At 32.9% G+C, this 138,645-nt stretch overlaps 6 protein-coding genes across 11 annotated transcripts; 2 read left to right on the forward strand and 4 right to left on the reverse strand.

Moving 5' to 3' along the window:
• Nucleotides 1-62,626: 62,626 nt before the first annotated feature.
• On the reverse strand, nt 62,627-81,123 carry LOC102220471 (myosin-binding protein C, slow-type-like). Of its 5 annotated transcripts, XM_023330035.1 has the most exons (15): nt 80,908-81,123; nt 75,822-75,848; nt 74,151-74,222; nt 72,659-72,871; nt 71,573-71,614; nt 71,088-71,129; nt 69,636-69,746; nt 68,796-68,944; nt 68,598-68,715; nt 68,445-68,493; nt 67,752-67,808; nt 66,508-66,516; nt 64,410-64,576; nt 64,204-64,336; nt 62,628-62,733 (listed from the first exon to the last, which is right to left on the reverse strand). In XM_023330035.1, exons 1-15 carry the CDS (start codon nt 80,927-80,929, stop codon nt 62,721-62,723), a joined length of 1,224 nt encoding a protein of 407 aa, XP_023185803.1. In that variant the 5' UTR covers nt 80,930-81,123; the 3' UTR covers nt 62,628-62,720. The 5 variants fall into 5 exon arrangements, with proteins under 5 accessions (XP_023185804.1, XP_023185803.1, XP_023185806.1 ...); XM_023330036.1 differs by lacking the exon at nt 66,508-66,516 and having other exon boundaries at nt 62,627-62,733; XM_023330038.1 differs by lacking the exon at nt 72,659-72,871.
• A 3,489-nt stretch (nt 81,124-84,612) lies between these two features.
• LOC111607830 (transcription factor Spi-C-like) lies at nt 84,613-85,729 on the reverse strand. Its single transcript, XM_023330040.1, has 3 exons — nt 85,724-85,729; nt 85,370-85,523; nt 84,613-85,008 (listed from the first exon to the last, which is right to left on the reverse strand). The coding sequence occupies exons 1-3, from the start codon at nt 85,727-85,729 to the stop codon at nt 84,701-84,703; spliced, it is 468 nt and encodes a 155-aa protein (XP_023185808.1). The 3' UTR covers nt 84,613-84,700.
• A 1,736-nt stretch (nt 85,730-87,465) lies between these two features.
• On the reverse strand, nt 87,466-89,881 carry LOC102220993 (transcription factor Spi-C). Of its 2 annotated transcripts, none has more exons than XM_014474851.2 (5): nt 89,784-89,881; nt 89,601-89,688; nt 89,398-89,519; nt 89,212-89,317; nt 87,466-88,401 (listed from the first exon to the last, which is right to left on the reverse strand). In XM_014474851.2, the coding sequence occupies exons 1-5, from the start codon at nt 89,850-89,852 to the stop codon at nt 87,923-87,925; spliced, it is 864 nt and encodes a 287-aa protein (XP_014330337.1). In that variant the 5' UTR covers nt 89,853-89,881; the 3' UTR covers nt 87,466-87,922. The 2 variants fall into 2 exon arrangements, with proteins under 2 accessions (XP_014330337.1, XP_023185809.1); XM_023330041.1 differs by having other exon boundaries at nt 89,212-89,314; nt 89,784-89,878.
• Nucleotides 89,882-98,155: 8,274 nt separating this feature from the next.
• LOC111607831 (bcl-2-like protein 13) lies at nt 98,156-104,416 on the reverse strand. Its single transcript, XM_023330042.1, has 2 exons — nt 104,086-104,416; nt 98,156-100,074 (listed from the first exon to the last, which is right to left on the reverse strand). Exon 2 carries the CDS (start codon nt 99,925-99,927, stop codon nt 99,271-99,273), a length of 657 nt encoding a protein of 218 aa, XP_023185810.1. The 5' UTR covers nt 99,928-100,074; nt 104,086-104,416; the 3' UTR covers nt 98,156-99,270.
• A 1,366-nt stretch (nt 104,417-105,782) lies between these two features.
• Nucleotides 105,783-112,818, forward strand: LOC102220204 (V-type proton ATPase subunit E 1-like). The gene is made up of 10 exons (XM_005814834.2): nt 105,783-105,902; nt 106,027-106,088; nt 107,585-107,650; nt 108,874-108,983; nt 109,186-109,252; nt 109,344-109,433; nt 110,625-110,693; nt 111,091-111,185; nt 111,263-111,350; nt 112,389-112,818. The coding sequence occupies exons 2-10, from the start codon at nt 106,056-106,058 to the stop codon at nt 112,449-112,451; spliced, it is 681 nt and encodes a 226-aa protein (XP_005814891.1). The 5' UTR covers nt 105,783-105,902; nt 106,027-106,055; the 3' UTR covers nt 112,452-112,818.
• A 384-nt stretch (nt 112,819-113,202) lies between these two features.
• On the forward strand, nt 113,203-121,301 carry LOC102221517 (adenosine deaminase 2-A-like). The gene is made up of 7 exons (XM_005814839.2): nt 113,203-113,276; nt 114,048-114,436; nt 117,669-117,888; nt 119,181-119,391; nt 119,476-119,603; nt 121,007-121,097; nt 121,185-121,301. Exons 2-7 carry the CDS (start codon nt 114,136-114,138, stop codon nt 121,299-121,301), a joined length of 1,068 nt encoding a protein of 355 aa, XP_005814896.2. The 5' UTR covers nt 113,203-113,276; nt 114,048-114,135.
• The last annotated feature ends 17,344 nt before the right edge of the window (nt 121,302-138,645 follow it).

Below are 138,645 nucleotides of genomic sequence, written 5' to 3' on the forward strand. Positions count from 1 at the left end.
TTTTGTTTTTGATCTAACCATTTAACCTTTCCATTTGATTTTGGCACTTTTCTCTTTGATCATAGCAACTTTGTCTTTGATCAAAATATTTTTGTCTTTGATGAAAACAATTTTGTTTTTGATCAAATAATGTTTGGTTTTGATCTAACCATTTAAGCTATCCATTTGATTTTGGCAATTTTCTCTTTGATCATAGCACTTTTCTCTTTGATCTTAGCAATTTTGTCTTTGATCAAAATATTTTTGTCTTTGATCAAAACATTTTTGTGTTTGATCAGATCCATTTTGTTTTTGATCATATCAGTTAGCCTTTTCCTTTGTTTTGAGCACTTTTCTCTTTGATCATAGCAATTTTGTCTTTGATCAAAACAATTTTGTTTTTCATCAAAGAATATTTGTTTTTGATCTAACCATTTAACCTTTCCATTTGATTTTGGCAATTTTCTCTTTGATCATAGCACTTGTCTCTTTGATCTTAGCAATTTTCTCTTTCATCATAGCAATTTTGTCTTTGATCAAAGCAATTTTGTTTTTGATCAAAGCAGTTAGCCTTTCCCTTTGATTTTAGCACTTTTCTCTTTGATCATACCAGTTTTCTCTTTGATCATAGCAACTTTGTCTTTGATCAAAATATTTTTGTCTTTGATCAAAATATTTTTGTCTTTGATCAAAACATTTTTGTCTTTGATCAGATCCATTTTGTTTTTGATCATATCAGTTAGCCTTTTCCTTTGTTTTGAGCACTTTTCTCTTTGATCATAGCAACTTTGTCTTTGATCAAAACAATTTTGTTTTTGATCAAAGAATTTTTGTTTTTGATCTAACCATTTAACCTTTCCATTTGATTTTGGCACTTTTCTCTTTGATCATAGCAACTTTGTCTTTGATCAAAATATTTTTGTCTTTGATGAAAACAATTTTGTTTTTGATCAAATAATGTTTGGTTTTGATCTAACCATTTAAGCTATCCATTTGATTTTGGCAATTTTCTCTTTGATCATAGCACTTTTCTCTTTGATCTTAGCAATTTTGTCTTTGATCAAAATATTTTTGTCTTTGATCAAAATATTTTTGTCTTTGATCAAAACATTTTTGTCTTTGATCAGATCCATTTTGTTTTTGATCATATCAGTTAGCCTTTTCCTTTGTTTTGAGCACTTTTCTCTTTGATCATAGCAACTTTGTCTTTGATCAAAACAATTTTGTTTTTGATCAAAGAATTTTTGTTTTTGATCTAACCATTTAACCTTTCCATTTGATTTTGGCACTTTTCTCTTTGATCATAGCACTTTTCTCTTTGATCTTAGCAATTTTCTCTTTCATCATAGCAATTTTGTCTTTGATCAAAGCAATTTTGTTTTTGATCAAAGCAGTTAGCCTTTCCCTTTGATTTTAGCACTTTTCTCTTTGATCATACCAGTTTTCTCTTTGATCATAGCAACTTTGTCTTTGATCAAAATATTTTTGTCTTTGATCAAAATATTTTGTCTTTGATCAAAACATTTTTGTCTTTGATCAGATCCATTTTGTTTTTGATCATATCAGTTAGCCTTTTCCTTTGTTTTGAGCACTTTTCTCTTTGATCATAGCAACTTTGTCTTTGATCAAAACAATTTTGTTTTTGATCAAAGAATTTTTGTTTTTGATCTAACCATTTAACCTTTCCATTTGATTTTGGCACTTTTCTCTTTGATCATAGCAACTTTGTCTTTGATCAAAATATTTTTGTCTTTGATGAAAACAATTTTGTTTTTGATCAAATAATGTTTGGTTTTGATCTAACCATTTAAGCTATCCATTTGATTTTGGCAATTTTCTCTTTGATCATAGCACTTTTCTCTTTGATCTTAGCAATTTTGTCTTTGATCAAAATATTTTTGTCTTTGATCAAAACATTTTTGTGTTTGATCAGATCCATTTTGTTTTTGATCATATCAGTTAGCCTTTTCCTTTGTTTTGAGCACTTTTCTCTTTGATCATAGCAACTTTGTCTTTGATCAAAACAATTTTGTTTTTGATCAAAGAATTTTTGTTTTTGATCTAACCATTTAACCTTTCCATTTGATTTTGGCACTTTTCTCTTTGTTCATAGCAACTTTGTCTTTGATCAAAATATTTTTGTCTTTGATGAAAACAATTTTGTTTTTGATCAAAGAATGTTTGGTTTTGATCTAACCATTTAAGCTATCCATTTGATTTTGGCAATTTTCTCTTTGATCATAGCACTTTTCTCTTTGATCTTAGCAATTTTGTCTTTGATCAAAATATTTTTGTCTTTGATCAAAACATTTTTGTGTTTGATCAGATCCATTTTGTTTTTGATCATATCAGTTAGCCTTTTCCTTTGTTTTGAGCACTTTTCTCTTTGATCATAGCAACTTTGTCTTTGATCAAAACAATTTTGTTTTTGATCAAAGAATTTTTGTTTTTGATCTAACCATTTAACCTTTCCATTTGATTTTGGCACTTTTCTCTTTGATCATAGCAACTTTGTCTTTGATCAAAATATTTTTGTCTTTGATGAAAACAATTTTGTTTTTGATCAAAGAATATTTGTTTTTGATCTAACCATTTAACCTTTCCATTTGATTTTGGCAATTTTCTCTTTGATCATAGCACTTTTCTCTTTGATCTTAGCAATTTTCTCTTTCATCATAGCAATTTTGTCTTTGATCAAAGCAATTTTGTTTTTGATCAAAGCAGTTAGCCTTTCCCTTTATTTTAGCACTTTTCTCTTTGATCTTACCAGTTTTCTCTTTGATCATAGCAACTTTGTCTTTGATCAAAATATTTTTGTCTTTGATCAAAATATTTTTGTCTTTGATCAAAACATTTTTGTCTTTGATCAGATCCATTTTGTTTTTGATCATATCAGTTAGCCTTTTCCTTTGTTTTGAGCACTTTTCTCTTTGATCATAGGAACTTTGTCTTTGATCAAAACAATTTTGTTTTTGATCAAAGAATTTTTGTTTTTGATCTAACCATTTAACCTTTCCATTTGATTTTGGCACTTTTCTCTTTGATCATAGCAACTTTGTCTTTGATCAAAATATTTTTGTCTTTGATGAAAACAATTTTGTTTTTGATCAAAGAATATTTGTTTTTGATCTAACCATTTAACCTTTCCATTTGATTTTGGCAATTTTCTCTTTGATCATAGCACTTTTCTCTTTGATCTTAGCAATTTTCTCTTTCATCATAGCAATTTTGTCTTTGATCAAAGCAATTTTGTTTTTGATCAAAGCAGTTAGCCTTTCCCTTTATTTTAGCACTTTTCTCTTTGATCTTACCAGTTTTCTCTTTGATCATAGCAACTTTGTCTTTGATCAAAATATTTTTGTCTTTGATCAAAATATTTTTGTCTTTGATCAAAACATTTTTGTCTTTGATCAGATCCATTTTGTTTTTGATCATATCAGTTAGCCTTTTCCTTTGTTTTGAGCACTTTTCTCTTTGATCATAGGAACTTTGTCTTTGATCAAAACAATTTTGTTTTTGATCAAAGAATTTTTGTTTTTGATCTAACCATTTAACCTTTCCATTTGATTTTGGCACTTTTCTCTTTGATCATAGCAACTTTGTCTTTGATCAAAATATTTTTGTCTTTGATGAAAACAATTTTGTTTTTGATCAAATAATGTTTGGTTTTGATCTAACCATTTAAGCTATCCATTTGATTTTGGCAATTTTCTCTTTGATCATAGCACTTTTCTCTTTGATCTTAGCAATTTTGTCTTTGATCAAAATTTTTTTGTCTTTGATCAAAACATTTTTGTGTTTGATCAGATCCATTTTGTTTTTGATCATATCAGTTAGCCTTTTCCTTTGTTTTGAGCACTTTTCTCTTTGATCATAGCAACTTTGTCTTTGATCAAAACAATTTTGTTTTTGATCAAATAATTTTTGTTTTTGATCTAACCATTTAACCTTTCCATTTGATTTTGGCACTTTTCTCTTTGATCATAGCAATTTTCTCTTTGATCATAGCAACTTTGATCAGATCCATTTTTGTTTTGGATCATAGCAGTTAGCCTTTCCCTTTGTTTTGAGCACTTTTCTCTTTGATCATAGCAACTTTGTCTTTGATCAAAACAATTTTGTTTTTGATCAAAGAATTTTTGTTTTTGATCTAACCATTTAACCTTTCCATTTGATTTTGGCACTTTTCTCTTTGATCATAGCACTTTTCTCTTTGATCTTAACAATTTTTCTTTGATCAAAATATTTTTGTCTTTGATCAAAACAGTTTTGTGTTTGATCAGATCCATTTTTGTTTTGGATCATAGCAGTTAGCCTTTCCCTTTGTTTTGAGCACTTTTCTCTTTGATCATAGCAACTTTGTCTTTGATCAAAACAATTTTGTTTTTGATCAAAGAATTTTTGTTTTTGATCTAACCATTTAACCTTTCCATTTGATTTTGGCACTTTTCTCTTTGATAATAGCAATTTTCTCTTTGATCATAGAAACTTTGTCTTTGATCAAAATATTTTTGTCTTTGATCAAAACATTTTTGTGTTTGATCAGATCTATTTTTGTTTTGGATCATAGCAGTTAGCCTTTCCCTTTGTTTTGAGCACTTTTCTCTTTGATCATAGCAACTTTGTCTTTGATCAAAATATTTTTGTCTTTGATCAAAACAATTTTGTTTTTGTTCAAAGAATTTTTGGTTTTGATATAACCATTTAAGCTATCCATTTGATTTTGGCAATTTTCTCTTTGATCATAGCACTTTTCTCTTTCATCATAGCAATTTTGTCTTTGATCAAAACAATTTTGTTTTTGATCAAAGAATTTTTGTTTTTGATCTAACCATTTAACCTTTCCCTTTGTTTTGAGCACTTTTCTCTTTGATCATAGCAACTTTGTCTTTGATCAAAATATTTTTGTCTTTGATCAAAACATTTTTGTGTTTGATCAGATCCATTTTGTTTTTGATCATATCAGTTAGCCTTTTCCTTTGTTTTGAGCACTTTTCTCTTTGATCATAGCAACTTTGTCTTTGATCAAAACAATTTTGTTTTTGATCAAATAATTTTTGTTTTTGATCTAACCATTTAACCTTTCCATTTGATTTTGGCACTTTTCTCTTTGATCATAGCAATTTTCTCTTTGATCATAGCAACTTTGTCTTTGATCAAAATATTTTTGTCTTTGATCAAAACATTTTTGTGTTTGATCAGATCCATTTTTGTTTTGGATCATAGCAGTTAGCCTTTCCCTTTGTTTTGAGCACTTTTCTCTTTGATCATAGCAACTTTGTCTTTGATCAAAACAATTTTGTTTTTGATCAAAGAATTTTTGTTTTTGATCTAACCATTTAACCTTTCCATTTGATTTTGGCACTTTTCTCTTTGATCATAGCACTTTTCTCTTTGATCTTAACAATTTTTCTTTGATCAAAATATTTTTGTCTTTGATCAAAACAGTTTTGTGTTTGATCAGATCCATTTTTGTTTTGGATCATAGCAGTTAGCCTTTCCCTTTGTTTTGAGCACTTTTCTCTTTGATCATAGCAACTTTGTCGTTGATCAAAACAATTTTGTTTTTGATCAAAGAATTTTTGTTTTTGATCTAACCATTTAACCTTTCCATTTGATTTTGGCACTTTTCTCTTTGATAATAGCAATTTTCTCTTTGATCATAGAAACTTTGTCTTTGATCAAAATATTTTTGTCTTTGATCAAAACATTTTTGTGTTTGATCAGATCTATTTTTGTTTTGGATCATAGCAGTTAGCCTTTCCCTTTGTTTTGAGCACTTTTCTCTTTGATCATAGCAACTTTGTCTTTGATCAAAATATTTTTGTCTTTGATCAAAACAATTTTGTTTTTGTTCAAAGAATTTTTGGTTTTGATATAACCATTTAAGCTATCCATTTGATTTTGGCAATTTTCTCTTTGATCATAGCACTTTTCTCTTTGATCTTAGCAATTTTGTCTTTGATCAAAATATTTTTGTCTTTGATCAAAACAGTTTTGTGTTTGATCAGATCCATTGTTGTTTTTCATCATAGCAGTTAGCCGTTCTCTTTGTTTTGAGCACTTTTCTCTTTGATCTTAGCAATTTTCTCTTTCATCATAGCAATTTTGTCTTTGATCAAAACAATTTTGTTTTTGATCAAAGAATTTTTGTTTTTGATCTAACCATTTAACCTTTCCCTTTGTTTTGAGCACTTTTCTCTTTGATCTTAGCAATTTTGTCTTTGATCAAAATATTTTTGTCTTTGATCAAAACAGTTTTGTGTTTGATCAGATCCATTGTTGTTTTTCATCATAGCAGTTAGCCGTTCTCTTTGTTTTGAGCACTTTTTTCTTTGATCATAGCAATTTTGTCTTTGATCAAAACAGTTTTGTTTTTGATCAAAGAATATTTTTTTTTGATCTAACCATTTAACCTTTCCATTTGATTTTGGCAATTTTCTCTTTGATCATAGCACTTTTCTCTTTGATCTTTGCAATTTTCTCTTTCATCATAGCAATTTTGTCTTTGATCAAAGCATTTTTGTTTTTGATCAAAGCAGTTAGCATTTCCCTTTGATTTTAGCACTTTTCTCTTTGATCATAGCAATTTTCTCTTTGATCATAGCAACTTTGTCTTTGATCAAAATATTTTTGTCTTTGATCAGATCCATTTTTGTTTATGATCATATGAGTTAGCCTTTTCCTTTGTTTTGAGCACTTTTCTCTTTGATCAAAGCAATTTTGTGTTTGATCATAGCAATTTTGTCTTTGATCAAAACAATTTTGTTTTTGATCAAAGAATGTTTGTGTTTGATCTAACCATTTAACCTTTCCATTTGATTTTGGCAATTTTCTCTTTGATCATAGCACTTTTCTCTTTGATCTTAGCAATTTTCTCTTTCATCATAGTAATTTTGTCTTTGATCAAAGCAATTTTGTTTTTGATCAAAGCAGTTAGCATTTCCTTTTGATTTTAGCACTTTTCTCTTTGATCATAGCAATTTTCTCTTTGATGATAGCAACTTTGTCTTTGATCAAAATATTTGTGTCTTTGATCAAAACAGTTTTGTGTTTGATCAGATCCATTGTTGTTTTTCATCATAGCAGTTTGCCGTTCCCTTTGTTTTGAGCACTTTTCTCTTTGATCATAGCAATTTTGTCTTTGATCAAAACAATTTTGTTTTTGATCAAAGAATATTTGTTTTTGATCTAACCATTTAAGCTTTCCATTTGATTTAGGCAATTTTCTCTTTGATCATAGCACTTTTCTCTTTGATCTTAGCAATTTTCTCTTTCATCATAGCAACTTTGTCTTTGATCAAAGCAATTTTGCTTTTTATCAAAGCAGTTAGCATTTCCCTTTGATTTTAGCACTTTTCTCTTTGATCATGGCAATTTTCTCTTTCATCATAGCAATTTTGTCTTTGATCAAAGCATTTTTCTTTTTAATCTAACCATTTAACCTTTCCATTTGATTTTGGCACTTTTCTCTTTGATCATAGCAATTTTCTCTTTGATCATAGCAACTTTGTCTTTGATCAAAATATTTTTGTCTTTGATCAAAATATTTTTGTCTTTGATCAGATCCATTTTTGTTTTTGATCATTGCAGTTAGCCTTTCCCTTTGTTTTGAGCACTTTTCTCTTTGATCATAGCAATTTTGTCTTTGATCAAAATATTTTTGTCTTTGATCAAAACAATTTTGTTTTTGATCTAACCATTTAACCTTTCCATTTGATTTTGGCAATTTTCTCTTTGATCATAGCACTTTTCTCTTTGATCTTAGCAATTTTCTCTTTCATCATAGCAATTTTGTCTTTGATCAAAGCATTTTTGTTTTTGTTCAAAGCAGTTAGCCTTTCCCTTTGATTTTAGCACTTTTCTCTTTGATCATAGCAATTTTGTCTTTGATCATAGCAACTTTGTCTTTGATCAAAATATTTTTGTCTTTGATCAAAACAGTTTTGTGTTTGATCAGATCCATTTTTGTTTTTCATCATAGCAGTTAGCCTTTCCCTTTGTTTTGAGCACTTTTCTCTTTGATCATAGCAACTTTGTCTTTGATCAAAATATTTTTGTCTTTGATCAAAACAATTTTGTTTTTGATCAAAGAATTTTTGTTTTTGATCTAACCATTTAACCTTTCCATTTGATTTTGGCAATTTTCTCTTTGATCATTGCACTTTTCTCTTTGATCATAGCAACTTTGTCTTTGATCAAAATATTTTTGTCTTTGATCAAAATATTTTTGTCTTTGATCAGATCCATTTTTGTTTTTGATCATTGCAGTTAGCCTTTCCCTTTTTTTTGAGCACTTTTCTCTTTGATCATAGCAATTTTGTCTTTGATCAAAATATTTTTGTCTTTGATCAAAACAATTTTGTTTTTGATCTAACCATTTAACCTTTCCATTTGATTTTGGCAATTTTCTCTTTGATCATAGCACTTTTCTCTTTGATCTAAGCAATTTTCTCTTTGATCATAGCAACTTTGTCTTTGATCAAAGCAATTTTGCTTTTGATCAAAGCAGTTAGCCTTTTCCTTTGATTTTAGCACTTTTCTCTTTGATCATAGCAATTTTCTCTTTGATCATAACAACTTTGTCTTTGATCAAAATATTTTTGTCTTTGATCAAAACATTTTTGTGTTTGATCAGATCCATTTTTGTTTTGGATCATAGCAGTTAGCCTTTCCCTTTGTTTTGAGCACTTTTCTCTTTGATCATAGCAATTTTGTTTTTGATCAAAGCAACTTTGTTTTTGATCAAATCAGTTAGCCTTTCCATTTGATTTTGGCAATTTTCTCTTTGATCTTAGCACTTTTCTCTTTGATCTTAGCAATTTTCTGTTTCATCATAGCAATTTTGTCTTTGATCAAAGCATTTTTGTTTTTGATCAAAGCAGTTAGCCTTTCCCTTTGATTTTAGCACTTTTCTCTTTGATCATAGCAACTTTGTCTTTGATCAAAATATTTTTGTCTTTGATCAAAACATTTTTGTGTTTGATCAGATCCATTTTTGTTTTTGATCATAGCAGTTAGCCTTTCCCTTTTTTTGAGCACTTTTCTCTTTGATCATAGCAATTTTGTCTTTGATCAAAATATTTTTGTCTTTGATCAAAACAATTTTTTTTTTATCAAAGAATATTTGTTTTTGATCTAACCATTTAAGCTTTCCATTTGATTTAGGCAATTTTCTCTTTGATCATAGCACTTTTCTCTTTGATCTTAGCAATTTTCTCTTTCATCATAGCAACTTTGTCTTTGATCAAAGCAATTTTGCTTTTTATCAAAGCAGTTAGCATTTCCCTTTGATTTTAGCACTTTTCTCTTTGATCATGGCAATTTTCTCTTTCATCATAGCAATTTTGTCTTTGATCAAAGCATTTTTCTTTTTAATCTAACCATTTAACCTTTCCATTTGATTTTGGCACTTTTCTCTTTGATCATAGCAATTTTCTCTTTGATCATAGCAACTTTGTCTTTGATCAAAATATTTTTGTCTTTGATCAAAATATTTTTGTCTTTGATCAGATCCATTTTTGTTTTTGATCATTGCAGTTAGCCTTTCCCTTTGTTTTGAGCACTTTTCTCTTTGATCATAGCAATTTTGTCTTTGATCAAAATATTTTTGTCTTTGATCAAAACAATTTTGTTTTTGATCTAACCATTTAAGCTTTCCATTTGATTTAGGCAATTTTCTCTTTGATCATAGCACTTTTCTCTTTGATCTTAGCAATTTTCTCTTTCATCATAGCAACTTTGTCTTTGATCAAAGCAATTTTGCTTTTTATCAAAGCAGTTAGCATTTCCCTTTGATTTTAGCACTTTTCTCTTTGATCATGGCAATTTTCTCTTTCATCATAGCAATTTTGTCTTTGATCAAAGCATTTTTCTTTTTAATCTAACCATTTAACCTTTCCATTTGATTTTGGCACTTTTCTCTTTGATCATAGCAATTTTCTCTTTGATCATAGCAACTTTGTCTTTGATCAAAATATTTTTGTCTTTGATCAAAATATTTTTGTCTTTGATCAGATCCATTTTTGTTTTTGATCATTGCAGTTAGCCTTTCCCTTTGTTTTGAGCACTTTTCTCTTTGATCATAGCAATTTTGTCTTTGATCAAAATATTTTTGTCTTTGATCAAAACAATTTTGTTTTTGATCTAACCATTTAACCTTTCCATTTGATTTTGGCAATTTTCTCTTTGATCATAGCACTTTTCTCTTTGATCTTAGCAATTTTCTCTTTCATCATAGCAATTTTGTCTTTGATCAAAGCATTTTTGTTTTTGTTCAAAGCAGTTAGCCTTTCCCTTTGATTTTAGCACTTTTCTCTTTGATCATAGCAATTTTGTCTTTGATCATAGCAACTTTGTCTTTGATCAAAATATTTTTGTCTTTGATCAAAACAGTTTTGTGTTTGATCAGATCCATTTTTGTTTTTCATCATAGCAGTTAGCCTTTCCCTTTGTTTTGAGCACTTTTCTCTTTGATCATAGCAACTTTGTCTTTGATCAAAATATTTTTGTCTTTGATCAAAACAATTTTGTTTTTGATCAAAGAATTTTTGTTTTTGATCTAACCATTTAACCTTTCCATTTGATTTTGGCAATTTTCTCTTTGATCATTGCACTTTTCTCTTTGATCATAGCAACTTTGTCTTTGATCAAAATATTTTTGTCTTTGATCAAAATATTTTTGTCTTTGATCAGATCCATTTTTGTTTTTGATCATTGCAGTTAGCCTTTCCCTTTTTTTGAGCACTTTTCTCTTTGATCTTAGCAATTTTCTCTTTCATCATAGCAATTTTGTCTTTGATCAAAACAATTTTGTTTTTGATCAAAGAATTTTTGTTTTTGATCTAACCATTTAACCTTTCCCTTTGTTTTGAGCACTTTTCTCTTTGATCATAGCAACTTTGTCTTTGATCAAAATATTTTTGTCTTTGATCAAAACATTTTTGTGTTTGATCAGATCCATTTTGTTTTTGATCATATCAGTTAGCCTTTTCCTTTGTTTTGAGCACTTTTCTCTTTGATCATAGCAACTTTGTCTTTGATCAAAACAATTTTGTTTTTGATCAAATAATTTTTGTTTTTGATCTAACCATTTAACCTTTCCATTTGATTTTGGCACTTTTCTCTTTGATCATAGCAATTTTCTCTTTGATCATAGCAACTTTGTCTTTGATCAAAATATTTTTGTCTTTGATCAAAACATTTTTGTGTTTGATCAGATCCATTTTTGTTTTGGATCATAGCAGTTAGCCTTTCCCTTTGTTTTGAGCACTTTTCTCTTTGATCATAGCAACTTTGTCTTTGATCAAAACAATTTTGTTTTTGATCAAAGAATTTTTGTTTTTGATCTAACCATTTAACCTTTCCATTTGATTTTGGCACTTTTCTCTTTGATCATAGCACTTTTCTCTTTGATCTTAACAATTTTTCTTTGATCAAAATATTTTTGTCTTTGATCAAAACAGTTTTGTGTTTGATCAGATCCATTTTTGTTTTGGATCATAGCAGTTAGCCTTTCCCTTTGTTTTGAGCACTTTTCTCTTTGATCATAGCAACTTTGTCGTTGATCAAAACAATTTTGTTTTTGATCAAAGAATTTTTGTTTTTGATCTAACCATTTAACCTTTCCATTTGATTTTGGCACTTTTCTCTTTGATAATAGCAATTTTCTCTTTGATCATAGAAACTTTGTCTTTGATCAAAATATTTTTGTCTTTGATCAAAACATTTTTGTGTTTGATCAGATCTATTTTTGTTTTGGATCATAGCAGTTAGCCTTTCCCTTTGTTTTGAGCACTTTTCTCTTTGATCATAGCAACTTTGTCTTTGATCAAAATATTTTTGTCTTTGATCAAAACAATTTTGTTTTTGTTCAAAGAATTTTTGGTTTTGATATAACCATTTAAGCTATCCATTTGATTTTGGCAATTTTCTCTTTGATCATAGCACTTTTCTCTTTGATCTTAGCAATTTTGTCTTTGATCAAAATATTTTTGTCTTTGATCAAAACAGTTTTGTGTTTGATCAGATCCATTGTTGTTTTTCATCATAGCAGTTAGCCGTTCTCTTTGTTTTGAGCACTTTTCTCTTTGATCTTAGCAATTTTCTCTTTCATCATAGCAATTTTGTCTTTGATCAAAACAATTTTGTTTTTGATCAAAGAATTTTTGTTTTTGATCTAACCATTTAACCTTTCCCTTTGTTTTGAGCACTTTTCTCTTTGATCTTAGCAATTTTGTCTTTGATCAAAATATTTTTGTCTTTGATCAAAACAGTTTTGTGTTTGATCAGATCCATTGTTGTTTTTCATCATAGCAGTTAGCCGTTCTCTTTGTTTTGAGCACTTTTTCTTTGATCATAGCAATTTTGTCTTTGATCAAAACAGTTTTGTTTTTGATCAAAGAATATTTTTTTTTGATCTAACCATTTAACCTTTCCATTTGATTTTGGCAATTTTCTCTTTGATCATAGCACTTTTCTCTTTGATCTTTGCAATTTTCTCTTTCATCATAGCAATTTTGTCTTTGATCAAAGCATTTTTGTTTTTGATCAAAGCAGTTAGCATTTCCCTTTGATTTTAGCACTTTTCTCTTTGATCATAGCAATTTTCTCTTTGATCATAGCAACTTTGTCTTTGATCAAAATATTTTTGTCTTTGATCAGATCCATTTTTGTTTATGATCATATGAGTTAGCCTTTTCCTTTGTTTTGAGCACTTTTCTCTTTGATCAAAGCAATTTTGTGTTTGATCATAGCAATTTTGTCTTTGATCAAAACAATTTTGTTTTTGATCAAAGAATGTTTGTGTTTGATCTAACCATTTAACCTTTCCATTTCATTTTGGCACTTTTCTCTTTGATCATAGCAATTTTCTCTTTGATCATAGCAACTTTGTCTTTGATCAAAATATTTTTGTCTTTGATCAAAACAATTTTGTTTTTGATCAAAGAACTTTTGTTTTTGATCTAACCATTTAAACTATCCATTTGATTTTGGCAATTTTCTCTGATCTTAGCAATTTTGTCTTTGATCAAAATATTTTTGTCTTTGATCAAAACAGTTTTGTGTTTGATCAGATCCATTGTTGTTTTTCATCATAGCAGTTTGCCGTTCCCTTTGTTTTGAGCACTTTTCTCTTTGATCATAGCAATTTTGTCTTTGATCAAAACAATTTTGTTTTTGATCAAAGAATATTTGTTTTTGATCTAACCATTTAAGCTTTCCATTTGATTTTGGCAATTTTCTCTTTGATCATAGCACTTTTCTCTTTGATCTTAGCAATTTTCTCTTTCATCATAGTAATTTTGTCTTTGATCAAAGCAATTTTGTTTTTGATCAAAGCAGTTAGCATTTCCTTTTGATTTTAGCACTTTTCTCTTTGATCATAGCAATTTTCTCTTTGATGATAGCAACTTTGTCTTTGATCAAAATATTTGTGTCTTTGATCAAAACAGTTTTGTGTTTGATCAGATCCATTGTTGTTTTTCATCATAGCAGTTTGCCGTTCCCTTTGTTTTGAGCACTTTTCTCTTTGATCATAGCAATTTTGTCTTTGATCAAAACAATTTTGTTTTTGATCAAAGAATATTTGTTTTTGATCTAACCATTTAAGCTTTCCATTTGATTTAGGCAATTTTCTCTTTGATCATAGCACTTTTCTCTTTGATCTTAGCAATTTTCTCTTTCATCATAGCAACTTTGTCTTTGATCAAAGCAATTTTGCTTTTTATCAAAGCAGTTAGCATTTCCCTTTGATTTTAGCACTTTTCTCTTTGATCATGGCAATTTTCTCTTTCATCATAGCAATTTTGTCTTTGATCAAAGCATTTTTCTTTTTAATCTAACCATTTAACCTTTCCATTTGATTTTGGCACTTTTCTCTTTGATCATAGCAATTTTCTCTTTGATCATAGCAACTTTGTCTTTGATCAAAATATTTTTGTCTTTGATCAAAATATTTTTGTCTTTGATCAGATCCATTTTTGTTTTTGATCATTGCAGTTAGCCTTTCCCTTTGTTTTGAGCACTTTTCTCTTTGATCATAGCAATTTTGTCTTTGATCAAAATATTTTTGTCTTTGATCAAAACAATTTTGTTTTTGATCTAACCATTTAACCTTTCCATTTGATTTTGGCAATTTTCTCTTTGATCATAGCACTTTTCTCTTTGATCTTAGCAATTTTCTCTTTCATCATAGCAATTTTGTCTTTGATCAAAGCATTTTTGTTTTTGTTCAAAGCAGTTAGCCTTTCCCTTTGATTTTAGCACTTTTCTCTTTGATCATAGCAATTTTGTCTTTGATCATAGCAACTTTGTCTTTGATCAAAATATTTTTGTCTTTGATCAAAACAGTTTTGTGTTTGATCAGATCCATTTTTGTTTTTCATCATAGCAGTTAGCCTTTCCCTTTGTTTTGAGCACTTTTCTCTTTGATCATAGCAACTTTGTCTTTGATCAAAATATTTTTGTCTTTGATCAAAACAATTTTGTTTTTGATCAAAGAATTTTTGTTTTTGATCTAACCATTTAACCTTTCCATTTGATTTTGGCAATTTTCTCTTTGATCATTGCACTTTTCTCTTTGATCATAGCAACTTTGTCTTTGATCAAAATATTTTTGTCTTTGATCAAAATATTTTCGTCTTTGATCAGATCCATTTTTGTTTTTGATCATTGCAGTTAGCCTTTCCCTTTTTTTTGAGCACTTTTCTCTTTGATCATAGCAATTTTGTCTTTGATCAAAATATTTTTGTCTTTGATCAAAACAATTTTGTTTTTGATCTAACCATTTAACCTTTCCATTTGATTTTGGCAATTTTCTCTTTGATCATAGCACTTTTCTCTTTGATCTAAGCAATTTTCTCTTTGATCATAGCAACTTTGTCTTTGATCAAAGCAATTTTGCTTTTGATCAAAGCAGTTAGCCTTTTCCTTTGATTTTAGCACTTTTCTCTTTGATCATAGCAATTTTCTCTTTGATCATAACAACTTTGTCTTTGATCAAAATATTTTTGTCTTTGATCAAAACATTTTTGTGTTTGATCAGATCCATTTTTGTTTTGGATCATAGCAGTTAGCCTTTCCCTTTGTTTTGAGCACTTTTCTCTTTGATCATAGCAATTTTGTTTTTGATCAAAGCAACTTTGTTTTTGATCAAATCAGTTAGCCTTTCCATTTGATTTTGGCAATTTTCTCTTTGATCTTAGCACTTTTCTCTTTGATCTTAGCAATTTTCTGTTTCATCATAGCAATTTTGTCTTTGATCAAAGCATTTTTGTTTTTGATCAAAGCAGTTAGCCTTTCCCTTTGATTTTAGCACTTTTCTCTTTGATCATAGCAACTTTGTCTTTGATCAAAATATTTTTGTCTTTGATCAAAACATTTTTGTGTTTGATCAGATCCATTTTTGTTTTTGATCATAGCAGTTAGCCTTTCCCTTTTTTTGAGCACTTTTCTCTTTGATCATAGCAATTTTGTCTTTGATCAAAATATTTTTGTCTTTGATCAAAACAATTTTTTTTTTATCAAAGAATATTTGTTTTTGATCTAACCATTTAAGCTTTCCATTTGATTTAGGCAATTTTCTCTTTGATCATAGCACTTTTCTCTTTGATCTTAGCAATTTTCTCTTTCATCATAGCAACTTTGTCTTTGATCAAAGCAATTTTGCTTTTTATCAAAGCAGTTAGCATTTCCCTTTGATTTTAGCACTTTTCTCTTTGATCATGGCAATTTTCTCTTTCATCATAGCAATTTTGTCTTTGATCAAAGCATTTTTCTTTTTAATCTAACCATTTAACCTTTCCATTTGATTTTGGCACTTTTCTCTTTGATCATAGCAATTTTCTCTTTGATCATAGCAACTTTGTCTTTGATCAAAATATTTTTGTCTTTGATCAAAATATTTTTGTCTTTGATCAGATCCATTTTTGTTTTTGATCATTGCAGTTAGCCTTTCCCTTTGTTTTGAGCACTTTTCTCTTTGATCATAGCAATTTTGTCTTTGATCAAAATATTTTTGTCTTTGATCAAAACAATTTTGTTTTTGATCTAACCATTTAACCTTTCCATTTGATTTTGGCAATTTTCTCTTTGATCATAGCACTTTTCTCTTTGATCTTAGCAATTTTCTCTTTCATCATAGCAATTTTGTCTTTGATCAAAGCATTTTTGTTTTTGTTCAAAGCAGTTAGCCTTTCCCTTTGATTTTAGCACTTTTCTCTTTGATCATAGCAATTTTGTCTTTGATCATAGCAACTTTGTCTTTGATCAAAATATTTTTGTCTTTGATCAAAACAGTTTTGTGTTTGATCAGATCCATTTTTGTTTTTCATCATAGCAGTTAGCCTTTCCCTTTGTTTTGAGCACTTTTCTCTTTGATCATAGCAACTTTGTCTTTGATCAAAATATTTTTGTCTTTGATCAAAACAATTTTGTTTTTGATCAAAGAATTTTTGTTTTTGATCTAACCATTTAACCTTTCCATTTGATTTTGGCAATTTTCTCTTTGATCATTGCACTTTTCTCTTTGATCATAGCAACTTTGTCTTTGATCAAAATATTTTTGTCTTTGATCAAAATATTTTTGTCTTTGATCAGATCCATTTTTGTTTTTGATCATTGCAGTTAGCCTTTCCCTTTTTTTGAGCACTTTTCTCTTTGATCATAGCAATTTTGTCTTTGATCAAAATATTTTTGTCTTTGATCAAAACAATTTTGTTTTTGATCTAACCATTTAACCTTTCCATTTGATTTTGGCAATTTTCTCTTTGATCATAGCACTTTTCTCTTTGATCTAAGCAATTTTCTCTTTGATCATAGCAACTTTGTCTTTGATCAAAGCAATTTTGCTTTTGATCAAAGCAGTTAGCATTTTCCTTTGATTTTAGCACTTTTCTCTTTGATCATAGCAATTTTCTCTTTGATCATAGCAACTTTGTCTTTGATCAAAATATTTTTGTCTTTGATCAAAACATTTTTGTGTTTGATCAGATCCATTTTTGTTTTGGATCATAGCAGTTAGCCTTTCCCTTTGTTTTGAGCACTTTTCTCTTTGATCATAGCAATTTTGTTTTTGATCAAAGCAACTTTGTTTTTGATCAAATCAGTTAGCCTTTCCATTTGATTTTGGCAATTTTCTCTTTGATCTTAGCACTTTTCTCTTTGATCTTAGCAATTTTCTGTTTCATCATAGCAATTTTGTCTTTGATCAAAGCATTTTTGTTTTTGATCAAAGCAGTTAGCCTTTCCCTTTGATTTTAGCACTTTTCTCTTTGATCATAGCAACTTTGTCTTTGATCAAAATATTTTTGTCTTTGATCAAAACATTTTTGTGTTTGATCAGATCCATTTTTGTTTTTGATCATAGCAGTTAGCCTTTCCCTTTTTTTGAGCACTTTTCTCTTTGATCATAGCAATTTTGTCTTTGATCAAAATATTTTTGTCTTTGATCAAAACAAATTTTTTTTTATCAAAGAATTTTTGTTTTTGATCTAATCATTTAACCTTTCCATTTGATTTTGGCAATTTTCTCTTTGATCATAGCACTTTTCTCTTTGATCTTACCACTTTTCTCTTTGATCATAGCAATTTTGTCTTTGATCAAAACAATTTTGTTATGGATCAAAGAATTTTTGTTTTTAATCTAACCATTTAACCTTTCCATTTGATTTTGGCACTTTTCTCTTTGATCATAGCAATTTTCTCTTTGATCATAGCAACTTTGTCTTTGATCAAAATATTTTTGTCTTTGATCAGATCCATTTTTGTTTTTGATTATAGCAGTTAACCTTTTCCTTTGTTTTGAGCACTTTTCTCTTTGATCATAGCAACTTTGTCTTTGATCAGATCCATTTTTGTTTTTGATTATAGCAGTTAACCTTTTCCTTTGTTTTGAGCACTTTTCTCTTTGATCATAGCAATTTTGTCTTTGATCAAAACAATTTTGTTTTTGATCAAAGAATTTTTGTTTTTAATCTAACCATTTAACCTTTCCATTTGATTTTGGCAATTTTCTCTTTGATCTTAGCACTTTTCTCTTTGATCTTAGCACTTTTCTCTTGGATCTTAGCAATTTTCTGTTTCATCATAGCAATTTTGTCTTTGATCAAAGCATTTTTGTTTTTGATAAAAGCAGTTAGCCTTTCCCTTTGATTTTAGCACTTTTCTCTTTGATCATAGCAATTTTGTCTTTGATCAAAACAATTTTGTTTTTGATCAAAGAATTTTTGTTTTTAATCTAACCATTTAACCTTTCCATTTGATTTTGGCACTTTTCTCTTTGATCATAGCACTTTTCTCTTTGATCTTACCACTTTTCTCTTTGATCATAGCAATTTTGTCTTTGATCAAAACAATTTTGTTTTTGATCAAAGAAGTTTTGTTTTTAATCTAACCATTTAACCTTTCCATTGGATTTTGGCAATTTTCTCTTTGATCTTAGCACTTTTCTCTTTGATCTTAGCACTTTTCTCTTGGATCTTAGCAATTTTCTGTTTCATCATAGCAATTTTGTCTTTGATCAAAGCATTTTTGTTTTTGATAAAAGCAGTTAGCCTTTCCCTTTGATTTTAGCACTTTTCTCTTTGATCATAGCAATTTTGTCTTTGATCAAAGCATTTTTGTTTTTGATAAAAGCAGTTAGCCTTTCCCTTTGATTTTAGCACTTTTCTCTTTGATCATAGCAATTTTGTCTTTGATCAAAACAATTTTGTTTTTGATCAAAGAATTTTGTTTTTAATCTAACCATTTAACCTTTCCATTTGATTTTGGCACTTTTCTCTTTGATCATAGCACTTTTCTCTTTGATCTTACCACTTTTCTCTTTGATCATAGCAATTTTGTCTTTGATCAAAACAATTTTGTTTTTGATCAAAGAAGTTTTGTTTTTAATCTAACCATTTAACCTTTCCATTGGATTTTGGCAATTTTCTCTTTGATCTTAGCACTTTTCTCTTTGATCTTAGCACTTTTCTCTTGGATCTTAGCAATTTTCTGTTTCATCATAGCAATTTTGTCTTTGATCAAAGCATTTTTGTTTTTGATAAAAGCAGTTAGCCTTTCCCTTTGATTTTAGCACTTTTCTCTTTGATCATAGCAATTTTGTCTTTGATCAAAGCATTTTTGTTTTTGATAAAAGCAGTTAGCCTTTCCCTTTGATTTTAGCACTTTTCTCTTTGATCATAGCAATTTTGTCTTTGATCAAAACAATTTTGTTTTTGATCAAAGAATTTTTGTTTTTAATCTAACCATTTAACCTTTCCATTTGATTTTGGCACTTTTCTCTTTGATCATAGCACTTTTCTCTTTGATCTTACCACTTTTCTCTTTGATCATAGCAATTTTGTCTTTGATCAAAACAATTTTGTTTTTGATCAAAGAAGTTTTGTTTTTAATCTAACCATTTAACCTTTCCATTGGATTTTGGCAATTTTCTCTTTGATCTTAGCACTTTTCTCTTTGATCTTAGCACTTTTCTCTTGGATCTTAGCAATTTTCTGTTTCATCATAGCAATTTTGTCTTTGATCAAAGCATTTTTGTTTTTGATAAAAGCAGTTAGCCTTTCCCTTTGATTTTAGCACTTTTCTCTTTGATCATAGCAATTTTGTCTTTGATCAAAACAATTTTGTTTTTGATCAAAGAATTTTTGTTTTTAATCTAACCATTTAACCTTTCCATTTGATTTTGGCACTTTTCTCTTTGATCATAGCAATTTTCTCTTTGATCATAGCAACTTTGTCTTTGATCAAAATATTTATGTCTTTGATCAAAACAGTTTTGTGTTTGATCAGATCCATTTTTGTTTTTGATTATAGCAGTTAACCTTTTCCTTTGTTTTGAGCACTTTTCTCTTTGATCATAGCAACTTTGTGTTTGATCAAAATATTTTTGTCTTTGATCAAAACATTTTTGTGTTTGATCAGATCCATTTTTGTTTTTGATCATAGCAGTTAGCCTTTCCCTTTGTTTTGAGCACTTTTGTCTTTGATCAAAACAATTTTGTTTTTATCAAAGAATTTTTGTTTTTGATCTAATCATTTAACCTTTCCATTTGATTTTGGCAATTTTCTCTTTGATCATAGCACTTTTCTCTTTGATCTTAGCAATTTTCTCTTTGATCATAGCAATTTTGTCTGTGATCAAAATATTTTTGTCTTTGATCAGTTCCATTTTTGTTTTTGATCAGATCCATTTTGGTTTTTGATCATAGCAGTTAGCCTTTCCCTTTGTTTTGAGCACTTTTCTCTTTGATCATAGCAATTTTGTCTTTGATCAAAACAGTTTTGTTTTTGATCAAAGAATTTTTGTTTTTGATCAAACCATTTAACCTTTCCATTTGATTTTGGCACTTTTCTCTTTGATCATAGCAGTTTTCTCTTTGATCATAGCAACTTTGTCTTTGATCAAAATATTTTTGTCTTTGATCAAAACAATTTTGTTTTTGATCAAAGATTTTTTGTTTTTGATCTAACCATTTAACCTTTCCATTTGATTTGGGCAATTTTCTCTTTGATCTTAGCACTTTTCTCTTGGATCTTAGCAATTTTCTGTTTCATCATAGCAATTTTGTCTTTGATCAAAGCATTTTTGTTTTTGATAAAAGCAGTTAGCCTTTCCCTTTGATCATAGCAATTTTCTCTTTGATCATAGCAACTTTGTCTTTGATCAAAATATTTATGTCTTTGATCAAAACATTTTTGTGTTTGATCAGATCCATTTTTGTTTTTGATCATAGCAGTTAGGCTTTCCCTTTTTTTGAGCACTTTTCTCTTTGATCATAGCAACTTTGTCTTTGATCAAAATATTTTTGTCTTTGATCAAAACAATTTCGTTTTTGATCAAAGAATTTTTGTTTTTGATCTAACCATTTAACCTTTCCATTGGATTTTGGCAATTTTCTCTTTGATCTTAGTACTTTTCTCTTTGATCTTAGCAATTTTCTGTTTCATCATAGCAATTTTGTCTTTGATCAAAGCATTTTTGTTTTTGATCAAAGCAGTTAGCCTTTCCCTTTGATTTTAGCACTTTTCTCTGTGATCATAGCAACTTTGTCTTTGATCAAAATATTTTTGTCTTTGATCAAAACAATTTTGTTTTTGATCAAAGAATTTTTGTTTTTGATCTAACCATTTAACCTTTCCATTTGATTTTGGCAATTTTCTCTTTGATCATAGCACTTTTCTCTTTGATCATAGCAACTTTGTCTTTGATCAAAAATATTTTTGTCTTTGATCAAAACATTTTTGTGTTTGATCAGATCCATTTTTGTTTTTGATCATAGCAGTTAGCCTTTCCCTTTTTTTGAGCACTTTTCTCTTTGATCATAGCAATTTTGTCTTTGATCAAAATATTTTTGTCTTTGATCAAAACAATTTTGTTTTAATCAAAGAATTTTTGATTTTGATCTAATCATTTAACCTTTCCATTTGATTTTGGCAATTTTCTCTTTGATCATAGCACTTTTCTCTTTGATCATAGCAACTTTGTCTTTGATCAAAATATTTTTGTCTTTGATCAGATCCATTTTTGTTTTTGATTATAGCAGTTAACCTTTTCCTTTGTTTTGAGCACTTTTCTCTTTGATCATAGCAACTTTGTCTTTGATCAAAATATTTTTGTCTTTGATCAAAACAATTTCGTTTTTGATCAAAGAATTTTTGTTTTTGATCTAACCATTTAACCTTTCCATTGGATTTTGGTAATTTTCTCTTTGATCTTAGCACTTTTCTCTTTGATCTTAGCAATTTTCTGTTTCATCATAGCAATTTTGTCTTTGATCAAAGCATTTTTGTTTTTGATCAAAGCAGTTAGCCTTTCCCTTTGATTTTAGCACTTTTCTCTTTGATCATAGCAACTTTGTCTTTGATCAAAATATTTTTGTCTTTGATCAAAACATTTTTGTGTTTGATCAGATCCATTTTTGTTTTTGATCATAGCAGTTAGCCTTTCCCTTTTTTTGAGCACTTTTCTCTTTGATCATAGCAATTTTGTCTTTGATCAAAATATTTTTGTCTTTGATCAAAACAATTTTGTTTTTATCAAAGAATTTTTGTTTTTGATCTAATCATTTAACCTTTCCATTTGATTTTGGCAATTTTCTCTTTGATCATAGCACTTTTCTCTTTGATCTTACCACTTTTCTCTTTGATCATAGCAATTTTGTCTTTGATCAAAACAATTTTGTTATGGATCAAAGAATTTTTGTTTTTAATCTAACCATTTAACCTTTCCATTTGATTTTGGCACTTTTCTCTTTGATCATAGCAATTTTCTCTTTGATCATAGCAACTTTGTCTTTGATCAAAATATTTTTGTCTTTGATCAGATCCATTTTTGTTTTTGATTATAGCAGTTAACCTTTTCCTTTGTTTTGAGCACTTTTCTCTTTGATCATAGCAACTTTGTCTTTGATCAGATCCATTTTTGTTTTTGATTATAGCAGTTAACCTTTTCCTTTGTTTTGAGCACTTTTCTCTTTGATCATAGCAATTTTGTCTTTGATCAAAACAATTTTGTTTTTGATCAAAGAATTTTTGTTTTTAATCTAACCATTTAACCTTTCCATTTGATTTTGGCAATTTTCTCTTTGATCTTAGCACTTTTCTCTTTGATCTTAGCACTTTTCTCTTGGATCTTAGCAATTTTCTGTTTCATCATAGCAATTTTGTCTTTGATCAAAGCATTTTTGTTTTTGATAAAAGCAGTTAGCCTTTCCCTTTGATTTTAGCACTTTTCTCTTTGATCATAGCAATTTTGTCTTTGATCAAAACAATTTTGTTTTTGATCAAAGAATTTTTGTTTTTAATCTAACCATTTAACCTTTCCATTTGATTTTGGCACTTTTCTCTTTGATCATAGCACTTTTCTCTTTGATCTTACCACTTTTCTCTTTGATCATAGCAATTTTGTCTTTGATCAAAACAATTTTGTTTTTGATCAAAGAAGTTTTGTTTTTAATCTAACCATTTAACCTTTCCATTGGATTTTGGCAATTTTCTCTTTGATCTTAGCACTTTTCTCTTTGATCTTAGCACTTTTCTCTTGGATCTTAGCAATTTTCTGTTTCATCATAGCAATTTTGTCTTTGATCAAAGCATTTTTGTTTTTGATAAAAGCAGTTAGCCTTTCCCTTTGATTTTAGCACTTTTCTCTTTGATCATAGCAATTTTGTCTTTGATCAAAGCATTTTTGTTTTGATAAAAGCAGTTAGCCTTTCCCTTTGATTTTAGCACTTTTCTCTTTGATCATAGCAATTTTGTCTTTGATCAAAACAATTTTGTTTTTGATCAAAGAATTTTTGTTTTTAATCTAACCATTTAACCTTTCCATTTGATTTTGGCACTTTTCTCTTTGATCATAGCACTTTTCTCTTTGATCTTACCACTTTTCTCTTTGATCATAGCAATTTTGTCTTTGATCAAAACAATTTTGTTTTTGATCAAAGAAGTTTTGTTTTTAATCTAACCATTTAACCTTTCCATTGGATTTTGGCAATTTTCTCTTTGATCTTAGCACTTTTCTCTTTGATCTTAGCACTTTTCTCTTGGATCTTAGCAATTTTCTGTTTCATCATAGCAATTTTGTCTTTGATCAAAGCATTTTTGTTTTTGATAAAAGCAGTTAGCCTTTCCCTTTGATTTTAGCACTTTTCTCTTTGATCATAGCAATTTTGTCTTTGATCAAAACAATTTTGTTTTTGATCAAAGAATTTTTGTTTTTAATCTAACCATTTAACCTTTCCATTTGATTTTGGCACTTTTCTCTTTGATCATAGCAATTTTCTCTTTGATCATAGCAACTTTGTCTTTGATCAAAATATTTATGTCTTTGATCAAAACAGTTTTGTGTTTGATCAGATCCATTTTTGTTTTTCATCATAGCAGTTAGCCTTTCCCTTTGTTTTGAGCACTTTTCTCTTTGATCATAGCAACTTTGTCTTTGATCAAAATATTTTTGTCTTTGATCAGATCCATTTTTGTTTTTGATTATAGCAGTTAACCTTTTCCTTTGTTTTGAGCACTTTTCTCTTTGATCATAGCAACTTTGTGTTTAATCAAAATATTTTTGTCTTTGATCAAAACATTTTTGTGTTTGATCAGATCCATTTTTGTTTTTGATCATAGCAGTTAGCCTTTCCCTTTGTTTTGAGCACTTTTTTCTTTGATCATAGCAATTTTGTCTTTGATCAAAATATTTTTGTCTTTGATCAAAACAATTTTGTTTTTGATCAAAGAATTTTTGTTTTTGATCTAACCATTTAACCTTTCCATTTGATTTTGGCAATTTTCTCTTTGATCTTAGCACTTTTCTCTTTGATCTTAGCAATTTTCTGTTTCATCATAGCAATTTTGTCTTTGATCAAAGCATTTTTGTTTTTGATCAAAGCAGTTAGCCTTTCCCTTTGATATTAGCACTTTTCTCTTTGATCATAGCAATTTTCTCTTTGATCATAGCAACTTTGTCTTTGATCAAAATATTTTTGTCTTTGATCAAAACAATTTTGTTTTTATCAAAGAATTTTTGTTTTTGATCTAATCATTTAACCTTTCCATTTGATTTTGGCAATTTTCTCTTTGATCATAGCACTTTTCTCTTTGATCTTACCACTTTTCTCTTTGATCATAGCAATTTTGTCTTTGATCAAAACAATTTTGTTATGGATCAAAGAATTTTTGTTTTTAATCTAACCATTTAACCTTTCCATTTGATTTTGGCACTTTTCTCTTTGATCATAGCAATTTTCTCTTTGATCATAGCAACTTTGTCTTTGATCAAAATATTTTTGTCTTTGATCAGATCCATTTTTGTTTTTGATTATAGCAGTTAACCTTTTCCTTTGTTTTGAGCACTTTTCTCTTTGATCATAGCAACTTTGTCTTTGATCAGATCCATTTTTGTTTTTGATTATAGCAGTTAACCTTTTCCTTTGTTTTGAGCACTTTTCTCTTTGATCATAGCAATTTTGTCTTTGATCAAAACAATTTTGTTTTTGATCAAAGAATTTTTGTTTTTAATCTAACCATTTAACCTTTCCATTTGATTTTGGCAATTTTCTCTTTGATCTTAGCACTTTTCTCTTTGATCTTAGCACTTTTCTCTTGGATCTTAGCAATTTTCTGTTTCATCATAGCAATTTTGTCTTTGATCAAAGCATTTTTGTTTTTGATAAAAGCAGTTAGCCTTTCCCTTTGATTTTAGCACTTTTCTCTTTGATCATAGCAATTTTGTCTTTGATCAAAACAATTTTGTTTTTGATCAAAGAATTTTTGTTTTTAATCTAACCATTTAACCTTTCCATTTGATTTTGGCACTTTTCTCTTTGATCATAGCACTTTTCTCTGTGATCTTACCACTTTTCTCTTTGATCATAGCAATTTTGTCTTTGATCAAAACAATTTTGTTTTTGATCAAAGAAGTTTTGTTTTTAATCTAACCATTTAACCTTTCCATTGGATTTTGGCAATTTTCTCTTTGATCTTAGCACTTTTCTCTTTGATCTTAGCACTTTTCTCTTGGATCTTAGCAATTTTCTGTTTCATCATAGCAATTTTGTCTTTGATCAAAGCATTTTTGTTTTTGATAAAAGCAGTTAGCCTTTCCCTTTGATTTTAGCACTTTTCTCTTTGATCATAGCAATTTTGTCTTTGATCAAAGCATTTTTGTTTTTGATAAAAGCAGTTAGCCTTTCCCTTTGATTTTAGCCCTTTTCTCTTTGATCATAGCAATTTTGTCTTTGATCAAAACAATTTTGTTTTTGATCAAAGAATTTTTGTTTTTAATCTAACCATTTAACCTTTCCATTTGATTTTGGCACTTTTCTCTTTGATCATAGCACTTTTCTCTTTGATCTTACCACTTTTCTCTTTGATCATAGCAATTTTGTCTTTGATCAAAACAATTTTGTTATGGATCAAAGAATTTTTGTTTTTAATCTAACCATTTAACCTTTCCATTTGATTTTGGCACTTTTCTCTTTGATCATAGCAATTTTCTCTTTGATCATAGCAACTTTGTCTTTGATCAAAATATTTTTGTCTTTGATCAGATCCATTTTTGTTTTTGATTATAGCAGTTAACCTTTTCCTTTGTTTTGAGCACTTTTCTCTTTGATCATAGCAACTTTGTCTTTGATCAGATCCATTTTTGTTTTTGATTATAGCAGTTAACCTTTTCCTTTGTTTTGAGCACTTTTCTCTTTGATCATAGCAATTTTGTCTTTGATCAAAACAATTTTGTTTTTGATCAAAGAATTTTTGTTTTTAATCTAACCATTTAACCTTTCCATTTGATTTTGGCAATTTTCTCTTTGATCTTAGCACTTTTCTCTTTGATCTTAGCACTTTTCTCTTGGATCTTAGCAATTTTCTGTTTCATCATAGCAATTTTGTCTTTATCAAAGCATTTTTGTTTTTGATAAAAGCAGTTAGCCTTTCCCTTTGATTTTAGCACTTTTCTCTTTGATCATAGCAATTTTGTCTTTGATCAAAACAATTTTGTTTTTGATCAAAGAATTTTTGTTTTTAATCTAACCATTTAACCTTTCCATTTGATTTTGGCACTTTTCTCTTTGATCATAGCACTTTTCTCTTTGATCTTACCACTTTTCTCTTTGATCATAGCAATTTTGTCTTTGATCAAAACAATTTTGTTTTTGATCAAAGAAGTTTTGTTTTTAATCTAACCATTTAACCTTTCCATTGGATTTTGGCAATTTTCTCTTTGATCTTAGCACTTTTCTCTTTGATCTTAGCACTTTTCTCTTGGATCTTAGCAATTTTCTGTTTCATCATAGCAATTTTGTCTTTGATCAAAGCATTTTTGTTTTTGATAAAAGCAGTTAGCCTTTCCCTTTGATTTTAGCACTTTTCTCTTTGATCATAGCAATTTTGTCTTTGATCAAAGCATTTTTGTTTTTGATAAAAGCAGTTAGCCTTTCCCTTTGATTTTAGCACTTTTCTCTTTGATCATAGCAATTTTGTCTTTGATCAAAACAATTTTGTTTTTGATCAAAGAATTTTTGTTTTTAATCTAACCATTTAACCTTTCCATTTGATTTTGGCACTTTTCTCTTTGATCATAGCACTTTTCTCTTTGATCTTACCACTTTTCTCTTTGATCATAGCAATTTTGTCTTTGATCAAAACAATTTTGTTTTTGATCAAAGAAGTTTTGTTTTTAATCTAACCATTTAACCTTTCCATTGGATTTTGGCAATTTTCTCTTTGATCTTAGCACTTTTCTCTTTGATCTTAGCACTTTTCTCTTGGATCTTAGCAATTTTCTGTTTCATCATAGCAATTTTGTCTTTGATCAAAGCATTTTTGTTTTTGATAAAAGCAGTTAGCCTTTCCCTTTGATTTTAGCACTTTTCTCTTTGATCATAGCAATTTTGTCTTTGATCAAAACAATTTTGTTTTTGATCAAAGAATTTTTGTTTTTAATCTAACCATTTAACCTTTCCATTTGATTTTGGCACTTTTCTCTTTGATCATAGCAATTTTCTCTTTGATCATAGCAACTTTGTCTTTGATCAAAATATTTATGTCTTTGATCAAAACAGTTTTGTGTTTGATCAGATCCATTTTTGTTTTTCATCATAGCAGTTAGCCTTTCCCTTTGTTTTGAGCACTTTTCTCTTTGATCATAGCAACTTTGTCTTTGATCAAAATATTTTTGTCTTTGATCAAAACAATTTTGTTTTTGATCAAAGAATTTTTGTTTTTGATCTAACCATTTAACCTTTCCATTTGATTTTGGCAATTTTCTCTTTGATCATTGCACTTTTCTCTTTGATCATAGCAACTTTGTCTTTGATCAAAATATTTTTGTCTTTGATCAAAACATTTTTGTGTTTGATCAGATCCATTTTTGTTTTTGATCATAGCAGTTAGCCTTTCCCTTTGTTTTGAGCACTTTTCTCTTTGATCATAGCAATTTTCTCTTTGATCATAGCAACTTTGTCTTTGATCAAAATATTTTTGTCTTTGATCAGATCCATTTTTGTTTTTGATTATAGCAGTTAACCTTTTCCTTTGTTTTGAGCACTTTTCTCTTTGATCATAGCAACTTTGTGTTTAATCAAAATATTTTTGTCTTTGATCAAAACATTTTTGTGTTTGATCAGATCCATTTTTGTTTTTGATCATAGCAGTTAGCCTTTCCCTTTGTTTTGAGCACTTTTTTCTTTGATCATAGCAATTTTGTCTTTGATCAAAATATTTTTGTCTTTGATCAAAACAATTTTGTTTTTGATCAAAGAATTTTTGTTTTTGATCTAACCATTTAACCTTTCCATTTGATTTTGGCAATTTTCTCTTTGATCTTAGCACTTTTCTCTTTGATCTTAGCAATTTTCTGTTTCATCATAGCAATTTTGTCTTTGATCAAAGCATTTTTGTTTTTGATCAAAGCAGTTAGCCTTTCCCTTTGATATTAGCACTTTTCTCTTTGATCATAGCAATTTTCTCTTTGATCATAGCAACTTTGTCTTTGATCAAAATATTTTTGTCTTTGATCAACACAGTTTTGTGTTTGATCAGATCCATTTTTGTTTTTCATCATAGCAGTTAGCCTTTCCCTTTGTTTTGAGCACTTTTCTCTTTGATCATAGCAATTTTGTCTTTGATCAAAATATTTTTGTCTTTGATCAAAACAATTTTGTTTTGATCAAAGAATTTTTGTTTTTGATCTAATCATTTAACCTTTCCAGTTGATTTTGGCAATTTTCTCTTTGATCATAGCACTTTTCTCTTTGATCTTACCACTTTTCTCTTTGATCATAGCAATTTTGTATTTGATCAAAACAATTTTGTTTTTGATCAAAGAATTTTTGTTTTTAATCTAACCATTTAAACTTTCCATTTGATTTTGGCACTTTTCTCTTTGATCATAGCAATTTTCTCTTTGATCATAGCAACTTTGTCTTTGATCAAAATATTTTTGTCTTTGATCAGATCCATTTTTGTTTTTCATTATAGCAGTTAACCTTTTCCTTTGTTTTGAGCACTTTTCTCTTTGATCATAGCAACTTTGTGTTTAATCAAAATATTTTTGTCTTTGATCAAAACATTTTTGTGTTTGATCAGATCCATTTTTGTTTTTGATCATAGCAGTTAGCCTTTCCCTTTGTTTTGAGCACTTTTTTCTTTGATCATAGCAATTTTGTCTTTGATCAAAATATTTTTGTCTTTGATCAAAACAATTTTGTTTTTGATCAAAGAATTTTTGTTTTTGATCTAACCATTTAACCTTTCCATTTGATTTTGGCAATTTTCTCTTTGATCTTAGCACTTTTCTCTTTGATCTTAGCAATTTTCTGTTTCATCATAGCAATTTTGTCTTTGATCAAAGCATTTTTGTTTTTGATCAAAGCAGTTAGCCTTTCCCTTTGATATTAGCACTTTTCTCTTTGATCATAGCAATTTTCTCTTTGATCATAGCAACTTTGTCTTTGATCAAAATATTTTTGTCTTTGATCAAAACAATTTTGTTTTTATCAAAGAATTTTTGTTTTTGATCTAATCATTTAACCTTTCCATTTGATTTTGGCAATTTTCTCTTTGATCATAGCACTTTTCTCTTTGATCTTACCACTTTTCTCTTTGATCATAGCAATTTTGTCTTTGATCAAAACAATTTTGTTATGGATCAAAGAATTTTTGTTTTTAATCTAACCATTTAACCTTTCCATTTGATTTTGGCACTTTTCTCTTTGATCATAGCAATTTTCTCTTTGATCATAGCAACTTTGTCTTTGATCAAAATATTTTTGTCTTTGATCAGATCCATTTTTGTTTTTGATTATAGCAGTTAACCTTTTCCTTTGTTTTGAGCACTTTTCTCTTTGATCATAGCAACTTTGTCTTTGATCAGATCCATTTTTGTTTTTGATTATAGCAGTTAACCTTTTCCTTTGTTTTGAGCACTTTTCTCTTTGATCATAGCAATTTTGTCTTTGATCAAAACAATTTTGTTTTTGATCAAAGAATTTTTGTTTTTAATCTAACCATTTAACCTTTCCATTTGATTTTGGCAATTTTCTCTTTGATCTTAGCACTTTTCTCTTTGATCTTAGCACTTTTCTCTTGGATCTTAGCAATTTTCTGTTTCATCATAGCAATTTTGTCTTTGATCAAAGCATTTTTGTTTTTGATAAAAGCAGTTAGCCTTTCCCTTTGATTTTAGCACTTTTCTCTTTGATCATAGCAATTTTGTCTTTGATCAAAACAATTTTGTTTTTGATCAAAGAATTTTTGTTTTTAATCTAACCATTTAACCTTTCCATTTGATTTTGGCACTTTTCTCTTTGATCATAGCACTTTTCTCTTTGATCTTACCACTTTTCTCTTTGATCATAGCAATTTTGTCTTTGATCAAAACAATTTTGTTTTTGATCAAAGAAGTTTTGTTTTTAATCTAACCATTTAACCTTTCCATTGGATTTTGGCAATTTTCTCTTTGATCTTAGCACTTTTCTCTTTGATCTTAGCACTTTTCTCTTGGATCTTAGCAATTTTCTGTTTCATCATAGCAATTTTGTCTTTGATCAAAGCATTTTTGTTTTTGATAAAAGCAGTTAGCCTTTCCCTTTGATTTTAGCACTTTTCTCTTTGATCATAGCAATTTTGTCTTTGATCAAAGCATTTTTGTTTTTGATAATAGCAGTTAGCCTTTCCCTTTGATTTTAGCACTTTTCTCTTTGATCATAGCAATTTTGTCTTTGATCAAAACAATTTTGTTTTTGATCAAAGAATTTTTGTTTTTAATCTAACCATTTAACCTTTCCATTTGATTTTGGCACTTTTCTCTTTGATCATAGCACTTTTCTCTTTGATCTTACCACTTTTCTCTTTGATCATAGCAATTTTGTCTTTGATCAAAACAATTTTGTTTTTGATCAAAGAAGTTTTGTTTTTAATCTAACCATTTAACCTTTCCATTGGATTTTGGCAATTTTCTCTTTGATCTTAGCACTTTTCTCTTTGATCTTAGCACTTTTCTCTTGGATCTTAGCAATTTTCTGTTTCATCATAGCAATTTTGTCTTTGATCAAAGCATTTTTGTTTTTGATAAAAGCAGTTAGCCTTTCCCTTTGATTTTAGCACTTTTCTCTTTGATCATAGCAATTTTGTCTTTGATCAAAACAATTTTGTTTTTGATCAAAGAATTTTTGTTTTTAATCTAACCATTTAACCTTTCCATTTGATTTTGGCACTTTTCTCTTTGATCATAGCAATTTTCTCTTTGATCATAGCAACTTTGTCTTTGATCAAAATATTTATGTCTTTGATCAAAACAGTTTTGTGTTTGATCAGATCCATTTTTGTTTTTCATCATAGCAGTTAGCCTTTCCCTTTGTTTTGAGCACTTTTCTCTTTGATCATAGCAACTTTGTCTTTGATCAAAATATTTTTGTCTTTGATCAAAACAATTTTGTTTTTGATCAAAGAATTTTTGTTTTTGATCTAACCATTTAACCTTTCCATTTGATTTTGGCAATTTTCTCTTTGATCATTGCACTTTTCTCTTTGATCATAGCAACTTTGTCTTTGATCAAAATATTTTTGTCTTTGATCAAAACATTTTTGTGTTTGATCAGATCCATTTTTGTTTTTGATCATAGCAGTTAGCCTTTCCCTTTGTTTTGAGCACTTTTCTCTTTGATCATAGCAATTTTCTCTTTGATCATAGCAACTTTGTCTTTGATCAAAATATTTTTGTCTTTGATCAGATCCATTTTTGTTTTTGATTATAGCAGTTAACCTTTTCCTTTGTTTTGAGCACTTTTCTCTTTGATCATAGCAACTTTGTGTTTAATCAAAATATTTTTGTCTTTGATCAAAACATTTTTGTGTTTGATCAGATCCATTTTTGTTTTTGATCATAGCAGTTAGCCTTTCCCTTTGTTTTGAGCACTTTTTTCTTTGATCATAGCAATTTTGTCTTTGATCAAAATATTTTTGTCTTTGATCAAAACAATTTTGTTTTTGATCAAAGAATTTTTGTTTTTGATCTAACCATTTAACCTTTCCATTTGATTTTGGCAATTTTCTCTTTGATCTTAGCACTTTTCTCTTTGATCTTAGCAATTTTCTGTTTCATCATAGCAATTTTGTCTTTGATCAAAGCATTTTTGTTTTTGATCAAAGCAGTTAGCCTTTCCCTTTGATATTAGCACTTTTCTCTTTGATCATAGCAATTTTCTCTTTGATCATAGCAACTTTGTCTTTGATCAAAATATTTTTGTCTTTGATCAACACAGTTTTGTGTTTGATCAGATCCATTTTTGTTTTTCATCATAGCAGTTAGCCTTTCCCTTTGTTTTGAGCACTTTTCTCTTTGATCATAGCAATTTTGTCTTTGATCAAAATATTTTTGTCTTTGATCAAAACAATTTTGTTTTTATCAAAGAATTTTTGTTTTTGATCTAATCATTTAACCTTTCCAGTTGATTTTGGCAATTTTCTCTTTGATCATAGCACTTTTCTCTTTGATCTTACCACTTTTCTCTTTGATCATAGCAATTTTGTATTTGATCAAAACAATTTTGTTTTTGATCAAAGAATTTTTGTTTTTAATCTAACCATTTAAACTTTCCATTTGATTTTGGCACTTTTCTCTTTGATCATAGCAATTTTCTCTTTGATCATAGCAACTTTGTCTTTGATCAAAATATTTTTGTCTTTGATCAGATCCATTTTTGTTTTTGATTATAGCAGTTAACCTTTTCCTTTGTTTTGAGCACTTTTCTCTTTGATCATAGCAACTTTGTGTTTGATCAAAATATTTTTGTCTTTGATCAAAACATTTTTGTGTTTGATCAGATCCATTTTTGTTTTTGATCATAGCAGTTAGCCTTTCCCTTTGTTTTGAGCACTTTTGTCTTTGATCAAAACAATTTTGTTTTTATCAAAGAATTTTTGTTTTTGATCTAATCATTTAACCTTTCCATTTGATTTTGGCAATTTTCTCTTTGATCATAGCACTTTTCTCTTTGATCTTAGCAATTTTCTCTTTGATCATAGCAATTTTGTCTGTGATCAAAATATTTTTGTCTTTGATCAGTTCCATTTTTGTTTTTGATCATAGCAGTTAGCCTTTTCCTTTGTTTTGAGCACTTTTCTCTTTGATCATAGCAACTTTGTCTTTGATCAAAATATTTTTGTCTTTTATCAAAACATTTTTGTCTTTGATCAAAACATTTTTGTGTTTGATCAGATCCATTTTGGTTTTTGATCATAGCAGTTAGCCTTTCCCTTTGTTTTGAGCACTTTTCTCTTTGATCATAGCAATTTTGTCTTTGATCAAAACAGTTTTGTTTTTGATCAAAGATTTTTTGTTTTTGATCTAACCATTTAACCTTTCCATTTGTTTTTGGCAATTTTCTCTTTGATCTTAGCACTTTTCTCTTGGATCTTAGCAATTTTCTGTTTCATCATAGCAATTTTGTCTTTGATCAAAGCATTTTTGTTTTTGATAAAAGCAGTTAGCCTTTCCCTTTGATCATAGCAATTTTCTCTTTGATCATAGCAACTTTGTCTTTGATCAAAATATTTATGTCTTTGATCAAAACATTTTTGTGTTTGATCAGATCCATTTTTGTTTTTGATCATAGCAGTTAGCCTTTCCCTTTTTTTGAGCACTTTTCTCTTTGATCATAGCAACTTTGTCTTTGATCAAAATATTTTTGTCTTTGATCAAAACAATTTCGTTTTTGATCAAAGAATTTTTGTTTTTGATCTAACCATTTAACCTTTCCATTGGATTTTGGCAATTTTCTCTTTGATCTTAGTACTTTTCTCTTTGATCTTAGCAATTTTCTGTTTCATCATAGCAATTTTGTCTTTGATCAAAGCATTTTTGTTTTTGATCAAAGCAGTTAGCCTTTCCCTTTGATTTTAGCACTTTTCTCTGTGATCATAGCAACTTTGTCTTTGATCAAAATATTTTTGTCTTTGATCAAAACAATTTTGTTTTTGATCAAAGAATTTTTGTTTTTGATCTAACCATTTAACCTTTCCATTTGATTTTGGCAATTTTCTCTTTGATCATAGCACTTTTCTCTTTGATCATAGCAACTTTGTCTTTGATCAAAAATATTTTTGTCTTTGATCAAAACATTTTTGTGTTTGATCAGATCCATTTTTGTTTTTGATCATAGCAGTTAGCCTTTCCCTTTTTTTGAGCACTTTTCTCTTTGATCATAGCAATTTTGTCTTTGATCAAAATATTTTTGTCTTTGATCAAAACAATTTTGTTTTTATCAAAGAATTTTTGATTTTGATCTAATCATTTAACCTTTCCATTTGATTTTGGCAATTTTCTCTTTGATCATAGCACTTTTCTCTTTGATCTTACCACTTTTCTCTTTGATCATAGCAATTTTGTCTTTGATCAAAACAATTTTGTTATGGATCAAAGAATTTTTGTTTTTAATCTAACCATTTAACCTTTCCATTTGATTTTGGCACTTTTCTCTTTGATCATAGCAATTTTCTCTTTGATCATAGCAACTTTGTCTTTGATCAAAATATTTTTGTCTTTGATCAGATCCATTTTTGTTTTTGATTATAGCAGTTAACCTTTTCCTTTGTTTTGAGCACTTTTCTCTTTGATCATAGCAACTTTGTCTTTGATCAAAATATTTTTGTCTTTGATCAAAACAATTTCGTTTTTGATCAAAGAATTTTTGTTTTTGATCTAACCATTTAACCTTTCCATTGGATTTTGGTAATTTTCTCTTTGATCTTAGCACTTTTCTCTTTGATCTTAGCAATTTTCTGTTTCATCATAGCAATTTTGTCTTTGATCAAAGCATTTTTGTTTTTGATCAAAGCAGTTAGCCTTTCCCTTTGATTTTAGCACTTTTCTCTTTGATCATAGCAACTTTGTCTTTGATCAAAATATTTTTGTCTTTGATCAAAACATTTTTGTGTTTGATCAGATCCATTTTTGTTTTTGATCATAGCAGTTAGCCTTTCCCTTTTTTTGAGCACTTTTCTCTTTGATCATAGCAATTTTGTCTTTGATCAAAATATTTTTGTCTTTGATCAAAACAATTTTTTTTTATCAAAGAATTTTTGTTTTTGATCTAATCATTTAACCTTTCCATTTGATTTTGGCAATTTTCTCTTTGATCATAGCACTTTTCTCTTTGATCTTACCACTTTTCTCTTTGATCATAGCAATTTTGTCTTTGATCAAAACAATTTTGTTATGGATCAAAGAATTTTTGTTTTTAATCTAACCATTTAACCTTTCCATTTGATTTTGGCACTTTTCTCTTTGATCATAGCAATTTTCTCTTTGATCATAGCAACTTTGTCTTTGATCAAAATATTTTTGTCTTTGATCAGATCCATTTTTGTTTTTGATTATAGCAGTTAACCTTTTCCTTTGTTTTGAGCACTTTTCTCTTTGATCATAGCAACTTTGTCTTTGATCAGATCCATTTTTGTTTTTGATTATAGCAGTTAACCTTTTCCTTTGTTTTGAGCACTTTTCTCTTTGATCATAGCAATTTTGTCTTTGATCAAAACAATTTTGTTTTTGATCAAAGAATTTTTGTTTTTAATCTAACCATTTAACCTTTCCATTTGATTTTGGCAATTTTCTCTTTGATCTTAGCACTTTTCTCTTTGATCTTAGCACTTTTCTCTTGGATCTTAGCAATTTTCTGTTTCATCATAGCAATTTTGTCTTTGATCAAAGCATTTTTGTTTTTGATAAAAGCAGTTAGCCTTTCCCTTTGATTTTAGCACTTTTCTCTTTGATCATAGCAATTTTGTCTTTGATCAAAACAATTTTGTTTTTGATCAAAGAATTTTTGTTTTTAATCTAACCATTTAACCTTTCCATTTGATTTTGGCACTTTTCTCTTTGATCATAGCACTTTTCTCTTTGATCTTACCACTTTTCTCTTTGATCATAGCAATTTTGTCTTTGATCAAAACAATTTTGTTTTTGATCAAAGAAGTTTTGTTTTTAATCTAACCATTTAACCTTTCCATTGGATTTTGGCAATTTTCTCTTTGATCTTAGCACTTTTCTCTTTGATCTTAGCACTTTTCTCTTGGATCTTAGCAATTTTCTGTTTCATCATAGCAATTTTGTCTTTGATCAAAGCATTTTTGTTTTTGATAAAAGCAGTTAGCCTTTCCCTTTGATTTTAGCACTTTTCTCTTTGATCATAGCAATTTTGTCTTTGATCAAAGCATTTTTGTTTTTGATAAAAGCAGTTAGCCTTTCCCTTTGATTTTAGCACTTTTCTCTTTGATCATAGCAATTTTGTCTTTGATCAAAACAATTTTGTTTTTGATCAAAGAATTTTTGTTTTTAATCTAACCATTTAACCTTTCCATTTGATTTTGGCACTTTTCTCTTTGATCATAGCACTTTTCTCTTTGATCTTACCACTTTTCTCTTTGATCATAGCAATTTTGTCTTTGATCAAAACAATTTTGTTTTTGATCAAAGAAGTTTTGTTTTTAATCTAACCATTTAACCTTTCCATTGGATTTTGGCAATTTTCTCTTTGATCTTAGCACTTTTCTCTTTGATCTTAGCACTTTTCTCATGGATCTTAGCAATTTTCTGTTTCATCATAGCAATTTTGTCTTTGATCAAAGCATTTTTGTTTTTGATAAAAGCAGTTAGCCTTTCCCTTTGATTTTAGCACTTTTCTCTTTGATCATAGCAATTTTGTCTTTGATCAAAACAATTTTGTTTTTGATCAAAGAATTTTTGTTTTTAATCTAACCATTTAACCTTTCCATTTGATTTTGGCACTTTTCTCTTTGATCATAGCAATTTTCTCTTTGATCATAGCAACTTTGTCTTTGATCAAAATATTTATGTCTTTGATCAGATCCATTTTTGTTTTTGATTATAGCAGTTAACCTTTTCCTTTGTTTTGAGCACTTTTCTCTTTGATCATAGCAACTTTGTCTTTGATCAGATCCATTTTTGTTTTTGATTATAGCAGTTAACCTTTTCCTTTGTTTTGAGCACTTTTCTCTTTGATCATAGCAATTTTGTCTTTGATCAAAACAATTTTGTTTTTGATCAAAGAATTTTTGTTTTTAATCTAACCATTTAACCTTTCCATTTGATTTTGGCAATTTTCTCTTTGATCTTAGCACTTTTCTCTTTGATCTTAGCACTTTTCTCTTGGATCTTAGCAATTTTCTGTTTCATCATAGCAATTTTGTCTTTGATCAAAGCATTTTTGTTTTTGATAAAAGCAGTTAGCCTTTCCCTTTGATTTTAGCACTTTTCTCTTTGATCATAGCAATTTTGTCTTTGATCAAAACAATTTTGTTTTTGATCAAAGAATTTTTGTTTTTAATCTAACCATTTAACCTTTCCATTTGATTTTGGCACTTTTCTCTTTGATCATAGCACTTTTCTCTTTGATCTTAGCACTTTTCTCTTTGATCTTAGCACTTTTCTCTTGGATCTTAGCAATTTTCTGTTTCATCATAGCAATTTTGTCTTTGATCAAAGCATTTTTGTTTTTGATAAAAGCAGTTAGCCTTTCCCTTTGATTTTAGCACTTTTCTCTTTGATCATAGCAATTTTGTCTTTGATCAAAACAATTTTGTTTTTGATCAAAGAATTTTTGTTTTTAATCTAACCATTTAACCTTTCCATTTGATTTTGGCACTTTTCTCTTTGATCATAGCACTTTTCTCTTTGATCTTACCACTTTTCTCTTTGATCATAGCAATTTTGTCTTTGATCAAAACAATTTTGTTTTTGATCAAAGAAGTTTTGTTTTTAATCTAACCATTTAACCTTTCCATTGGATTTTGGCAATTTTCTCTTTGATCTTAGCACTTTTCTCTTTGATCTTAGCACTTTTCTCTTGGATCTTAGCAATTTTCTGTTTCATCATAGCAATTTTGTCTTTGATCAAAGCATTTTTGTTTTTGATAAAAGCAGTTAGCCTTTCCCTTTGATTTTAGCACTTTTCTCTTTGATCATAGCAATTTTGTCTTTGATCAAAGCATTTTTGTTTTTGATAAAAGCAGTTAGCCTTTCCCTTTGATTTTAGCACTTTTCTCTTTGATCATAGCAATTTTGTCTTTGATCAAAACAATTTTGTTTTTGATCAAAGAATTTTTGTTTTTAATCTAACCATTTAACCTTTCCATTTGATTTTGGCACTTTTCTCTTTGATCATAGCACTTTTCTCTTTGATCTTACCACTTTTCTCTTTGATCATAGCAATTTTGTCTTTGATCAAAACAATTTTGTTTTTGATCAAAGAAGTTTTGTTTTTAATCTAACCATTTAACCTTTCCATTGGATTTTGGCAATTTCTCTTTGATCTTAGCACTTTTCTCTTTGATCTTAGCACTTTTCTCATGGATCTTAGCAATTTTCTGTTTCATCATAGCAATTTTGTCTTTGATCAAAGCATTTTTGTTTTTGATAAAAGCAGTTAGCCTTTCCCTTTGATTTTAGCACTTTTCTCTTTGATCATAGCAATTTTGTCTTTGATCAAAACAATTTTGTTTTTGATCAAAGAATTTTTGTTTTTAATCTAACCATTTAACCTTTCCATTTGATTTTGGCACTTTTCTCTTTGATCATAGCAATTTTCTCTTTGATCATAGCAACTTTGTCTTTGATCAAAATATTTATGTCTTTGATCAGATCCATTTTTGTTTTTGATTATAGCAGTTAACCTTTTCCTTTGTTTTGAGCACTTTTCTCTTTGATCATAGCAACTTTGTCTTTGATCAGATCCATTTTTGTTTTTGATTATAGCAGTTAACCTTTTCCTTTGTTTTGAGCACTTTTCTCTTTGATCATAGCAATTTTGTCTTTGATCAAAACAATTTTGTTTTTGATCAAAGAATTTTTGTTTTTAATCTAACCATTTAACCTTTCCATTTGATTTTGGCAATTTTCTCTTTGATCTTAGCACTTTTCTCTTTGATCTTAGCACTTTTCTCTTGGATCTTAGCAATTTTCTGTTTCATCATAGCAATTTTGTCTTTGATCAAAGCATTTTTGTTTTTGATAAAAGCAGTTAGCCTTTCCCTTTGATTTTAGCACTTTTCTCTTTGATCATAGCAATTTTGTCTTTGATCAAAACAATTTTGTTTTTGATCAAAGAATTTTTGTTTTTAATCTAACCATTTAACCTTTCCATTTGATTTTGGCACTTTTCTCTTTGATCATAGCACTTTTCTCTTTGATCTTACCACTTTTCTCTTTGATCATAGCAATTTTCTGTTTCATCATAGCAATTTTGTCTTTGATCAAAGCATTTTTGTTTTTGATAAAAGCAGTTAGCCTTTCCCTTTGATTTTAGCACTTTTCTCTTTGATCATAGCAATTTTGTCTTTGATCAAAACAATTTTGTTTTTGATCAAAGAAGTTTTGTTTTTAATCTAACCATTTAACCTTTCCATTTGATTTTGGCACTTTTCTCTTTGATCATAGCAATTTTCTCTTTGATCATAGCAACTTTGTCTTTGATCAAAATATTTATGTCTTTGATCAGATCCATTTTTGTTTTTGATTATAGCAGTTAACCTTTTCCTTTGTTTTGAGCACTTTTCTCTTTGATCATAGCAACTTTGTCTTTGATCAGATCCATTTTTGTTTTTGATTATAGCAGTTAACCTTTTCCTTTGTTTTGAGCACTTTTCTCTTTGATCATAGCAATTTTGTCTTTGATCAAAGCATTTTTGTTTTTGATAAAAGCAGTTAGCCTTTCCCTTTGATTTTAGCACTTTTCTCTTTGATCATAGCAATTTTGTCTTTGATCAAAACAATTTTGTTTTTGATCAAAGAATTTTTGTTTTTAATCTAACCATTTAACCTTTCCATTTGATTTTGGCACTTTTCTCTTTGATCATAGCACTTTTCTCTTTGATCTTACCACTTTTCTCTTTGATCATAGCAATTTTGTCTTTGATCAAAACAATTTTGTTTTTGATCAAAGAAGTTTTGTTTTTAATCTAACCATTTAACCTTTCCATTGGATTTTGGCAATTTTCTCTTTGATCTTAGCACTTTTCTCTTTGATCTTAGCACTTTTCTCATGGATCTTAGCAATTTTCTGTTTCATCATAGCAATTTTGTCTTTGATCAAAGCATTTTTGTTTTTGATAAAAGCAGTTAGCCTTTCCCTTTGATTTTAGCACTTTTCTCTTTGATCATAGCAATTTTGTCTTTGATCAAAACAATTTTGTTTTTGATCAAAGAATTTTTGTTTTTAATCTAACCATTTAACCTTTCCATTTGATTTTGGCACTTTTCTCTTTGATCATAGCAATTTTCTCTTTGATCATAGCAACTTTGTCTTTGATCAAAATATTTATGTCTTTGATCAGATCCATTTTTGTTTTTGATTATAGCAGTTAACCTTTTCCTTTGTTTTGAGCACTTTTCTCTTTGATCATAGCAACTTTGTCTTTGATCAGATCCATTTTTGTTTTTGATTATAGCAGTTAACCTTTTCCTTTGTTTTGAGCACTTTTCTCTTTGATCATAGCAATTTTGTCTTTGATCAAAACAATTTTGTTTTTGATCAAAGAATTTTTGTTTTTAATCTAACCATTTAACCTTTCCATTTGATTTTGGCAATTTTCTCTTTGATCTTAGCACTTTTCTCTTTGATCTTAGCACTTTTCTCTTGGATCTTAGCAATTTTCTGTTTCATCATAGCAATTTTGTCTTTGATCAAAGCATTTTTGTTTTTGATAAAAGCAGTTTTGTTTTTAATCTAACCATTTAACCTTTCCATTGGATTTTGGCAATTTTCTCTTTGATCTTAGCACTTTTCTCTTTGATCTTAGCACTTTTCTCATGGATCTTAGCAATTTTCTGTTTCATCATAGCAATTTTCTCTTTGATCAAAGCATTTTTGTTTTTGATAAAAGCAGTTAGCCTTTCCCTTTGATTTTAGCACTTTTCTCTTTGATCATAGCAATTTTGTCTTTGATCAAAACAATTTTGTTTTTGATCAAAGAATTTTTGTTTTTAATCTAACCATTTAACCTTTCCATTTGATTTTGGCACTTTTCTCTTTGATCATAGCAATTTTCTCTTTGATCATAGCAACTTTGTCTTTGATCAAAATATTTATGTCTTTGATCAGATCCATTTTTGTTTTTGATTATAGCAGTTAACCTTTTCCTTTGTTTTGAGCACTTTTCTCTTTGATCATAGCAACTTTGTCTTTGATCAGATCCATTTTTGTTTTTGATTATAGCAGTTAACCTTTTCCTTTGTTTTGAGCACTTTTCTCTTTGATCATAGCAATTTTGTCTTTGATCAAAACAATTTTGTTTTTGATCAAAGAATTTTTGTTTTTAATCTAACCATTTAACCTTTCCATTTGATTTTGGCAATTTTCTCTTTGATCTTAGCACTTTTCTCTTTGATCTTAGCACTTTTCTCTTGGATCTTAGCAATTTTCTGTTTCATCATAGCAATTTTGTCTTTGATCAAAGCATTTTTGTTTTTGATAAAAGCAGTTAGCCTTTCCCTTTGATTTTAGCACTTTTCTCTTTGATCATAGCAATTTTGTCTTTGATCAAAACAATTTTGTTTTTGATCAAAGAATTTTTGTTTTTAATCTAACCATTTAACCTTTCCATTTGATTTTGGCACTTTTCTCTTTGATCATAGCACTTTTCTCTTTGATCTTACCACTTTTCTCTTTGATCATAGCAATTTTCTGTTTCATCATAGCAATTTTGTCTTTGATCAAAGCATTTTTGTTTTTGATAAAAGCAGTTAGCCTTTCCCTTTGATTTTAGCACTTTTCTCTTTGATCATAGCAATTTTGTCTTTGATCAAAACAATTTTGTTTTTGATCAAAGAAGTTTTGTTTTTAATCTAACCATTTAACCTTTCCATTTGATTTTGGCACTTTTCTCTTTGATCATAGCAATTTTCTCTTTGATCATAGCAACTTTGTCTTTGATCAAAATATTTATGTCTTTGATCAGATCCATTTTTGTTTTTGATTATAGCAGTTAACCTTTTCCTTTGTTTTGAGCACTTTTCTCTTTGATCATAGCAACTTTGTCTTTGATCAGATCCATTTTTGTTTTTGATTATAGCAGTTAACCTTTTCCTTTGTTTTGAGCACTTTTCTCTTTGATCATAGCAATTTTGTCTTTGATCAAAGCATTTTTGTTTTTGATAAAAGCAGTTAGCCTTTCCCTTTGATTTTAGCACTTTTCTCTTTGATCATAGCAATTTTGTCTTTGATCAAAACAATTTTGTTTTTGATCAAAGAATTTTTGTTTTTAATCTAACCATTTAACCTTTCCATTTGATTTTGGCACTTTTCTCTTTGATCATAGCAATTTTCTCTTTGATCATAGCAACTTTGTCTTTGATCAAAATATTTATGTCTTTGATCAGATCCATTTTTGTTTTTGATTATAGCAGTTAACCTTTTCCTTTGTTTTGAGCACTTTTCTCTTTGATCATAGCAATTTTGTCTTTGATCAAAACAATTTTGTTTTTGATCAAAGAATTTTTGTTTTTAATCTAACCATTTAACCTTTCCATTTGATTTTGGCAATTTTCTCTTTGATCTTAGCACTTTTCTCTTTGATCTTAGCACTTTTCTCTTGGATCTTAGCAATTTTCTGTTTCATCATAGCAATTTTGTCTTTGATCAAAGCATTTTTGTTTTTGATAAAAGCAGTTAGCCTTTCCCTTTGATTTTAGCACTTTTCTCTTTGATCATAGCAATTTTGTCTTTGATCAAAACAATTTTGTTTTTGATCAAAGAATTTTTGTTTTTAATCTAACCATTTAACCTTTCCATTTGATTTTGGCACTTTTCTCTTTGATCATAGCACTTTTCTCTTTGATCTTACCACTTTTCTCTTTGATCATAGCAATTTTGTCTTTGATCAAAACAATTTTGTTTTTGATCAAAGAAGTTTTGTTTTTAATCTAACCATTTAACCTTTCCATTGGATTTTGGCAATTTTCTCTTTGATCTTAGCACTTTTCTCTTTGATCTTAGCACTTTTCTCTTGGATCTTAGCAATTTTCTGTTTCATCATAGCAATTTTGTCTTTGATCAAAGCATTTTTGTTTTTGATAAAAGCAGTTAGCCTTTCCCTTTGATTTTAGCACTTTTCTCTTTGATCATAGCAATTTTGTCTTTGATCAAAGCATTTTTGTTTTTGATAAAAGCAGTTAGCCTTTCCCTTTGATTTTAGCACTTTTCTCTTTGATCATAGCAATTTTGTCTTTGATCAAAACAATTTTGTTTTTGATCAAAGAATTTTTGTTTTTAATCTAACCATTTAACCTTTCCATTTGATTTTGGCACTTTTCTCTTTGATCATAGCACTTTTCTCTTTGATCTTACCACTTTTCTCTTTGATCATAGCAATTTTGTCTTTGATCAAAACAATTTTGTTTTTGATCAAAGAAGTTTTGTTTTTAATCTAACCATTTAACCTTTCCATTGGATTTTGGCAATTTTCTCTTTGATCTTAGCACTTTTCTCTTTGATCTTAGCACTTTTCTCTTGGATCTTAGCAATTTTCTGTTTCATCATAGCAATTTTGTCTTTGATCAAAGCATTTTTGTTTTTGATAAAAGCAGTTAGCCTTTCCCTTTGATTTTAGCACTTTTCTCTTTGATCATAGCAATTTTGTCTTTGATCAAAACAATTTTGTTTTTGATCAAAGAATTTTTGTTTTTAATCTAACCATTTAACCTTTCCATTTGATTTTGGCACTTTTCTCTTTGATCATAGCAATTTTCTCTTTGATCATAGCAACTTTGTCTTTGATCAAAATATTTATGTCTTTGATCAAAACAGTTTTGTGTTTGATCAGATCCATTTTTGTTTTTGATCATAGCAGTTAGCCTTTCCCTTTGTTTTGAGCACTTTTCTCTTTGATCATAGCAATTTTGTCTTTGATCAAAATATTTTTAGCTTTGATCAAAACAATTTTGTTTTTATCAAAGAATTTTTGTTTTTGATCTAATCATTTAACCTTTCCAGTTGATTTTGGCAATTTTCTCTTTGATCATAGCACTTTTCTCTTTGATCTTACCACTTTTCTCTTTGATCATAGCAATTTTGTATTTGATCAAAACAATTTTGTTTTTGATCAAAGAATTTTTGTTTCTAATCTAACCATTTAAACTTTCCATTTGATTTTGGCACTTTTCTCTTTGATCATAGCAATTTTCTCTTTGATCATAGCAACTTTGTCTTTGATCAAAATATTTTTGTCTTTGATCAGATCCATTTTTGTTTTTGATTATAGCAGTTAACCTTTTCCTTTGTTTTGAGCACTTTTCTCTTTGATCATAGCAACTTTGTGTTTGATCAAAATATTTTTGTCTTTGATCAAAACATTTTTGTGTTTGATCAGATCCATTTTTGTTTTTGATCATAGCAGTTAGCCTTTCCCTTTGTTTTGAGCACTTTTGTCTTTGATCAAAACAATTTTGTTTTTATCAAAGAATTTTTGTTTTTGATCTAATCATTTAACCTTTCCATTTGATTTTGGCAATTTTCTCTTTGATCATAGCACTTTTCTCTTTGATCTTACCACTTTTCTCTTTGATCATAGCAATTTTGTCTTTGATCAAAACAATTTTGTTTTTGATCTAACCATTTAACCTTTCCATTTGATTTTGGCAATTTTCTCTTTGATCTTAGCACTTTTCTCTTGGATCTTAGCAATTTTCTGTTTCATCATAGCAATTTTGTCTTTGATCAAAGCATTTTTGTTTTTGATAAAAGCAGTTAGCCTTTCCCTTTGATTTTAGCACTTTTCTCTTTGATCATAGCAATTTTGTCTTTGATCAAAACAATTTTGTTTTTGATCAAAGAATTTTTGTTTTTAATCTAACCATTTAACCTTTCCATTTGATTTTGGCACTTTTCTCTTTGATCATAGCAATTTTCTCTTTGATCATAGCAACTTTGTCTTTGATCAAAATATTTATGTCTTTGATCAAAACAGTTTTGTGTTTGATCAGATCCATTTTTGTTTTTCATCATAGCAGTTAGCCTTTCCCTTTGTTTTGAGCACTTTTCTCTTTGATCATAGCAACTTTGTCTTTGATCAAAATATTTTTGTCTTTGATCAAAACAATTTTGTTTTTGATCAAAGAATTTTTGTTTTTGATCTAACCATTTAACCTTTCCATTTGATTTTGGCAATTTTCTCTTTGATCATAGCACTTTTCTCTTTGATCATAGCAACTTTGTCTTTGATCAAAATATTTTTGTCTTTGATCAAAACATTTTTGTGTTTGATCAGATCCATTTTTGTTTTTGATCATAGCAGTTAGCCTTTCCCTTTTTTTGAGCACTTTTCTCTTTGATCATAGCAATTTTGTCTTTGATCAAAATATTTTTGTTTTTGATCAAAACAATTTTGTTTTTATCAAAGAATTTTTGATTTTGATCTAATCATTTAACCTTTCCATTTGATCATAGCAACTTTGTCTTTGATCAAAATATTTTTGTCTTTGATCAGATCCATTTTTGTTTTTGATTATAGCAGTTAACCTTTTCCTTTGTTTTGAGCACTTTTCTCTTTGATCATAGCAACTTTGTGTTTGATCAAAATATTTTTGTCTTTGATCAAAACATTTTTGTGTTTGATCAGATCCATTTTTGTTTTTGATCATAGCAGTTAGCCTTTCCCTTTGTTTTGAGCACTTTTGTCTTTGATCAAAACAATTTTGTTTTTATCAAAGAATTTTTGTTTTTGATCTAATCATTTAACCTTTCCATTTGATTTTGGCAATTTTCTCTTTGATCATAGCACTTTTCTCTTTGATCTTACCACTTTTCTCTTTGATCATAGCAATTTTGTCTTTGATCAAAACAATTTTGTTTTTGATCTAACCATTTAACCTTTCCATTTGATTTTGGCAATTTTCTCTTTGATCTTAGCACTTTTCTCTTGGATCTTAGCAATTTTCTGTTTCATCATAGCAATTTTGTCTTTGATCAAAGCATTTTTGTTTTTGATAAAAGCAGTTAGCCTTTCCCTTTGATTTTAGCACTTTTCTCTTTGATCATAGCAATTTTGTCTTTGATCAAAACAATTTTGTTTTTGATCAAAGAATTTTTGTTTTTAATCTAACCATTTAACCTTTCCATTTGATTTTGGCACTTTTCTCTTTGATCATAGCAATTTTCTCTTTGATCATAGCAACTTTGTCTTTGATCAAAATATTTATGTCTTTGATCAAAACAGTTTTGTGTTTGATCAGATCCATTTTTGTTTTTCATCATAGCAGTTAGCCTTTCCCTTTGTTTTGAGCACTTTTCTCTTTGATCATAGCAACTTTGTCTTTGATCAAAATATTTTTGTCTTTGATCAAAACAATTTTGTTTTTGATCAAAAAATTTTTGTTTTTGATCTAACCATTTAACCTTTCCATTTGATTTTGGCAATTTTCTCTTTGATCATAGCACTTTTCTCTTTGATCATAGCAACTTTGTCTTTGATCAAAATATTTTTGTCTTTGATCAAAACATTTTTGTGTTTGATCAGATCCATTTTTGTTTTTGATCATAGCAGTTAGCCTTTCCCTTTTTTTGAGCACTTTTCTCTTTGATCATAGCAATTTTGTCTTTGATCAAAATATTTTTGTCTTTGATCAAAACAATTTTGTTTTTATCAAAGAATTTTTGATTTTGATCTAATCATTTAACCTTTCCATTTGATTTTGGCAATTTTCTCTTTGATCATAGCACTTTTCTCTTTGATCTTACCACTTTTCTCTTTGATCACAGCAATTTTGTCTTTGATCAAAACAATTTTGTTATGGATCAAAGAATTTTTGTTTTTAATCTAACCATTTAACCTTTCCATTTGATTTTGGCACTTTTCTCTTTGATCATAGCAATTTTCTCTTTGATCATAGCAACTTTGTCTTTGATCAAAATATTTTTGTGTTTGATCAGATCCATTTTTGTTTTTCATCATAGCAGTTAGCCTTTCCCTTTGTTTTGAGCACTTTTCTCTTTGATCATAGCAACTTTGTCTTTGATCAAAATATTTTTGTCTTTGATCAAAACAATTTTGTTTTTGATCAAAGAATTTTTGTTTTTGATCTAACCATTTAACCTTTCCATTTGATTTTGGCAATTTTCTCTTTGATCATAGCACTTTTCTCTTTGATCATAGCAACTTTGTCTTTGATCAAAATATTTTTGTCTTTGATCAAAACATTTTTGTGTTTGATCAGATCCATTTTTGTTTTTGATCATAGCAGTTAGCCTTTCCCTTTTTTTGAGCACTTTTCTCTTTGATCATAGCAATTTTGTCTTTGATCAAAATATTTTTGTCTTTGATCAAAACAATTTTGTTTTTATCAAAGAATTTTTGATTTTGATCTAATCATTTAACCTTTCCATTTGATTTTGGCAATTTTCTCTTTGATCATAGCACTTTTCTCTTTGATCTTACCACTTTTCTCTTTGATCATAGCAATTTTGTCTTTGATCAAAACAATTTTGTTATGGATCAAAGAATTTTTGTTTTTAATCTAACCATTTAACCTTTCCATTTGATTTTGGCACTTTTCTCTTTGATCATAGCAATTTTCTCTTTGATCATAGCAACTTTGTCTTTGATCAAAATATTTTTGTCTTTGATCAGATCCATTTTTGTTTTTGATTATAGCAGTTAACCTTTTCCTTTGTTTTGAGCACTTTTCTCTTTGATCATAGCAACTTTGTCTTTGATCAAAATATTTTTGTCTTTGATCAAAACAATTTCGTTTTTGATCAAAGAATTTTTGTTTTTGATCTAACCATTTAACCTTTCCATTGGATTTTGGCAATTTTCTCTTTGATCTTAGTACTTTTCTCTTTGATCTTAGCAATTTTCTGTTTCATCATAGCAATTTTGTCTTTGATCAAAGCATTTTTGTTTTTGATCAAAGCAGTTAGCCTTTCCCTTTGATTTTAGCACTTTTCTCTTTGATCATAGCAACTTTGTCTTTGATCAAAATATTTTTGTCTTTGATCAAAACAATTTTGTTTTTGATCAAAGAATTTTTGTTTTTGATCTAACCATTTAACCTTTCCATTTGATTTTGGCAATTTTCTCTTTGATCATAGCACTTTTCTCTTTGATCATAGCAACTTTGTCTTTGATCAAAATATTTTTGTCTTTGATCAAAACATTTTTGTGTTTGATCAGATCCATTTTTGTTTTTGATCATAGCAGTTAGCCTTTCCCTTTTTTTGAGCACTTTTCTCTTTGATCATAGCAATTTTGTCTTTGATCAAAATATTTTTGTCTTTGATCAAAACAATTTCGTTTTTATCAAAGAATTTTTGTTTTTGATCTAATCATTTAACCTTTCCATTTGATTTTGGCAATTTTCTCTTTGATCATAGCACTTTTCTCTTTGATCTTACCACTTTTCTCTTTGATCATAGCAATTTTGTCTTTGATCAAAACAATTTTGTTATGGATCAAAGAATTTTTGTTTTTAATCTAACCATTTAACCTTTCCATTTGATTTTGGCACTTTTCTCTTTGATCATAGCAATTTTCTCTTTGATCATAGCAACTTTGTCTTTGATCAAAATATTTTTGTCTTTGATCAGATCCATTTTTGTTTTTGATTATAGCAGTTAACCTTTTCCTTTGTTTTGAGCACTTTTCTCTTTGATCATAGCAACTTTGTCTTTGATCAAAATATTTTTGTCTTTGATCAAAACAATTTCGTTTTTGATCAAAGAATTTTTGTTTTTGATCTAACCATTTAACCTTTCCATTGGATTTTGGCAATTTTCTCTTTGATCTTAGCACTTTTCTCTTTGATCTTAGCAATTTTCTGTTTCATCATAGCAATTTTGTCTTTGATCAAAGCATTTTTGTTTTTGATCAAAGCAGTTAGCCTTTCCCTTTGATTTTAGCACTTTTCTCTTTGATCATAGCAACTTTGTCTTTGATCAAAATATTTTTGTCTTTGATCAAAACAATTTTGTTTTTATCAAAGAATTTTTGTTTTTGATCTAATCATTTAACCTTTCCATTTGATTTTGGCAATTTTCTCTTTGATCATAGCACTTTTCTCTTTGATCTTACCACTTTTCTCTTTGATCATAGCAATTTTGTCTTTGATCAAAACAATTTTGTTTTTGATCAAAGAAGTTTTGTTTATAATCTAACCATTTAAACTTTCCATTTGATTTTGGCACTTTTCTCTTTGATCATAGCAATTTTCTCTTTGATCATAGCAACTTTGTCTTTGATCAAAATATTTTTGTCTTTGATCAGATCCATTTTTGTTTTTGATTATAGCAGTTAACCTTTTCCTTTGTTTTGAGCACTTTTCTCTTTGATCATAGCAACTTTGTGTTTAATCAAAATATTTTTGTCTTTGATCAAAACATTTTTGTGTTTGATCAGATCCATTTTTGTTTTTGATCATAGCAGTTAGCCTTTCCCTTTGTTTTGAGCACTTTTTTCTTTGATCATAGCAATTTTGTCTTTGATCAAAATATTTTTGTCTTTGATCAAAACAATTTTGTTTTTGATCAAAGAATTTTTGTTTTTGATCTAACCATTTAACCTTTCCATTTGATTTTGGCAATTTTCTCTTTGATCTTAGCACTTTTCTCTTTGATCTTAGCAATTTTCTGTTTCATCATAGCAATTTTGTCTTTGATCAAAGCATTTTTGTTTTTGATCAAAGCAGTTAGCCTTTCCCTTTGATATTAGCACTTTTCTCTTTGATCATAGCAATTTTGTCTTTGATCATAGCAACTTTGTCTTTGATCAAAATATTTATGTCTTTGATCAACACAGTTTTGTGTTTGATCAGATCCATTTTTGGTTTTCATCATAGCAGTTAGCCTTTCCCTTTGTTTTGAGCACTTTTCTCTTTGATCATAGCAATTTTGTCTTTGATCAAAATATTTTTGTCTTTGATCAAAACAATTTTGTTTTTATCAAAGAATTTTTGTTTTTGATCTAATCATTTAACCTTTCCAGTTGATTTTGGCAATTTTCTCTTTGATCATAGCACTTTTCTCTTTGATCTTACCACTTTTCTCTTTGATCATAGCAATTTTGTATTTGATCAAAACAATTTTGTTTTTGATCAAAGAATTTTTGTTTTTAATCTAACCATTTAAACTTTCCATTTGATTTTGGCACTTTTCTCTTTGATCATAGCAATTTTCTCTTTGATCATAGCAACTTTGTCTTTGATCAAAATATTTTTGTCTTTGATCAGATCCATTTTTGTTTTTGATTATAGCAGTTAACCTTTTCCTTTGTTTTGAGCACTTTTCTCTTTGATCATAGCAACTTTGTGTTTGATCAAAATATTTTTGTCTTTGATCAAAACATTTTTGTGTTTGATCAGATCCATTTTTGTTTTTGATCATAGCAGTTAGCCTTTCCCTTTGTTCTGAGCACTTTTGTCTTTGATCAAAACAATTTTGTTTTTATCAAAGAATTTTTGTTTTTGATCTAATCATTTAACCTTTCCATTTGATTTTGGCAATTTTCTCTTTGATCGTAGCACTTTTCTCTTTGATCTTAGCACTTTTCTCATTGATCATAGCAATTTTGTCTTTGATCAAAACAATTTTGTTTTTGATCAAAGAATTTTTGTTTTTAATCTAACCATTTAACCTTTCCATTTGATTTTGGCACTTTTCTCTTTGATTATAGCAATATTCTCTTTGATCATAGCAACTTTGTCTTTGATCAAAATATTTTTGTCTTTGATCAGTTCCATTTTTGTTTTTGATCATAGCAGTTAGCCTTTTCCTTTGTTTTGAGCACTTTTCTCTTTGATCATAGCAACTTTGTCTTTGATCAAAATATTTTTGTCTTTTATCAAAACATTTTTGTCTTTGATCAAAACATTTTTGTGTTTGATCAGATCCATTTTGGTTTTTGATCATAGCAGTTAGCCTTTCCCTTTGTTTTGAGCACTTTTCTCTTTGATCATAGCAATTTTGTCTTTGATCAAAACAGTTTTGTTTTTGATCAAAGAATTTTTGTTTTTGATCTAACCATTTAACCTTTCCATTTGATTTTGGCACTTTTCTCTTTGATCATAGCAATTTTCTCTTTGATCATAGCAACTTTGTCTTTGATCAAAATATTTTTGTCTTTGATCAAAACAATTTTGTTTTTGATCAAAGATTTTTTGTTTTTGATCTAACCATTTAACCTTTCCATTTGATTTTGGCAATTTTCTCTTTGATCTTAGCACTTTTCTTTTGGATCTTAGCAATTTTCTGTTTCATCATAGCAATTTTGTCTTTGATCAAAGCATTTTTGTTTTTGATAAAAGCAGTTAGCCTTTCCCTTTGATCATAGCAATTTTCTCTTTGATCATTGCAACTTTGTCTTTGATCAAAATATTTATGTCTTTGATCAAAACATTTTTGTGTTTGATCAGATCCATTTTTGTTTTTGATCATAGCAGTTAGCCTTTCCCTTTTTTGAGCACTTTTCTCTTTGATCATAGCAACTTTGTCTTTGATCAAAATATTTTTGTCTTTGATCAAAACAATTTCGTTTTTGATCAAAGAATTTTTGTTTTTGATCTAACCATTTAACCTTTCCAGTTGATTTTGGCAATTTTCTCTTTGATCATAGCACTTTTCTCTTTGATCTTACCACTTTTCTCTTTGATCATAGCAATTTTGTATTTGATCAAAACAATTTTGTTTTTGATCAAAGAATTTTTGTTTCTAATCTAACCATTTAAACTTTCCATTTGATTTTGGCACTTTTCTCTTTGATCATAGCAATTTTCTCTTTGATCATAGCAACTTTGTCTTTGATCAAAATATTTTTGTCTTTGATCAGATCCATTTTTGTTTTTGATTATAGCAGTTAACCTTTTCCTTTGTTTTGAGCACTTTTCTCTTTGATCATAGCAACTTTGTGTTTGATCAAAATATTTTTGTCTTTGATCAAAACATTTTTGTGTTTGATCAGATCCATTTTTGTTTTTGATCATAGCAGTTAGCCTTTCCCTTTGTTTTGAGCACTTTTGTCTTTGATCAAAACAATTTTGTTTTTATCAAAGAATTTTTGTTTTTGATCTAATCATTTAACCTTTCCATTTGATTTTGGCAATTTTCTCTTTGATCATAGCACTTTTCTCTTTGATCTTACCACTTTTCTCTTTGATCATAGCAATTTTGTCTTTGATCAAAACAATTTTGTTTTTGATCTAACCATTTAACCTTTCCATTTGATTTTGGCAATTTTCTCTTTGATCTTAGCACTTTTCTCTTGGATCTTAGCAATTTTCTGTTTCATCATAGCAATTTTGTCTTTGATCAAAGCATTTTTGTTTTTGATAAAAGCAGTTAGCCTTTCCCTTTGATTTTAGCACTTTTCTCTTTGATCATAGCAATTTTGTCTTTGATCAAAACAATTTTGTTTTTGATCAAAGAATTTTTGTTTTTAATCTAACCATTTAACCTTTCCATTTGATTTTGGCACTTTTCTCTTTGATCATAGCAATTTTCTCTTTGATCATAGCAACTTTGTCTTTGATCAAAATATTTATGTCTTTGATCAAAACAGTTTTGTGTTTGATCAGATCCATTTTTGTTTTTCATCATAGCAGTTAGCCTTTCCCTTTGTTTTGAGCACTTTTCTCTTTGATCATAGCAACTTTGTCTTTGATCAAAATATTTTTGTCTTTGATCAAAACAATTTTGTTTTTGATCAAAGAATTTTTGTTTTTGATCTAACCATTTAACCTTTCCATTTGATTTTGGCAATTTTCTCTTTGATCATAGCACTTTTCTCTTTGATCATAGCAACTTTGTCTTTGATCAAAATATTTTTGTCTTTGATCAAAACATTTTTGTGTTTGATCAGATCCATTTTTGTTTTTGATCATAGCAGTTAGCCTTTCCCTTTTTTTGAGCACTTTTCTCTTTGATCATAGCAATTTTGTCTTTGATCAAAATATTTTTGTCTTTGATCAAAACAATTTTGTTTTTATCAAAGAATTTTTGATTTTGATCTAATCATTTAACCTTTCCATTTGATTTTGGCAATTTTCTCTTTGATCATAGCACTTTTCTCTTTGATCTTACCACTTTTCTCTTTGATCACAGCAATTTTGTCTTTGATCAAAACAATTTTGTTATGGATCAAAGAATTTTTGTTTTTAATCTAACCATTTAACCTTTCCATTTGATTTTGGCACTTTTCTCTTTGATCATAGCAATTTTCTCTTTGATCATAGCAACTTTGTCTTTGATCAAAATATTTTTGTGTTTGATCAGATCCATTTTTGTTTTTCATCATAGCAGTTAGCCTTTCCCTTTGTTTTGAGCACTTTTCTCTTTGATCATAGCAACTTTGTCTTTGATCAAAATATTTTTGTCTTTGATCAAAACAATTTTGTTTTTGATCAAAGAATTTTTGTTTTTGATCTAACCATTTAACCTTTCCATTTGATTTTGGCAATTTTCTCTTTGATCATAGCACTTTTCTCTTTGATCATAGCAACTTTGTCTTTGATCAAAATATTTTTGTCTTTGATCAAAACATTTTTGTGTTTGATCAGATCCATTTTTGTTTTTGATCATAGCAGTTAGCCTTTCCCTTTTTTTGAGCACTTTTCTCTTTGATCATAGCAATTTTGTCTTTGATCAAAATATTTTTGTCTTTGATCAAAACAATTTTGTTTTTATCAAAGAATTTTTGATTTTGATCTAATCATTTAACCTTTCCATTTGATTTTGGCAATTTTCTCTTTGATCATAGCACTTTTCTCTTTGATCTTACCACTTTTCTCTTTGATCATAGCAATTTTGTCTTTGATCAAAACAATTTTGTTATGGATCAAAGAATTTTTGTTTTTAATCTAACCATTTAACCTTTCCATTTGATTTTGGCATTTTCTCTTTGATCATAGCAATTTTCTCTTTGATCATAGCAACTTTGTCTTTGATCAAAATATTTTTGTCTTTGATCAGATCCATTTTTGTTTTTGATTATAGCAGTTAACCTTTTCCTTTGTTTTGAGCACTTTTCTCTTTGATCATAGCAACTTTGTCTTTGATCAAAATATTTTTGTCTTTGATCAAAACAATTTCGTTTTTGATCAAAGAATTTTTGTTTTTGATCTAACCATTTAACATTTCCATTGGATTTTGGCAATTTTCTCTTTGATCTTAGTACTTTTCTCTTTGATCTTAGCAATTTTCTGTTTCATCATAGCAATTTTGTCTTTGATCAAAGCATTTTTGTTTTTGATCAAAGCAGTTAGCCTTTCCCTTTGATTTTAGCACTTTTCTCTTTGATCATAGCAACTTTGTCTTTGATCAAAATATTTTTGTCTTTGATCAAAACAATTTTGTTTTTGATCAAAGAATTTTTGTTTTTGATCTAACCATTTAACCTTTCCATTTGATTTTGGCAATTTTCTCTTTGATCATAGCACTTTTCTCTTTGATCATAGCAACTTTGTCTTTGATCAAAATATTTTTGTCTTTGATCAAAACATTTTTGTCTTTGATCAAAACAATTTCGTTTTTATCAAAGAATTTTTGTTTTTGATCTAATCATTTAACCTTTCCATTTGATTTTGGCAATTTTCTCTTTGATCATAGCACTTTTCTCTTTGATCTTACCACTTTTCTCTTTGATCATAGCAATTTTGTCTTTGATCAAAACAATTTTGTTATGGATCAAAGAATTTTTGTTTTTAATCTAACCATTTAACCTTTCCATTTGATTTTGGCACTTTTCTCTTTGATCATAGCAATTTTCTCTTTGATCATAGCAACTTTGTCTTTGATCAAAATATTTTTGTCTTTGATCAGATCCATTTTTGTTTTTGATTATAGCAGTTAACCTTTTCCTTTGTTTTGAGCACTTTTCTCTTTGATCATAGCAACTTTGTCTTTGATCAAAATATTTTTGTCTTTGATCAAAACAATTTCGTTTTTGATCAAAGAATTTTTGTTTTTGATCTAACCATTTAACCTTTCCATTGGATTTTGGCAATTTTCTCTTTGATCTTAGCACTTTTCTCTTTGATCTTAGCAATTTTCTGTTTCATCATAGCAATTTTGTCTTTGATCAAAGCATTTTTGTTTTTGATCAAAGCAGTTAGCCTTTCCCTTTGATTTTAGCACTTTTCTCTTTGATCATAGCAACTTTGTCTTTGATCAAAATATTTTTGTCTTTGATCAAAACAATTTTGTTTTTATCAAAGAATTTTTGTTTTTGATCTAATCATTTAACCTTTCCATTTGATTTTGGCAATTTTCTCTTTGATCATAGCACTTTTCTCTTTGATCTTACCACTTTTCTCTTTGATCATAGCAATTTTGTCTTTGATCAAAACAATTTTGTTTTTGATCAAAGAAGTTTTGTTTATAATCTAACCATTTAAACTTTCCATTTGATTTTGGCACTTTTCTCTTTGATCATAGCAATTTTCTCTTTGATCATAGCAACTTTGTCTTTGATCAAAATATTTTTGTCTTTGATCAGATCCATTTTTGTTTTTGATTATAGCAGTTAACCTTTTCCTTTGTTTTGAGCACTTTTCTCTTTGATCATAGCAACTTTGTGTTTAATCAAAATATTTTTGTCTTTGATCAAAACATTTTTGTGTTTGATCAGATCCATTTTTGTTTTTGATCATAGCAGTTAGCCTTTCCCTTTGTTTTGAGCACTTTTTTCTTTGATCATAGCAATTTTGTCTTTGATCAAAATATTTTTGTCTTTGATCAAAACAATTTTGTTTTTGATCAAAGAATTTTTGTTTTTGATCTAACCATTTAACCTTTCCATTTGATTTTGGCAATTTTCTCTTTGATCTTAGCACTTTTCTCTTTGATCTTAGCAATTTTCTGTTTCATCATAGCAATTTTGTCTTTGATCAAAGCATTTTTGTTTTTGATCAAAGCAGTTAGCCTTTCCCTTTGATATTAGCACTTTTCTCTTTGATCATAGCAATTTTGTCTTTGATCATAGCAACTTTGTCTTTGATCAAAATATTTATGTCTTTGATCAACACAGTTTTGTGTTTGATCAGATCCATTTTTGGTTTTCATCATAGCAGTTAGCCTTTCCCTTTGTTTTGAGCACTTTTCTCTTTGATCATAGCAATTTTGTCTTTGATCAAAATATTTTTGTCTTTGATCAAAACAATTTTGTTTTTATCAAAGAATTTTTGTTTTTGATCTAATCATTTAACCTTTCCAGTTGATTTTGGCAATTTTCTCTTTGATCATAGCACTTTTCTCTTTGATCTTACCACTTTTCTCTTTGATCATAGCAATTTTGTATTTGATCAAAACAATTTTGTTTTTGATCAAAGAATTTTTGTTTTTAATCTAACCATTTAAACTTTCCATTTGATTTTGGCACTTTTCTCTTTGATCATAGCAATTTTCTCTTTGATCATAGCAACTTTGTCTTTGATCAAAATATTTTTGTCTTTGATCAGATCCATTTTTGTTTTTGATTATAGCAGTTAACCTTTTCCTTTGTTTTGAGCACTTTTCTCTTTGATCATAGCAACTTTGTGTTTGATCAAAATATTTTTGTCTTTGATCAAAACATTTTTGTGTTTGATCAGATCCATTTTTGTTTTTGATCATAGCAGTTAGCCTTTCCCTTTGTTTTGAGCACTTTTGTCTTTGATCAAAACAATTTTGTTTTTATCAAAGAATTTTTGTTTTTGATCTAATCATTTAACCTTTCCATTTGATTTTGGCAATTTTCTCTTTGATCATAGCACTTTTCTCTTTGATCTTAGCACTTTTCTCTTTGATCATAGCAATTTTGTCTTTGATCAAAACAATTTTGTTTTTGATCAAAGAATTTTTGTTTTTAATCTAACCATTTAACCTTTCCATTTGATTTTGGCACTTTTCTCTTTGATTATAGCAATATTCTCTTTGATCATAGCAACTTTGTCTTTGATCAAAATATTTTTGTCTTTGATCAGTTCCATTTTTGTTTTTGATCATAGCAGTTAGCCTTTTCCTTTGTTTTGAGCACTTTTCTCTTTGATCATAGCAACTTTGTCTTTGATCAAAATATTTTTGTCTTTTATCAAAACATTTTTGTCTTTGATCAAAACATTTTTGTGTTTGATCAGATCCATTTTGGTTTTTGATCATAGCAGTTAGCCTTTCCCTTTGTTTTGAGCACTTTTCTCTTTGATCATAGCAATTTTGTCTTTGATCAAAACAGTTTTGTTTTTGATCAAAGAATTTTTGTTTTTGATCTAACCATTTAACCTTTCCATTTGATTTTGGCACTTTTCTCTTTGATCATAGCAATTTTCTCTTTGATCATAGCAACTTTGTCTTTGATCAAAATATTTTTGTCTTTGATCAAAACAATTTTGTTTTTGATCAAAGATTTTTTGTTTTTGATCTAACCATTTAACCTTTCCATTTGATTTTGGCAATTTTCTCTTTGATCTTAGCACTTTTCTTTTGGATCTTAGCAATTTTCTGTTTCATCATAGCAATTTTGTCTTTGATCAAAGCATTTTTGTTTTTGATAAAAGCAGTTAGCCTTTCCCTTTGATCATAGCAATTTTCTCTTCGATCATTGCAACTTTGTCTTTGATCAAAATATTTATGTCTTTGATCAAAACATTTTTGTGTTTGATCAGATCCATTTTTGTTTTTGATCATAGCAGTTAGCCTTTCCCTTTTTTGAGCACTTTTCTCTTTGATCATAGCAACTTTGTCTTTGATCAAAATATTTTTGTCTTTGATCAAAACAATTTCGTTTTTGATCAAAGAATTTTTGTTTTTGATCTAACCATTTAACCTTTGCATTGGATTTTGGCAATTTTCTCTTTGATCTTAGTACTTTTCTCTTTGATCTTAGCAATTTTCTGTTTCGTCATAGCAATTTTGTCTTTGATCAAAGCATTTTTGTTTTTGATCAAAGCAGTTAGCCTTTCCCTTTGATTTTAGCACTTTTCTCTGTGATCATAGCAACTTTGTCTTTGATCAAAATATTTTTGTCTTTGATCAAAACAATTTTGTTTTTGATCAAAGAATTTTTGTTTTTGATCTAACCATTTAACCTTTCCATTTGATTTTGGCAATTTTCTCTTTGATCATAGCACTTTTCTCTTTGATCATAGCAACTTTGTCTTTGATCAAAATATTTTTGTCTTTGATCAAAACATTTTTGTGTTTGATCAGATCCATTTTTGTTTTTGATCATAGCAGTTAGCCTTTCCCTTTGTTTTGAGCACTTTTCTCTTTGATCATAGCAATTTTGTCTTTGATCAAAATATTTTTAGCTTTGATCAAAACAATTTTGTTTTTATCAAAGAATTTTTGTTTTTGATCTAATCATTTAACCTTTCCAGTTGATTTTGGCAATTTTCTCTTTGATCATAGCACTTTTCTCTTTGATCTTACCACTTTTCTCTTTGATCATAGCAATTTTGTATTTGATCAAAACAATTTTGTTTTTGATCAAAGAATTTTTGTTTCTAATCTAACCATTTAAACTTTCCATTTGATTTTGGCACTTTTCTCTTTGATCATAGCAATTTTCTCTTTGATCATAGCAACTTTGTCTTTGATCAAAATATTTTTGTCTTTGATCAGATCCATTTTTGTTTTTGATTATAGCAGTTAACCTTTTCCTTTGTTTTGAGCACTTTTCTCTTTGATCATAGCAACTTTGTGTTTGATCAAAATATTTTTGTCTTTGATCAAAACATTTTTGTGTTTGATCAGATCCATTTTTGTTTTTGATCATAGCAGTTAGCCTTTCCCTTTGTTTTGAGCACTTTTGTCTTTGATCAAAACAATTTTGTTTTTATCAAAGAATTTTTGTTTTTGATCTAATCATTTAACCTTTCCATTTGATTTTGGCAATTTTCTCTTTGATCATAGCACTTTTCTCTTTGATCTTACCACTTTTCTCTTTGATCATAGCAATTTTGTCTTTGATCAAAACAATTTTGTTTTTGATCTAACCATTTAACCTTTCCATTTGATTTTGGCAATTTTCTCTTTGATCTTAGCACTTTTCTCTTGGATCTTAGCAATTTTCTGTTTCATCATAGCAATTTTGTCTTTGATCAAAGCATTTTTGTTTTTGATAAAAGCAGTTAGCCTTTCCCTTTGATTTTAGCACTTTTCTCTTTGATCATAGCAATTTTGTCTTTGATCAAAACAATTTTGTTTTTGATCAAAGAATTTTTGTTTTTAATTTAACCATTTAACCTTTCCATTTGATTTTGGCACTTTTCTCTTTGATCATAGCAATTTTCTCTTTGATCATAGCAACTTTGTCTTTGATCAAAATATTTATGTCTTTGATCAAAACAGTTTTGTGTTTGATCAGATCCATTTTTGTTTTTCATCATAGCAGTTAGCCTTTCCCTTTGTTTTGAGCACTTTTCTCTTTGATCATAGCAACTTTGTCTTTGATCAAAATATTTTTGTCTTTGATCAAAACAATTTTGTTTTTGATCAAAGAATTTTTGTTTTTGATCTAACCATTTAACCTTTCCATTTGATTTTGGCAATTTTCTCTTTGATCATAGCACTTTTCTCTTTGATCATAGCAACTTTGTCTTTGATCAAAATATTTTTGTCTTTGATCAAAACATTTTTGTGTTTGATCAGATCCATTTTTGTTTTTGATCATAGCAGTTAGCCTTTCCCTTTTTTTGAGCACTTTTCTCTTTGATCATAGCAATTTTGTCTTTGATCAAAATATTTTTGTCTTTGATCAAAACAATTTTGTTTTTATCAAAGAATTTTTGATTTTGATCTAATCATTTAACCTTTCCATTTGATTTTGGCAATTTTCTCTTTGATCATAGCACTTTTCTCTTTGATCTTACCACTTTTCTCTTTGATCACAGCAATTTTGTCTTTGATCAAAACAATTTTGTTATGGATCAAAGAATTTTTGTTTTTAATCTAACCATTTAACCTTTCCATTTGATTTTGGCACTTTTCTCTTTGATCATAGCAATTTTCTCTTTGATCATAGCAACTTTGTCTTTGATCAAAATATTTTTGTGTTTGATCAGATCCATTTTTGTTTTTCATCATAGCAGTTAGCCTTTCCCTTTGTTTTGAGCACTTTTCTCTTTGATCATAGCAACTTTGTCTTTGATCAAAATATTTTTGTCTTTGATCAAAACAATTTTGTTTTTGATCAAAGAATTTTTGTTTTTGATCTAACCATTTAACCTTTCCATTTGATTTTGGCAATTTTCTCTTTGATCATAGCACTTTTCTCTTTGATCATAGCAACTTTGTCTTTGATCAAAATATTTTTGTCTTTGATCAAAACATTTTTGTGTTTGATCAGATCCATTTTTGTTTTTGATCATAGCAGTTAGCCTTTCCCTTTTTTTGAGCACTTTTCTCTTTGATCATAGCAATTTTGTCTTTGATCAAAATATTTTTGTCTTTGATCAAAACAATTTTGTTTTTATCAAAGAATTTTTGATTTTGATCTAATCATTTAACCTTTCCATTTGATTTTGGCAATTTTCTCTTTGATCATAGCACTTTTCTCTTTGATCTTACCACTTTTCTCTTTGATCATAGCAATTTTGTCTTTGATCAAAACAATTTTGTTATGGATCAAAGAATTTTTGTTTTTAATCTAACCATTTAACCTTTCCATTTGATTTTGGCACTTTTCTCTTTGATCATAGCAATTTTCTCTTTGATCATAGCAACTTTGTCTTTGATCAAAATATTTTTGTCTTTGATCAGATCCATTTTTGTTTTTGATTATAGCAGTTAACCTTTTCCTTTGTTTTGAGCACTTTTCTCTTTGATCATAGCAACTTTGTCTTTGATCAAAATATTTTTCTCTTTGATCATAGCAACTTTGTCTTTGATCAAAATATTTTTGTCTTTGATCAAAACAGTTTTGTGTTTGATCAGATCCATTTTTGTTTTTCATCATAGCAGTTAGCCTGTCCCTTTGTTTTGAGCACTTTTCTCTTTGATCATAGCAACTTTGTCTTTGATCAAAATGTTTTTGTCTTTGATCAAAACAGTTTTGTGTTTGATCAGATCCATTTTTGTTTTTGATCATAGCAGTTAGCCTTTCCCTTTGTTTTGAGCACTTTTCTCTTTGATCATAGCAATTTTGTCTTTGATCAAAACAATTTTGTTTTTGATCAAAGAATTTTTGTTTTTGATCTAACCATTTAACCTTTCCATTTGATTTTGGCAATTTTCTCTTTGATCATAGCACTTTTCTCTTTGATCTTAGCACTTTTCTTTTTGATCATAGCAATTTTGTCTTTGATCAAAACAATTTTCTTTTTGATCAAATAATTTTTGTTTTTAATCTAACCATTTAACGTTTCCATTTCATTTTGGCACATTTCTCTTTGATCATAGCAATTTTCTCTTTGATCATAGCAACTTTGATCAAAATATTTTTGTCTTTGATCAAAACAGTTTTGTGTTTGATCAACGCAGTTGGCCTTTCCCTTTGATTTTAGCACTTTTCTCTTTGATTTTAGCATTTTTCTCTTTGATCAAAGCATTTTTGTCTTTGATCAAAATGTTTTTGTCTTTCATCAAAGCATTTTGTTTTTGATTAAAGCATTTTGCATTTCCATTTGATTTTAGCGCTTTTCTCTTTGATCATAGCAATTTTGTCTCTGATCAAAGCATTTTTGTCTTTGATCAAATCAGTTTTGTTTTCGATCTTAGCATTTAGCCTTTCCGTTTGATTTCTGCACTTCCCCCTTTGGTCATAGCAATTTTCTCTTTGATCATAGCATTTTTGTCTTCGATCAAAACACTTTTCTTTTTGGTCAAAGCATTTTTGTTTTTGATCAAAGTGTTTAGCCTTTCCCTTTGATTTTGGCACACTTCTCTTTGATCATAATAATTATGTCTTTGATCAAAGCATCTTTGTTTTTGATCAGAGCATTTAACCTTTCCCTTTGAACAAAGCATTTTTGTCTTTCATGATAAGATTTTTGTCTTTGATGAAACCATTTTTGTTTTTGATTAAATCATTTAACCCTTCCCGTTGATCGTGGAATTTTTGTCTTTGATTGAAGCATTTTTGTCTTTGATCAAAGCATCCATCCTTTCCTTTTGATTTTAGCATTTTTCCCTTTGATCAAATCTGTTTTGTTTTTTGATAATAGCATTTAGCCTTTCCCTTTGATTTTAGCATTTTTTCAATTAATCATTATGTCTTTGATCATAGCATTTTTCTCTTTGATTTTATCATCTTTTCATTTGGTCATATATATTTTTTCTTTGACCATAATCTCTGCATTCATCTACTGTATATGCTGCCAGGATATTTCTGTTTCAAATTACTGTTTTCAAGAACTTTTAAATCCGTATATATATGTGATAATGCTTTACGTCTCCAAGCCAAATACTGATATAGTCACCTGGATCAACATCTGTTCAACATACAGGCCGAAATCCTTCGGCTGTATTTGAAGCTACCTTGTTCTTGCACTTCTCACATTTCTTCATTTGTGATATTGAATTGAATGTGAGAAACAAACCTGAACACAACTGAATAGGAACGATTGTAAAACATAATTACACATGGCCTTCATTAAATTGAGCCCTGTTTAATCTGAACATCTTTCTATATAATAAAAGACAAATGAAGGGTAAACTTTTATACTTTATATGTTTCCTGGCAAGACAAAGGGGTGAGACTACACAGAGAGGCATCAGTCTCACTCCAAAATAACATGACATGAAGTAAGTGAATTGACAAGACATACAGACTTACTTCCTTTGACTTAAAGTCATCGTTGTAGCCAGAATAGGACCGGATCACAAGCAGTAATTATGACGGTAGGGAGCACCAAGGGATGACAGACAGATGAAGGGGTGGAGAATATGGTTGGTGACAGTATTAAAACAAAGAAAAAAGAGGATAGAAATGAAGATTTTTATAGAAAAGTCTTCAGAACAGGGTTCTCCTGGAGAAAATGGCAGAGGAGATCAAAACCAGAAAACAGCAATATCCTCCCAGATGGCTTTAACGTCAAATGGCTTTAGACAGAATATTTGGGTAGTTACATCAAATTTAGATCTACTTAATGTATTTTTTTATTATCTGTTTTATATTTGGTATCAACACCATTAAGTTAGAATCACATTCAAAAATATTTTTATTGATCCCAAAAGGAAATCAAATAATAATAAGCTAATTTACCATTTAGCTTAAGCTAACCACAGATTTGAACATTAAATTATATGGTTAAGCTCATTACTAAAAATGAGTAAAATCAACATACCTTTAAGACATCTATTATTATACATTTTGGCACTTTTCTCTTTGATCATAGCAATTTTCTCTATTATTAATACAGATTTATTATTATCTATTATTTATTTTTCATATTTTTTTTATTATGTAAATACTAAGATGGCTTATTACATACACTTAAAGAGAAAACGCTACTTATTGCTGATTTTCAAAAAGTTAACATTGAAATGCAATTATTTTATGACTACACCACTCCAGTTAAAAGGCTTGGATATTTAGGGAGTTGTAACATAGTTTGAAAATATATGATATAAAACTGTTCCAAAGCCAGACTTGGTTAAAGACCTGTGAAGGGGATACCACCTTTTTCCTGTGCAGAGCAGGACATGTACAACGTTAATGCCAATTAAAGACATCATACAGGGCATGTATACCATTTGATTGCACATGGTTCAATAGATTCCTTATGATGACAAATTGCAAATATAATCCTACTTGAACCTGGTTGAAGTTAATTAAAGACTAGTACAAGACAAACTGTTCAGTAACTGTATAATGTGAAGTCAGTAAAAGTAATTTGCAGACAGCTTGCAGCTGCTGAAGTTACTTTTAGACTATTGTCACAAATTTGCCTCACTGTCAAGGATCATTTTATAAACACTGCTGCAATTTAGTGGTTGGAAATATGCCAAATTATACCTAATTAATTTACAAAGCTCTACTTAATTAACATATTATTTCAATTCATATATTTGAATTCATTATATGGACAATTTATTTTCCATATAATTGTAAATAAATTTAAGGAATAAAATAATGTGAACCATTGTGCTTTATAGTGGTGACAAAATGAAAACATACAGTAAACTGATTTCTAAAAAATGCATTGCAACAAATTAAAAGCATTTTAATTTTTATTGAAAATGCCTTTTATTTGTGCAGTAATGAACTCAAAATGTCAAGGAAGTTAAACACAAGCATAGCATTGTTACATACTTTGGAGTAGGCCTGATCTCCTGTCCATTCTTGTACCACTTTAGATCCACTGTGGGGTCTGCCAGCTCAACTACCAAGCGGATCTTTCCACCTTTATCCACCTGGTATGCTGGATCCAACTTCTTTGCAAAGGCTAAAAATCACAGCAGTAATCAGTGAAATTCATTTTCAATTTATTTGTATAAAATATTCAGAAAACCATCTACCTGCACTCTTCTTCTCCTCTTTGGGTATCTTTTTCATTCTTTTCAGGAGGCCCCTGAGGTCGGTGATGCCGTACATGAAGGCGATTTTCTCATACTGGTCTGGCCTGGCGTTCTTCAGGATCTCCCACACGTCCACCTCTGGGGTGTCATCTTGCTGTTTGTGCTCCCTAGTTTTGCCATGTACAAGGTAAAAATATGAATACATGCACCATACTCTAAGCTTTGCAACATGTCCTGAGGAACTACTATTTACCTTAAAGAAAGGTAATAGGAGTTAATGTAATAATTTTACTGCTAATTCTTATATTTCTTAACTAATCTTTTCACGAGTTCCTCAGGACGTGTCACCCAAAGGGATGGGCGTAATACATAGCTCTCTTTGTGTTGACTTTGGATCTGATCTCATAAGTTAATGATAAAAAGGTGGACAAAAAAACGGAAGGTTTTGTTTTAGGGACGTAGAGAGTTAATAGGGTTTGGAGGATTTTTTCATGGGTCTGTCCCTCAGGAGACTACTTAGTAAACCAGAACTTAGAATTTTTCTGTTTTGGGACAAAATATTTATTTCCCATGCATCATCTGCTCCACAGGTTCAGAGCCTTCTCCGTTTTTTGCTATTTTATTTCATTGTTACATGAAACAAAATACCAGCAGCACAAGCAAGCAATCTGAAAAACACAAGCATATTGTCTTGTTAAAATTTCACTCTGTGGTTTCATGATGCTCTAAATTTAATATATTTTTATTTTAACAATAAAAATATACTTGAATTTATTATTTTTACAGCTGTAAGTCTTTTGGGGATTAAAGAGAAATAATTAGATAAAACTATCACCTATCCCAAATAATTGCGCTGTAATCTGATATACACAGTCAGGCCATTTAACTGCATAACATTTGGCATTGTCTTGCTGAAATGAGCAAGACCTACAACAAAAAAATACCTACTGTATATGATGTAAGAAACTTTAATTTTGTTAAGTATTATTGACATCCTCGCTGAAAGCTGCTGTGTCACATTAACTGAATTGAATGGTATTTTGTTCATTTTCTTCTAAGATCCAGAATCTATCCAAGTATTCTGATTTCATTATTGTTTGTCCCTTTATTCAGTTCAACATATTTTCATTGCTTTGTTATCTTATCAGTTCAAGCGCACCTGATGAGATAATCACTGGCTCAATAAGCAATGTTTCTCAGTATAATAAAATAATCTTTTTGTAATTACTCTAATCTTTTACTTTGAGAATTACATTTGTTGGACGAAGGGATGGAGGGTAAATATTAAAGATATGTTAAACAGGAATTCTGGTGTGTAGTTTAAAATATGGGTGGAAGAAATATAATGGAAAAATTACACGATCCGTCAGAGATGACTGAAGTTTTTAATGGGAAATTTTTAGCAAAATGAGGAATTAAACCCTATGAGGATAAATATGTTTAATTACATGCAGCATGCAGGAATTTAAGAACTGCTCCTGTAAATAGCCCATCCCTTTGTTATTATCTATTTTGAGTGATCACTTCAGAAATGCTCTTACATCGTTAAATGTTGCGTTTTTCCTTACGACGGGAGATGAGTGTACACATTAGATCAAACAAAGAACCATCAGTCAGACCTTTCTTTCCATGACATTTCCCCAAATGTCGGAAAGGTTGAATTTAAGAAGAAAAAAAGCATGATTGACTATTCTATTATTTCTTGCTTTTCTCATCTGTTTATTTGCAGTCAGTTATAAAGAAAACTGAAATAAACATGATGGCATGACCTTACATTTCTAAACTGAAACAGATGTGTAGTGATAACACTATTTTACAGCATCATTTCTCAATGGCCCACATCAGTAATGATCCAAAATGACACTCTTTGCTTCATCTAGTTAGTTGATGCAAGGCCCATCTCTATCATTACTGACTTCTGAGTGAGCAGATAGAAATGCTGCTTTCAAAATAAAGTGTTACCATGCTACAGGAGGCCAACACTCTTGCTCGTCCAATTCCTGGAGCTACACGTCATGCTGGGGAATCTACAGGATTACAGTACTCACCTGCAGTAAGGTCTAATTGTTTTATTACCAATATCTTTCACCTTACTAACCTTTGATTTCTGAATATGTAGGGAAGAAGAAGAGACAGGCCCAAAATAAATGTGTATTTTATCTCATGAACAGTGATACTACGCTCATAATTTTAATCCTGCACAGTATCTCTACTATGCAACATGAAGTTTATTGTGAGCCGCAACAGTAAGTTGAGTATTGTGCTTCATCACATCTATTTAAGTCAAATCTTACTTTGATGGTATGATAGAGCTGTTTTAATATCGGAATATCTTTGTTTTATTTAAAGGTGCAGTGTGTATGTTTGTTTTAAATTTCGAATGAAGACAAATAGTGACAGTTGTACAAAATGTGAGGAAACAAAATCTTGTTCAGCTTAAAATAATCAGTCTTTGTTATTTAGCAAGCCTGGTAGCCAGATAACATTTCACCTTGTAAATGACATTTACTGCTTTTGAACTTTTTGTTCACTTAAACCAGAGTCTTCTACTGGAAATATTTCTGGTTTTGACCTGAAGTATTTTCTTCACAAAGTGAAGGTTTTTGTAATTTACTAAAGGTTCAGACCGTGTGCACAATTTCCAAAACAGCAACTACATCCTCTGTGGGCACATCAATAAACTGAGTAAGATGAAATACATTTTATTGATAATGGAGCCTTTTAAAATGGTTAGCAAACTGTGAACTAGTTTTCTATTGCTAATGGACAGAGAAGCACTTAATTCTTTGAGTGTTGCAGAATTAATTCACGTAATGGAAGAGCAGAACAGCATGTTTGGTGTTATGCTAGCAAGTTGGATTTTTTCCCTCCTTTTTTTTTAGCTTTTTAGTTTATTTTATTGTCAAAATATAGATTATTATTTGTACCAAGATTTTATACTTAGACAGCTTTTATACATTGCACCTTTAAAACATCCTTTACAGTATGATTAACTTGTTTTGTTCGTGTACATTTTTAAAACAAAAATTGAATATTATTAATGTCTTCTGTCAAATTGCTGTAGCAAACAATTATCTACATTTTGACACATTTTGATTAAATATAATTGCCTGACAGAAGAGATATAAAAACAATTTTTGGGCTGTTAAATTTAGAATAGTGAAATTCTCAACCTCTTCATCTAACACTGGTAATGGTTAGTTTAAGTTTTAAAACATTTTTTAACTTCCTGCTCATACAAAAGCCTCATACAATATTTACAAAAGATGTGAAATGAAAGAAAAAGAAGCACATCCAAAAAATGTGAAAAGGACAAACAGAGGATCAGGATGTGTTTCTCACCTATGTTTAAGGAGACCACTAAAGTCAAGCTCTCCTGCATCTTCTTGTCCTTCACTGCTGTTGTTAACAAGGAGAAATTATTGAACATTAAATTAGACTTGCAGTTGTTACCAACACTAGAAAACAATGCCATAAGAGCAACACAAAGCAAAAGCTCTGACGATCAGTGAGTTAGCGTCAAGTTAACTCATGATTTGTGCTAACAGAGAAACCTTTATTTGGTCTTTGTGTGGATAAAAACTCAAAATAAGGTTGTTTGTGTAGCACTCATCGAGAACAGTCCCAGCCAGAATTGCCACAATGTTTCTGAAATGTTGAAGCAACATTACTGAATAGCAGCATTGTAGTAATGCAGTGGATCTGGGATGCTTTGCATTGCTCTGCATTGTTCAAATCAAGATTTAAAGTGCAAGAGTTGGCCTTTAGTTACACATTCAATCAAGTAATTGGCTTGTAATTACCTGGAGGAAAGGTTAATTACATTACAAATATCTTGTAGAAGTTGTATTTAGTTGTATTACTCAATGGAGAAATGTTCACCATTGCTTCACAATGTAAAATCCATTTTTTATTTTTGAATTCCAGCATACTGAGGAATTTAGAGATTTTATGAAATCATGAAATATCTTAAAACGATTTGCTGCTATATGTATAATGGTTCTTTCTGACGTCTCACGGGTTATTTTTCATTACCTTCTTTTGAATGCTGATCGAATATCAATAGCCTGTGAGCTTTCAACTTCTGTAAAACAGAAGAAACATGCATATAATTGCATGATTATTTCCACTAGGAATTTATGTAATCAGTTCAAAGCAGTTTTAACATTTTTTATTGTTGTGACCAACCTTTAACTTCCAAATCAAAGGAACAGCTGTCAAACTTGTCCTTGTAGTTCACCTCACACCTGTAGTTTCCAGCATAGTTGTCTTTGGCCTTGATGATGTGCATCTCAAAGGTGTGGATCTGCCAACAGGGCGATGTACCAGAGTTTATAAACAGCACTATTTTTAGAGAACTTGGATGCATGAGTATAGGTATGTTACCTTGGTTTGCCGCTCAAATGTCTCTTTAAGTTGCAGGTGTTTCCCTGTCTTGCTGGCTAGGTCCATCCATTTCCCTTTAAACCATTTAACAGTTGGTTTGCGGAGAAGATCTTTACCTTCCACCTTGGCAACAAAAGTGATGTCACTCCCTGAAACAAATTAAAAGGAAATTAACTATTTCTAAAGAGTGATCGCGTGAATGATACATTGTTTTGTACTCTAAATACCGATCTGGGAATTTGCTTTCATCTCCAACCCTTTTCTTGTTTACCTTGTCTACTGATTTTTAGTCTGTTTTTAATTTAATTTAGGCCAAGTTCAAGATGCTGTTTAAGTGGCTTCTCTGCAGAAGCTGCATAGAGGTGTATAAGCTACTTCCTGGTCTGGATCATTTGTTGTTGCTGTTTTGAAGGAATAATAAATTCATCGAACTTCATAGAAACAATATAGCTGCTGTTGTAGAATTAGTCTTTTGTCTATGGTAAAAGACCAACAGCCATTTCTCCCTCCAGCGTTAGACTCCTGCATTTATTTTGGCTGTACACGCCCTGCACTACAGTCCGCTTCCTGCTTTTGAAGCCGTTTCTGGTCCACTTGCATCCACATATGCATTTGAATTGCTCCAGAGTTCACTTTAATCAAACAAAGACTTACGTTTTAGGTTCAGTCGAGTTCAAAACAAACCAGATGTTCGATTACAGTTCGATTAAAATGGCCTGTACACTAACCCCCTGCGCCACCACAGCACGCCTATTGAACTCCATTAGTGCTGTCCAATGAATCTCCTATGTTGTGCATTTCTTGTTAAGAATTAAGGTCAGGTATTTTTTAAACACTCACCCACAGTGACAGTTCCACTCTGTGGCCTCTCGATCAGCAGCGTAGACAAAGGTGGATTGTCAATTGGTTTGTCCACATCCTCTGGGGCCTGACCCTCTCCCAGAGACCACACTGACCAATAAGGAAAAACAAATTCATTACTCAGAACTCTTCTGTTCCTTCATAAGAATAATAGTCAGAAATCTCAATACCCACCTGTTGTTTGTGAAAGCTTTTTATGAACAAAGTTTTACAAGTATAAAAGAAACAACTAAAACACAACAGTCAAGACAATTTCCCGTACTTTCAACATTCACACCTCAGACAGCAGCAAAAAGTTTAGCTTTTTGCAACATGAAAAGCATTAAAACGGACGTAAGCAGCAACATGTGATGTGATATGAGAATAAGTTCATAATTATTTTATTTGATGGAGTTATAGATATTCTAAAATCACAATGTTAGCATAATGACAAGCTTTGCTTTTATCAAATGTATATTTATTGAACTTTGTTAGTGTACTCTATCTTAATATTTTAACCTATTTCAACTACCCTAATACTGATTAGCTTATTTCTTAACGGCTAATACAGCGATGAGAAGCGCCGCCATTTGTGATTAATAATAATACAGGCAGTACTTTTCCAAATTTGCAAAATACTTCTACAAGTTGCTCACCTGAAACTTGGATGTTACTTACTAGAATCTACTGACTACTTTTTTCCACAACTTACATGGTACTTTGTGGAACTTCATTACTGCATTATTAGATATCTAGTACTTGGTAATTACAGGGTATTTTCAAGAATCTGATTGACTTGAAAGTACTTTCTAAAGGGTATTTTTAAAGACTATGCTATGTTTTAAGGTGTTTTGTAACCAGGTACCTTCACTATCTTATTGGTTACTTTCCAAAAATTACAGGTTGCTTACCTGAGTACTTTTAGGACTGAACTCTACTGATTCAAATTCAAAAATACTTTATTGATCTCAAAGGGAAATTAAACATGTCTGTAACTCATATTAATTCAAATTCTTGAAAGCGTTATTGTAGATGAGTGATGATTGTTGGCAGGAAAGATCTCCTGTAGCGATTTGTATTACAGCAAAAACCTGAAACATACAGGTTAACTTTTTAGTTGCGCTATTGTCAGTTGTAACCTGCAAGTTCAAGAACGCTACTAGTTACAACTCCCTAAAGTTGCACTATGAGTTCCAGAAAGTACCCTGCAAGTACCCAAAAAAATCCAGGAAAGTACCCTGTAAGTTCTCAGAAATTACAGTGTGATTTGTAGAACGTATTCTGCAGATTTGAGGAAAGTACTAACTGTATTATGCATTGCCAAAAATGTTTTTAACATTCTTGTTTTATCTGAAAGGGCTGTGGGAGGGACAGCTGTTTCTACTTCTCGTACAAAGCAAACAGATTTCTCTTGTTTCCTTATACTTGTAACTACTTGGAAGTACGTGTTACCTGAGTCTTTTCTGCCCGTGGTTGCCACAGGGGCACTATCATCTAAACAAAAAGAGAAATTTACAATATATCGTAAGAAATAGTTCTGTAAAGTCTCTGAAGCAAGCAAGCAAGCAGTCATGACATCTGAGAGCTACAAGCAGTTAGACGTGCACACGGGGATGAAAAGATTCCTAAAGTAAGAAAATAAATATTACCAGGATTCTAGATAGTTTATGTCATATCAACCAGAATTTTCCTATTAAAATTTAATCTGTTTAGGATTTGAATGCACAAATGGTCATTTGTTTATTAACATTTTGAAGGACACTTTAGTTTGTATTAATTTGTTAGCAAGAGGACATTTGTATAGTTTTTTAAAAACACAAAATCTCCCAAATCAAACGTCTCTACCATGTTTCCTACGTTTAGTTATGTTTAATTAGAGTACACTAGTTTGGTAGGAGGGACTGAAACGATGCTGGGTTTTAACCAAAGGATCTTACTAGGCAGGTCAATTGAGAGTTTCTTCACTGTATTGCCATCCTCTGTGGGGAAAAAAACACAGTTACTATCGAAGGTACTCTAAAGATTAAACGCTTTTGCCCATCCTTTTTAGTGCAAATGGTGTATATGTAAGGAAATTTTTAATCAGAATCATTTATTTTGTAGCAATTTTGTAAAACTGCATTGGGTTTGAGGCAGTGTTACATTACTCCCAGTTTGGTTAATTCATCAAGTGATTTTTACTAGATCTCTTAAATAAGCTTTATATTTAAGAGAAGCTTGAATTTTGTATTTGTCAGTGGGTTTAATGAGTTCTTGGTAGCATGTTCAATAATCATTCTCTGTTTTTATTCATTCATTTTCTCCTTTTATTTGTTTGTTCGTATGTATGTATTTTGGCAGTGATGTTCGAAATGTCAATATTCATTTTTCATTCTTTTCAAAGTCCAGGCAAAATTTCTCACAAGATGTAACAAAACACATACGTTTCATAGTACATCACTCAAAATAGACTATAACGCACCACATCATGAAGTAGCAGGATAATGCTAATGTACACAGCTGTTTGTTGAGTTCAGTCTGTTTTTAAAATGCCAAATTGAGAAAACATATTCTCAATGCAAAGTAAGCCAAGATAATTTGAACTTTTCCCCCAGCTTTCAAAAAGAGAAACATAATTATTTTAGTATTTAAAGGCACTCATCACATTTTGTCTATTTATTTAAAATATGGGGAACAAGCATAATAAGTTAAATCCATGTTTTTACTTGTGTCTTTATTTAGTTTTTATCTCTGCCTGTAATGTTTTTGTTTTTCTTAAGCAGAATGAGGAGGTTCCTTTTTGATTACTTACCTTTCACACAAATTGTATCTGTTTATATTGTTAGACCTAAAAAACCTCTAACCCAAGTGAAAATAAAGGGTTATAAAAAGTCTTTTAAAAAAAGCTCAGCTGCTTGGTTATTATTGTTTGCATTTTTAAGGTTCACATCCAATTTTAGTAGCTTTTGCTCTGTAGAACTCATGCACTTCCACTGAGATAGAGACATGGGAAAGAGTCACGTTTATTAAAGCAGCATACTTACCAGCCGGAGGGGGAGAGCAAGTGCCCTCCTTTACAGCCGGGCTAGAGGACTCTGCTTGCTCATTCACCCCAACCCTACTAGGCTCCTGTTGGTTTGAACCGTTCTCGATGGTGTTCTGCTCCTGAGCCACCACAGCCTGTAATGGCTCAGGACCAGTGGGCTCTGGTTTCTTCCCATCAGTCTCTACTGGCTCTTTTCCCTCTGCTACCGACTCTGTACAGCAGACAAAGCGCCAGGCTGGAGCAGCAAGCACAGAGCACAAACACTGGCTGCCTGACAAGGCGGCACTTGTTCAGGCAAAGTTGGTATAAACAGCTGAAGACCAGACGGACTAAACCTCTCCTTTGCTGTTTGACCTTAAAAGGGCACCTATTGGGCAAAATTAACATTTTGGATGTTTCTCTACTTCCATTTTGGTCTCCACTTCTTCTAGAAACAGCTTAAAATGTACCCAGCAATATTTTGAAAATAAGTTAAGGTTTTTTTGGTGTCTGGAAAACCTTCAAAATGTAACTTCACAAATCAGCAGGCACTGCCCCTCACCTAGCAACCTATCGAATCCCAGCTGAGCTCTGGGTCATTTGGTCAGCAGTATGCACTGCACAATGACTGCTGGAAAAGACAAGTGGTTTTTTATCAACTTTCAATGGAGAATCCACTTGCTGCATTCTTGTTGGTTGTGCTCCACTTCTGCTTTTCAAAGATGTACAGTTGTTTAATTGCACATCTGTTTGGTGCTATTTTCACTTGTGAGTGTAAACATTGAGTTTGGGGAGTGTGACCAGCAGCAGTATATTTGGATTTAAAGTGACAAGACGCCCTAAACCAGATCATTCTAAAAGGAGCTCAAAATAGGAAGAACTGATCAGACTAAAATCTCATTGTCTGAATGATTTTGTGCAAAAGAATTAATAAACATGTTTTGTATTGCCCATAGACCTATCCTAACCTGTTCAAGGAAGCATATTAGATCATCTTTAGCAGTTTTAGCATTTTAATATTTGCCAATAAAATCTGACTATTGTAGGAATCTCCAAATTCAAAGTATTATCCATCTGGTCTTTGCATATCTATACTGTAGAGTGATCAAGGGGGCAGGGATTTGTTTCATGTATGATCTGATTACTTGTAAAATTAATTTGAACAGTTAGACATTTACCAGAGTCAAATCCCTTTTTCATGCCTCCTGTTTGATGACTCTACCTGACATATAATGTCACCAACAAAACACAGTCACAGCTTGAGTTAGTAACAGCATCATATTCCAGTTAGAGGAGCACATGCACCTAGATTTTATTGATCTAAGCTACCTAAACCAAGTTTCTGTGCGAACATACAGTGCAAGAAAAGTGTATCTTCAGGCCTCCTTAAGTGAATTAAGAACAAAAAACGGTGATGGCACACAACACAAAAACGTGATGTAAGTGGGATGTGCAAGAGGTGCCACAGTGTAGGGGCGTGACATAAACAGTGAGGTGGCAACATTACCCACCTGGTGGGGGAGAAACCTCCAGGGAAATCTCAGGCAGGGTTGGGGCACCATTACTGTCTGGGGCAACACTTTCTGAGCATGTGACAAATATATTGGTGGATGGAGCAACTGCTTTAAATGAGCACAAAGCTTCAACATCTGCACTCATTCACACACTCACGCAGGTTACCCACCTACCTGAACAAAGCCACACACCCTTCACCTCAACAAATTTTACTCTTTAGAGTTCTCAGTTTAAATGCACGAACAACCCCTTGTTGCTAGGAAACGGTAAAACCCCTCCCATCATGTGACCAAACAGTTTGGAGGAAGGCATTTTTTAAATAACGTTTGTGAAGGTAAGAACCTCATAAAGTGGTTAAATTTTTATTTCTTAAACATTTTTCACTCTTAAAAGGAAATATAGAATGAATATATTTCAATCATAAGTTTCATAAGAGTTATTTTAAAATTTGCATTTGTGTATAGCACTCCCAAAGTAGCTGTTATTATAGCTTGGAACTATGCTACATAGATTTTTAAAATTATTATTATTCTGTAAAACGTTTTCTTCCACTTCACAATTTTTCACTTCTTTGAGTTGGTCATACAATCTAAATAAAATATATTGCAGCTGGAGGTTGTAATATAACAAAATGTGAAAAATATCAAGATTTATTAGTAGGTCTGTCAAAATAAGCAATAAGTCAATTAATCGCATAAATTAAAATTAGCTCAATAACTTAAATTTGCATGATTTATCTTTTGTCTCTTCATTTTCAGTCTGGTGCTGTAACCTCAACTAGCCCATTTTGTGACGGGCAATTTTATTTACAAATTAATTTATTTGTTTTTGTTTGTTTATTTTGGATGTTTAAAATGTCTTCCAGTTCCAGTGTTAAATATTTGTTTGAGTTTAAAGTTTGTTGCTCTTTAATATGTTTTTGCATTATTATTCCATTACATTAATATGGTTTCAAAATAACAATACTATCATTTATCGCAATAACTTCTGGGACATTTTATCGTCCAGCAAAATTTATCGTGACAGGGCTAACTATTAGCGCTCTGCATCTATAAACACATCAGCTTTTTTATAGTGTTGAGCTATGAGCTAGTGGACAGAATTATTTATCTGAACGGTTCCCTGGATTATTTTTAGTTAAAGAGATGAGCTCTTCCCCCCTCGACCATGTTGGAGCCCCAAGATGCTCCGGCTCCAAGGTCAAACCCCCAGTCCCCACTAAAAGCTTGTTAGATGCCAGCAACTTGCTCACATGGGATGGCAGGGCCGTCAGCTGAAACAACAAAGGGGGATCAGCTGGTGTGGAAGAGGAATGCATGAGATGTTGACAGCCTCGCCACAGATAAGTCCAGAGAGCAGCAACACATCCATACTGCTGTCTATTGGCTCCACATTTACACTCGCATGTGTCTGTGTTGCCACTTTTACACCACTTTTTATCGTCAAGATGCATTTCTTTTTGTCCTGCACTCATGCAGATCTGTGCTGGCTTGTTTGATGTGCAAATTTTAACAGAGAGTTTCTATAAATGTATTGATTTTGATATTCCTGCTTTTCATTTGGTAGTTATTAATTTTTGAACCAAACTGTGGAAGATTTGCCATCTTTCGGAGCTCTAATCTGCTTGCTAGTCTGTGAGGTGACCGTGAGATAAGACATGCACTCACCTTCTGACTGGCCATTTGGCGTCTCGTCTGCAGAAAGACAAACAAAGCAACAGACAAGATAGTAAGACATCTTGTGTAATGTCTTTAATGCAATTATCACCTTTTTGTTTTCTTCTGTTTGAACACTTTGACCCCCACTTTGATACATGCTCACCATCAGCTTTGTTGTCTTTGTGCTGGATTATGGCACACACTCACAGTTGATTCTGCATTACCTGGACTAATTAAAAAACTTTACAAATTTTACTTTAAAACTTTACATTTACTTAGTAAATCTACTTGAGTAAGGCGTTGGAAAAAGATTACTTTTAGGTCATTTTTACTACGCCGTGCTTTTTACTTGCGTAATTTCATTTTGAAGTATCACTACTCTTACTTTAGTAAAATTTCTGGACGCTCTACCCACTGTGAGTAACTTCATTAAATAAAGAACAAACATGTTTTAACCAAAAATTCACACACCTGCAGTTTTTGTTAGTTTCATAAGTTTTGTATTGAAAGAACTTGATTTTGAAAAATGTTTATTTTCCTGGTTTTGTTATTATGTCCTATGAAATATTTTCATTCTGTTCTTTAAAATTCCAAAATTTCCATCTATATATATATCTTGTCTGCCTGATGTAATTTTAAAATATCAATCGTGTTTTACTCTTAATTTGGCTACTTTTTACATTTTATTGTTGAAGTAGTGCAACTCTTGAGTACAATTTTTGGGTGAAATTCTGTTTATGATGCAGGGCGATTTGTTGCTAACATATTTTCAGACTTTTCATGCATAGATGCTTTAGCTAACACTTGGCATAGTAAAAATGTACCTCCTCAAATAGACTATGGAGTTATCCTAAAGGTGCTTCAACAATTGCTTCATATAATGCAACATTTTCAGTGAAACACAAACTGTATTTGCTTTTTTCCAGTTACCAGAGCCTATGCTTTTTCTGGTAGAAAATTAAAAATGGAATCTTGAAATACTTTGCTTTTGTAGGTATTTAAAATAAACAGAGAAAATGTAAGAATGTCCTAATTTCAAAGATTTTTCTTTTCCAAGCTAAATAATCTGGATCTGTCTCAACACTCAGTTTTCACCTTTTAGATATGTTTGAAAAACCTCTAATGCTGAGCCAATAGAAGCTTATTGCAGCTGCTTTTGTCTGGGATTTTATTCTTTTGACTCTCACCTTTGACTGATCTCATAGTCAAAGGTGAGAGTCAGAATGTAGACAGGCCAGTAAATTCAGACTTTGCTTTTTGGCCCAGTTCTTTCTTAACCAATCAGAGCAACACCCATATTACTGAAGATGATATCGCTCTGTCTCCTGCTCCTAACATCACTCAGGAACAAGATACTTAGTACTGACACACTGCTGCTTGATCACCAGTATTAACACAACACCAACACCCCCACTGAAACTGTTGCACATCCACTCCCTACAATCTGCCTAAATGATTGAATTTTCTATATTAGTCATTTCATGATGGTGGAAATCCAAGTTCAAGTTGACCCAATATGTGTTAATCATTAGCTTAGACCAAGAGACATTTGGTCTCACTTAACTTCAGACAGTAGGGGGGAAACGCTGTGTGTCTTTTTATTTGATGTATGTAAACTTCTGGTTTCAACTGTACATTAACAAATGTAATCTGAGAATGACCTGTGAATGGAAATAAACTAAAACTAACACTGAGCTCAGCATAAAAGCATTGGAAACAGGATAGGGACAGGCTCAGAGGAAAAATGAAAAACATTTTTTGATGGAGAGATGCGGCCATATGGGAGAGTGAAGTTCAATCTCCAACTCATTAATTGAAGCACAATATTTTTGCATACTGATACTTTCAGAGAAGTGTGTTCATTTGAGGTTGAAAATGAATATTTTAAAATAAAATGCAAGGATAAGCACTGACTGAACTACAACTTTTCTTTTGTTGGTATCTTATGTAGAATGGCATCGATACAAGTCTGATTGTTAACTCTCTTCTTAAAGGGTCCATTAGGCTTCCTTCTCAATCTCAAAATGAACCACTCGCCAGTCTCACTTCATAACAATGCGATGCTGGCCACTCGACCGCAATCCTGCAGGGTCACATCATCCACCCAAGATTGAACCTCAGCCTCTTGGTCTCATCACCGCTGAGAAAATGAGTGTGGAGAAAGGTTTTGTTTTACCCCGGAGGGCTCCCAGTGCAGCTGACATGGCTGCAGGTATGTGCAGCTGTTGTCCGTGCTGGCCTGCAGACAGAAGGGCTCATATAGGCTCAAATGAGAGCCAAATTGCCACCAGCTTCATATTTTCTTTAAATAAACCTTTATGTTGTTGGCAAAGACAATCTGATAGCAAGACTGTTTGTTCCTATCATTGTCTTTTCCTATCTGTGACTCCTTTTGTCTTTGGCTAAAGTAGATGAGAAATGCCTTCAAGTGATAATTAACTGCTGACAGCCCTTCCCCTTTTTACCACAGGTTTGATTAATGATGTGATATCCTGTAACACAAAGCAACATGGCCAGAAGGCAGAGTCAGGAGAGACTGATGGATTGGATATAATAAATATCACAAGGTGAAGACATTGTACTAAGCCACCATTGATACTAAGAAGTTGTAAACAGTGCGGACAGCCCCAAAGGGCCATGTGGGCAAGTTTAATAGGGAAGTGCTTGACCTCTAAGTGATCCATCTTTAGCAGAAAGTGGCAGCGAGACGTCTGTGTTGGTGCGTGGCAGGAAAGGAGTAGGGGGAGAGGTTGGGCGGCGATAGTTGGAGATGGCACCGAACAAGGCGTGGGGATTAAAAGTGCGTTCATTCTGAACTATTCCAGGGACAAGAATCTGTTTCCCAAGAGAACCCCAGACGACCATTTCTAATGTTGTTGACTTGGGTGTCTAAAACAACAGCGCTGCCACCCCCCCCCCCCCCCCCCCCTTCCTTTGTCAGCTGTTCAGATTCATTTAAAGAACAATCGTTTTCCACTCATTTATCTGCTGGTTTGGTAGCTATTTTTGGGGAGAATTTGTTACAGATATTTGGGCTTTACTTTGTCATGGCTTAGTGTAATGTTGATTGCTGCAGATGGACACCAGAAGTTATTGTAATGTGTTTCTGATTCTAAAAAGAATACCTTCTAAACCTTAAATGCACAAAGAAACAGACAAGAGTCGATCCACTGGGCTGACCAAGCCAGGCTTTGAGAACGCTAAACTCAGACAAGTTTCTACATTGAGTTTAAAAGGATTTCCTCTTCCATCTACAGTTTTTAAATTATCTTAAGAAAAACAACCAAAGAGCATTCATTGGAAGAAAAGTGTCAGATAAAAACACAGATTTCTGCGACTGAGTATTAGAACCAAACTAAGAAGTAAAAAACATAATATTATGAGAATAAAGTCATAATAATACGAGAATAAAATTTAAATAATACAAGAATGAACTTGTATTATTATGAGAGTTTAAAATAAACTGTGATCTCATGTTACATTAACATGACTTTATCCTTGTTATTTTCTAACTTTATTTTTTTTAAGTATGGCCCTAATTCTTGTAGATTTCTCCAAACAACTTTAAGGTACAGACGATTCTTTAGAATGACCATGAAACTTATTGGGATCTTACTTCTCAAAACTTGTTCCTGATGAATTTGGACTGGATCTATTGGTTAAAGTCTCATTTCACCATGTTTTCCTTTGCTAAATAGAGATCAGGACTGATTCTACCACAATAGCCAAAAATATGTTCATTGATGGCCAGATTTAGGTGGGAGCTTCCAGTTTGAGGTAAAATGATTTATCATCTGGCAAAGATTTATAGCTGCCATAAGCTGTGTTTCCATTACAAATGTGGACAAAACTTGGTCAATACTCTGCTAATGTAAAAAAAAAAAACATTTTGCAATTGCTGTGTTTCCATTAAGCAAATTTATTTTCGAAATGTCAATTTGAGCAATTATACAGTCAATGGATCGCAGCTATTGACTAAAACCTGGAGGAAAGTCAGCCTGTTGTAACGAGTTCATCTCCAAGAATTCAAGATATTTTAAACCGTGTAAAGTTGGATCTGTAGTTTTGCTGAAGAAAAGCTCCTAAAGTTCTTTAGTAGAACAAGAAAATCTTAATGAAAATTGTGATTTATCCTTTTGAGATGCCAGTTAAGTGGTAATGGAAATGTGTTAGAATCGTTCCCCGTTTCTCACCTTTAGTGATGTCTCACTGTGGTCAAATTATTAAACCAAGTCTTACTTTCAATGTCTGTTTTGGCTAAATCTGGACAGAGACTATGGGCAAAAACTCTAAATACAGAAAACACCAGTCAATCTTAAATAGCCATTAAAACTTGCATCTTTTGGCCAAACACTAAACAACACATTCAAGTTATTCTGTATGTATTTGAGTGGCCATAGACCTGGAGACAGCTTTGCTAACGAGGAGTTTGCAAGGCGTAATGCCTATGATGACAGACACGAGCAGTGTGCTGATGGACATGAAGGTACAAATGAAGACGGGTTTGCTGGGCGGGACAAAAGGTGGGTTGTGATGCTGTGGTTGGTTGAATTTGGATGTGGAGGGGGAAGGTCTCGACGGACAAAATAGGCCGTTCCTGCTTGGCTACACAAGTCATCAGGAAGGCATTTAGAGGATCTATCCCTTGTATGGCTTCTCTAAATTCAAATTGCATCATCCTTCCCGAGACATTTGCTTCACCAGATTCCTGCGCTGCTCTCCATCATCGAATCTTTCTCCAGTCAGGGTGCAACGACACTACCCATCCACACACCTCGGGTCAATTCTTGCACCAAAGATGGCAGAGACACGCATACATCAGTAATACAATACCACTGTCAAAGTCACTTTGAGGATTCCTGTGTACGAGCTGGCAAGCAAGCCGCAAAGTGATGGATCCCCTGCAGTGAGAAGCAACTATCTCTGCTCCCTCAAAGACGTATTAATAGAAATAAATTCTCTGTTTGCATCCCAGGTCCGTACTCTATTAAAGACGTTACTTTTTCACCCAGAATTTGGTTAAAACCAGCAGAGCAGCAGGTGTTGTTTGGATTGTTTTAAATGCATGAAGGCAGTTTATAATCAGGACTCCTACCTTTCTTTGTTGGCTCTGGCATCTTGAGCGGGCTTGCAAGAAAACTTTAGATTTCTGCAGGTAGATGCAGTCAGTGGGTGTGACTTTAAGTCTTTGGACTCGCCTTAGTCCAGGTAAACAAAATGGTGATGATGATGAGAGTTTAAAAGAAACGATGATCCTCTTAAACTGCAGCTGATGAGGATGAGTCTTAGTAGGGGGGAGACTGGAGGACCAGTGGCAGATCCAGGGGGGGGCCCCGGCTTTTAGGGTTTATATTGAGAAGAGGAATGCTCCTCCTCTCCGTTTGTGGAGCTCTGTGCTGCAATTATAGCTCAGTTAGTGTGTAAAATAATACAAAAATTACTAGATTTTTATATCATTGGCTCATCAATATCATACCTTCACCTTCCTAAAATAATAATAGTGATTGTTTGTGCCTAAAACATCTTGGTTTTTTTTTTTTTTTTTTGCCATAATCACTTTTGGCCACAAAAAAAAGTGACTTTGGCCATTATTTCAGGAAGCTAAAACCTTAAACAAATGTCATGTTAAATCCATTAGTGTAAATGACACAATCAATTTAAACAGCAAAGTATTGAAGATGACTGTTTACATCTAGTTAGTAAATTTATTTCAAGATTTTCAAGCTCTGTTTAGGAAGATTGGCTGAAATCAAACTATTTTCAGCCTCCATTTGTTCAGAATGTGAAATTATCTCTGTCCCTTGAATTTCTGAGATAAGTATTTGCTGATGTTATTGTATACTGTATTTTAGTTTCGTTGAGCTCCTCCTGCTTATTTTGGGGTTATTCCCTTGAGAGATGAACAATAGCAGGACGGTGGGATATAAAAGGAAAAGGTGTCGTCATTGTCACGGGTCTCAGGCTGACGTCATGTTATTCTCAAAGTGCAGCACATTCAGGGAATCTGTTGATTTATATTGTAAGAAAAGTTAAACATGACAAGCAGGGAGCTGGTGCAGATTCCTGATATCAATTTAATCCAGGTGGAATGCTTGCCAAGAACAGCAGGCTTACCAACCCAGAGAATAAATACAAGGGAGATGCCTGGAGGGAGGCAAAATGCTCTATACTTAGAAAGCCATCATAAACCTTGACATTTGACACTTGCATGTGGAGAATATTGTGAATTATAATAGTCCTGGTTGAACCGTTTGGCTCATCAAACGTAAATGATATGTCAGGTCTGAGCTTTGATGGGGTTAAAGAGAGATTAAATGCCAAAGCTGCAGGAAATATGACCGACAATAAGCCCAGAACTCTACAGTTCAACATGAATGCTCAAACTTCTGGGGGGATTCTAACTCCAACAAAGTTGCTTTTGATTAAATTTGTTGCTTTGTATTTTTATTCAGTCTCACCTGGGTCAATTCTTTGCAGAACTGCACTTTGCTGCAAATACAGCTTCAAGTCTTGTTATATTTGGTAATTTTGAACATCAACAGATTGAGTTTTCCCCATTTCTTTCAATTCAAACCCAGTCTGCTGTAAACAAATCTTCGATTTTATTTAGGTCTGCATTTTTATGTTTGTTATCCTGATAGAAGTTGAACAACTGCCCCAGTCTCTAGATTTTTGCAGCCTCTAAATGTTAGCTTTTTTCTGGTTTTACTGGGTCTTATTCAGGGTATTAGATTCAAATGCAGGCCACACTATTCAGATTTTACTTTGTAAACATTGTATCTCTTCCTTCCACTTTACAATTATTATTTAGTAACTATGTATATCACATGCAAATACATAAAAGTTTGTGGTTATAATGTGAGAAAATGTTGGGAAAACTTTTGTAATTTCATTTTTTTCAGACTTCCACATTTGCGTTTCAGTAAATGGTGGATATGGGGAAGTGGGCCTGATGCTGGCTGTCCAGTTGGTAATTCTTGCAACATAAGAAGAAACCGAAACACGAAGGAGCAGCTTTGAGAAGGGCTACACTGACACCCTCTGGTTTATAAGGTACGTGTCGACTTCCATATTTCATCCAGCTGAGAGCAAACACCAACTACCTAGTTTCAAAAATAAAAACAGATTCGGATTCTATGACACTGTTTATGGTTGAGACTCAAACCTCAGAGACTTTCTATGCAAACACAATAATCAGAGGACATCATTCAATCAGAATGAGGGAGACATTTTTAATGCTACCAGGCGGCATTAACAGGATTTCGATTGCAAACAAAACATTTTTCCTTTATTTTAAGAAAAATAATCTGTACAAGTACTTTTTCATCAATTTTAAGAAATTGACTTGAATCAATCTCCCATTTCTTGCTGAAAAGTTACTTCTGCGTTAATTTTGTCTTATTTTGAGTGTACTAAGTTATTTATACTAGAAACTAAACCAAAAATACTTGGTAGTATTTTGAGGTTTTGCAGTGCAACACAGTTGATTGTTTGTTTTATTTTGTAAATCTAAATTCGCTGGTTGACCTTTGATGACCTCTAGAAACATTTATTAGTATCCTTAAAATGATAATGTCTCGAGTAAAAATGTAATTTAAAGAAGCTGGGGTTCCCAACTTCACCCAACTTTATGTTAGTGTGGGTTCACTGTAAAAACACAAAATCTTACCAAATATATTTTGTCTAACTTCCAGTGCAAGATATAGGAGCCTGTTATAATTCCTTAATACTGTTGAAAAGGTACCATTGGCAGATTATTTCACTTATAACATAAAAAATGTCTTATTATAAGTGAAATAATTTGACTGTGGAATTAGCCCTTTAAGATTTAGAAATTATTTACTTAAAAGAAGTTAATATTTTTTGCTGAAAAGTTACTTGTAAGTTAGTTTTGTCTTATTTCAAGTGAACTAAAATAGTTGACCAAAGGTACTTGGTAAGATTTTGTGTTTTTGCAGTGCACTTCAGTAATTTCATCATAATGTATTTTTACTCTAGTGCAGATATATTAGCACACTTAAAATAAGACAAAATTAACTTATATGTAACTTTTCAAAAAGATAAAAGAGCTTCTTTTAAGTCAGTAATTCTTTAACATTCATGAAAAAGTACAAGTTCCACTAACAAAATATTTAACTTAAAATAAGACGTTATAATAATTTTCATCAATATTAAGAAATTGTCTACTTAAAACAAGCTCGCATATCTTGCTGAAAAGTTATTTGTAAGTTAGTTTTGTCTTATTTCAAGTGAACTAAAATAGTTGACCAAAGGTACTTGGTAAGATTTTGTGTTTTTGCAGTGCACTTCAGTAATTTCATCATAATGTATTTTTACTCTAGTGCAGATATATTAGCACACTTAAAATAAGACAAAATTAACTTATATGTAACTTTTCAAAAAGATAAAAGAGCTTCTTTTAAGTCAGTAATTCTTTAACATTCATGAAAAAGTACAAGTTCCACTAACAAAATATTTAACTTAAAATAAGACGTTATAATAATTTTCATCAATATTAAGAAATTGTCTACTTAAAACAAGCTCGCATATCTTGCTGAAAAGTTATTTGTAAGTTAGTTTTATGTTATTTCAAGGGTAATAAAATATTTGCAATACAAACTAAGATTGTGCTGTTGCATTGTGTATGTAAATGTCTTAGCCTGTGTGTATAATTTTGAAAATACACAACACATTTAAACTTATTCAAGTAATTTCTAGAAAAAGAACCGTTCAATTACACCCATGTTGGTTTTGTGCATCACATGTTTTTTGAGAGGAATTACAGCAAAGTGTACTTAAACTACAAATTTAACGTAACAGCAAGTTTTTATTTAGTTCTGTATTTACACCGCAGTAAAATGTGAAAAGAGGGAGAGTACAGTATAGATCTACGGATCTCCTCCGTAACCCTTCTGCAGCGATATCAGCGTGTCCCGGCTGAACTGGTAGGTGAGTTTTTTCTTCACCTTGAAGATGTGACCCGACCGGGCATAGTTCCTCAGAGCGCGGGACATCTTCTGGTACGTCATGGGCCTCTTGTTACCTTTCCTCTGGCCCCAGAGCACCGCCACCTGGTCCTTGTTCCTGGAGGAGAAGCTGAACACGCCGGCTGGCGCCGGCGCCCAGGACAGGCAGTGGGCCATGCTCGGGTCCTGCAGCATCTCAAACAGGAAGTGGAAGAGCCGCAGCCTTCTACCTGCAGGTGTTGAGCAAACCGTGAGCGGCACACGTGATGAAAGGGAATTTAAAAGGGAGAGGTAAAATAGAAAATTCACAGCAGTTAATGCTGGTTACAGTTAATCATTCCCTCAACTACATCCATTCCCAGAAAATCTCTTAAGAGATCATAGATCTGTATGTCAGAGGCCAGGACTTGTAAACACTGCGGTTATCTGATAGATATGTAAAATAAGCTAGTGCGCTAAGCCAAGCACAGCTCCATTGTGTTTTACAGTAAAGGGCAGGTCTCTTATTTGCTCTCTTGGTATTATTTCCCCCAGGCTAATTCCAACTGTGACAATAACAGTGTCTAATGACCAGAAAAAAGGAGAACTCACCCCTCCCTGCTGCAGCGGCTGGGTGTTTGGGTGATTGTCTCACTGAAACAAAGTTTGGCACTGACCCACACTCAGACAATGTCGCTGTTGTGTTTTGGCCAAAGACGGCTCGGTCATCATGGTTTAGGAAGGTCTGAAATACAGGTTTGATGTCCTTTGATGGAGTCAGAAAATTAAAATGTCAACAAAAAACTAATTTAATTCACTAATTTAGTTCAAAAAGTGCAGCTTGCATAGATTTTGAACATCTGAACAACATTTCAGGCCTTTTTGTCCTGAGATAAAATCAGACATTCAACCTGCACCAACCTACATTTTTCCTTCCACTAAATTTCCTATTAAAGTCTAGTATACAGCCATCTTAAGACTGATTTAATAGGCCCTTGCATAAGATTTCTGTATTAAAAACTATTTTTTTAATGTAATATTCAGATTTTTGGTTTTTCATAAGCTGTTAGTTCAAATTGTCAAAATTCATGGTGACTCTACACATAAATGTTCCTTTTTAAATTAAATTACTAAGCTAAATTAACATTTTAGTCATATTACATTTAGCTGCACCTGTGAAAAGACTTCATAGTTACTTTAATATGTTGAACATTAATGGGGAAACAAACGTGTGTGTGTGTGTGTGTGTGTGTGTGTGCGTGTGTTGTGTGTGTGTGTGTGTGTGTGTGTGTGTGTGTGTGTGTGTGTGTGTGTGTGTGTGTGTGTGTGTGTGTGTGTGTGTGTGTGTGTGTGTGTGTGTGTGTGTGTGCGTGCTTACAGATGCATCATGGTATGCCCAGCTTTCATCACAGGTTTGTTCCACAGCCACATCTCCTCCATGCACAGGCTCAACTAAATCAAAAGATTTATTTTCTGCTGAAAAAAAAATGTTAAAACAAAATCAATTGAAATTAGGTAATAAAATTAACCTCTAGTTGTTTTTCGTACCATTTTCTGGAATGCTTTGTTTGTAGTATTCCTCCAGAAACTCTAAAATCACTTCCAAGTCAGACTGAGTGTCCTGGAAAGAATTCTGATACAGTTTTAAAAAATAATATTAGGACATAATTAATGCAGTCAAAGTGAAGCTTGTGTTCTCTTTACCATCACCGATGAATATCTGGCGTTGTTCAGTCTTTGCAGTCTCACCCAGGTGACTCTGAGACGTGCAGCCCTTCTTATACCCTCCCATGTTAGCACATCACCAAACGTCTTCTGCAGCCTGAACTCCCTGAAACAATGACCAGCGATCCCACAAAACCCCCCGACTGCGCCACCAGGCAGCTCACCGACACTGACCACATCCTCCCCGCTGGAGCAGATAAGACCCAGAACGGGAGGCAGCCTTAACGCAGCGCTCCGATTTCAGGAAAAAAAACACTTTTCCTCAGGATGTGTCTAAATTTTTATGTTTTCTGTTGTAATAATTCATTCATGAAGGAAGAAAACGCAGCAATGCAGATTTTTTTTTTTTTGCAAATGTAGAACATTTATTAAAACATTTAAAATACATGTTTTTATTAGCAAGTTGGTTTTTTTACAAATAAATCAACTTCAAAATAAATGGTGATATTTATTCCACCTTTATGTATTTTTGGCTAAAGTAGTCATATTTTCAAACATATTTCAATATAATTTTAAAGACATTCAACAGGAATTAAAGCTTAAATAGCTTAATTGTCAAATTAGATACTTTTCCTCAGGATGTGTTTGAGTTTTTATTTACTCTGTGTGGCTTTTGTAATAATTCATTACGAATGAGAAGTTTAGAAATAAAGTCAGAAAGAAAGAATAGGGATGCCGTTTTTTTTCCCCAAATGTAAAACATTTATTGAAACAATTAAAATAAATGTTTTCATCAACAAATCATTGTTACAAATAAATCAGCTTCCTAATAAATGGTCGAATTCTAATATATTTTTTCCCACTTTTAGATATTTTAGGCCTAACATTTAATATTTTTAAATATTTTAAAAAGTTTTCAATAAGGATTAAACCTTTAGAGTTCAAATTATATAGATGTAAAGCTTATTTTTATTGTTTAACAGTGATGGTTTGATGCCCTGCAGGAGATCTATAGATAATCTCTTTATCTGATCTCATGTTAGGTGATTTTATTAAATGCCACTGGAAATTTTAAAAGGTCAGCTCAATAATAATACAATGTATGCTTTACAGTGTTCAATAACTTGCATGAACAGAGCTGTTTTCCACTATTAAATTAGTATAACTGTGGAAATAAACAACATATCATATAAAATATACAGTTATCAAAACAGTTTTGAGAGAAAAATGTGTTTCTTCATGTAGAACCAAAATAGCTCAGATAAAAAAGGCTTCAAAATAAGGATGCATATCAAAACGAGAACATAATCTACTTCAATTTCAACATCATTTTTGACAATATTTACAGATTATTTACAGAAACTGCTGAAATAACTGGACCACATCGCGTGCTTCTTTTAGCTGACCATCCACAGAACATTTAGATGCAACATGCAGACGAGAGTCTTTTAAAGAGTCCCTCCAAACGAGAAACGTTTTCAGGATCTGCTGCCTGTCGGCTCACAGTTTGGCTGAGCTGTGTGAGATGAAGCTCGCCGCCAGGTCGTAATCTTCCTGAAGCTGGTAGTGTCCGTACCAGCCGTGCCAGTCCGCCGCCGACCCGGGATAGCTCTGCTCGGACGAGCTTTCCTGCCGACTGTGGGCGTCGTCCTGCACAGACGGGCCCTGCAGGTGCATGGGTACCTGCACCGAGCCGAGCCTGTGCAGGATGTCCGGGTTGAACTGGTAGGTGAGCTTGCGGCGCACTTTGACAATCTCGCCGGTGCGGCTGTAGTTTCTCAGGGCTCTTGCCATCTTCTGGTAGGTCATGGTCTTGCGGTTGCCCTTGCGCTGGCCCCAGCACTCAGCCAGCTTCTCTTTGTTCTTGGAGATGAAGTGAAACGTACCGCTGCTGCTGTCCGTCCACTGTATCGAGTCGCCCATGCTGGGGTCGTTCAGGGCTTCATGGAGATACTCGTACAACCTGAGCTTCTTACGTCCTGCCAACATGGATTTTACACCTCTTTAGTGCTGATTAAACATCAAAAGTTGCTCTCTTACACTGCAAAAACGCTAAATCTTAACAGTTTCTAGTTCATGTAACTTAGTACACTTAAAAAAAGACAAAACTAAATTAAAAATAGCTTTCCAGTAAGATATAGGAGCTTGTTTTAAGTTAATAATTCCTTAATATTGATGAAAAAGTTCTAGTTCCATTGGCAGTTTATGAAACTAGTACTTGTTCTTCAATATTAAGGAATTATTGACTTAAAACAAGCTCATATTTCTTGCTGAAAAGGTTCTCGAAGGTTAGTATGCTTGAAATAAGACAAAACTGACTGAGAAGTTACTTTTCAATAAGATTTAAATAAATAATTCCTTAAAATTGATGAAAAAGTTCTAATTCCAGATTATTGAATTTATAACATGGAAAAAATGTCTTATTTTAAGGTAAATAATCAACCAGTGGAAATAGAACTTTTTCTAAAATCAATTTTAAGGGATTATTTAATTAATTATTTATTTATTTTACATTGAACAAGCTCCTATATCTTGCTTAAAAGTTACTTGTAAGTTAGTTTTGTGCAAAGATGTTTGCATTAGAAACTAGAAGAAAAAATGCCACCTTTCTAAAATAATCGCCTAAAGTGATTTTGGAAAAAGAAAAAATCACTACTTCTTTCATTCCAAAAGATGATTTAGTCCAAAAAAAGCATTCATTTTTTTTGCCTAAAACATTTTAGGAAGGTGACAAAATCTTTGGTAGGATTTTGTGTTTTTGCAGATTAAAAGCCTGAACATGAAATCACCTTTGCTGTTCCTCTGCGGTGGGAGGATGGGGCAGAAATGCGGCGAATCATTCTGTACCGAGTGGCTCAACGAGACGTCGGGGATGGCCTGAGGCCAGGAGTGCTGCTAAGAGATTCAAGATTTAATGTTAAAATTAAGACTGAAGTTCATCATTTTACAAAAAGCAGGTGCTTTGCAACACTTACAGGCATTTCGCTCCAGTTGTAGCCTACAGCTGGGATGTCAGATTGGTGTGCGAAGACGTGGTAGGACATCTGAACCTGCAGAGACGACGGCTGGCTGCTCAGCGTCTCGAAATATTTGCACTCTAGAAGATAAATAAAATTAAAAATTGTATTCATTGAACATGTTTTTTATCTCTTGAGATAAAAAAAGAGACGGGACGTACCTGGATCGTAGTATGCATTGTGTGAATGCTGTTGGATCACATCTATTGCATCCTGAAAGTGTTGGTTGATATCAGGGTCTAAAGACGTCTGGAAAAAAACCCCAGAGAAATCAGGCTTTAAATAGAAAAAAGTTTAGTAAATGACCATCCTGGTTGCGTATGTAAAGGATTCTTACAACTCACCATCTTATAGGCCGGAGTGTTTCCCTCAGAGGAGGCCATTTCTGTCCTAATAATGGTGCAGGTACACATCTTGCACAGGTATATATACCTATGCAGAACTCCAGCACCTCCGCCACATTAATAGGCAGAGTGGCAGGTCAATTTAAATGCGTTAATGTCGCACACTTCTTCTTTCCTGGTAGCACAGATAATGCTGAGCAAATCTCTCCCCCACAGGATTGCCAAGATCACAATCTACAAACAACAAAAAGTTCTTTTCTGTGCAAACTTAAGCCAGGAATACCACCAATTTGCAGCCTGACCAAAGAATTTGCATACTGGGCGCTTGACGTATATCTAATATACACATCTGCGTTTAAAGCTGCAGGTTAAGGGTTGAATTTCTCATATTTTCTTGAGTTTCTTTCAAATGTGTGGATTTTTCACTTTCAGTTATCAGCTTTATTTTACACAAAAAACTGCTTTCGACATCAAACTGCAGCGCTTAGGCCGAAAATGAGGCAATAAAAGTCAAGACCAATTTAACACCCTATTTGCCCCAACACTATAAACACTTCTGGTCGTGATTGTATAAGTTAATGGTTAATGCTCCGCTGGCTACTGCAGGGCCGACTCGTGTCTTTCTTTGCCCAACAGAGTCCGCCCTGCTGTTCAAATAAACAGTCCTTTTTTTGAGAAGTTAATTTATCTCTCCGCTCCAGTTTTAAATATCAACTGACTCGTTCCTGAAGTTCCCCTTTCGGCCCGGAGCGCTTCGCGGCACACACCGCTCAGACAAAAGAGTTGGACATGCATGGATTAATGTGTGAATAAAAGGTTACATAATCAGCTTTCCCTACATGACTTTACAAGAATGTGAAGGGATTTACATTAATAAATATTAAGATTTTCACTCTTTAAGCTGGTTTTTCTGTTAATTTCAAGCAATAAATACACAGTATCACAGGAAATGACCATGTTGTCTGGAAGCATGCAGGCGTGTGTGTGTGTGTGAGTGTGTATTTAGACGTGTGTTTCCTGCCGGTGCAGCAGGCTGATAAAAACAAAGAACCACAAACCTTTTCCCCCTCTCCCACTCCATCTTTCCCTGCTCCCATTCAGGGTGAAGCTCCATAAATTAGAGACCACAAGCTGTCGGCCTGCAGCTGAAACTGATGTTTGGTTACTTTCTTTAATATTATACAACTTTTTGTGCAAATATCCCACTTATCTAAAAAATAATACTGAATTTCAAACATTTTTTGCAAAAAACCTTTACTTGATTTTGCTGTATTTTACTGCCTTTTTATGAAAAAAAGCATTTATTTAAAGCTTTTTATGCAACTCCTTTTATTGAAAACGTGTATAATCTATTGTTCAGATGTGCTACTCAACTAAAAAATAACCCTAAATGTTACACTTTGTTTGCAAAAACCTTTCTTTTGAGAACATTTTAGAAATTTGCTGTGTTTTATATTTATAACTACTTGTTCAATTTGAATAATATTATATAACCCACTGTTCAAATATCCAGTTTGTCTAAAAGAAATCCATAATTTCACACCTTTTTTCCAAAAATACTTTAGTTTTAAGAACATTGTTTAGTACATTTGTAATACATTGATTCATTTTTATACAAAAAATATTTTATTTATAGCTATTTATGCAAATCCTCCTATTAGGTTGATATATTATACTCTGTTGTTCAAATAATTTATTTTTCTCAGAAATAGTCACGAATTTCACAACAGTTTAGCAAAAAAATTGTTTTAAGAACTCTGCTTTATAAATTTACTGCCTTTTTATGTAAAAAGGCATTTATTTATAACTATTTGTGCAGCTACTAGCCATTGTTCAAATATCCCACTTACCTAAAAAAAAGAAAAATTCAGAAGTTCACACCTTTTTTTGAAAAAAAAAAATCAGTTTTAAGAACATTGTTTCATAAATTTGCTGTGTTTTTCTACATTTTTATGCAAACCAGCATTTGTTTACAGTTATTTGTGCTACTTCCTCTGTACATTAGTTGCTGGTAGAGATGTGTCCCATATGATGTTTTGTAAGAGGAAACATGAGATGACGTCATTTCCTCCAGAGATGAAATCATCAAGTCAAAGTCTGTAAACACAGAATGCTTCAGCAACAGTTCATTTTGTCGACATTCATTAACTGTTTTGAGGCCCTGCTCCTCTGTAACACTCAGTTTTAGATCTGGACTTTGACTGGGCCACCTTGACCTTTTGTTGTAGATCAGCTGAAGAGTTTGGGTCTTTGGCAGTTTAAATTAGATTTGCTGTCGATTCTTTTTCTGAGCTTTTTATGCTTCTTTGGATGTTTCTTTGTGGGTTGGTGGACTTCATTGTCCAGAGCAGGAAAATGCCTAACTCTTACTTCTACAGAGGTTGCCATAGTTACAGATTATTGATTAAGAATGTGTGTTGATTATTAGCACTTGTGTGCCATTTTCCTTTCTAAGCCCCTTTGAAGCAGAATATATACTCTTTGTTTTTTCTATAACTATAAATATTTGCCAGCGATTAATCATATATGACGGATTATATAAATAAAAGAATAAAAACAATAAAATTAGAAAAATAAAGTTGTTATGATAACAAAGTTGTCGTACAATGACAATAAATTGTTCTCAAAATGAATTGTAATCATAAGATTGACATACAGTTTAATTAAAAAAAGATTGTTAGGTTATAAAAAAAAACTACAACAGCAAGCAGTTAGTAAAGGGTTAAATCCCCTTAATGACACACCATGTCACATGTAATATTTCTAAAGCTGGACAATAACTAAGCACCACAAATTTGGTCTTTATGAAATGCCAAAAGATGTAAAAAGAGTCACTGATGAAATTAAGTAAAATAAGAGCAGGGACAATCCCATCTGCTAGTCGCCACAGCTCATTAAACACGGCGAACTTGTAAAAGGAAATTCTTTTACGGGTATTAATTGCTGAAATACAGTCGCATCTAGTGGTTTGTCCCAGTAAGGGACACAGCAAACACATGACAGAAGGTGATCTGGTCAGATGAGATAAAAAAAGAATATAGATGTAAATTTTGTCCTTTATGCAAAGAGTGAAACATGGTGGTGACAGCATCATGCTGTGGTGATGGGTTTTCTTTAGGAACAAGGAAGTTAATCAGAGGTAAAATGCAGAAATTAAGTAAAACAAGAGAGAGTTGCAGTGGAATGATTAGTATCAAAGCATATTCATGTGTTAGAATGGCCTAGGTCAGGGGTCGGCAACCCGCGGCTCTGAAGCCGCATGCGGCTCTTTAGTGCCGCCCTAGTGGCTCTCAGGAGCTTTTTCAAAAATGTTTGAAAATGGAAAAAGATTGGGGTGGGAAATATATGTTTTGTTTTAATATGGTTTCTGTAGGAGGACAAACATGACATAATCATTCTTAATGTTTTCCAATGCTATAAAAGTGTGTAGAATAAATATTAAATTTCAACATTTCTGTCAACAAAGATTTGCGTCATAGCCTGTGATGTTTCTTTCAGCTGGGCAGGGTGAGGCAGGTTGTAAACAAACCGACGGGTTTGTGGTGGGCCATGGATAGCAAAAGAGAAAAATAGCCGAGGAGAGATTCTACAATTCATGGACCGGATCATTTGCATTCATTGCCAATGTGGAAGGATTACCTGAATGTTTGCTCTGTAGCAAGAAGTTGTCAAATAACAAAAAGAGTACCGTACTTTTTGGACTATAGAGCGCACCTTAATATAAGCTGCACCTACAAATGTTTTTGAAAAAAACTGGAAACGTCATATAAAAGCCGCACCAGGCAATAAGCCGCATGGTCCAAAGCGTGGGGAAAAGTAGCGGATTGTAGTCTGAAAAATACGGTAATGTGGAAAGACATTTCCAGGGAAGGCGCTACATTAGCTGCTGCGTCAAGTTTAAAGTTACATCTTACAAGCCTGATGTTGAGAAGCTGTCCAGTGATAAACAGAAGTCACATTAAACACGTAAGAACACAATCCTGCCATATAGGCACATATATTTAGTAACAAAGTGTTTGTTTTTAGAAATTGATTAGAAATTGATTGTCTATATATATTTAGAATGACACTTAGCTATATTATTGTGTTTTGTTGCTCAGGTCAAAAGGTTGCGTGTCAAAAGAGGAGAGGATTCTGCTATGTTTTACCATTGCACTGACTTGCTTGGCATTTGCACAGAAATCAAACTTAAACTGTATTAATTTAATTTTATATACTTTTTCAAAAGGCAACTGCTTTATATTATACCTGCAGGTTGCGTTTTATTGCTCTCCGTTTGTTGCCCAGATAAGCGGCACGTTATGCACTGAAGTGGAAAATTACAATAAGGTCACATCTGCTAGTTGTATTGCCATGTGTTTATTCTAAGTCCCTGTATAGTCCTACCAATATATAACCATTTGGGTTACATGTAGAAGGTTGGGAGTTGTTTTCCACAGCTGCCTTTGAACCAGACTGTCTCGTCCCTCGTTTTGGAGCCTTTATCCTTGGTATAAAACTCATGTGTTGTCTCTGCCTGGCAGAGCTTTTCATCCAGACTTGCTTCACTATTGACGGGCTCTCTGAATTGTGCACAATTCATAAATAAACCTGATTGAGTGATTTTACCTGAACAGTGCTTGGTAATAGTTTTTTCCACAACTGCACGTTCCGTTTTGTTGTTTGTTCGATCACACACTTAACGTGATTATTTACAAAGAGCGATCGTCGTTATGCAAACTGCATTTGGGAGCAGATTTTCCGAGTTCCTAAAGGAAAAAATGACCCTTCCCCTGTTGATCTTCATAATAAAAATGACATCAAAAATCTGATTTCTTTATTGTATTTTTTAAATTTTATCAATGCAATGAAACAAAATACATTAATATTGTAACGGAAGGTAAACTTAAAGCAACATCGTACAACAGAGTCACGTGGTGCGTCATTCCGTCCAGGACGCACTGCAAGGAAAATAAACATTTAATCATGAATACTAATTATATATACACTTAGTCGTTTTGATAATAGGCTAATGTAAACACTTGAAGCCTGTTTGCCTTCATTATAAGCCTTATTTAAGGCTTTCATTTTTTTGCAGCTCCAGACAGATTTATTTTTTGTCTTTTTGGTCCAATATGGCTCTTTCAACATTTTGGGTTGCCGACCCTTGACCTAGTCAAAGTCTATACCCAAAAAGACTTTGCTTACTTTCCACTATAAAATTATCTACTAGTTTGTGTTGATTTAAATCTCTTAAATAAGAAGGTGACCTGGACAGATGTTGACAAAATGAACACCCTCCTCATGGTGTTGGCAGCATCATGCTGTGGTCATGCTTTTCTTTATCAGTGATTGATCGACCTGCTATTCTATTACATTTTATGACTAGAAATTATTCAGTAACTTAATTGTTTAAATCAAATGGTGAATAAAAAAAGTCACTCTGCTTAATTATATAGAAGTATAATTAGCTTTTTTCATTTACCTTTAAAAAGCCACATATAGTGAAAGCACATTTTTGTCCTGTTTTAGTGGAACATCAGTTTGGCATGAACCATTTTCAAAGAGGACTATCATGTTTGTGTTTAATTTGCAGCTGTATCTCCAAACAAAGAAGCACTTCCCTTCCCTTTCTCATTTCAATAACTGCGTGCATGTTGGCTGCGGTGTGGGTGCGGCAGGCAAACCGCAGCACAGTCAGCCCTATTGTTCTTCTTTATTTACTGGCACTCGATGAAAATCAAGAAGTGTCAAAGCCATTCATGTGTAATCAGTCTAGTAGGCTGAAAGCTGGTGTAACCACAGAGTTGTAATCATTATCTAGGAGATCAGCGTGTCCTGGATGAATACACCAGAGAACAACTGATAACCAGGTTGCTCCGGTGTGTGTTTATGTTTTTTTGCTACACTATTGCTTATAGTTTAAGTTCAGAGCGCAGAAAGTATCAGCAGTTTGACACCATTTCTTGTCATTTTTCTAGAGTTTATTTGAATTGCCTGTATTTAGTAAATAAAATGTAGCATTTTAACGTCAGTAGTTGGATAAATTTTGGTTAATGAATGGTTTTAATCCCCTTCTTCCAGTACAAGAATCCTTAATCTTCACAGGTTTTCTGTTATATAGACATATTGGAAATTTCGCACAATGCTGAAGGGCAAAAAAGATGATTTGTTTTGCAGCCACATTGCCGCTGTGGAACAAATCCGTTATCAAAATGAAACCTGGAGATGTTGGTATTATTAATTCAGTGCAGCTCCACACAGCAAAGTGAAAAATAATGCAGAAAAAACCTTGAAGAGCAACTCAAAACTTATTTTTTTGCCTTCTCTGTGTCGCCTACTCTACACACACACACACACACACACACGCCCACAGACTCGTTGCCATAGCAACTGACTGACAACATGTGTATGAGGATTCAACATTAAAAAACACGGCTTTTTTTATTTTTTAACTGCACACCAAATTCCACAGCACATCTGCATGTTACGGTTGTCAAAGTCAAGCTAGCATAACTGACCTACTGCCCTCTCCCTCGCTATTTTGTTTTAATTAAAACTTTTTCCTGACCTTGTTATCTAGTTGTTGTAATACTAGGAAAGTTCTACATCCCTTTTTCATTTTTATATCACACATACATTGAAGATTTAGTGCTTTATGTTGATCATTTGATAGCTAAAACCAACTGGTAGTCATTGTCTGTGAGCAGCTTTTTTGTGATATTCAGATTTCTTCCATTCTTTGTTTTTCAATAAACTTAAATGTCTCAGTTTATCAATCAATTTTTAGTTTCAAACAAACATAAACAGGTAAACTACAAGATGCTGTTCTTAAATTATAATTAATTTTATTAAGGGAAAACATTTACCCAAATCAATCTAGTCCCATTTTAAAAAATAATTTCACTCTAAAACTAGTATTTTACTTCACTTTGTAGAAATTTAGTTCTCTTCATTTGCAAGTTTATTTTAATGTTGCCACATTGGAGAGTTTGTTCAAAGTCACACACCAGCATCTTTACTTAATTTAAGTCCAGACTTTGACTAGAACACTACAAGCCCATCATTTTTACAAACTGGCTGAAAAGAGAAGTGGAGAAATGGAGGGCAAAAGATAATGTTTCAGGTCGTAACAAATACCTAGAATAGAAAAATAATATGTGGCAGTCACGTTATTTAGCAGAAATCAGATCCAGCATGTGTTGTACCACACAAGTAAACAATCTTTCCAAATGCTAATAAATAATCTGAAGGTCCAGCTGCTCTTTTTTTTTGTATTCTCCATTTGTATCATTATTCTAACCTGTTTCCCCAAAGGTTAAGAAAGAGAAACTGTCTTGTCTTAAAGAGATAAAAGCACAAAGAGCAGCAGCTAAAATTTTATTTTATGTCAAATTGTATTAGCTTTGGTAATACACAGAGTGAACTAAGAAAAACAATGTAGTGTTTATGATAAAAGTACCTGAAGATGTAATTTAACATTGGCTGCTGGTAAAGATGTCTGGTTGGAGGTTTATATAGATGAAGGGGGTAAATATTAAGAGATCAATTTAACAAAAAAATTTTCTTATAACATATTTAAGGTACTGCACAAACTGTATCATGGTATTAAGTGTATTGGACAGAAAATGGGTGAAAACAAAGAAAAACAGACATTGGAACTACATAAACTATAAAGAAATGACACCAGCTACTAGTTTTTCCAGGTTTTCTAATAAATTATCATAATTGTATTCGTTTTGCATCAAAAAATCTAAATTTTCTCTCTTAGTTTGTGTGTAAATCTGCATCTCCTCAACACTTAAATCGAGTATTTTGAATTTCCTGCTCTGACACCATGAGCTTCACACACATTTGGTTATCTGTTCCAGTGGTTTCCTACCTGAGGATTTGGATAACAATTGTTCATTGAACCAACACACAAAGCTGCAGTAAAACTCTGAAGTAGAAAGATTACTATCTAAATTATAGGTTTCTGCCATGAGGTGGGATTTTACTGCTTATGGTGAATTCACATGGTGCAGACGACAGGATTTAAAAATCTCTGCTAGTTAAATGTTTATATGTCTATTGCTTTTTGCTATAATTAAAATATTTGTATTAATTCTAAGCATTTTAATAGAAATGCATCCATGTCCTATAAACTTTTGTACATGATGACCTCAAACTTTGGGGATTTGATTACCTAATCCTGCTTTAAACATCTCCACAACTTTCTCTCTGATCTCTCTGTGTTCCTGTTTGTTCTCTAAATATGATGAATTCATTCAGAGATTGAATGACACAAGTGGACTCTGTTTACTAGCGAGGGGATTTCCTTTTAAAACCGGTTGCACTGGCTTTTGTTTAGGAAAATCAAGTAGAAAAAGAAGATTGTTAAAAATTCAGCCTGATTTCACTTTTTATGATTTTTATTAGTATGAAATGTTACCAGTGTGGGTCTGCTTTGTTGTTGCATGTTGTGTTATTATCCCAGTAAGGCACAAAGCAGAATGTAAAAATGTTTTAATGGGTATGATAATTTTGTAAGCAGCTGTTTGTAAACCCAAGAGATTTACATGTTATAACATTCACCACATGCTACACATTAGCTGTAATCAGATTAAAAAAGGGAAAACATGTTGAATTCATGATGTCCAGATCAGTGGTGTCAAACTCATTTTGATTTTGTTCCTTATAAAAATCATGAATATTCTTAAAGGGCCAGTTGTGCCAGAATGGTTTGATAAAAGCCATTAACATCATCAATAACAGCTGTCTCTGGATTCAGATTAAATCAAATTGAGCATCTTTTCACATCGATTAGTCCCTCCAAGATTTCACGATTGTTTTTGTGGGTATATAATATGATTTTGCAATATTTGTGGTTATGTATGACGTTAAATGTGACTTTTAATTACTCGCCAAATCAATCACGGACTGTAACTTGAGTTCAAGTAAGGCCGAGGCATTAGTGGAGTAAAAGTATGAAATACTGTCCCCCGGAAGTGGGAGTTAGCATCACTTAACACCAAATTTTTGACAATTTTTTGCGAAAAAATTTGCAATAAACTCACAATTATACATTAGCAGGGATTTGTTTATTTAGCGTAAATTTCCACAGCCGTTGAATCGTGAAAAACTTGAAGGAAAGATTGATGTAACTTGAGGCATAATAAGCTGTGGAGCATGTGTCGAGTTTGACACGTGCTCTAGAAACAGAAAAAAAACATGAACAAACACATTGCAAGATGTATGACATTTAGAGAAATGTGCTGGTTGTCTTCATTTTTATCTATATGCTGCTCTCTGGTGCTGATAAATGCTTTTCCAAACATGAATCAACCGGATTTCAATTTCATTTGTCAGTTTTTTCATAGATTAAACAGAAAAAAGGCTTCTGTGAGCCGAGGTAGCGTTACATTCTTCTACAAAATCTAATTTGACTGCAGAATTCAGAAAGGAAATGGGAATAATTCAGCAGGAATACATATGAGAACTGAAAAGACACAGGTCAAAATGCGTTTTTCTACTTTTTGCAGTAGACTACAGCTCCATAAGCCACCACTCCTACGAAAGCCACTAGCGCAGCGCCTCCAAACAGAAGCTCAGAGGAGCTCAGAGATTTGGTCTTAGGTGCAGCGGCTGCTTTAACTGAATGTTCTCCATCATCCTGAAGGGGAATCTGTGAGAATTTAGCTTCTGAACTCTCTTCTGTTTGAAGCTCTGGAGCCTTTGGCGGCAGGATGGATGGAGGATGGAGGCCCAGCGTGGAATAATGCTCGTCCACTTCAGAGACTGTGGTTGAAGGGACTGGTGTGGTCGTCGTGGAGGGGGGATCCAGTTTGAGAATGGGCAGCAGAGGCAGCGCCATCGGGGGAACAACGTGCCTGAACTCTGCATGAGGTTCCTCCACAGACACCAGCAGCTCCTTCGCCTCCGGAGCTTGGAGGTCCGGCTCCGCCAGCTCCCTCTCAACACTGAGCATGCTCAGAACGCTTGCTTGCAGGTCCTCATCCTCGTCCTCCTCTCTCCATCTCCTCCCCTGGGTCTCCTCCAGCATCTCCACCTCCTCCCGCTCCAGGTGCACCATGTCGGAGTTGGAGGAGTGGTTCTCGTCTCCGGCTAAAACGGGCCCGTCGTTGCTGTCGAGGCTCTTGGTGTCCTCGGGGTCCATGTCGCCCATCGTGGACCAGGACTCTGCCAGCAGACTCTCGCTGTGCCAAGGTCCAGAACTCTCTGCCTGGGTCAGAGGCAGAGAGGCCGGACTGCTGCCTCCATCCCCCCTGCTGGGCTCGACTGGGACCTTTCCCTCCAGAATGAAGGCTGGCTGCTGCAAACAAGCACAGATCAGAGGTGAGACGATTCCTTTCAAAAGCATTCAAACTGGGGATGGAAACAATTAATCCACTTAATTGTCAATTAATTGTTTATTAAATTAAAGTTAATTCAATTCGATTAACTAATAACGTTCTTTACTTTCTTTTAGTGTTGTAGTTTGGCCACTGTCCAGCAGAGGGAGCCGCTGGTCATCCCTAGCAATTGATACAAAATTAAAGATGGTGGCCAAACCAAAACAGAAAAGATAAATGGTCCAGTCTGGTGTAGTATATAAAATGCACTTTATGCAGTTTTGTTTAGGAAGATAAACACTTGACAGACTCCTTAAGTTGTTTTAAAATATAAATACTCGACAATCTCCTTAATTTATCACATGACCAGCGCTCATTCAGTAGCTGCATAACGTAGCTGCGTCAACTTCTCATTCAAAAATTACTGACTTGCTACGAAGGCGAGGAACATATTCCAGAAAATCAGAGGATAATCAAGAAAAATTGTAACACGATCGATAAAAAAACCAATAACAGCAACAACATACCAATAAGCAAGGTTTATTTTGAGGGCTGTTGTGAGTTACTGAACTTTTTGAGCGACGTTCTAACGTTCAATAAAGAATAACCAGAGACGGTACTTATATAAACGTCTCTAATCATGGGGAAATAACTTAAGAAATTCCTGTTTTTTTATATTTTATAAATACGTCCACCATATTATGAAAAACAAAGCCCTTTGTTATTTAAAGACATACAAGATAAAATTTATGTTTTAAGAAAATGGCTTCTTATCAGTTAATTGTTAGTTGATCGATAAAATCAGTCAACTTTAACTAATAAATCAGTAACTTGCATCCCTAATTCAAACCCGATTAAACTTTGTTCAGATCCAAGCATATTCTTGTGTTAGAATGGCCTAGTCCAAGGCTCTCCAACTTTTACAACCAAAAGATTCAGTTAGACCTGCAAATGCCACATGCCTTTTTGAAAAAAGACAACCTATAATTTTAGATAAATATCTTTTGTAAAACAAAATATGTAGTGTCATTTTTAAGGAACCATCATTTTACTTCTATTTTTAGGATTTAAAATAAAAATAAACATATAATGTTGCAAAAGCAGCATGGATTGTTTTTTTCTGTTGGATGGAAAATGATGTAAGAAAATAAAAAAATCACAAGTATTACAAGAAAAAACTACTAAAAATGCATTTATTATTATATCTGTGTACATAATTTTAACCAAACTTATTAAGAGCCATTAAAGTCCAAAGAGTCACTTGTTGCTCTGGAGCTGCATGTTGCAGATCTATGGCCTATTCAAAGTAGAGACCTGGACCTAAATGAGAATCTGTCACAACACTTAAAAAATTGAAAAACTGGGCTTGTGCAAAAGTGATCATGCACAGCACAGATTTTTAATTACGAAAAACTTTCTTCACAGTTTCTTTTCGGTTGGTTTGTTGCCATAAAGTGAAGTTTGTGGTTTTAATGTGACAAAGCATGAATATTGTTTTATACACACTGTATGTTTTTATAAAGGCACCGAAGTTATCCAGTTTTTCCAGACAAAGTTAATCGCATGCGATTGTTGTCTGCTTTCTCGTTGACATCAGCCTCTGGAAAAAATTGCTCACTTGCTCCTCTGTGTTGCTATCTTTAGCCTTGCATATCTTACTATGTTTAGGTGCCGTATACATGTCTGTCTGTCAATCAAAAATGGAAGCGCTGCAGCTTGGAAAGTAGCGATATAACGGCAGCACAACAGATTTAAAGTACTGACTTTGCATTCACATGTAACCTGAAAACGTAGCTTTTTATTCATGGGTATGAAATCAAACGTCGTCTTTTCATGAATCCTTCGGAGACGTTCCGTTAGGTCACATGTTGACCTTCTTGTGTCACAACTTTGATTACCGTAACTCGTCCTCTTCATGCCAATCCCAGAATAGATATTTGTAATGCTCTGTGGTCACTATAATATTGTATCGTATTCACTGCTGATCTTCAGAGCCCTGTCTGGCTTTGGAGCCGGTAAATTTTAATTTAACTTTTCTAAAACATCACATTGAATTAAACTGAAGTGGCATAACCCCAGACAGACTAAATAAAACTGACAATTAGTTCAGATGAAGCTGAATTGAATTAAGGTTTGAGCTTTGACACAGTTTGTTTCAGTTTAATTTACATCTGACTATGTTTAGGTGCTGTGTTCACTATATTGATTCAGTTCAAACTTCATTCTAAGTTAAAATAAATTCTGTTCAAGCTGAATTGATTTCAATGAAAATAAATCAATTTAGTTCAGTTTAAACTTAGATTGAACTGAACTGAATTTAAATTTAGTTGAAGATAATTGAGTTGAACTGAGGCACATTTTATTAAGCTTAAGTTTATTTAGCTACAATAGGATTCAATCCAACTCGATCCAAATTGAGCTAAAACAAATAAATTCAAACTGCAGTTTGACTGCAGTTGAATTGTGCAGTAAGTTAAAAACGTAATTTAGTTCGACTCCATTTGTTTGAACAGACATTTATGAGTTAAACTGAATTTAATCAAATGTATGTAGAATTAAATAAAAAGTGGTTGAACTTAAAACAAAACTGAATTGAGTACAAATAACATTCAAGGTTAAATAAAAAAATTATGAATTACAGCTGAATTCAGCTGAAATAAAGTTTGAACTGAATGGGATCTGAAACTTTTTGAATATGTAAATCTGTTGTCTCGATTTCTTTATTTTCTTTATTTATTTACATGTTTGAAATAAACAATACAAATTTTAATTATATATCTGTTTTAATTCAGTTTGACGTTTTAATGCATTATATTCATGCAAACGGGCTAAAATGAAGTAAATCAAATTTACATGAGCAAAACAGAGCTGAATTAAGCTGAACTAAACTTAATTGAATGGAGTTCAGACAAAAATTAGGTTAAAATATTTATGATTCTTGTTCAATTGAAAGAATTTGTTTGCTAAGTTACCCATTTCTACAAAACATTTTGGTGCTAAAATATTTAATTTGTACTTTCAAATCTGGTCTGTTTTCCACCTTGTGTATTTGTATAAAAATGTGAAATACTGACTGACAAACTGAGTTCATACTGAAATAACCTCTAACATGCTGATATATACCTTAAATTTCCATAAAACATACAAAATTTTAAATATATAAAGATCCTGTGTACTAATTTTCCAATATTTTACTGTCTCAATATTTTGTTTTTCATAAATATTTATTTTAATAAGTAGCAATGATGTTGCCTTGTTGCTCTTTCTAAACAACAACAATACAATTTAAAGTCTCAAATTTAAAATTATGAAGGTTTTTGAAATAAATGTGTCCAAAAGAAATATTTTTGCTGCCATTTCTTTCAGCACATGACGTATTTCATTCTTATCGTCTCAAAGGGAAACATAATTTTCTGTCCTCCAACAGCGTTTTGTTGTTTTTATAAAGATTTCTCAGACTTTAATAGATTAATTAGTGAGAACATGAAGATCAAAGATCATATGTGTTTCATTAATTCAAGAAAGTTTATTGTACCTTTACTTGTAATGACTTTAAGCGGGAAATTTAACTGTGAGGGTTTTTAGCCCTGCAGGCCTGTGCAGATTGTAGCAGCAACTGGCCTGATCTAAACAGTAAAGTTAGTCAGAAAACAAACCTCATCCACGTCTACCAGCTCAGAAACGGATCTTTATTTACTGTCCCACATGGGAATGTGGTTTCCAACTGGTCCTTTACATCAACAGCAGATTACGAGGGGTTAAATAATGAGATTTAGGCCGAGCTTTCTATGCTAACATGCAGCCAACACAGGTTGGAGAAGGACAGCTTTCAATGTCAAGAGAAAAGAATTCCCTTTTTGCTTCACGTTTTTGTTGAACCATGGCTGCAAACATGATAATCATCCAAAACAAACATCAGTTTAACTCTGGACAGAACAAGTCATCAATATTTGATGCAACTCAAACAGGATTTATAAGAAAAGCAGGAGTACCTCTGTCCTCTGTGGAAGAGTTGCTAGATGAGGAGCAGGTCAGAGTGTGATGTGCATTCAGAGACAAAGCCACAGGTCAGCAGATCAGCAGAAATGCATTCTGGTGCTGGAAAGGGAACAACAAGGTGGACACGCTGTCCACAAGTGTCTCTCCCTCTCTCTCACCCACCCACCTCACAAATCCATGACATAACAGTTGGCAGCAGAGGAGTCAATCTTGACTTTGCTGATCATCCCAACTGAGAAAGTTTTGACGGTAATCAGTGAAAATCTAGTAAAAAATGACTCTTAATGTTTAATCAAAGTTTAACCTTTGTTTTTGTGGCCTGTAAAGAGGTCAGCGGATCTCTGTGCTTCACTCAGGTAAACAATCTCTGGAGTTTTACGCTGGCTGTCCAAACAGATTAGAGAGCACAGCAGGTGCTGGTGACACTGTGGCATGAGCGGAAAATGCATGTCAGACACGGAGAGGAGCTATTTCTAAAGCTAAAGTTTCCAGCTTCTAGCTCTCCCTGCTGGCAGCACGGGGAAAAAACCTCAGGTTTGCCGTGAAGATTTTGTCTTGCAGATTTTTAGTTTGATCATTTTCTGAGACAACCAACTTTGTTTCTCTTCTTCTGTAAAACAATCCGTCTTCGGACAAATTCACCGCATGTAATCATATTTTTATATCCTAAGTTTATATCCGTCCTTTGTTTTATAATCCTCTGCTTTGCACTTCCTCTTTGTTTGCAACTTCCTCTGTTTAACTCAGTGAAGTAAATGTGTACTAAATAATACAAAGACTGGGAATGTGTAGGTGAAATAATTATTGCAACTTCATTTGAATATTTTTCCAATATCAAGCAAGTACAAATAAAACAAATGAAATAAAACTTCAATCTTGAATGACTTGGAGATAAATTCATTGAGTTCAGCTTCTCACACCTGACACCCATCAGTTTCTTATATCTAGTCACCTCCCTGTTGAAAATTAAACAATTTTATTTGATTACATCTTAATGAATTCAAACCTGGTCAGTTATGCAGTAAAGATTGTGGTTATCCATAAGATGTGTAAACGTTTGTTTAATAACACACTCTTATAAAATACTGCTGTTACTCAGGTATTAAAATGCTAAATAAATAAGCATTTATTCATAGTAAAAATTATGGCTTTCATTTGTTTAAGTTTTTTTTTACAGAAAATATATAAATCTACATGTTTTAACTCACAAATAATTGTTGCAAGCAAGACAAAATTACAATAATTTTTATAATAGCAAAATAGGAGTGATTTGAAGCTACAAACATAAAATTTAAAACACTGTAATTATTTATTTACATGTGTAGCGTAGTTGATTCACATGGAGCACATGTATAGACTAATGGCGTTAAATCGTTTTAAATAGCTTGTTCAAAAATCTAGAGAGATTATTTCTATTCACATGATCTTTGTACTACATCCTTTCAGTTGTAATTTTAACTTTCAAAATCCCTATTATGAGACCAATATAGATTGTCATCTATAAATCTCACTCTCAACATCACTTTAAAAGTGAACATATTTTTTCTCTCATATGTATTAATTTTGTACAAAATTATTAGTACTTTGACAATCAATTATTTTATTTGTTATTTTATTTTTGCTTTATTGCAAGTGCGCCTGTCCGTTCCTCTCCGGTCCGGCAGGTGGCGGTAATGCGTCTCTGAGCCAGTTGCTGGTGAATCAGAACCAACCGTCAGGTGATTCCTGCCAGTCAGCTGATCTGCTGTGGACATCTTTTAGAGTCACGACTGCGGAGATTAATTCAAACCGTCTCCTCTGTCATTCTCGGGTATATTTACACATTTTAAACCCCTCTCCTTTCGATTACAATATTGTTATTGTTACTGGCAGCTGCGCGTCGTCGTTTGCGTAGTTTTAAAACCGTGTTTGTGTTTGTTTTTCCCCTCCTGAAGGCCTCGGTGCACCTTAAACAGCCGTGACCATGGCGCTCAGCGATGCCGACGTTCAGAAGCAGGTAACAAAGTGTTCAAACACGCAGCTTTATTCCATAAAGCATCATATTGTAAGATTATCTTTTATGCTGCTAATTTAAAAGCTACAGTAGGTAAAAACGTATTTTTATGATCTGTTATCCGTCTGGAAGAAGGATGACATTGACAGGTTTAGCCTTCTGTACTGTGTTTTTGGGGGCTCTAACAGGGGTGTTACTGGTAAGAAAACCAGTTTATGTTTGCTGTGATTTAAAGCAGAAGTTATTGCGGTCATGTTTCCAAACGATCACATGATGAACAACACGCCAAGGCCTGGTGAGGAACTTGGAGTAACTGAGGTGGAAAATAATATGAAGAAGCTCCAATAATTAGCTACAGAAGAGATCTGAGCATGAAATATGGCTGCAATATCCCTCCGCCTCCCACTGTAAATATCTAAATCATTCATCTGCTTAAAAGAAACCACATTTTACAGTGAAGTGTTCTTGAACACTAGTTCTTCAAACTTTCTGAATGTCTGTCAGGGTTTTTCACTTTACTTAAGCTTCGTTATTATTCAGTTTATTGCCAATTCTTTACCATGATAGTGTGTTATTCAGATTCAGTCAGTTTTATTAATATCAGAGGCAAATTTATTCTAGTGCATAAATTTACCTCTTAAACCAACTGTAAGTAATACAATGCCACCTTATTACAAAGCCAAGACAGTGCTATGCAAAATTATTCCTCCGCTTTACAGATTTAACAGTGCCTTTAGGAGGATTTGAACTCAAAAATTACAACAGTTTATTTATATTTTATGACAATAATGTATTTAGTGTTTTTATTCTATCATGATAAACAGATTCACTAGAAAGATGAATTTTATTTTTATAGTGAAGTGTTCATTTGGACATAATTACAAATTTATTGTAATTACATGTTAATTAGTAAAATTAACATGTTAAATTAAAATTAAGTTTGGGTTCTGGAGTTGCAGTTCTTTGAATACTTGACAAAGCTAAAATTATTTCAGAAGATTATACATCCTTAGAAAATTTGCTGAGTTATATTTGAAAGTAATAGACTCAAACAGACTTTTCTGCTTTGACCTGCAACTAAATGATCTAAAACATTTCTCACTGATGTGACAAATACCATCATAGATGTTACTTTAGAAATAAAGTGTGAAAAATTTTTAAAGGTTAGAGAGAGTATATCTACCAACAGAACTGATACATGTAATTTTGTTTTATTTCAATTATCCACATTACACATTAATTACGCATTAAAAAATAAGAAAAATATTTCTGTTCTGCACAAAATGATGGATTTGTTCAAAGATTGTTGCATTTGGACATGATTACAAATGTTTTTTTGTTTTTTTAATATTCCAAATATCTTGTATACATGCTTCAGATTAACAGGAATATCTTTGTAAATAAATTATGCTGTGTGTTTAGTTTTTGGCCAAGTAAATGGTAATATACATTCTGTTGTGGAAAGTAATTTTTTTTCACTTCTCTGTGTTTTTTTCCAGATTAAACATATGATGGCCTTCATAGAGCAGGAGGCCAATGAGAAGGCAGAGGAAATTGATGCAAAGGTATAAACACACAGTCATTATCACACACTGATAATTCATTAATATTATTGTTGCTCCGAAGAAATATTTCTCATTCTGTGCTCAGATACTATTCTGAATCAGAGTTAATAGGTCTGAAATATCACATGGTGGCTTCAGGGTTTTTTTTATTATTGCGAAATCAGGAAATCCATCTGCTTTGTTTCTGTTGGTCTGTAATTCAGACAGGAAACGATTAAAAACCAGCTACACATCTGCTGTTTGATTAAGGCTTTTTTTGCATGACCTTTTACTATTATTCCACTTTAAGTAAATAATTCTTTGAACTAATATCTACTAAGCAAATCTGGTTATTTTCTAAAGCTGCTACTAATTGTATAAAAACAACTGGAACCCAGAGAGAGAGAAAATTTGATCATTGACACATTTCAGTCCATTTTGTCCTTCAATGGGTGAAACTCACCACTAGGGGGTGGTAAAACTTTTGCCATAGATTTTGCCTTTGTTCAGGATTTAAGTTGATATTTCTATTCTTTGCATATAATTTTTGGTTTAAATGATTATTTGTATAGAAGTAACCGAAATAGCTGTGAGGTAAAGTGGATCCAGATAATTTTAGGTGTAAAAAAACACCTTTACCTTCAAGTTTTAACTTTTTCTTTTTTATAACTAAAATATTTGTGTGAGTTATTTTATCTTTCTCTCAATATGATTATATGCAATTTTTATTCATCATTGTTGTTTTTATTACTCCTGCTGGTTGGGTAGTTATTTAATATTATTTTTCCAAATAAAACATTTTGATTTTAACTCATTTTAAAATTGCCCTCATAGCAATTTTGAAGTTGTCCACAGAGCCAAGACTGGCTTATAGAGTTATTACTCACCAAATTTAGAAAATGAAAAACAAGGTTACAAAATTAAACCTAAATGAATCATAACATTCCTCAGTTTTCTGTGTAGTCTGGAAATGTTTTTACAGAATAAGTATGGAAAAAGAGAATAGAGAATAGAAAATTGTTTTTATTTCTAGACTTTATGCATTTACTTTAATTAAATGTTTCCATTGTTGATGAATATGTGACATAAATCCACATATTTGCTGCTATCTGGACTGAAAAAAGGAAGGAAATCTGGGAATTTGACTCTGGAAAAGTGTTGACAAAATAAACCCATCTGTTATCTCTACATCACAAACTGAAGTGTTTTAAATCCAGCGAGACTAACCCAGTGTGTCCCTGCAGGCAGAGGAAGAGTTCAACATCGAGAAGGGCCGTCTGGTCCAAACCCAGCGGCTGAAGATCATGGAGTACTACGAGAAGAAAGAGAAGCAGATTGAGCAGCAGAAGAAGATGTAAGTCATGGCAGGACATCACAGGATACATCAAGTCCTTTTATTTCTCACTTCATGAACAAAGAAGCAGCTGTGTTTCTATAATTGTATCCCAGCTCTTCACCTTGCGGTTCCCTTTAACCAGCCCGCCTCCTTTCCGTCTGCATGGATAAATATAGATCCATCATAAGCAGCTCCAATGTGTCTGTTATTTGTCCAACAGTCAAATGTCAAACCTGATGAACCAGGCTCGACTGAAGGTGCTGAAGGCCCGCGACGATATGATCTCAGTAAGCCTTGTTGTCAAACTCACAGCAGTTAGGTGAGACACACAGGTTGAGTGGAAATAACAACAAATCTGATCCATGTGTGTCCTGTCAGGATATGCTGAATGAAGCTCGCCAGAGGCTTGCTAACATCGCTAAAGATCCAGCTAGGTACCCAGCTCTGTTGGATGGTTTGATCCTGCAGGTTTGTTTACATTTTATACTTGATTTTTAATATTTACCATAGGAAATACATCACATTTAATCTAATATATTAAAATAATCCAATAGATTCTATTGGTTTCATAAAGTAAGACACAGTGAACTGCTGGGTATTAGTCTATGTATTAGATTAACTGGGAACTTCCTTGAAATTGCCAACAAACAACTTAATTGTATTATTCTGTACAGTGATCATATGGTGCCTTATCTTTTGTGGTGTACAGTTTTTCTCAGACTGGCTCTGCGGTTATCTGTGTTTAAAGTTTTCCCATTAAGATCATGTGAGTCTAATTAGCTTGTGGTGTTCTAGGTTAGAAACAATTAGCCCCAGCATCTCTTTCTAAAAAAAGACCTATTGTTTCAGTGAACAACCTGTAGGTTTCTCTATAGAAATCACTTTGCTCAGCTAGACCAGTTTTAGATTGGCGTGTCAGTGAGGCTCTTAACTGTTACATAAAACTTATTTAACTAAATTAAATTTGTCAGATTATAGAGTTCAGAGTAAGGGTGTGTGATATGGACTTAGCAATGTATCACTATGCTTTGTGATCATGATAAATAAAAGAAAATGAGTAAATTTTTTAAATGCAAAAATCAAATTTTTCAAGTTTTTGTACTCTATTTTGGTCTTACCTGCTTCTAAAACCAGTCAAAGCACTTAAAAAACACCCAGCTGTTATATATATTTTGGCAATAAATTAATATTTTTTGGTGTCTGATAAAGTGAGTTGGTTCAAAAATCTCCAAAATGTAACATCATAAATCAGCAGGCACTGCCCTTCACCTAGCAACCCCATGCCAGGCCGTTACCTAGCAACCTCAGCAGAGTTTCGCTCGTCACCTAGCAACCTAAGCTGAGTTGCAGCATACAGTAACTGCTGGAATTTTCTCATATTTATTGATACACTCATGGACAAAATAGTAAACATAAAATTTCCGATAACACTGTCAATTTTGCTTTTTTATTTAACATCATTAATCGAAATTTATGGGGACAAAAATAAATCAATATTCTTATCGTGGTAGGAATTTTTTTGTGATAAATTATAAATTCCCACCACAAGTTCAGAGGATTTTAGACTTTCCTCTGACTTCACTTCTAGACTTAAGCAAAACTGGCCTAAAATATGGAGACATTAAAGCGTGCATTTCTTTTTATAATCTCTCATATCAGGGTTTCTATCAGCTGCTAGAGCCCAAAGTGACGATCCGGTGTCGTAGGCAGGACATTCAGTTGGTACAGGTGAGAAAATGGTGTAAAAATCTTAAGTTTACACTGCAAAAAACAAAATGTTTCCAAGTATTTTTAGTCTCGTTTCTAATGCAAATATCTTGAAATACGACAAAACTAACTTATAAGACACTTTTCAGCAGGATACAGGAGATTCTTTTAAGTTCCCCCAACAGATTATTTCACTTATAACATGGTAAAAATGTCGTTATATGTTAATGGAAGTAGAACTTTTTCATCAGTATTAACACATTTACTCCTGTATTTTGCTGAAAAGTTGCTTTATTTTTTTTGGTCTAATTTCAAGTGAGATATTTGCATTGGACACTATAAGAAAAATACTTTACACGATTTTGTGTTTTTTCAAAAATATGTAAACCTCTAAATGAAGAACTTGTGTATTTTTAAGGCGTCCCTCCAGAAGAACATCACCATTTATAAAGCAGCAGTGAAGAACAACCTGGAGGTCCGGATTGACCAGGACAACTTCCTCTCTCCAGATGTGTAAGCTGAAACATGGATCAGATTATTCTCCTGCAGATTATGTGTCTTTGGGTTTTAATCTGTCCTGCTTTCTGCAGGTCTGGAGGTATTGAGATCTATAACGGCGACGGAAAAATCAAAGTTTCCAACACCCTGGAGAGCAGACTGGACCTAATGGCTCAGCAGGTAAAAAATACACACAACTCGTATATTTACATATTTTTTCCCCTCTAGATTTTTATTGTAGTTATGTATATTTTTAGTTTCTATAAAGCTATTTAGATATTTATGTTGTAAAATGTCTTTTTCATGTGTGGTAATGGAGTTTTTATTGTTTTGTTTTGGCTGTGTGCCGACCAAATAATACCAATAATTTGTTTTGGCTTGACAACTTTTCAGACAGTTGTTGATTTTTGGTAGTAGAATTTAAGGAGATACATGAAATGTTTGGTTTTTTTGAAGGTTTAATTTTTGAAAAATCTTGTTTTTGTTTTGTTTTTGTTTTTTCATCAATGCACTCCTTGGGTTTCCATAGTTAAAGCCACCATCTTGTTTGACAGGGATGTTTTACAGCTTCTAATTTTTTTGGATTTTGAATTCAGGTCAACTTTACGCCAGGATATATACAGTATATACATATTTAATTATGAGAATAAAGTAATCATTTTAGGAGAAAAATTATTTTTAAAAAATAAAGATGAGGAATGTTAAGCATTTGTGAAGTTAGACTTTGGTGTAAGTTTTATGGATAATACTTAGTAAACCATAAAAAAATATAAGTTTAGCTTATTTTTACAAATCAGTAGCAGGAGTTTGAAATGATTGTGCAGACAACTGCTTCTATTTCAAAGAAAAGAACCACACAAACTGACCTGATGACTAACAAACCTTTGTTCTCATTAAAACAACTGTTTTCTCATAATTTTAAGATAATTTTTTTTCTTAATAAAATTGTCTCTTTATCAGAGTACAAGCACAATTTTACCAGAAGATATTTTGACTATATTCTCATCTCACACAAGGGATGATTGAGATAAAAGCCGCTTTGCAAAAAACATTTTCAGTTATTTCTATGAATTTTTTAGAAAAGAAATTGAGAAGCAAAACTGATTAAAACTGGATCTAGTTTGAAAAAATGTGACTGCATAAGTAGCTCCAGTAGACTGATATTCTGTCGTCTTTGTGTATTTTGCTGATGATTTTGTCATTTCTAAAACTTTGCAGATGATGCCTGAGATCCGAGTGGCTGTCTTCGGCGCCAACCCGAACCGCAAGTTTTTGGACTGAGGTCCTTCGTTGTGCTCGAGACAAAAAGCTCCTTTTTATTTTCTACATGTCATACGGGAGATATCATTCCTTTGTCTGTGAAATCAAATTGCTGATGCACAAAAGACGTGTTGTTGTTTGTGTGGTGTATTGCTGTTTATCTCCTGACGGGGGCGCTCTGCTAACTGCAGGGACCCCCCAACTCTCGGTGGTCTGAGTTTACGGATTGAATGTTTAACAGGTTGTCCTCTAATTGGATCAGTCTTCATGACAAAAACAGCTTCTGTGTCGCAGTTTCTGCTCGTTTTCTAAACCTCTCAGCACATTAAAGAGCTGCATGGGGCTTTGTGTGGCTAATGAGTGTCTGCTCCAACCAATCACAGACAAATAAATGGTATCCTAGGAACAAAAACACCATCCATGACCTTACTGAGTTAATTTATTGATGTTACACCAAGTGTACGTTCTTCTCTGTCCGAGAAGTGACCAATATCATTCCAGCAGCTGCACTGTTTGTACATGAGGTTTCCAGATTAAATTATGTTTGCGTGCTTGTTTTTTTTTTTGTTTTGTTTTTTTGTTTGTGATCGTGTCCAACTGAAAATGTTAAACTGAGTAAATGTACAAACAAAATAAAGATATCTAAATGACTGGTGCTTCCTGTGTGCTCCTCTTTTTGACTCATCCTGCCCATTCGTGCCTCCTTCATTAGTTTATCACATGGTATTAGTCAGACAAAAATGCTCCAGTTATCCGCCCGCTCCGAGTATTTCGCTGACATGCTCGGCTGCTGCAGTTTGTCTCCGCGAAAACAAGCCGAGCGTTTTGGACGTGCGGCTCTGAGCTGTAAGCTGCTTTTTTTCCTTCAAGAGCTTTAAAATGAAACGACTAGGGATGTTTCTAATTTGCAATCTGAGATTTTAGGCATGTATTGTTCTTAGTAAACTGTTAAATTTATGTTTTTAGAAGTTGCTTTTATTAGGTGTTTTATGTGGTCTACTTATTTATTAGGATCCTCATCAGTTTCCATCAAATTGGTTACTAATCTTCCTGGGATCCAATCTGCGTTCTGTAACTGTAATTTTAAATGATCTTTTCTAGTTTTTTATCTATACATGAACAATCAAGTTTTTTACAATTTATTTTTCTGAAATTCTTTAATTCTGTGAAAATATTTAAGAAAAATCTCCTATTAGGCGCTTTTTACTGGATTAGTTAATTGAAAAAAATAGTAAATAAGTCCTGCACTGTACTGATAAGTGCAGCAGCTTATTTAAGTATTTATTTAGCTGCAGATACATCATTTGCTATGCTATTGTGCTTTAGGTGATGAATATTTATTTTTGTATTTAGAAAAAATATTGAATTGTATAGTTGCACTTTTTACATATTTTTAATATTGCATAAAACAATCTTAAGTGGTTAAATAAAAATATACAGAATGTGATATTATTTTATTCAATTAATCGTCGGAATAATTGATTACTAAAATAACCGTTAGCTGCAGGTCTTGGTGCATATTGTCTGAAAGGTGCTACTTTTCCCCTGTACTGATGGGTTGATTTGTTAAACTCGTTGCTGTTACGTGTCACTGTGTGTTTTCTTTTTTGTTTTCAGCACCAAAGTAGATCATTTCAGCTCATCTGTGAGCAGCGGCAGCATGTTCCAGTAGGCCTCCCAGTGTTCCCAGTGGGGTAAGGAGGACATGGTGAACTCACTCTGCCTGGCTCTGCTCACCTCCGTTCCCCTGCTGTGGTTTGTGGGGGAATCTGCGGGGATGCCGGACCCCGCTCGCAGGGACTTGCTGATGCGTGAGGAGGCGTCCCGGCAGACGGGAGGCCTGCTGGCGCTCACGGCGGCCGAGCAGAAGCTGGACGCCGACCTGCATCGGTTAAAGGAGCAGGAGATGGCGGCCACTCACTTCCTTCCTGCCTTACACTTCTTCAAGGCGAAGCCGCTCATCGAGAAGAGCGCCATCTACAGACTCTTGCAGAAGATGCCTAAAGGTGATGTTAAATACTTAGCTTTGTGGGTATATCAGTGAAATGTTACAAATTTTCATTAGGACTATTAGTCCAACTTGAACAGGTTAGGATTGATCTACGTGCGTTACAAAACATGTTCACTACATTTTGTGCTCAAAATCATTTTCAGATGATGAGATTTTGGTTTAGTTTTAGAAGTTTAAAACTAAACTTTTAAACTCGCATGTGAAAATGCTGCAAACAAATGCACAATTTTACATCCGTGCTTTGAAAAGCAGAAGTAGAGCCTCCTGGACAGTCAACAAGAGTGCAACATACACTTGTCTCTTCCAGCCATTGTACACCATAAAATCAGCTAATTAAACATCCTGGAGTTCTGCTGGTGTTGCTAGGTAACAAGTCTGGGCTTCTGAGGTTGCTAGGTAACAGGCAGTTTTTGCTGATTTGAGACATTCTGAAGGTTTTTGAAAGGAAAAAAAACATTTACTTGTTTTTTTAAAGCATTTGAGGTGTTTTCAGAAGCAGTAGAGACCCAAATAGAAGTACAAAAACATAAACTCATTAAGTCAGGTAGAATAGAATAAAATAGAATAGAATAGAATAGAATAGAATTCAACTTTATTGTCATTGCACTGTCACAAGTACAAGCAACGAGATGTAGTTTGCCTCTATCTAGAAGTGCTCTACGAGATATAAAAATTTTTTACGGATGTACAAGACTATGTATGTATGGACTATAAGGGGTTATAGCAAGAGATATAGATATTGTGTATAAATATAAATATGGGAGCTATATGCACAGATTATACAGAATATACAAGAATGTTAGGGAATGAATTATAGATAAATAATGGCAGATAAAATTTACAGGTTGTATGTGTGTGTGAAGAAAACAGTCCGTGATGTGTGTGTGTGTGTGAGGATAGTCCATGTGTTATTGTTGTATGAGAGGATAGGGGAGTACAGTCCTTATAGTTTATGTTTTATGTCAGGAGGCGTTCAAAAACGTGACAGCTGTGGGAAAGAAGCTGTTCCGGTGCCTGGTGGTTCTGGTCCGTAGGCTTCTGTAACGCCTCCCAGAGGGCAGGAGGGAAAAGAGTGTGTGTGCTGGGTGAGTGGAGTCCTTTGTGATTTTCCCGGCCCTTTTCAAACACCGCTTCCTGTAGATGTCCTTGATGGCAGGGAGCGGTGCCTCGGCGATATACTGGGCAGTTTTCACCACCCTCTGCAGCGTCTGCCGGTCGGAGACAGAGCAGTTCCCGTACCAAGCTGTAATACAGTTGGTGAGGATGCTCTCAATGGTGCAGCGGTAGAAGTTCGTGGTTCTTCCTCAGGGTCCTCATGAAGAAGAGGCGCTGATGCGCCTTCTTAATGAGTTTGGAGCAGCTGGTCGTCCAAGTCAGGTCCTCAGAGATGTGGACTCCCAGGAACTTAAAGGTGTCCACACGCTCCACCACTGTCCCCTTAATGTGGATGGGTGGATGTGAGTCAGCGTTCCTCCTGAAGTCCACGATAAGCTCCTTGGTCTTCTCGGTGTTCAGCTGCAGGTTGTTTTTGTTGCACCACTCAGCCAGACGGTCTACCTCCTCCCTGTAAGCAGCCTCGTCATTATCTCTGATGAGGCCGTTCACCGTGGTGTCGTCTGCAAACTTGATGATGGCGTTAGAGCCATGGACAGGTCTGCAGTCGTAAAGTTTATTTGTATTGCACATTTTAGCAACAAGGCAGTTCAAAGTGCTTTAGACCAGAGAAACATCAGATAGTCATCAATTATGAAATCATTATCAAGAAAATATGCAACCAATGTGTTGATAAATGTTCCAGTTATTAATTATCAAAGACAACTCTAAACAGATGGGGATTTAGTCCTGATTTGTTGGGATTTTAGCTTTTATCCTACCGAAGGACCCATTTTTAGTTTTTATTTAATGGTGGAAACTGGTCTTTTTTTTAATTTACGGTTTTTAATCTTTAGCACAATTACTTGGGCCTTTGGAAGAGAAACAGGCCCACTCCATCATAGAACCACCACCATACTTAAAATACATGAGATTCTTCTCCACATATTTATTATTTTACACTAAACCAATCACACGTGTGAGGTTTTTTTTTCTTTTTACTTAAAATCACAGCAAAAGGATGGAAGACAACTACAAATAAGATATATAAATGTATGAATTTACCACATTTTCAATGCTAGCAAGTAAAGCTTCTGTAGTACCTTCACAATGTGAATATAAACAAGACAACCCCAAGATTTAAAAGAAAAGAAATACAAATAAAATTACATTTAAGCTATTTAACATCTCAAGTAGTTGTTGTTCTTAAATAGGACACAGACCCAAATGTCATGCAAGTATAAAGTGTGGTACATCCTGGACATTAACGGCAGCAAACATCTTTTTAAGGTAGCAGTGTACACAAGCTGTTTGCAGATGCTAGGTTGTTCCTCTTTACTGATGACTGCCTTAATGTTCTTTATGAGGCAAATTATCCTCATCATGTCAGCAGCTTGGCACCAGTCCTCAGTGTGTACAGAACTTCCTCTTTCTATAATTAATGTATCTTTGCCTTTGTGAATGAGATGGCAGTTCCTGCACCCGTGTGATCATGGAGGAAGAGTTCTGCCTAGGCCTGTCACAAAAACAAATTTTACTCTGTGATAAATTACCCCAGTAATTATTGTGATCAACAGTAATATTGTTTTTGAAACCATTTTCAACTAATATGTTGATAATGACATAATAATGCAAGTTCATCTTCTCAGAGATCAATAAACTTGAATTTTGTACAGAATTGGAAGATATTTTGAATATTCTATATAAAATACAACAAACATAAACACTAAATAAAACAGAAATAAAACACACACAACCAAAAGCATAAATAAAGTGGATTTTGATGACTGTAAACAAAATTACCCTCAAAAAATATTACTAGAATCAAAATGGTCAAGCTCATTTTAACTTATCATGTGATTAATTATTTATTGCGTTGGTCTCAGAATCACCAGAGACGTTCCAGAAACTGGAACATCGTTAAGATGAGTTTAAACAAATCATATATTGTGAAAAGTGCTGTCAATAAAGGCTTTACTAAAAAAAAAAACCCAGCAAATTTCAGGAGAGTTTTCTTCTAGGTTTTTCCACTTTGTACAATTAATGTACTCCAAAATACTGAATTTTTAAATAAAATCGACTGTGTGTTTATAATCTGAGTCCTTGTTGGTTGCTGCTGTATGTTCTGCCCACAGGTGGCGCTCTCCACATCCACAGTTCATCGCTGGTCAGCGCCGAATGGCTGGTGAAAAACGTCACCTACAGACCTCACTGCTACATCTGCTTCACGTGGGACAACTCGGTCCGCTTCCTGTTCTCCAATCAGCAGCCCTTCCCTCGGTGGGACTGCTTCTACTGGCAGCTGCTGGAGTCGCTAAGAGCCAGGATAGAGGACAATGCAGGATTTGACAGCAGGTTAGCAGAGATTAAGGGTGTTTTCACTCCGGATGCATTTGTTACATTTCAGCTGGTGCGGTTTGCTTTCACATTGCATTGTCAGTTCAAACTCTTTGAAAAGCCTGTTCCCCTCCTCGCCTGTGGTGGCACTGCACCAAAACCCTCTGAAGAAAGCACTGCGCACAATTTCCTTCTTCACAAAATGGAGTGGCATCAGATTTTACTGGTTGTAGGATTTCTCTTTTGTCATTTGTAAAAAACTATGAGCCATTTCTACACTAGACTCACGTTGGTTTTGGTTGTATTTACCCAGAATGCTGTGCACTGTAGTCCACTTCCTGCTTTTGGATCGGTCTTTGATCTGTTTACCGTTCACATATACAGTCAAGCCTCGCCAGCGTTCACTTCAGTCGAACTAAGATCAAGGTTTTTAGGTGGAACGTAGTTCACCTTTTTTTTTTTTGACTCATTTTCTTTTTGGGTCTCTTCAAGACTCAATGTCCTCATTGGGAGTCTTGAGGACATTCGTCAAGACCATGAAAGGGCTGGTTTTGGCAGGGTGCACCCATTAATAAACTGTTCTAATATTGTTTTCTCTGCATTTGATGAGTACAACTTAAACTATAGCAGTTTTAAACATATTTCAACAATGATGTAATTTGATCTTACACAAACAAAAGCTGATTGGATTTGACTGATAAAATAATATTATCTTAAAGTTTAATTTTTGTGTCCCTCTAAAGTGTAGAGGGCCACATCAATGGACATGATGGGCCAGATCTGGCCCACGGGCCTTGAGTTTGATACTTGTTTCTATCCAAACAAACTATAGTTAAAAAGAGATGGTCAGAATGCACCGTTAATGTGCAGAACAAAAAACAAACTCTGGTCTGCTTCAAATGGAGACTGGAGACCGCTATAAAAGCAGGAAGTGGACTAAAGCGCAGGGCATTCTGGGTAAATACAACCAAAACAAACTTGTAAGTGTAGTGCTAGCGGTAGAAATGCATCAGAAAAGACAAAAGAGAAATCCTACAACTGTTAAAATCTGATGCCAATCAGGTTTTGTTTACATTTTGTAAAGAAGGAAGTGGCGCTCTTGGTGCAGCGCCACCACAGGCGAGGAGAGGAACAGGTTTTTTAATTGGTTTAGTTTGACACAGTTCAGCGTAAAAGCGAACTGTAGCAGCTGAAAATGTAACTAATGTTGCAGTTTTCATCCCCAATTAAACCAAATCTACGAGGTCGCACTGTTATCATGCTTAATGGGGGAAAATAATCTGAAATATTCCCCTCTGGGTGTTTTCCAGTTTAATCCAGCACCTCACCCTGTTTACTGAGAATCCAGATGGTGAATATCCAAACCAGGATGTTGTGTGGGAGAAGTTTGAGAAGGCCTTCATCGCCGCTGCGGGGTTGATAACCCACGCTCCTGTTCTGAGGGATTACATCTACAAGGGATTAGAGGAGCTTCACAGGGACAACATCATGTATCTGGAGCTGAGGAGTGGTCTGTCCAGGGTTCGTTTTCTTCCCACATGATCAGTTTGAGCTTCTACTAAAAAACCACTTTCAGTAGATACATTTTTCTTCTCTTCGTTTCAGACGTATGAACTTGATGGAACGATTCACGACAAGATCTGGACTCTGAAGATGTTCCAGGAAGTGACATCAAAGTTCAAACAAAATTATCCAGAGTTTTTTGGAGCCAGGATTATAATTTCAGTCCACAGGTATAACATGGCTAGATCGAATAGATTTATAGATAAAGCAAGAAAAATCATGCCAGTTCAATAAAGTGGAAACCATGTGTCTCAATTTCCACACTTTGTTGTAAGAATTTATTTTATTTAACTAAAATTAAATTTATTTATCTCATGATTGAAGTAGAAATAGCAGCAAAGAGAAAGATGTTGGTGTCTGGTTGTTGGAGACGTTCTGGCTTCAGCAGCACTCAGACATTTAATGAGATGCTATAAAGACACGTTTTACACAAATATGAAGCATATGGACTTAATTTTCTCCTAGTTTCCTTTTGTCCTAATTTCTTTTTATTTGAATTCAAAAGTTAGCCAGTTTACTGCTAAAGGCACAATTTTAAGTTTAAAGTTATAATTCACAATGATAAGCTTTTTTTCTCTGATTTGTGTTCTTGCCATTGATAGGAATTTAAATATTTATATTTATTTATGTACTATTTTTGTCTTGTTTTTTTCCCAGCATTGTTTATTTTATCTTTTATTTTAACATGTGTATGAAAAGGATAAAAATTACCAAACATAAAAAATTTTAAAATCCGGCGTAGAATAGAAGCATGCATTTAAACTATGGTTAAAAAATAAAATAAAAATAAGAAATAGAGAGGCAAATTTACAACATAACAATATCCAGCATAAAAAACAAAGCACAATAAATAAATAAAAATAAGCAGCTACAATAAAATAGGAGCAAATTTGGAATAATATAGTTGGTTGTTGTGACAATATATTAATAAAAGTTTTGTTTTTAATATAAAAGCCAAATTTGAAGAAATATTTTATCATTAACATAAAGAAAATTCAGTGTATTGTTCTCTAAAAGCTACAAATTAATTGTTTGCTCCATAATAAATTAATATTTGTTTAAATAATAATTAGTTTTGCATAATTGATCAGACTTAAGGCAAAAATAGGAGCATTTTAGAGCTCCGAGGCTCTGGGATGTTTTTCCACTAAACTATAGACATGGGTGTTTTTATTTAATTTTTTAAACATTTTACTTGATTGATTCTGTCTTATGATTTTAATATATTATGCCGGACTTTGTGATTTTATGTCTTGAAAGATACTCTCTAGATACATTTTTAGAGACTTGCAAAAAACAAAGAAGGAAATGTATCACATTGTGAAGATGTTCAGATTTATATAGTAGGTGTTTATGTTTACAACATAAATCTTAAATTCAACGATATTATATGATTCAACTCTTAACAGTTACCCAAATTAAGCTTAAACTGTTGGCATATCCTTATAACAAAGTGTTGTTCTTTTGAATATTGTTGTAAATTCACATGTTGGGGTCTACTTTATGTATGTCAGAGACGTTTTGTGCTGAACTGTATTCGTTTTTGACTCCGTTCTACGGTTGCCATCTCCAGGGCTCTGAGTGTGTCAGAGGTCAAAGCTGCTGTGACAGAGGCCATCCAGCTGAAGAAAGACTTCCCAGATGTTGTTGCAGGATTTGACATGGCAAGACTTTATTTAGTTGTAAATTGTTTGACCATCCTGTATCAATTAGCCGCTTCCTGTCATAATGTGATATATTTTGGTTTGTAGGTCGGTAGGGAGAATAGCGGGCGGACTCTTTGGTACTTCAGAGAAGCTCTTTCCCTGCCAGCTGAGCTGGGAGCATCGCTGCCGTACTTCTTCCATGCAGGAGAGACGGGTCAGTAGATGTGTGAGCGAATCCTTAAAAAGTCTTAAATTATTACACATCATTTTCAATGCGATAGTATAGTATGTGTCATTTTTAGGTCGTTTTCGACATTATACTCTGTCGAAAATATGATGTCATTTCTATACGATGCCATTTTTATTTTACTACATAGTATGTCACAGTATACTATGTCATTTAGCCTCATTTTCTACGTCATAGTGCACCATGTAATTTTTAAGTCGTTTTCGACGTCAGGTCGGATGGATGGATGGATTTTATTACAGACTCAAAGTCCAAATTACATAAAAAAGAAAACAAAAACAATACAAGAATAAAAAGTAAAATAACAAAATGGCTCCTAACCATTCAGGAGGCAATCATTCCAATGTCTCCAGAGTACAGATGAGTGTTTTACTGCACTATATTTAACGTTAGTGAACAATAGAATAATTCTATTACTAAACTCATTTCAACGACAAATAAATTTACGTATATGTAAGCTTTCTTGAAACAGCCATCAAAGTGCTGACGCGAGCGGATACACACAGTTCGCTAGCACTGGACCACCAGGGCTTATTTAACAGAAGTCTTGATGCATCATTATAAGCCACCTTCAATCTTTGAAGACTGGCTTTTTTAAAATTGCACCACAAATGTGCAGTATTCAATGATGTACAATATGATCTAAACAAGTTCAGTTTCACTTCATCAGAACAGAATCCAAAATTACGGACAAGGATATTTCCTGAGCATATATCATTGAAACCTGACTGTAAATGTCCTCATCATCAGACAGTCGGTTTGTCAACACATGACCAAGATATTTTACTTCATTTGAGACATTCAATAAAGTCCCAGACAGCTTAAAATTTGGAAATACCCTATTTTTGTCCTCTTTAGTGTGACAGATCAAAATGATACTTTTTGATGGATTGAATTTAACATCATGTAGCTTACCATATGCTGACATTAAGCAGCTTCTGAAGACCAGCTGAACTTGGAGTTTGATTAGCATACCAATAGGACAGACACCTTACTATATATTTGGGCACAAAAGCTTGACACAATTTTAAAAATTGTTTTCTATGATTTACACGATCAAAAGCCTTAGTGGCGTCTAAAAAAACACAGAAAAATTGTAGAATTTTTGCTATTATAATTATTCAGTAATTCTTTTAGGCCATATAAACACATGTCAGCTCCATGTTTGGACTTGAACCCAAATTGATTGTCAGTAGACATAACTATCTTTGCAAATTTTGGCAAAAGAATTGGTTCAAAGACTTTACACAGTGTACTAGCTAGGGCTATAGGTCTATAATTATCAGAGCTGCCAATTTTACCAGCTTTGTTTTTAATCACAGGAAATAGAAGAACATTCATCAAGGTATCAGGAATAAAGCCATGCATAATACAACCAGTGAAACACAAGGCAAGAAGAGGGACTAACAGTGTACTTGCAAATTTGAGATGTTCAGCTGAAATAGGATCCTTTCCTTCCTATAGATTTATTTACAGACAGTACTTTAATTGCTTGATAGACCGCGTGTGTTTTGATAATTTCTACAGTACTAACTTTGTCAACATCGAAGGGTTCTCTGTTCACAGGTAAATAACTTTCTGTAGTAATGTTGCCAAAAATCTACAATCATATTCACCCCAGAATCATAGTATGATATGTCATTGTTTCACTCACATCATATTGATATGTCATTTTCAACGTCATAGTATAGCATGTCGTTTTTTTGGACATTTCGACGTCATAGTATAGCATGTCGTTTTTTGGACGTTTTCGACGTCATAGAATAGCATGTCGTTTTTTGGACATTTAGACGTTATAGCATGTCGTTTTTTGGACGTTTTCGACGTCATAGTATAGCATGTCGTTTTTTGGACGTTTTCGACGTCATAGTATAGCATGTCGTTTTTTGGACGTTTTCGACGTCATAGTATAGCATGTCGTTTTTTTGGACGTTTTCGACGTCATAGTATAGCATGTCGTTTTTTGGACATTTTCGACGTCATAGTATAGCATGTCGTTTTTAGGACGTTTTCGACGTCATAGTATACTATGACGTCGAAAACGTCCTAAAAACGTTTTAGGACGTTTGCTATAGCATGTCGTTTTTTGGACGTTTTCGACGTCATAGTATAGCATGTCGTTTTTTTGGACGTTTTCAACGTCATAGTATAGCATGTCGTTTTTTGGACGTTTTCGACGCCATAGTATAGCATGTCGTTTTTTGGACGTTTTCGACGTCATAGTATAGCATGTCGTTTTTTTGGACATTTAGACGTTATAGCATGTCGTTTTTTGGACATTTTCGACGTCATAGTATAGGATGTCGTTTTTTGGACATTTCGTCGTCATAGTATAGCATGTCGTTTTTTGGACGTTTTCGACGTCATAGTATAGCATGTCGTTTTTAGGACGTTTTCGATGTCATAGTATATAGCATGTCGTTTTTTGGACGTTTTGGACGTCATAGTATAGCATGTCGTTTTTGGACGATTTCGACGTCATAGTATAGCATGTCGTTTTTTGGATATGTTCGACGTCATAGTATAGCATGTTGTTTTTAGGATGTTTTCGACGTCATAATATACTATGACGTCGAAAACGTCCTAAAAACGTTTTAGGACGTTTGCTATAGCATGTCGTTTTTTGGACGTTTTCGACGTCATAGTATAGCATGTCGTTTTTTGGACGTTTTCGACGTCATAGTATAGCATGTCGTTTTTTTGGACGTTTTCAACGTCATAGTATAGCATGTCGTTTTTTGGACGTTTTCGACGCCATAGTATAGCATGTCGTTTTTTGGACGTTTTCGACGTCATAGTATAGCATGTCGTTTTTTTGGACATTTAGACGTTATAGCATGTCGTTTTTTGGACATTTTCGACGTCATAGTATAGGATGTCGTTTTTTGGACATTTCGTCGTCATAGTATAGCATGTCGTTTTTTTGGACGTTTTCGACGTCATAGTATAGCATGTCGTTTTTAGGACGTTTTCGACGTCATAGTATACTATGACGTATAGTATACTATGACGTCGAAAACGTCCTAAAAACGTTTTAGGACGTTTGCTATAGCATGTCGTTTTTTTGGACATTTTCGACGTCATAGTATAGCATGTCGTTTTTTGGACGTTTTCGACGCCATAGTATAGCATGTCGTTTTTTTGGACGTTTTCGACATCATAGTATAGCATGTCGTTTTTTGGACGTTTTCGACGTCATAGTATAGCATGTCGTTTTTTTGGACGTTTCGACGTCATAGTATAGCATGTCGTTTTTTGGACGTTTTCGACGTCATAGTATAGCATGTCGTTTTTTTGGACGTTTTCGACGTCATAGTATAGCATGTCGTTTTTTGGACGTTTTCGACGTCATAGTATAGCATGTCGTTTTTTGGACGTTTTCGACGTCATAGTATAGCATGTCGTTTTTTGGACGTTTTCGACGTCATAGTATAGCATGTCGTTTTTTGGACGTTTTCGACGTCATAGTATAGCATGTCGTTTTTTTGGACGTTTTCGACGTCATAGTATAGCATGTCGTTTTTTGGATATGTTCGACGTCATAGTATAGCATGTCGTTTTTTTGGACGTTTTCGATGTCATAGTATATAGCATGTCGTTTTTTGGACGTTTTGGACGTCATAGTATAGCATGTCGTTTTTGGACGATTTCGACGTCATAGTATAGCATGTCGTTTTTTGGATATGTTCGACGTCATAGTATAGCATGTTGTTTTTAGGATGTTTTCGACGTCATAATATACTATGACGTCGAAAACGTCCTAAAAACGTTTTAGGACGTTTGCTATAGCATGTCGTTTTTTGGACGTTTTCGACGTCATAGTATAGCATGTCGTTTTTTTGGACATTTTGACGTCATAGTATAGCATGTCGTTTTTTGGACGTTTTCGACGTCATAGTATAGCATGTTGTTTTTAGGATGTTTTCGACGTCATAATATACTATGACGTCGAAAACGTCCTAAAAACGTTTTAGGACGTTTGCTATAGCATGTCGTTTTTTGGACGTTTTCGACATCATAGTATAGCATGTCGTTTTTTTGGACATTTAGACGTTATAGCATGTCGTTTTTTGGACATTTTCGACGTCATAGTATAGCATGTCGTTTTTTGGACGATTTCGACGTCATAGTATAGCATGTCGTTTTTTGGACGTTTTCGACGTCATAGTATAGCATGTCGTTTTTTTGGACATTTCGACGTCATAGTATAGCATGTTGTTTTTAGGATGTTTTCGACGTCATAATATACTATGACGTCGAAAACGTCCTAAAAACGTTTTTGGACGTTTGCTATAGCATGTCGTTTTTTGGACGTTTTCGACGCCATAGTATAGCATGTCGTTTTTTTGGACGTTTTCGACGTCATAGTATAGCATGTCGTTTTTTGGACGTTTTCGACGTCATAGTATAGCATGTCGTTTTTTTGGACATTTCGACGTCATAGTATAGCATGTCGTTTTTTGGACGTTTTCGACGTCATAGTATAGCATGACGTTTTTTTGGACGTTTTCGACGTCATAGTATAGCATGTCGTGTTTTGGACGTTTTCGACGTCATAGTATAGCATGTCGTGTTTTGGACGTTTTCGACGTCATAGATAGCATGTCGTTTTTTTGGACGTTTTCGACGTCATAGTATAGCATGTCGTTTCTTTGGACGTTTTCGACGTCATAGTATAGCATGTCGTTTTTTTGGACGTTTTCGACATCATAGTATAGCATGTCGTTTTTTGGACGTTTTCGACGTCATAGTATAGCATGTCGTGTTTTGGACGTTTTCGACGTCATAGTATAGCATGTCGTTTTTTTGGACGTTTTCGACGTCATAGTACAGCATGTCGTTTTTTGGACGTTTTCGACGTCATAGTATAGCATGTCGTTTTTTTGGACATTTAGACGTTATAGCATGTCGTTTTTTTGGACATTTAGACGTTATAGCATGTCGTTTTTTTGGACATTTAGACGTTATAGCATGTCGTTTTTTGGACATTTTTGACGTCATAGTATAGCATGTCGTTTTTTGGATATGTTCGACGTCATAGTATAGCATGTCGTTTTTTGGACGTTTTCGACGTCATAGTATAGCATGTCGTTTTTTTGGACGTTTTCGACGTCATAGTATAGCATGTCGTTTTTTGGACATTTTCGACGTCACAGTACAGGATGTCGTTTTTTGGACATTTCGACGTCATAGTATAGCATGTCGTTTTTTGGATATGTTCGACGTCATAGTATAGCATGTCGTTTTTTTGGACGTTTTCGACGTCATAGTATAGCATGTCGTTTTTTGGACGTTTTCGACGTCATAGTATAGCATGTCGTTTTTTGGACGTTTTCGACGTCATAGTATAGGATGTCGTTTTTTGGACATTTCGACGTCATAGTATAGCATGTCGTTTTTTGGACGTTTTCGACGTCATAGTATAGCATGTCGTTTTTTGGGCGTTTTCGACGTCATAGTATAGCATGTCGTTTTTTTGGACATTTCGACGTCATAGTATAGCATGTTGTTTTTAGGATGTTTTCGACGTCATAATATACTATGACGTCGAAAACGTCCTAAAAACGTTTTAGGACGTTTGCTATAGCATGTCGTTTTTTGGACGTTTTCGACGCCATAGTATAGCATGTCGTTTTTTTGGACGTTTTCGACGTCATAGTATAGCATGTCGTTTTTTTGGACGTTTTCGACGTCATAGTATATATAGCATGTCGTTTTTTTGGACATTTCGACGTCATAGTATAGCATGTCGTTTTTTGGACGTTTTCGACGTCGAGTATAGCATGTCGTTTTTTTGGACATTTCGACGTCATAGTATAGCATGTTGTTTTTAGGATGTTTTCGACGTCATAATATACTATGACGTCGAAAACGTCCTAAAAACGTTTTAGGACGTTTGCTATAGCATGTCGTTTTTTTGGACGTTTTCGACGTCATAGTATAGCATGTCGTGTTTTGGACGTTTTCGACGTCATAGATAGTATGTCGTTTTTTTGGACGTTTTTGACGTCATAGTATAGCATGTCGTTTTTTGGACGTTTTCGACGTCATAGTATAGCATGTCGTTTTTTGGACGTTTTTGTCGTCATAGTATAGCATGTCGTTTTTTTGGACGTTTTCGACGTCATAGTATAGCATGTCGTTTTTTGGACGTTTTCGACGTCATAGTATAGCATGTCGTTTTTTTGGACGTTTTCGACGTCATAGTATAGCATGTCGTTTTTTGGACATTTTCGACGTCACAGTACAGGATGTCGTTTTTTGGACATTTCGACGTCATAGTATAGCATGTCGTTTTTTGGACGTTTTCGACGTCATAGTATAGGATGTCGTTTTTTGGACATTTCGACGTCATAGTATAGCATGTCGTTTTTTGGACGTTTTCGACGTCATAGTATAGCATGTCGTTTTTTGGACGTTTTCGACGTCATAGTATAGCAGGTCGTGTTTTGGACGTTTTCGACGTCATAGTATAGCATGTCGTTTTTTTGGACGTTTTCGACGTCATAGTATAGCATGTCGTTTTTTGGGCGTTTTCGACGTCATAGTATAGCATGTCGTTTTTTTGGACATTTCGACGTCATAGTATAGCATGTTGTTTTTAGGATGTTTTCGACGTCATAATATACTATGACGTCGAAAACGTCCTAAAAACGTTTTAGGACGTTTGCTATAGCATGTCGTTTTTTGGACGTTTTCGACGCCATAGTATAGCATGTCGTTTTTTTGGACGTTTTCGACGTCATAGTATAGCATGTCGTTTTTTGGACGTTTTCGACGTCATAGTATATATAGCATGTCGTTTTTTTGGACATTTCGACGTCATAGTATAGCATGTCGTTTTTTTGGACATTTCGACGTCATAGTATAGCATGTTGTTTTTAGGATGTTTTCGACGTCATAATATACTATGACGTCGAAAACGTCCTAAAAACGTTTTAGGACGTTTGCTATAGCATGTCGTTTTTTTGGACGTTTTCGACGTCATAGTATAGCATGTCGTGTTTTGGACGTTTTCGACGTCATAGATAGTATGTCGTTTTTTTGGACGTTTTTGACGTCATAGTATAGCATGTCGTTTTTTGGACGTTTTCGACGTCATAGTATAGCATGTCGTTTTTTGGACGTTTTTGTCGTCATAGTATAGCATGTCGTTTTTTTGGACGTTTTCGACGTCATAGTATAGCATGTCGTTTTTTGGACGTTTTCGACGTCATAGTATAGCATGTCGTTTTTTTGGACGTTTTCGACGTCATAGTATAGCATGTCGTTTTTTGGACATTTTCGACGTCACAGTACAGGATGTCGTTTTTTGGACATTTCGACGTCATAGTATAGCATGTCGTTTTTTGGACGTTTTCGACGTCGAGTATAGCATGTCGTTTTTTTGGACATTTCGACGTCATAGTATAGCATGTTGTTTTTAGGATGTTTTCGACGTCATAATATACTATGACGTCGAAAACGTCCTAAAAACGTTTTAGGACGTTTGCTATAGCATGTCGTTTTTTGGAGGTTTTCGACGCCATAGTATAGCATGTCGTTTTTTTTGGACGTTTTCGACGTCATAGTATAGCATGTCGTTTTTTGGACGTTTTCGACGCCATAGTATAGCATGTCGTTTTTTTGGACGTTTTCGACATCATAGTATAGCATGACGTTTTTTGGACGTTTTCGACGTCATAGTATAGCATGTCGTTTTTTGGACGTTTTCGACGTCATAGTATAGCATGTCGTTTTTTTGGACATTTCGACGTCATAGTATAGCATGTCGTTTTTTGGACGTTTTCGACGTCATAGTATAGCATGTCGTTTTTTTGGACGTTTTCGACGTCATAGTATAGCATGTCGTGTTTTGGACGTTTTCGACGTCATAGTATAGCATGTCGTTTTTTTGGACATTTCGACGTCATAGTATAGCATGTCGTGTTTTGGACGTTTTCGACGTCATAGTATAGCATGTCGTTTTTTTGGACGTTTTCGACGTCATAGTATAGCATGTCGTTTTTTGGACGTTTTCGACGTCGAGTATAGCATGTCGTTTTTTTGGACATTTCGACGTCATAGTATAGCATGTTGTTTTTAGGATGTTTTCGACGTCATAATATACTATGACGTCGAAAACGTCCTAAAAACGTTTTAGGACGTTTGCTATAGCATGTCGTTTTTTGGAGGTTTTCGACGCCATAGTATAGCATGTCGTTTTTTTGGACGTTTTCGACATCATAGTATAGCATGTCATTTTTTGGACGTTTTCGACGTCATAGTATAGCATGTCGTTTTTTGGACGTTTTCGACGCCATAGTATAGCATGTCGTTTTTTTGGACGTTTTCGACATCATAGTATAGCATGACGTTTTTTGGACGTTTTCGACGTCATAGTATAGCATGTCGTTTTTTGGACGTTTTCGACGTCATAGTATAGCATGTCGTTTTTTTGGACATTTCGACGTCATAGTATAGCATGTCGTTTTTTGGACGTTTTCGACGTCATAGTATAGCATGTCGTTTTTTTGGACGTTTTCGACGTCATAGTATAGCATGTCGTGTTTTGGACGTTTTCGACGTCATAGTATAGCATGTCGTTTTTTGGACATTTCGACGTCATAGTATAGCATGTCGTGTTTTGGACGTTTTCGACGTCATAGTATAGCATGTCGTTTTTTTGGACGTTTTCGACGTCATAGTATAGCATGTCGTTTTTTGGGCGTTTTCGACGTCATAGTATAGCATGTCGTTTTTTTGGACATTTCGACGTCATAGTATAGCATGTTGTTTTTAGGATGTTTTCGACGTCATAATATACTATGACGTCGAAAACGTCCTAAAAACGTTTTAGGACGTTTGCTATAGCATGTCGTTTTTTGGACGTTTTCGACGCCATAGTATAGCATGTCGTTTTTTTGAAAGTTTTCGACGTCATAGTATAGCATGTCGTTTTTTGGACGTTTTCGACGTCATAGTATAGCATGTCGTTTTTTTGGACATTTCGACGTCATAGTATAGCATGTCGTTTTTTTGGACGTTTTCGACGTCATAGTATAGCATGTCGTTTTTTGGACATTTTCGACGTCACAGTACAGGATGTCGTTTTTTGGACATTTCGACGTCATAGTATAGCATGTCGTTTTTTGGACGTTTTCGACGTCGAGTATAGCATGTCGTTTTTTTGGACATTTCGACGTCATAGTAGAGCATGTTGTTTTTAGGATGTTTTCGACGTCATAATATACTATGACGTCGAAAACGTCCTAAAAACGTTTTAGGACGTTTGCTATAGCATGTCGTTTTTTTGGACGTTTTCGACGTCATAGTATAGCATGTCGTGTTTTGGACGTTTTCGACGTCATAGATAGTATGTCGTTTTTTTGGACGTTTTTGACGTCATAGTATAGCATGTCGTTTTTTGGACGTTTTCGACGTCATAGTATAGCATGTCGTTTTTTGGACGTTTTTGTCGTCATAGTATAGCATGTCGTTTTTTTGGACGTTTTCGACGTCATAGTATATAGCATGTCGTTTTTTGGACGTTTTCGACGTCATAGTATAGCATGTCGTTTTTTTGGACGTTTTCGACGTCATAGTATAGCATGTCGTTTTTTGGACATTTTCGACGTCACAGTACAGGATGTCGTTTTTTGGACATTTCGACGTCATAGTATAGCATGTCGTTTTTTGGACGTTTTCGACGTCGAGTATAGCATGTCGTTTTTTTGGACATTTCGACGTCATAGTATAGCATGTTGTTTTTAGGATGTTTTCGACGTCATAATATACTATGACGTCGAAAACGTCCTAAAAACGTTTTAGGACGTTTGCTATAGCATGTCGTTTTTTGGACGTTTTCGACGCCATAGTATAGCATGTCGTTTTTTTGGACGTTTTCGACATCATAGTATAGCATGACGTTTTTTGGACGTTTTCGACGTCATAGTATAGCATGTCGTTTTTTGGACGTTTTCGACGTCATAGTATAGCATGTCGTTTTTTTGGACATTTCGACGTCATAGTATAGCATGTCGTTTTTTGGACGTTTTCGACGTCATAGTATAGCATGTCGTTTTTTTGGACGTTTTCGACGTCATAGTATAGCATGTCGTTTTTTTGGACATTTCGACGTCATAGTATAGCATGTTGTTTTTAGGATGTTTTCGACGTCATAATATACTATGACGTCGAAAACGTCCTGAAAACGTTTTAGGACCTTTGCTATAGCATGTCGTTTTTTGGACGTTTTCGACATCATAGTATAGCATGTCGTTTTTTGGACGTTTTCGACGTCATAGTATAGCATGTCGTTTTTTGGACGTTTTCGACGCCATAGTATAGCATGTCGTTTTTTGGACGTTTTCGACATCATAGTATAGCATGTCGTTTTTTGGACGTTTTCGACGTCATAGTATAGCATGTCGTTTTTGGACGTTTTCGACGTCATAGTATAGCATGTCGTTTTTTTGGACATTTTGACGTCATAGTATAGCATGTCGTTTTTTGGACGTTTTCGACGTCATAGTATAGCATGTCGTTTTTTGGACGTTTTCGACGTCATAGTATAGGATGTCGTTTTTTGGACATTTCGACGTCATAGTATAGCATGTCGTTTTTTGGACGTTTTCGACGTCATAGTATAGCATGTCGTTTTTTGGACGTTTTCGACGTCATAGTATAGCATGTCGTGTTTTGGACGTTTTCGACGTCATAGTATAGCATGTCGTTTTTTTGGACGTTTTCGACGTCATAGTATAGCATGTCGTTTTTTGGGCGTTTTCGACGTCATAGTATAGCATGTCGTTTTTTTGGACATTTCGACGTCATAGTATAGCATGTTGTTTTTAGGATGTTTTCGACGTCATAATATACTATGACGTCGAAAACGTCCTAAAAACGTTTTAGGACGTTTGCTATAGCATGTCGTTTTTTGGACGTTTTCGACGCCATAGTATAGCATGTCGTTTTTTTGGACGTTTTCGACGTCATAGTATAGCATGTCGTTTTTTGGACGTTTTCGACGTCATAGTATAGCATGTCGTTTTTTTGGACATTTCGACGTCATAGTATAGCATGTCGTTTTTTTGGACGTTTTCGACGTCATAGTATAGCATGTCGTTTTTTGGACATTTTCGACGTCACAGTACAGGATGTCGTTTTTTGGACATTTCGACGTCATAGTATAGCATGTCGTTTTTTGGACGTTTTCGACGTCGAGTATAGCATGTCGTTTTTTTGGACATTTCGACGTCATAGTATAGCATGTCGTTTTTTGGACGTTTTCGACGTCATAGTATAGCATGTCGTTTTTTTGGACATTTCGACGTCATAGTATAGCATGTCGTTTTTTTGGACGTTTTCGACGTCATAGTATAGCATGTCGTGTTTTGGACGTTTTCGACGTCATAGATAGTATGTCGTTTTTTTGGACGTTTTTGACGTCATAGTATAGCATGTCGTTTTTTGGACGTTTTCGACGTCATAGTATAGCATGTCGTTTTTTGGACGTTTTCGACGTCATAGTATAGCATGTCGTTTTTTTGGACGTTTTCGACGTCATAGTATAGCATGTCGTTTTTTGGACGTTTTCGACGTCATAGTATAGCATGTCGTTTTTTTGGACGTTTTCGACGTCATAGTATAGCATGTCGTTTTTTGGACATTTTCGACGTCACAGTACAGGATGTCGTTTTTTGGACATTTCGACGTCATAGTATAGCATGTCGTTTTTTGGACGTTTTCGATGTCGAGTATAGCATGTCGTTTTTTTGGACATTTCGACGTCATAGTATAGCATGTTGTTTTTAGGATGTTTTCGACGTCATAATATACTATGACGTCGAAAACGTCCTAAAAACGTTTTAGGACGTTTGCTATAGCATGTCGTTTTTTGGACGTTTTCGACGCCATAGTATAGCATGTCGTTTTTTTTGGACGTTTTCGACATCATAGTATAGCATGTCGTTTTTTGGACGTTTTCGACGTCATAGTATAGCATGTCGTTTTTTGGACGTTTTCGACGCCATAGTATAGCATGTCGTTTTTTTGGACGTTTTCGACATCATAGTATAGCATGACGTTTTTTGGACGTTTTCGACGTCATAGTATAGCATGTCGTTTTTTGGACGTTTTCGACGTCATAGTATAGCATGTCGTTTTTTTGGACATTTCGACGTCATAGTATAGCATGTCGTGTTTTGGACGTTTTCGACGTCATAGTATAGCATGTCGTTTTTTTGGACATTTCGACGTCATAGTATAGCATGTTGTTTTTAGGATGTTTTCGACGTCATAATATACTATGACGTCAAAAACGTCCTAAAAACGTTTTAGGACGTTTGCTATAGCATGTCGTTTTTTGGACGTTTTCGACGCCATAGTATAGCATGTCGTTTTTTTGGACGTTTTCGACGTCATAGTATAGCATGTCGTTTTTTGGACGTTTTCGACGTCATAGTATAGCATGTCGTTTTTTTGGACATTTCGACGTCATAGTATAGCATGTCGTTTTTTTGGACGTTTTCGACGTCATAGTATAGCATGTCGTTTTTTGGGCGTTTTCGACGTCATAGTATAGCATGTCGTTTTTTTGGACATTTCGACGTCATAGTATAGCATGTTGTTTTTAGGATGTTTTCGACGTCATAATATACTATGACGTCGAAAACGTCCTAAAAACGTTTTAGGACGTTTGCTATAGCATGTCGTTTTTTGGACGTTTTCGACGCCATAGTATAGCATGTCGTTTTTTTGGACGTTTTCGACGTCATAGTATAGCATGTCGTTTTTTTGGACGTTTTCGACGTCATAGTATAGCATGTCGTTTTTTTTGGACATTTCGACGTCATAGTATAGCATGTCGTTTTTTGGACGTTTTCGACGTCATAGTATAGCATGTCGTTTTTTGGACATTTTCGACGTCACAGTACAGGATGTCGTTTTTTGGACATTTCGACGTCATAGTATAGCATGTCGTTTTTTGGACGTTTTCGACGTCATAGTATAGCATGTCGTTTTTTGGACGTTTTCGACGTCATAGTATAGCATGTCGTTTTTTTTTGGACATTTTGACGTCATAGTATAGCATGTCGTTTTTTGGACGTTTTCGACGTCATAGTATAGCATGTCGTTTTTTGGACGTTTTCGACGTCATAGTATAGGATGTCGTTTTTTGGACATTTCGACGTCATAGTATAGCATGTCGTTTTTGGACGTTTTCGACGTCATAGTATAGCATGTCGTTTTTTGGACGTTTTCGACGTCATAGTATAGCATGTCGTGTTTTGGACGTTTTCGACGTCATAGTATAGCATGTCGTTTTTTTGGACGTTTTCGACGTCATAGTATAGCATGTCGTTTTTTGGACGTTTTCGACGTCATAGTATAGCATGTCGTTTTTTTGGACATTTCGACGTCATAGTATAGCATGTCGTTTTTTTGGACGTTTTCGACGTCATAGTATAGCATGTCGTTTTTTGGACATTTTCGACGTCACAGTACAGGATGTCGTTTTTTGGACATTTCGACGTCATAGTATAGCATGTCGTTTTTTGGACGTTTTCGACGTCGAGTATAGCATGTCGTTTTTTTGGACATTTCGACGTCATAGTATAGCATGTCGTTTTTTGGACGTTTTCGACGTCATAGTATAGCATGTCGTGTTTTGGACGTTTTCGACGTCATAGATAGTATGTCGTTTTTTTGGACGTTTTTGACGTCATAGTATAGCATGTCGTTTTTTGGACGTTTTCGACGTCATAGTATAGCATGTCGTTTTTTGGACGTTTTTGTCGTCATAGTATAGCATGTCGTTTTTTTGGACGTTTTCGACGTCATAGTATAGCATGTCGTTTTTTTGGACGTTTTCGACGTCATAGTATAGCATGTCGTTTTTTGGACATTTTCGACGTCACAGTACAGGATGTCGTTTTTTGGACATTTCGATGTCATAGTATAGCATGTCGTTTTTTGGACGTTTTCGACGTCGAGTATAGCATGTCGTTTTTTTGGACATTTCGACGTCATAGTATAGCATGTTGTTTTTAGGATGTTTTCGACGTCATAATATACTATGACGTCGAAAACGTCCTAAAAACGTTTTAGGACGTTTGCTATAGCATGTCGTTTTTTGGACGTTTTCGACGTCATAGTATAGCATGTCGTTTTTTGGACGTTTTCGACGCCATAGTATAGCATGTCGTGTTTTGGACGTTTTCGACGTCATAGTATAGCATGTCGTTTTTTTGGACATTTCGACGTCATAGTATAGCATGTTGTTTTTAGGATGTTTTCGACGTCATAATATACTATGACGTCAAAAACGTCCTAAAAACGTTTTAGGACGTTTGCTATAGCATGTCGTTTTTTGGACGTTTTCGACGCCATAGTATAGCATGTCGTTTTTTTGGACGTTTTCGACGTCATAGTATAATGTCGTTTTGACGTTAGACGTCATGTAGTTTTTGGACGTTTTCGAGTATAGTAGCATGTCGTTTTTTTGGACATTTCGACGTCATAGTATAGCATGTCGTTTTTTTGGACGTTTTCGACGTCATAGTATAGCATGTCGTTTTTTGGGCGTTTTCGACGTCATAGTATAGCATGTCGTTTTTTTGGACATTTCGACGTCATAGTATAGCATGTTGTTTTTAGGATGTTTTCGACGTCATAATATACTATGACGTCGAAAACGTCCTAAAACGTTTTAGGACGTTTGCTATAGCATGTCGTTTTTTGGACGTTTTCGACGCCATAGTATAGCATGTCGTTTTTTTGGACGTTTTCGACGTCATAGTATAGCATGTCGTTTTTTGGACGTTTTCGACGTCATAGTATAGCATGTCGTTTTTTTGGACATTTCGACGTCATAGTATAGCATGTCGTTTTTTGGAAGTTTTCGACGTCATAGTATAGCATGTCGTTTTTTGGACATTTTCGACGTCACAGTACAGGATGTCGTTTTTTGGACATTTCGACGTCATAGTATAGCATGTCGTTTTTTGGACGTTTTCGACGTCATAGTATAGCATGTCGTTTTTTGGACGTTTTCGACGTCATAGTATAGCATGTCGTTTTTTTGGACATTTTGACGTCATAGTATAGCATGTCGTTTTTTGGACGTTTTCGACGTCATAGTATAGCATGTCGTTTTTTTGGACGTTTTCGGTCATAGTATAGGATGTCGTTTTTTGGACGTTTCGACGTCATAGTTATAGCATGTCGTTTTTTGGACGTTTTTCGACGTCATAGTATAGCATGTCGTTTTTTGGACGTTTTCGACGTCATAGTATAGCATGTCGTTTTTGGACGTTTCGACGTCATAGTATAGCATGTCGTTTTTTGGACGTTTTCGACGTCATAGTATAGCATGTCGTTTTTTGGACGTTTTCGACGTCATAGTATAGCATGTCGTTTTTTTGGACATTTCGACGTCATAGTATAGCATGTCGTTTTTTTTGGACGTTTTCGACGTCATAGTATAGCATGTCGTTTTTTGGACATTTTCGACGTCATAGTACAGGCATGTCGTTTTTGGACATTTCGACGTCACGTACAGCATGTCGTTTTTGGACATTTCGACGTCATAGTATAGCATGTCGTTTTTGGACGTTTTTCGACGTCTAGTATAGCATGTCGTTTTTTTGGATTTCGACGTCATAGTATAGCATGTTGTTTTAGGACGTTTTCGACGTCCTAATATACTATGACGTCGAAACGTCTAAAAACGTTTAGGACGTTTGAATAGCATGTCGTTTTTGGACGTTTTCGACGTCATGTATAGCATGTCGTTTTTTGGACGTTTTCGACGTCATAGTATAGCATGTCGTTTTTTTGGACGTTTTCGACGTCATAGTATAGCATGTCGTTTTTGGACGTTTCGACGTCATAGTATAGCATGTCGTTTTTTTGGACGTTTTCGACGTCATAGTATAGCATGTCGTTTTTTTGGACATTTCGACGTCATAGTATAGCATGTCGTTTTTGGACGTTTTCGACGTCATAGTGTAGCATGTCGTTTTTTTGGACGTTTTCGACGTAGTATAGCATGTCGTTGTTTTGGACGTTTTCGACGTCATAGTATAGCATGTCGTTTTTTTGGACATTTCGACGTCATAGTATAGCATGTGTTTTTGGACGTTTTCGACGTCATAATATTACTATGACGTCGAAAACGTCCTAAAAACGTTTTAGGACTTTGCTATATAGCATGTCGTTTTTTGGACGTTTTCGACCATAGTATAGCATGTCGTTTTTTGGACGTTTTCGACGTCATAGTATAGCATGTCGTTTTTGGACGTTTTCGACGTCATAGTAAGCATGTCGTTTTTTTGGACATTTCGAGTCATAGTATAGCATGTCGTTTTTTTGGACGTTCGACGTCATAGTATAGCATGTGTTTTGGACGTTTTCGACGTCATAGTATAGCATGTCGTTTTTTTGGACATTCGACGTCATAGTATAGCATGTGTTTTTAGGAGTTTTCGACGTCATAATATACTATGACGTCGAAAATCCTAAAAACGTTTTAGGAGTTTTGCTATAGCATGTCGTTTTTTGGACGTTTTCGACGCCATAGTATAGCATGTTTTTTTGGACGTTTTCGACGTCATAGTATAGCATTGTCGTTTTTTTGGACGTTTTCGACGTCATAGTATAGCATGTCGTTTTTTGGACTTTCGACGTATAGTATAGCATGTCGTTTTTTGGACGTTTTCGACGTCATAGTATAGCATGTCGTTTTTTGGACTTTTCGACGTCATAGTAAGCATGTCGTTTTTTGGACGTTTTCGACGTCATAGTATAGCATGTCGTTTTTTGGACATTTCGACGTCACAGTATAGCATGTCGTTTTTGGACATTTCGACGTCATAGTATAGGTCGTTTTTTGGACGTTTTCGACGTCATAGTATAGCATGTCGTTTTTGGACGTTTTCGACGTCATAGTATAGCATGTCGTTTTTTGGACGTTTTCGACGTCATAGTATCGCATGTCGTGTTTGGACGTTTTCGACGTCCATAGATAGTATGTCGTTTTTGGACGTTTTTCGACGTCATAGTATAGCATGTCGTTTTTGGACGTTTTCGACGTCATAGTATAGCATGTCGTTTTTTTGGACGTTTTGTCGCATAGTATAGCATGTCGTTTTTTTGGACGTTTTCGACGTCATAGTATAGCATGTCGTTTTTAAGACGTTTTCGACGTCATAGTATATATAGCATGTCGTTTTTTAGACGTTTCCGACGTCATAGTATAGCATGTCGTTTTTTGGACATTTTCGACGTCATAGTATAGCATGTCGTTTTTTTGGACATTTCGACGTCATAGTATAG

Source organism: Xiphophorus maculatus, unplaced genomic scaffold (genome assembly GCF_002775205.1).
Source record: "Xiphophorus maculatus strain JP 163 A unplaced genomic scaffold, X_maculatus-5.0-male Unplaced_Scaffold_BN000156F, whole genome shotgun sequence".
Lineage (NCBI taxonomy): Eukaryota > Metazoa > Chordata > Actinopteri > Cyprinodontiformes > Poeciliidae > Xiphophorus > Xiphophorus maculatus.

Excerpts from the sequence above, each read along its gene's own strand:
- LOC102220471 (XM_023330035.1), bottom strand. The coding sequence starts at position 80,929 with ATGCCAGAGCCAACAAAGAAAG. Across the intron at positions 71,615-72,658 it reads TTGCTCTCCCCCTCCGGCTG|AGGATGGCAATACAGTGAAG; the intron begins GTAAGTATGCTG and ends TTTTCCCCACAG. Across the intron at positions 68,945-69,635 it reads GAGTGGAACTGTCACTGTGG|GGAGTGACATCACTTTTGTT; the intron begins GTGAGTGTTTAA and ends AATTTGTTTCAG.
- LOC111607830 (XM_023330040.1), bottom strand. Across the intron at positions 85,009-85,369 it reads AGCCGCTGCAGCAGGGAGGG|GTAGAAGGCTGCGGCTCTTC; the intron begins GTGAGTTCTCCT and ends CAACACCTGCAG.
- LOC102220993 (XM_014474851.2), bottom strand. The coding sequence starts at position 89,852 with ATGTGTACCTGCACCATTATTAGGACAGAAATGGCCTCCTCTGAGGGA. Across the intron at positions 89,520-89,600 it reads CAATGCATACTACGATCCAG|AGTGCAAATATTTCGAGACG; the intron begins GTACGTCCCGTC and ends TTTATCTTCTAG. Across the intron at positions 89,318-89,397 it reads ACAACTGGAGCGAAATGCCT|CAGCACTCCTGGCCTCAGGC; the intron begins GTAAGTGTTGCA and ends TGAATCTCTTAG.
- LOC111607831 (XM_023330042.1), bottom strand. The coding sequence starts at position 99,927 with ATGGGCGACATGGACCCCGAGGACACCAAGAGCCTCGACAGCAACGAC.
- LOC102220204 (XM_005814834.2), top strand. The coding sequence starts at position 106,056 with ATGGCGCTCAGCGATGCCGACGTTCAGAAGCAG. Across the intron at positions 106,089-107,584 it reads ATGCCGACGTTCAGAAGCAG|ATTAAACATATGATGGCCTT; the intron begins GTAACAAAGTGT and ends GTTTTTTTCCAG. Across the intron at positions 109,434-110,624 it reads TGGATGGTTTGATCCTGCAG|GGTTTCTATCAGCTGCTAGA; the intron begins GTTTGTTTACAT and ends CTCTCATATCAG.
- LOC102221517 (XM_005814839.2), top strand. The coding sequence starts at position 114,136 with ATGGTGAACTCACTCTGCCTGGCTCTGCTCACCTCCGTTCCCCTGCTG. Across the intron at positions 117,889-119,180 it reads AATGCAGGATTTGACAGCAG|TTTAATCCAGCACCTCACCC; the intron begins GTTAGCAGAGAT and ends GGTGTTTTCCAG. Across the intron at positions 121,098-121,184 it reads TTGTTGCAGGATTTGACATG|GTCGGTAGGGAGAATAGCGG; the intron begins GCAAGACTTTAT and ends TTTGGTTTGTAG.